This window comes from Phocoena phocoena, chromosome 1 (genome assembly GCF_963924675.1).
Source record: "Phocoena phocoena chromosome 1, mPhoPho1.1, whole genome shotgun sequence".
NCBI lineage: Eukaryota > Metazoa > Chordata > Mammalia > Artiodactyla > Phocoenidae > Phocoena > Phocoena phocoena.
The window spans coordinates 8,032,396-8,174,022 of NC_089219.1; the positions used below are offsets into that span (position 1 = coordinate 8,032,396).

The following is a 141,627-nucleotide window of genomic DNA, read 5'->3' on the forward strand; positions in this document are numbered from 1 at the left end:
TTTTATAGTCAGTCCTTGTTAAACCTTGGGTTGGCTTTGGTCTAACGCTTGTTAACAGGATTCTGGGTATCTATCTACTTCAGAGTATGAGCGTAGGAACCTTTCACGGGCAATTTAATCTGCTCAGATGCGCACGTGTGGCGCTGCAGTGTTGGAATGGGGTTTTGGACCTGCGTGTTGGTCATTTTCTTTTGCCCTCTAGTTGTGATCTGTCTGGGTTAAAAAGGACTTGGCTTTGGTTGTTAGTGTCATTAATTTTTGAATATTTTTAGTATTTTAAAATGGCTGACGAATGCTCACATTTTTAGGAGATAGATGTGTATGTAGCACACAGGAGTGCCGGAACTGGTGACATTCCAAATATGTGTCGCTGGAGACAGTGCATCAGTTTTACGTGTCAGGTGCAAGGTGCCAAGGCTCCCTCCAACCCTAGGTTCGTTGTTAGGCAAGCTCTGTTCTTCCGTCCCCCTTGTGCAGAAAATATAGTGTGCATTCTGGAGATTAGAGTGTGCAGGTCTTTTGTAGGAGAGTGGAAAACACCTAGGAAGCATCTCTTGAGCGAGGACTTTCAGGAACCTCGCTTCTTCTCACCAGGGATTACTTACCCTACACAACGCATTTAACAGCACATAGTTCATCGTAGATAGCCCCTGAGTATCCTGTATTCCATTGATTTATACAGTTACAAATCCGGGTCTCTCAAACACAGATCTCTCTCAATTGGCCAATCATCTTGGATCCAAAGGTGTTTTTCAACCTGAAGTCCCCTCCTTTTTTCTTGGGTTACTGGAAGTCACTCCAGTGTAACCACTGCAAAGGCAAGGATTTACTCCTCTTTGCACCTTGATTTATCTCTAGCTTTAAGTGATGAACGGTGAAAATTAGCAAATTTCCCTAAAATTGCGGAGTTGATGGTGACAGGGTTGTTTTATTTTGCTTTTTGAGGGAGGAAGGCAGAACAGAGGGTCACAGGAATAGGGGTGATGAGAAACTTTGCTTCTGTTTTCTTCTGAGTCCATCTTATTTATTTATTTATTTTGGTGGTACGCGGGCCTCTTACTGCTGTGGCCTCTCCCGTTGCGGAGCACAGGCTCTGGACGCGCAGGCTCAGCGGCCATGGCTCACGGGCCCAGCCACCCCGCGGCATGTGGGATCTTCCCGGACCGGGGCACGAACCCGTGTCCCCTGCATCGGCAGGCGGACTGGACTCTCAACCGCTGCGCCACCAGGGAAGCCCCATCATCTTTATTTTTATGAAACCAGCTACTGGTAATTCACCGTGCACTCATTAAGAACTCTCTTAGTGCAAGAGAAGGGGAAAGGAAGGCCAATTCCATATTTATCACGGACTCAACAGCAAGTGGCTTCAACAACGGCATCAGGTGCTTTGCACCAGAATTTTCCCTGGCTTGCTGCACTCCCACAATGTGTGCAATAAAGTTCCCGCTTCTGTTTTACATCTTTGACATTGAGGCGGAAGATTTGGCCTGAATTTGTGTAATTTAGTTGGGCACAAATATAAGCCATGACTAGTCACATTCATCTCCTAATTAGAAAATCAAACGATAGTACAGGACAGGCAGCAGGCACCCCATCATTTCACCCAACAAAAGCGTGTTGTGTGTATTGGACCTCTGCAGAGGGAAGAGTCAGTTGAATCGCTTCATGAAGTTAATGAAAAGTGTCCAACAATAGTCGAGTGAAAGATGCAAACCGAGGGCACTGTCAGTTATCTAGAGTGTTCACATCGTTGCAGTATGGGGAAAGGTTTTGGGAAATCTTTTACCGTCTGTGTGCGAATCATAGGGCTTGTAAAATTCTACGTTGGATGGTCCCTTTTCCGCCCTATTGAAGTGCCAGGTCCTTACAAGGAGAGAGGAGAAGAGTGAAGAGTAGCAGAAGAAATAATTAGCGGAAGGAGAGGGGTTTTCGTATCTGGACATCTTTCTTATGAAGCACATTATGTTGAGGCTGTTGGTTTGGATGCTTCATGTTTTTACATCTGGCATAGTGATATCGGTGCTGTTAAATATGTGATTCGCCTGTCGCCTGCTTTTTCTGACAAAGATCAAGAGGAATGTAAACAAGCCCCAAATATACTTTATGTAGGTGTTCGACAGTATTATTTTATATGGCTTGAAATTAGTGAATGGAAACTTTAAAAGAAATTGTTCATATTTTTGCAAGTTTGAAGTGTGCCGGGACTTTGTCAAATTCCCGTTAAAATAAACACGTCAATTTCACCTCCCTTCCAAATTCATTTATATTGCTTTTTTAAAAGGTGTTTTCTACTTTACCTGATGTTTAAATTGGATTCGCTCGTTTATGCTGTTCTTTGCTCTATCCCCCACGTTTTCCTTAAATGAATTACTAATGACAGAGCACTCCATCATTCCCTCTCTACAGCCACTTTAAGGAAAGCATGGTGATCTAAACCTTTTAACCTATTAAACATGATTTTTCCCAATTGAATCAGACCCACCACAGGTGTAATAACTAATCATTTAAACTACACCTGCTATTATGTATTTTTAAGCCATTATGCGTGTTGGATAGATGATAATTCATGTTTATTGCATTGTCCGATGGATCCGTTTTGCCTACACTAGGCTGATTAATGTATTTAAAGAAATAAGAGATGCAATTTTTTAAAAAAATTGATGGAATGCGCCAAGCACTGCATTGAGTGCACCATTAAACCCATCAGAACTTTGCTCTCTGACCAGAAATGCATATACCAAGGACTGTATTAAAAAAGCAAGGTGAAACCTGTGCATTTTAGTGGTGGGATTCTGTTATCTTTCTCTGTCATGGAAAATTTTGAAAGGAGGAAGGAAAGGTTTACGCTTCTACTGGTGAATGTCAGGAGCTGTGCTGCCAGCATCTCTGGCTTAAGACCTGCTTGTCCACAGTTCCTCTGACACCTGGGACACGTACCAGGGCGTGTGGAGCCTGCCACATGATACAAATGCCGTCATCGTCTTGTGCATTGAAGGTGTACTTTTTCTCCAGGTGAAGAACAATTAACCCCGAGGCATCTGAGCTGTGCAGATTGGCCTTGACCCCGCGGGGCCTGGGGTGGTGTAACTGTGACTAGGCCTCTCCTCCTCTTGCTTTTCTCCTTCACCACGTCCCCTTCGCTCTTATCCCCTTTCCGTTTTCTTCCGCCTTCCTTTCTGTTCCATCTCCTCTGCTCGTCCATCTGCTGTCTTCTTCTTCTCCTCTCCCGTTCCCTCCTTCGCCCCACTCCCTTTCCTTTTTCTCTCTTCTGTCTTTCCCCGTTCCCATCTCTTCGTTAGAACGCATCCGTTTTGTTGATGTTTGTCAGATTTTTCTTGATTTCTGTGCAACCTGAGGAGATCTGGTCGAGGGGCTTGGGGGTGCGTATATAGTTTTGGGGTTCTAAAATATTGAACATCGATTTTTCTCTAGTCCAGAACTGGTTGATTGTCACTGCAGTTCATGATGGTGGGTAATACACTCGCAGTGTTGGACAGATGCTAACCAGTCTCAAGGAGCACTCGTGTGTCTTATCACTGACAGGCCCAAATCTGCCAGTCTGGGTACCTGAGTCCGTCCTTGAGGGAGAGGGTCTGAGGCAAGCCTCCCATGGAGGGATCCCAGGGAAAGTATATAAGAGAATTGCCCCGAAGTTCTTTCTTTCTGATTTATCCTATCTTTTGTTACCAGAGAGGTCTGTCTGGTCTCAAGATTAAATTCATATAAAATATGAAGAGGAGATTTGTAACTTGTGTTCCATTTATAGCCACAGTACTTTCTGTTTGAATCTCTGTTCAACTGCTGTCCTTAGTTTGAAGGATCTTAGAAAACTTCCTTATATTTGGCCCCTTAGAAATTTTTTCCTTCACAACTTATGAGTGAACTGCAGGGCCTGTTGACTTTACCTGTACCTTGAGACTACATCATTCTTTTGGTTTTTTTTTTTTAATTCTTTTGGTTTTGATGAGATAAATAATGCCAGTCATTTACAATGGCCCCTTTCCAATCGGGGGGCAGGTTGGCATTTCCCACCCGTTGGACTTAGTGTCCAGGGTGGAGAGCAGACAGGCGGCGTGCAAGCAAACGCTTCGTGTGTGCTGAGTGATGTGAAGGTTAATACCGTCAACAGTTTTCCTTCCATCCCCTACGTGGCTCATTCGTACGTAGGAAGATTTCATTAAAATCATTACCAGAGGTAGGTAGATAATCTGTCGGTCTGCCAGCTTGTAGCCATGAAACCCCAAACTTTATCCTTTGAGGGCTCTTCAGAATTCAGCTCCATTGCATAAGAGGGACCAGTGTGAGTGGCTCTGTGTGTTGTGTCTTACAGAAGCCTTCCCAGCCAGTATACGCTCAGCGCTTTGCCAGTCTCTGTCTCTACATCATGGTCTCTTCCTTTCAGACGCTAGCAGCGTAGCTGGGGAAGCAGCCTGAACATTAGAAGACAGTGCAACTGTGTCTTCAGTTACATGGTGCACACTGTAAGCACTGAAGAATTTAAGAGAGTGGGGAGACCAGAGATGACTTGCTTATTTAGGGAAGGCTTCGAGGAGTTAACACAGCCTGTGGAAGGGCTGTGCTGCTGCTGCTGTGTGTGTAATGTTTACACAGGTAGAGGCAGGAGAGGGAGGCCTTCTAGAAAAAGGGCATGGTGTGGGCACAGGTGTAGGGACGTGGATAAGCACGGCCAGGGGAGGGCTACCTGCTGAGGAGTGTGAAGAATCAGCTTGAACAGGGAGAACAGGAAGAGATTACTGCAGCTCTTAAAAGCTAGGCCGAGGGGATTAGATTTGATAGAACCAGATACAGGAAGCCAATGAAGGTAGGGAACCAACATAGTCTTTTATTTAAGCAGATTTTAAATGTGAGAAATAAGTGGTTAATTTGACCACAGTATTGTGCTTATTTCTATGGACCTGGGATAAACTTGTAGGATTTTTAATCTTGAAATGCAGACTACTGACGTTTACTTTTCTTCTCTGTTTTATCTCCCCTACCAGATTGCCACAGCAGTGAAGTTTCTACAGAATTCTCGGGTCCGCCATAGCCCACTTGCAACCAGGAGAGCATTCCTTAAGAAGAAAGGTACCGGTTCCCCATGGCCTTGCGCAGTGGCCTGCACAGAGGGGCTGGGGGCAGGGCGGATGGAAGCCATAGTATTGACGAATGATCTCCTATAGCTGTCCCACTGTTGTACGGGTGGCGGTGAGGGGAGCCCCCTGGTAAGGATGCAGCTTCTTTCCTTACAGTAGAGCAGAGGTGGTAGAATTCAAATAATTGTGAACACCAGACGTAAGGCCAACAACTTAGCCCAGGACAGCCCGGCACAGGCTGCATTCAGCAGCAGAAGAGGCCCATGGATAAGACTGGGGAGGACTCTTGCTTTCTGGTCTGTTCTTCTGATAATGACCCTGGCTGCAGAATGGCTGGCTTTAGGTTAGGAGGTCAGCTGCTTCAGTAAAGAATGAGGAAGAAAGAAATGAAGGACGAGGGAGATGAGATGACTACACAAGGTCAGGTTAAGGTCAAGCTTGGGGTCAGTCTGATGTACGGATTGAAGTGGTAAATTACTGGTTTTATGGTATTTCTGTAAGCAGGTATTAAATGGATCTTGACAAATTCAATATTGTCCGAAGCAGACAGAATCTATTTTGGTTTTATTGAAATTTAGGACATGTTTCTTTTTTTTTTGCGAAATATAAAAAAAACCCAAATCAAACAAAAAAAAGAAATCTGACTTTTCATTCTTTGAACGTTTAATTTTCTGGAAAGCTAGGAAGTTGTTTAAAGGCCCTTAAATACCATGAGGGAGGGAAGTGAGTTTTCTCCACCCCCACTGAACAAAACTCTTTTTCCTTAAGGAACTGGAATGTCGGCCTCCAAATTCTGGGTTTTGAGCTTTAAGTCATTAGTGGCTGGAATAGAAGACAGTGTGGTTTGGTGGTATTTCTTAGGTCTGCTCAACGGTATCCCACTGAAGTGATGCCACAGAACCTGGTCCCAGGGCTGCGCTCGCAGGGTTTGGGCAGAATCAGCCCAAGCATTTCATTCACAGGCAGCTGTTTAGAGGCAGCCTCAAGGCCGGTCCCTGTGACTGAGTTGATGATGAGGGGTGCTGGGCGCTTCCTGGCGGCGTGATGCTTGCCCCCATCAGTAGGAGATTAGGAGATTATTAAAATTTGGAGTGCGTTGGCTGGCCCCCTCTGCAGTCATCATGCCGTAAAAGAGTTTTTCCTTGAAATATGTGTACCTATGGGGAGTAATTAATCATAAAAGCTTAGGGATTTCAGCTCTCTCATCAAAGCATTGAAGCTGGGGAAAGCTGAGCCTAAAAGCTGTGCTGATTACCCGGGGTAACCTGAGACAAAATCTATGGTTGCCGAGAGATCCTTCGCCCCAGTATATTGTGCAATATTATAACTGCCTGATCTTCTCTTCCACTGACAATGACCAGTTATTCCTCATTTTCTCTCAAACGCAGCTGGGTTAGAATTTCATTTGCAGAAGGTATTTAGAGCAATTTAGAGACAAATGTCTCTGGTGTTTGCTCGGCACTTCCCCACTGCAGGCTTTGCTGAGCAGTTTGAATATCAGGAGCTCCATCTAATCTGTTTAATTTTAATAAATCCCTGACTGGGAGAGGGAGAGAAGAAAAGAAAGAGAGAGAAACTCTGGGCCAAATAATACTTCTTTTGACTTAGTTGGCTAATAATTACTGTAGTTATTATTTGTTGCTCCTTAAAAAAACCGCCAAAAAACAGCAATCAATTAATTAATTCAACTAAGAGTGTTTACGCTGCGCTGAGAACAGAACAGACAAAATCCCTGCCCTCTCAGAGCTTCAGTTCTACCAGGAGAAGGCAGATGCAGCCAGTGCTGTGTGGGAATGGGTTGCACTTCTCAGTGGGGTGATTAGAAGGTGTCTCCTCGGGGAGGGTGACATGGGAGCGAAGACCTGAAGGAGATGGGTATTTGTTGGTACAGAGCGGGCAGAATTCCTTCCCAACCCTTAATGTGGTCTAGAGTTTTTAGAATTTTCGGCAGCAGGAAGCTGGAGAGGCATCCTACCTTTCTTCTTCTAAAGAGAGTTTACCCCACACTCAAACCTAGAGTCACTGGACTTAATCACCCATCTCCATTATCCTCTAAAACGCTGCTTCAGTCAGTAATCATCTGCTTCCGAGTTGCATCCCAATAGGGTAAGTTCTAGCAGGACCTTTTCTGGGCAGAGGATTCCAAGGTTTGATTGGCATCTGGGGAAGAAGAGCCCTCTGTGGCTTTAAATTTCACTTTTCACATTTCTGGCAGTTCCTGGGGTCAGGCATACATGATCCCGGAGCTTGGCACCATTGCTGATGGGCTGGGTTGAGGGAGGAGGGGCTGTTGTGAAGGAGCGCGTCTGCCCTGTCCCTGACAGCAGTTGGGAAGGAAAGGGAGTTGGCTCACTGGTCTTTGGGGGTACGGAGCGTGTCTTGAGGGGAGGGACCAAGGTCCTGGCATCCTCCGGTCCTGTCTCCCCACAGGACCCATTGCACTGGTGGGTTGGGGCGCTGCCTTCGGGCGAGCTCGCAGCTACTGTAGTCTCGGCTTTTCCTAGCGAATGTCACTTCGGGGAATTGCATTGGAGCACTGTCTTGAATTATAATCTCAACTTTCTTTCTTTCTTTTTTTTTTAAATAAACATCTCTTTCCTGAAAAGGCAAATCCAATTTTGTTTTTCTTTTAATATTATTTAATATAGAAATTGAGGCCCCTGTAGTGCATGTCAGTTCAGTGGAAAATGAGGGTTACTTTAGGCGCATCAGCTGAGGTTGTTTTATTGTGAACCCGCAGCCCCGAGCAGGGGCCTCGTTCCCTCTGTTACTGACGGGTTAAATGTGTGCCCTCTGAGTCTGGGGCTGGGGAGGCCGGGGACAGTGGATGGGATAGGGTTGGAAGAGCATTGGTTTGCAAGGGTCTTTTGTGTTCGTGTTTTTTTGTTTTTGTTTCTTCGAGATCTCTTTTGGATGCTTTAAAGTCTGAACATGGAGTCATTAATGAGAAACATGACGTTATTAGAATCATTTATCATTTTCTTTGAAGCTTCTACTGCCAGTTTGTGTAATTTACAACATTTCTTTCTTTTATTGGGAATTTTTTGGATGCAAGAGCAAAGCAGCCGTTCACCTTCAGAGTATTAGAATAAGTGTTTTTGTTTTCCTTCCAACCGCTTGATTCTGCAGATGACATCAACTGCAGAGTCAACCACACATGAAGATAATTGGCCTGTGTGTGGGGTGTAAGCCCTCATAGAACTGGTCTATATATAGAAGCAGTTCTTGCCAGGCAGGGATCACATCTGGGGCTTTAAGCAGGCTGCAATCCAGGAGGTTGGAGTAACTTAAAAACAGCAGTAGGGTCAGTCCAGAAAGCTAGAGGCTTGGATATTGTTGTCAGTAGGCTTATGTTGACTTGACACCCTGTCTGACCACAGAATGCAGGAGGCAGTCTGCTTGCAGACACGTTTGGCAGGCTGGGTATAAGGCGGGTAGAAGCGATGCCTGTTCGTGTCGAGTAAAGAGGTAGATGAGGTGGGGAGAAGACAGAGTTGTCTGTTAGCCACCTCTAATACATCTGTTGCCAAACAGGGTTCTAGAAAAAAGCTGAGCATCATCTGCTTTTTTGTGTAATTCAGCACCTGGGTGGTGCTGGCTGACCCTTCGGCTTACTGTGCCCTTCTCAAGTGTATAAGTAAAGGGCTGTATTCTCCCTCATCTAATAAATAGTCCGGGGTGGGGGGAGGGTGAAGGAAAAAGAAACAAATAAAACACACCTAAAAGGTGAAACTTATTCTAAAAGGTGAAACAAGATCTTATCTTTCTTATTCTAAAAGGTGAAACAAGATCTTATCTTTCTTCTGTTCCTGGAAGCAGAACCCCCAGTAGCAAAACTGCCTCCTTGCTGGAAATGAGCTTGAGGAGGAAACCTGATGGTCTTCACCTTGGTAGTGGGGTGGAGGTGAAGGGCTTCTGTCACTGGAGTATTTGAAGGGGGAGTGAATTCTTACACAGATTTCAATTTAACTCACTTTTATTACTTTTCTTTTTTATCATTTACATCCATTTCATGAGGTAGTTTGCATGTCCTTGAATGGAATCTCGTTACCATGAAAGCTTTTTTAGCATTGATTTCATAACAGTCTTAATTTAATAGCTCCATCATTACTGAGTAGCTCTGGGAGTGGGGCCTTGGCTTTCCAGGTCACTGACCTTTTAATTACAAACCTTGTTCTGATGGCCAGGTTATCGACTGGACAGCTCCCAGCTTGTGCCCCCAGGATGAAAACGAAAATAACTGTGTTTCCTCCCCCATCTCCAGGAAAAAAAAATTGTAACCTCATGTGTTTCTAAAATTAATTTTCTCCTTCAGCTTTGCTTTATAATTAATTCTTTAATGTGTCTTAGTAAAGCCAGAGGATTTTTATAATGCTGTTTTTTCTAGAGCTTGGGTCCAGTGGATAGCGGGGAGGGGGCGGGGAAGAGGGACGAAGAGCTTGCCAGCCACCACCCCATGCTTGATCGGCGTTTCCTTGTCCTCAGAAACTCCTGTGGCTGAGCTGGAAAGAACAGTATTGGCTCCGTGAGGGGCTGTCGGGCCCTTCTGATTCTTTGTTAAAGAGATGTGGATTGTGGCATCAAGATGTGGATTCATTCCTGCATTTGCGGGAGTCATCGAGCCTTGTGTATCATGGACATTTTAAAGAGACGTTCCTGTTCTTTTCTTTGAGAAAAGAACAGGGTTGGACGAGTTTTCTTTACTGTGTCTTAGCTCTCTGTTAGTTTTGGGTGACTGGAGGGAACTGGGACCCTCCACGTGGGGTTTCTGCTCAGTTGGGAGCTTGGGTCGATCTAGGTTCTCCCTCACTGATGATGAAGAGGGAGAGAAAAAGGGGAGGACTGTGGCCTCTAAGTAGGATGACCATCGGTTCTGGTTTACCCAGGACTGTCCTGGTTTTAACACTGGAATTACTATGTCTTGGGCAGCCCCTGAGGCCATACAAGCCTTACTCAGGAGTGAGAGCTACCGAGAGAGACACAGCAGGTGTTTTTGGAAACCGGGGGAAGAAGTCCACTAGCAGTTGGTCCCCGAGAGTTCAGCCTGCCGTCGAGCGGCATCTTCCTCAAACGCTGCCCGCTCGTACTCCCCTGGCCCGGCCCAGCCCTGCCCTGCCCTGATGTGGGTCCAGTGCAGGGAGTCTCTGGCGGGGAGGCCGTGCCCTCCAGGCGAGGGAGGGCTGCCGGAGCCGACGCAGAAAGGGCTGTGTGTGGCAGCCGCATGCGTTCCCGAGGATGATTGAGCATCTCCATCCATCTGTTGTGAACGGAAGTCTTCCTTCCCTGCCAGTCTTGCATCTGCATATCCGTCACCTGCTGTTCTGGACCAGCCTATTCATCACACTGACTGGTGTTCCCCCCATCAATTTTCCTGCTCCCCTTGTTATCCAAACTTGTCTTAATTCCACAGATTTTTCTCAGCATCCAGGATGAGAGCTAGAGCAGCCAGACGAGCTGAACATCGTGGCTTTCCCATTCAGAGGGGGAGCTGGTAGCACGTGCTCCCTGCCAGACGGCTGAGTCAAGTGGGTTTCTACACTTCTCCCTGCGATGAGGGGACAGTAGCACTGAGGAGCTTGGAGGGGGAATCAGCTCTTTTAGATTTACTGAGTTGTTTTGAGATTTTTCTCTGAAAATGAAGAATGGCTCTTCCTTTCTTAACTTGTGTGCCTGGAACAATATTACAAAGAAGAGCAAAGCGACACCGTCATGTACAGTAGTATCATTTTTAAAGGTTTTTTTTTTTTTTGAAAAGGTAAGATATATACATGGTTTCAAAAATTCAAACAGCGAAGAAGGATGGACAGTGAAGAAGTCTTCCTGTCATCTCTCGCTCCTGTCACCCCCACCATCCTCTGTCTCAGAGGATGCTGCTATGAACAGTTTTTGTGTATCATTCCAAAGATCTATCCATATAAAAGCACGTTAATATTTATTAACATAAACACCTTTTAAATACAGTGGTAGCATATTTCACACTTTAGCTTATGCTTGCCATTGTATCTTGGCGCTCATTCCACATTAATACATACAGATTTGCTTCATTCTTATCAGTGGCTGTGTAGTATTCCATTGTCTTCCTGTAACATAATTAATGTTTGAGTCAGTCCCAAGTTAGTGGACATTTAGGTTGATTCCTGTCTTTTGTTGTTTCAAACAGTGCCTCAGTGAATATTCTTGCATATGCATTTTCTTAAAATTTCAGGAGATCATGTCCCCCCCCAAGAAAATAAAACTGTTTTCTAATATAAACATGACTATAGGTAGACAGAAATTAATAAGAGAAAAAAACCAGTGTAACAAATTATTATTAACACTTAGCACAGATTTGGATTCTGAGGGGACATTCTGGTCACTGGTTACATGAAAAATGCTTTCTTTCTAGAAGAATCCTTTTTTAATCCCATTTTTTGAAGGGATATGGGCTCATAAATTTAATTTTTGATTCAAAATAAACATTGAAATAAATGGAAAGCTTCAGAAACTTGAAAGTTAGTACCTGTTTTCAAATGAAGTACAGTTCATCAGTATCCATGGGGGATTGGTTCCAGGACCTCCAGGGATATCAAAATCCAAGGATACTCGAGTCTGTCATATAAAATAACATAGTATTTGCATATACCCTACACACATCCTCCCATATACTTTAAATCATCTCTAATTTTACTTATAATACCCAATACAATGTAAATGATGTAATTGCCTGTCTTCAGCAAATTCAAGTTTTGCTTTTTGGAACTTCCTGGAATTTTTTTCTCGAATACTTTTCATCCATGGTTGGTTGAATCTGTGGATGTGAAACTGGATATGGAGGGCTGACTGTCGTCTCTCAGTATCCAAGCAGGGATTGGTTCCAGGACCCGCCAGGGATACCGGAATCCATGGAAGCTCAAGTCCTGTAGTCTGCCCTCTGTATCCAGGTTCAGCATCCATGGATTCAGCCCTCCTCAGGTTGTGTAGTACTGTAGTATGTATTGACAAAAATACGCATGTAAGTAGACTTGCGCAGTTCAAACCCGTGTTGTTCAAGGGTCCACTGTATGGCTTAGTTTTCTTTTGTCGTAGTTGGATGTGTGTGGGTCCTGGGCCATAGGTTAGGTGGTCAGCCTTTATTCAGTGCCTGGTGTGTGCAGAGTACTATTTATTACATTAGGGCTTCATGAAAGGACTATGAGGTACTTGTTTTGTTTTACAGACGAGAAGCTCCTTGGGAGGTGGGAATGGATGCTGAGTGCTTATCAACCCTATCTATGTCTGTCCATGAAACATAGCAGAACCTCAGAAGTCAGCAAAATCTGATGAGGGAGCCATGGAGTCTAAAGCTTGGTAGGACTGTGAGCTCCTCAAGGGGGGGTGACCACGTCTCACCCTCCTGGCGTCCTCAGCAGTGACATAGCAGCCTGGGTCAGGGGCTCATGAACGAGGGTTGAGTGACTGGGTGATGAGAGTTAGAAGACACCTACTGGGGAAAGTTTCAAAAGGATGTCAGTTTTCCCTAAGTCTACAGTTTGTTTATTTGTTCAATCCTACATACCTGTAAAATGGTTTCAGAATTGCTATCCCATAGGCCTTTACCCAATACTCTAGTGTTTATATAAACAGTGTTTATATGCAGTTCTTTTGTCTTTAGTCTTATTGAATCCAGTGAAAACACTGTTTTTTCAAAGTTACTTAGGTCAGCAGAGCTCAGTTTTGACCTAGACATTGAGGGAGGCAGTGGGTGTAGATGGTCGGAGAGGAGCGGGAAGGGCATCATTAGCGAGGGGAGGCTCATGCAGAGACACGTGTGCAGTTGGCTGGGTTGGCCCATGGGGTCCTCGGAAAAGAAGAGAACCGAGGTTGGTGAGATGGGCAGTGAGCAAGGAGCCAGTGTTAGAACTCAATATTATAAATAATAGTTGAGAACACTTTCTGAACCAGTTGAAACTCTGTGAAACTCTATTTGAGGACATTACTCTGGGCTCTGTACTTAAACTGAATTGGCCTGCCGATAATAAGACCAGCCACAAGGAAGGTCCTGCCAAGTCCTTTGTTAGGTGTGGAGAGTAGCAGTAGAAAGGGAAATAGAAATGACAACATATTTATGTAGAGAACTTTGTGGTTTACAAAACACATATATTAGTTAATGTCTTCTTCACTGTACACTTCTCTGTGATTATAGGCAGGTTAATAGATATTTGTTGAATGAATGACTACATGATTTAAATCTCCCATTTTACAGATGAAGAAACTGAGGCACAGAAAGGTTAAGTAGTGCAAATGAATGGCAGAAATAGAACTAGGACCAAGTCGTCTGACTAGAGTTCTTTGAACTATACAATCTGCTTTCTGGAAAGGAAGGACAGAACCACAGACATGGTAGAAAAAAAGAGTAAGCCATGCTCAGTAGTAGATGGGATGTGTGAGGTGAGGAGATGGGACTGAAGGTGACCCTCAGGGTTGTTACATTGTGTTAAGAGGCTTTATTGATGTGTAACTGACATACAATAAACTATACATATTTAATTTGTACAATTAAAAAAACTTGACCTATGTATATGTACCTGTGAAACCATTGTTGTAATCAAGAAAATGAACACACTGGGACTTCCCTGGCGGTCCAGTGGTTAAGACTTCGTTCTTCCACTGCAGGGGGTGCGGGTTTGATCCCTGGTCAGAGATCTAAGATCTTGCATGCCATGCGGTGTGGCAAAAAAAAAAAAAAGGACATACCGATCACCCCCCAGATGTTTCCTCATGCCCCTTTGTTCTCTTCTTCCCCCCACCCCCCATAACCCTGGTTCCCAGGCGAACACTGATCTGCTTTCTCTCACTGTAGACTAGCTTGAATTATCTAGAACTTTATATAAATGGACCTGTGTGGTATGTGTCCCTTTTTTGGTCTGGCTTTTTTTGTTTTTACTCAGCATGATTATTTTGAGATTCATCCATGTTATTACATGTGTTAGTGGTTCATTACTTTTTCTTGCTGAGTAGTATCCCCTTGTTTGGGTATCCTACAGTTTGTCCATTCACCTGTTGATGGACGTTTGAGTTGCTTCCAGGTTTTGGCTATTAAAAGTTAAACCTGCGGGCTTCCCTGGTGGCACAGTGGTTGAGAGTCCGCCTGCCGATGCAGGGGACACGGGTTCGTGCCCCGGTCCAGGAAGATCCCACATGCTGCAGAGTGGCTGGGCCCGTGAGCCATGGCCGCTGGGCCTGCGCATCCGGAGCCTGTGCTCTGCAAAGGGAGAGGCCACAACAGTGAGAGGCCCGTGTACCGCAAAAAAAAAGGTAAACTTGTTGGTATCATAAAAATTCATGCAACAGGAACCTCTGGAGTTCTGAGCAGAGGGGAATTTAATGTAAGAAGTTAGGCATTTACTCCCTTATGAAAGGGCCAGAGGAGCGGACACAAGGCCACGCCTCCAGGAGTGACTTCCAGAACACTGAAGGACTAACTTGCTAGGAAAGCTGCTCCCTCTGCTCGGCCAGGAAAGTAGGGAATTAGGAGGCTACCACTTGGAACTTTTGAGTTCAAGAGCACACCCTTTTTGCTGTGTTCCAGAGATCAGGAAGTCACTGCTGCCACCACTGCAGTCACTGTGTCCTGACATGTGTAAAAACAGCGACAGGACTTTGGAATATGAACTTAGCTTCTACCTCTGACAGAATTGCCTCTTGACCCTCATGAACGAAGCTGGAGGCTAGATATTGGACACTGTAGTAGGAAACATTGGTGTTTCCAGTATTTGCTTGACAATGTCTTGGTGTTTGCAACCTCAAATGCAGCGCGTACAGGTCTTTTGCCTCATTTCCACTTTCTGAATCACCTGTGAGTGCACCTAATTCCCAGCCAGAGTTCTAGTAGCCGAGGAGTCTGGGAAGTGTTGCTGTTAGTGTTCCAGCCTCTGGTATCAGAAATCCCACTAGAAAGAGGTGGGAGTGGATGCTGAGTGCTCTCAGAGGAATCCATAGGAGAAAAAAGATTCACAAATGCAACATAATTGCCCCCAAACAGGGTACCAGCACATTTATATCACAAGCCTCTTTCTTACTGAAGGCTTAACTTGGTATTTTTCAAGCCGTTTTGATAACAGCCTACAAAATGAGGGAAGCATTCATTTTGCTGCAAACGATGCTAACAGAAAGAGTCAGCCAAAAGAGAGTTCGTGTTTTCAGTCTGGAAGCAGGTGGCAGTGGTTTATGTGTAAATATAAAGTATTTCATTCACCACAGAGCAAACTGTGTATATATAGGAGGAAAAGATACTTTTTTAGTTAACTGTTTTTGTTGTTTTCGAGAGGAGCTGGGCCTTTAATTGTTAAGAAAAGCAGTAGTGATGTATCTCCAGTTTGTTCCAGAGATAAATATTGATGTGTTCTGTATTACCACTGGCCTTCTGAGATGATTTTAAGAATACTTATCCCTCCTTTCTGGCCTCACTTGGGGATGCAAGTTCTTCTAATGAGATTTGTCTGCTAAGGGTAGGCAAGGGAGTTTTCACCAGAGGGACTACGTGAGACGTGGGTCTGTTGGAGCTGCTGGAAAATGTTGCAAGTAGGGAGGGACTTGTGAAACTTAGCACGAGGTAGAACTTAAGGCCATCTACTGAAAAATATTTCATGTTGATTGGACTATAATTAGAAGGATTTTTAATTAACTGGATAGTAGTCATTCACTAATCCATTGTTATATTTACATTTTTGAGTCTATGCCTTATAAAAATAAATTTATCTGCTGCTGCTGCTGCTGCTGTGTGTGTATTAGAGTATGTGATTTGTGGAGCATAAGTTAGCATGCTTTTATTTTATTTTTATTTATTTATTTATTTATTTTTTGCGGTGCGCGGGCCTCTCACTGTTGTGGCCTCTCCCGTTGCGGAGCACAGGCTCCGGACGCGCAGGCTCAGCGGCCATGGCTCACGGGCCCAGCCGCTCCACGGCATGTGGGGTCTTCCCAGACCGGGGCACGAACCCATGTCCCCTGCATCAGCAGGTGGACTCTCAACCACTGTGTCACCAGGGAAGCCCAGCGTGCTTTTATTTTAAATGTACTTTTCATTGTAGACTTGGCTGGGTTGGTCAGTCAACAGCTTTATGTTCTTTCCATTTTTGAAGTAGAGGTAACTCACTAAAGGTCTTCAGTAAGTAGAGTGATGGGGCTCTCGTTCTCTCCCTCTCTCTCTCTTTTTACACACACATGCACACACACACACCAGCTTATATTTAAATTGCGCTAAGAACTGAATGACTGTACTGATTTTTCCATTCCAACTTTAAACAGACCTGTGTTTGGTTTCTAAAACATTCTGGTAGGAGCTGGTCTTCTCAGATCTCACCCCTTTCATCAGTCAGAAGACTTGGGAATACTCTAGTTTCTTACTGTTAATTATTCTTTTTAGATTTAAAGCCCTTTAAAGTAATCTTTCTGTAATTAGATTGTTGAGTAGATTGTCTTCAGCAGTATGGTGGTCTTTAAATTTTGTGTAGATTTTCAGTTTGTTAAATGATTGCAAAGGCTTTCGTTCATAAAGTTGAAGTTTTCCTTATCATGGCATTTCAGGGGAAAAAAATCATGACCCCCCATGATAAATTAAATATCACAACCACATAAATGTCATCTTTTCAGTGAAACCTACAGTGCATAGGAATGGGACTCTCTTGCACTCTGTTTTTGGCTTCAAGCTGGATCTGTACTCTTAACCAACAAGAAAAATATTTTGCCACCAACAGTGGTGAACCTGTGAAGCTGAAGAACAAAGCCATACCCTCTTCTGCTTTGTGAGTCACAAACAGAATTGTCAATTAAATTATTCTAATTGCAAATTTTGGGGTCTTGGCCGAAAGAACACAGGTTGAGTTTGAAGAAGAGGCAGTTTAAAAAATCAGTTTAACTTTTACAAACGGAGCTAATTTGTACAGAATGTAATTGGAAGAGAGTAAATACGGAGTTTCATGATGACCTCTTTTGAGTTCATTTCTGGTATTTACTTATTTTTTCTTCAAAGGCTGTCCTTTACGCAGCCCTGGAAAGAGGAGACTAAGTACTAAAATAGAAATAACAGAAAATAGCACTGTTCTCTGGAAGCCCGTAATACCTGATTTTGAAAGCGTTTTACCATTCATTCGTTCATCCATCCAAGTATTTATTGAGTGCATATTTTTTTTACTGTGCTGGTCCTGGGACTGAAACTATAATGGTAAATAAAACAGCATTCTGGGGTAGAGACAGACTCCCCCAGAAATGTGAAATGTGCAAAATTGCTACAAGTAAGCAAGGTGCTAGGACAGAGAATATTGGGAGCCAATATTCTTTGAGCCAGCTCAAAGACGCCAAGGAAGGAAAGGAGGTTGACTTGATCTAGGAACCCATGCTGGGACTGTAGTTGTGAGTGAAAAGAAGAGGGACCCCTCAGCAGCTTCCATCTGGAGATGCCATTGGAAAAAAAAAGGTCCTGTTGGAGTTTCATATCCCCCAATCTGGAATCTTTTGTATCATCAGTTACCAAGTTCAGCTGTATTTACCATACATTCCTAGTCTGCTGTCTGCTGAGTGCTGTGCTAAGTGCAGTTGGGACACAAGTGGTCCATGCCCTCAGAGAACTTGGTGATGAGACAGTAGGAACTACTTAGTAATACAGTTACTGTAATTTATAAGCAAGCCTGAGATGATAGATACAGACTGTATAATAACCACCAGCATATGTATTCTGCTTTATAATTTAAAAGCATTCTCACATGCATTTGCTCATTTAATCTTCACAGTAACCAAGTTGTTTCCTCAAAAAATGTGCATGAGGGCTTCCCTGGTGGCGCAGTGGTTGAGAGTCCGCCTGCCAATGCAGGGGACACCGGTTCCTGCCCCGGTCCGGGAAGATCCCACATGCCACGGAGCGGATGGGCCCGTGAGCCATGGCCGCTGAGCCTGCGCTCCGCAACGGGAGAGGCCACAACAGTGAGAGGCCCGCATACCGCAAAAAAAAAAAAAAAAAAAAATGTGCATGTGAGCATGGAGATTTACGGAAGTCCACCATATTTGAGGAACGGGTCTCTGTCATCACCGAGTCATTGAATTTCAATGCACCGTCTGCTCATGTGGACCAGGGTGCTCTCCCTGAAGAATCATATTATTAAAAATGAAATTATTTTGCCTACGCCATTTCATAGACATTTCTATTATCAGGAATAGAAGATGAATTTAATTTTAGTTTTATTTAGTTCTGGAGGTTTTCTTCTTGCTGCCTTCCACAAGGGCACAACCCAGAGAGTCCATCCCGATGTTTGGGAAGAGGAAGGCCTGGGCTTGCGGAGGACGGTTCTGTTAGAGAATGCCGTTGACTCTGGTGTTCTGTACAGAGCCTTTTATCAGGACAGGAAAGGGTAAATAGGGCTATCTCTGCAACGGCGGAGAGGTCGAATGGTTACATTACACAATCTTCTAGAGCATCTTGCAGTAAATACATGGGTTATATTAAAAATTGCAATCATATCATTTTTATAGTAAATTGCTGACCTTATGCAGTAGAATCAGCTTTATTGAATTTCGCCAAAAATGCGTTTATAATTCTGCCATACACACGTGATATTCATGTCCTTGCTGTCCATGTGGAAATGTCCCTTTTTACGATGTTAACCAGATTAAATCGACTGTCTCCTGAGCTGCCGAGCCTCACCTTTAAGATCCACTCTCAGGAGTCGGACCTCCACGGAGCAGCGCTCACCTCCCTCAGTTCGGATGTCAGCGCACAGAACGCTGGAGTCTGGCACATTAGGAAGCCTTGCCCCAGTGGCACAGGTTTGGCCTTGAGATTATTTCCAGGTGGTTCCAGGGCAGTTAATGTATATCGTGTATGCTGAATGCTCACAAGGACTTACCATAATTACTGTTTGTTTTGAGGGAATGGCAGGTATTTGTTTAAAAGGATTTCATGCTGAACCAAGAGTATACAGGTACAGTTAGTTCTCAGCTATTCACTTGTGAATATTCATTGCAAAAGTTTAATCTTAAACCAGTTTTCCTTTAATTCTCTGTAGCTCTGCTCCCTCTCTAACCAGTGTGGGATCACGAGGCAAACTAATTTTAATGTTAGTCTAACAGAAGCACAATCAGGAAGTTGTAGTGCATATTTAAAGTGAAACGTCAGCGTTTTTAAGTTATCTGCTTTTTAGAACCATTTGCTTTGAGTTTATCTCTCCTTTTCATATATCTGTTATCTACATACCTATATATGTGTTTGTATAAATTGCTGGTTCCCAGACAGTTTTGCATACAGAGGCAATATGATACGGTGGAAAAATCATCCATCCATCCATCCGTGTACTGACCATTTATTAAATGTACATTTTCTTCACGTCCCAACATTTATGCTAACACTGAAATTACAAAAATAAGGTTTAACATCAGAAGTCTAGTGAGATTCCATGGTATGCAAACAAGTGTAGGGTGGGTGATAAAATGTTACAGGTGCTGTGATAGGTATTTGTATAGAGGCCCAGAAGAGGGAGTGATCAGTTTCGTGGTGTGTGAGGAGGACCAGCAGGGAAGTGTTGAAAAATGAGGAGGGCACCCTTATAGGAGTCCAAGAGGATTAGTAGTCTTTAGGGTTTGGGGAGTGGTGGTGGCTTTAATCCATGCCAGGGTGGGATGGGAACGTAATCTCCAAGGAAGAAGTGATCTGGAGAATCAGGAAGCGGGCTGGTAAGTTGGAGAGGGAGGCAAGGGTCAGAACTTACATGTGTTAACGCAAGGGTTTGGATTTTATTGTGTGGACAGCAGGGAAGCCATTGAAGAGTTTTATGTGGCATAGTAATGGATCCTATTTGTGTTTCAGGAAGCTTGCTCTTCGGGTAGGGTGGGCAGTTAGGAGTTCACTGCAAGAATCCAGGTGAGAAGGGCAGTTGTGAGGATGGAGAGGATGATGAATTAGGGAGAGTGAGGAAGTAGAATCTGCAGGAATTGGTGGCTGAATAGAATCAAGGAATGAAGGAGAGGGAGGAATCCGGGCCTGGCGAGCTGGCCTGGAGGAGAGCAAGTGAAAGAGTGGGAAGAGTACTGGGCCCAGAGTCAGATGGCGTGAGGGAAGGAGGCCTGTAAGGGAAGTCCTGTAGACCCCTGTGACGTGGCCAGGGATTCTGCGGCTGGAGCACCACAGTCAGTCTGTGCCACTGTCATCGTCAAGCTATGCCATGTAGGTCCCCTGGCTCTCAGAGTTGCTTCCACAGGGTGACTGGTAGGCTTACTCCCTCCCCATAGACATTAAGTGGTTTCACTGAAATCTGAGACTCTCTAAAGAAAGAGAAGATGGCATTTGTGAAGCAAGTGTTATTTTATCTGGAAATGGCTTCTCGGTGAGAAGCCTGTCACTGCTTCCTGGTGAAACCTGCCTCTCCTGCCAAGAAGAGGGTCCCACTGAATTGGACCATGGTCATCGTGGGCTGCTGCTCCCACTTGCCCCTGAAAACATCCTCCTGAAAGCCCTTTCTCCCCCCTGTCACCTACTCCTTATTTGCTCTTCTCTGAGTTCGTCCATTTCTGTCATGTTTGTATGTATTCCCTCTGATCTTTTCGTTCGTGACAGGTGGCTTTGCTGATGTGGCCTCCAGGGGCTCCCCGCACACTGGATGACATGGTGGTTACAATGACCTGACCCTGCAGGCGCCTTGGTTTTCTGGTAGCAGGTGGCCTTCTTGGTACCTTAACTCTCACAGGTCGATGAGTTAGAGGGGTAAAAAGGTGTGGAGTTAAGGCAGAGAGCCCAGCGGTCAGAAGCTCCAACAGGAGAGAGGGTGAAAAAGATCTGGTTAGTACATGAAACGACTTCCTGGGAGATGATACTAATTTCCAAGTCACCTGTAAGAGGGGTGGAGAAGAGCATTTTGCTTCTTCAGGCTCCTCCTCTGGCGCCGGTCCAGCTCTCCTACAGGGCTCTCAGGCACTGTAGCTGGAGAAGTCTTCCTTCCCAAGGGCTGCGGCCTTAGACGCCCTTGCAGCTCCATCCGGTTCCATGCCTGGGGCCAAAGTCTATTTGTGTTGACGCTGAATTGTGATCTGCAGTTTCGAAAAGCATATAGGTTGTATACTTTTAAGTATATCTGAAAGCAGATTTCTTCTCCGTAGGCGCCTTGCTCGGTTGTCTAGCCTTTCCACGGAAAACAGCCTCCTTGCTTGATTTGGGGCTGCTTTAAAGCACATGCTGAGCATCTCTGGGCCTCACCCCTCCCGCCTCCTCATTAAAACCACCTGCAGGACTGACTGCCTCCCCCAGCAACTTACACCAGCCCTACCTCGTCTCTCATTGACCATTTCTGGCTGAGACCCTCGCTATAGCAGTTCACTTTGGTGGCTTTCGCCTCTTCCTTCTGCCTTTTTTAAAATTATTATTAAAAACTTAAAATAAATATTAAATTTAAAAAATGTAAAATGAATGGTTTGGACCTTTGGTATTGTTATCCATTCACCTCTGGTAGAGTCTTCAAGACATTGACCTAAAGAGCCTTCCTCCTTCTTCCTTCCCTATGTACATAGTGGGGAGAAGGATAGGGAAAATGACAGAGAAAAACATGTTAAAAATGATTTTCAGTGTAAAACAAGACAGGGAAAAAAATCAATCTTTAAGGAAACCCAAAAAAAGCATCTCTCATTACAGTAATTAAACGGCAGCATTTAACCTATCAGAATATGCTGTATGTGTGAGACAAGCCAGGGAGCTGTGTGTTTGAAATTAGAGCTCTAATCCTCAGGGAAGAGAATAGTTAACTAGTTTGTTTTCGAGGTGCGAGAGCAGAGCTGGGAAGGTGTGAGTGTGTGCCTGTGTGAGTGTGTGCCTGTGTGTGTGTGTGCCTGTGCGTGCGTGTGCCTGTGCGTGCGTGTGTGTGCCTGTGCTTGTGCTCATGCTTGTGCTCGTGTGGGTGCAGGGCTGGGGCTGTGTTTACCGGGAATACCCTGGAGGTCGATATTTATCAGCACGTGTGTGCTGTCAAGAAGCACACAAGCTGCTGTTGCCCGTTCATTAGGTTTTCAGAAGAGCCCGGCGTCACCTGTGGCTGGGCATTGCATCAGAATAGTAGAACTTGCTTCATTCTGGCCCTCTGGGACTCACAGGAACAGATTTGAGAGACAGGATGAGACAGGTGGAAAAAGAGAGACACAGGAATTAGGGGAAGGAAGAAAGCGGAATAATTTTCGAGAGTGCACGGCACAGACTCCCCAGGACAAAGCATTACAGCTTGTTGGGCTGGCACTTGGGAAGGGTGGACATTTCGCAGAGCACTGGGCAAAAGGGATGGCTCACAGGCAACCTTCTCCATACAGGGGTCCCCTGCCAGTGTTCACTGCTGTTGGCAGGGTCCCTTTTGTGCCGTCAGGCAGTGTTGGGGTTTATGTGAATGACAGAGATTGGCACTGTGTCCTGTCTGCCCACTTTAGTGGCTTAACCTCTGTCTTTCTGTACCCCTGGCTGGAGTTTGGGGCATTGTTCATGCCCTGCCCCTCTGGAAGCTGCTGCATTTTCTCTCTAGATATTCTCAGAGCTTGGCAGCTGCAGTCGGAATTCCACAGGATAGGCTGCCACGTGGCAGAGGGGAGCCTGCCCATCTGTTCCTGTACCCCTCATTAGGGGATGTGCTCTTTGGTGACTTGGGCGGTGGGGGAGTGCTGAGACACATGTGATCCTTTTAGGCTCCCAGTCTCTGTGGTCCCTGTGACGGCAGGACGGGTTTCTACTGTACTAATAAGGAGCCCTGGGGATGCTGGTTACAGTGTGATAATCGTCGTCTTGGAGGGCCAGAGGCGTGGTGTGCACTAACCTCATCCTGGGGGAGTGCTGATGAAACCCGGACTCTGCCTCAGTGCCTGATTCGGGGCTGGGGGAGCAGGGGAGGTTGCCAGTGTTTCTCCTGGTTCATTATTACCAGGCTTGCTTGTCTTTGGGGCATTTCATGAAAACTTCTTTAGTTTTCCTTAAGAACTTTGAAGAGCCAATGAGCCTGATGGAAAATTTTCTGTAATAGCTCAGTACAGCAGCACCCTTCACAGATACCAGCTGATTAATCCTCAGAGTGCCCTGGGGGCAGTGGAGGGGACGATAGTGGTTCTGGTGTTTTTTATCCCCATTTTATAGACTGAGAGACTGAGTCACCTGGAAGAGACTGTGGCTTGGGCCAGAGGGAAGGCGCAAATCTGGAAGCTGAGGTTTAGAGCTCTCTACCTTTTGGCTTTCGTTGGAACTACCTTAAGTCATTTGGGAAATCACCCTGGGTTTTGCCTTCCCATCCTTTTTGTTTTTTTCCACTTGCTGCTGTGTCTTAGACATAACGTCATATCCATAAGTATAGATCTCTATCGTCAGTTTTGATCACTGCCAGGTATTCTGCTGAGGGTATATACCATAATTTATTTTAACCCATCCCCGTGATGGACATCTGAGTTATTTTCATTTTTCACCATTATAACAACTCTTCTCTAATATCCTTGAGAAATGGGTATTTTCTTACTTTTGGGGATTACCTTTATAGGGTAAAATCCTTTGAGTTGGAAAAGAAAATGGGCTTGTTTTCATTTTCCTGTGCTTTACTGAACAGCCCCCTAAAGAGGCTGCCGCAGCTTCCAGCCTCAGCACCTAGGGTCAGTGCTCTGAGTATGAGTTCCAGCTCCATGGTGTCCTGCCGGCTGGCTTTCAGGATTTCATCTTTCAGTTAAGCAGTGAAACTTCCTGACCTCAAGAGCTTAGAGATACTTGCCTGTTTGTTTCTTTTATCGTTTTAGTTTTCTTTTATGGAATTTGTTTTGTTGTTAGTAAAGCAACAAGGAATATAACAGTTTTTTCCTCAGGACCAACCTGGTCGTCCTAGTATTCATTGAACAATCTATGTCTTCCCCTACCCATTTCACCTGTCACCCTTGTCATGTACTAGACTCTTAAAAATACTGATGTGTGATCAAGGACATTCTTTGATATACTTTTTATTTGTTTTGCTAATACTGCAGTGTCTTTATTACTAGAGATTTGTGACACGTTTTGTCTGTTACTATAAGTTGTACTCTTTCTTCATTGTTCTTTTTTAGAATATTCCTGGCTTTTCTGGCTCTTGTATACTTTAAAACTCATTTTTAGAATCACTTTATCACGTCTCCTCTTGTCCTTCTTGATCCCACCCTACCCCTACCCATGGCCAATTAAAAATAAAATCCTTTTGAAATTTTGATTATGATTCAAAATAGAAATGACTTTGGAAAGAATTGCCATCTTTGCAGTGTGTTAGTCTTTCCCTCAATGAATGTGGTGTATCTTTAAAGTAAAAGCTGTTCTTCATTGGTGACATTTTACAAAGTTCTTGCATAGTTGCTGTGCATTTCCTTTATTTTTAAATATTTAAATATTTTTATTTAAAATTATTTTAAAATATTTATTTTTAAAAGTATGTATTTATTTATTAGGCTGTGCTGGGTCTTAGTTGTGGCATGTGGATCTTTTCTCTTTTTTTTTTTAAGTTGCAGCATGCAGGATCTTTAGTTGCGGCACACTGGATCTAGTTCCCTGACCAGGGATCGAACCCTAGTGCCCTGCATTGGGAGCACGGAGTCTTAACCACTGGGCAACCAGGGAAGTCCCTAAAATTTAAAAAAGTTTTTTAAATTAATTTTTTTACTGGCGTATAGTTGATTTACAATGTTGTGTTAGTTTCTGCTGTATAGCAAAGTGAGTCAGTTTTACATACACATATATCCACTCTTATTTAGATTCTGTTCCCAAATAGGGCCTTACAGAGTATTGGATAGAGTTTTCTGTGCTATTCATTAGGTTCTTATTAGTTATCTCTTCCACATAAAGTAGTCTGTATATGTCAATCCCAATCTCCCAATTTATCCCTCCCCCACCTTTTCCCCCTGGTAACCACAAATTTGCAGTTTCTTTAATTCTAAGTATTTTTTATTTATTATTGTTGCTGTGGGACCTTGACTTTCATTATATTTTCTAACAGATCTTTGCTAATATTTAGGAAAGCTATTGATGTCTCTGTTTTTAAAAGTCATCATTGTTTTCTCTTTAATAGTCCTAATTGTTCTTATCAGATCTTTTAGGTCTTCTCCGTAGTATATCATGTGAAAAATAGTAATATTTCTCACTTGCAGTGTTATATGACTTTATAATTATTTTGGCTGGGCCTTCTAGAACAGTATTAATTGAATATGTGTGCCCAAGGAGTAAAATGGGTCTGATTTCATTACTTCCTTCTCTTCAAAGCATTAATTTAGAAGTGAAGGGCATAGGAATACAAAAGAAATAGGAGAGAAATAATCATCATGATCCCTACTCTTCAAAGCTCTTTGACTCTTCAAAGCTCTTGTTCTCCACGCGACTCTCTTTTCACCTGTATTGGCCAGTATTTATTCTTTGCTCAAAATTGTTTGACATGCTCATAGTGGCATTGTATAAGAGGAGAAAGTCAATGTTATTTCTCTTTTTTCAGGCAGAAAAGTCACTTGGCCAGTTTAGCTTAATGAGTAGATGTTGAGAGTCACTGCTCCTCACGTGAAACAAAGCCCCACCAGGGAGCGGAATGCAGGGGCACTGCTTCATCATCGGAGCTGCCATGTTTGCTTGCACCACTGCAGCCCTTCCTGCAAACCGTGTAAGGTCTGAGTAGGAAAGGGCACATTTTTGCCTGAAAGAGCACATAAACATGAATACTGTGGGACATCAAAGTAACTGTTTGTTCTACAGAAGTGGATACCTCCCCGTCTCGAGGACAGTTATACTAACGGCAAGCTCTGTGTCCTCAGGGCACAGATTATGTGACAACGGAGCAGTGGCGTGTTGCGGGTAGGGCACGGGTGTTTGAAGTCTCGCCGCGTCTGGTCCCCTCTGTGCATTGCCACCAGATCGTAAGATCCGAGCTCTGCTTTTAGCTCGTCTCTTCCCCGCACGGAAACTTGGGGTAGTTTTTCATTTCTTACAGGATAAAGTCTTGACTGCTTATACTCTTTCCAACCTCATTTTTATCTCCATCTTTTTATTTTGAACAACTTCAAATTCACAGAAAAATTGAATGGTGCAGTGAGCACCCAGATACCTTTCTCCAGTTTCTCAGTTGTTAACATTTTGCCACATTTGCTTTCTCTGTCTGTCTCTCACTGTCTTACACACACACACACACACACACACACACTTCAGATATCATGCAATGTGGTATCTGAAACCATATCAGTAAACTTGTATAACCTGTTGCATTAAAATCCCTTGGTCTGTCTTGCACTTTGAGTGTATATTTTACTCGTGTAATTTTGTAAAGTCCTGTGTTGATTTTAGGAAAATATGAGTTCACTAAGGTATGCACGGCTTCCAAATGTTCACATTCTATACAAGATAGAAAAAAGCACCCTCAGTATCACCACGATCTCATCAGAATTCTTTAAGTATTGGGAAACTGCCTAGCTCACAGTGGTGGATACACGTTTTCCAAAATTCTGATTTCATTTGAAAGTTCTAATTTTATTACTGACGACAAATACTGTCAGTATGTTTTCCTTGAAACAGTAGGCTCACTTTGTTCAGTTTTGAGGAAGTATCTTCCAAATACTAAAGTCTGACTTATCACAGTTTCTCTGCCCCTCATTCAAGTAAAGCTGGTATCCAAGGAAAAAGCAGCTAGGTCAGCTCAACTCAAAACAGTCTCCCAAGTGCTTGTCTGGGTGTGTGTACGGGCCCACCACTGTACTTCATCACACAGTGGAAGTACTTTATTCTGTCACACAGAATATTATGAAGATGCATACTCAAGTGGCAAAGTTTAATAAAATTAATCATTTTTACTCTTTCATCAAAGACAATCTTAAGTGAAATGGGCTGTTTTTTAAAATTGCAAGTGCACAGGAACAGAAAATACAGTGAGAAGCCAGTAGTTTTCCCTACCACTGCTTTTACACTATCACTGTAAATGTCCACACAGTGAAAACGGCAAATAATGTCTCACTGCTGGCTTAGAGAACAAATTAGTGGTTACAGGGGGGCGGGGAGGGGCAAGGAGCAATAAAGGGGTGGGAGAGTGGGAGATACAAACTGTTGGGTGTAAGATAGCCTACAAGGATGTATTGCACAACAGGGGAATACAGCCAGTATTTTGTAATAATTGTAAATGGAGTGTAACCTTAAAAAAAAAAAGTACGATAACCCTCTGAAATAAAGAGTATATAGTGATACTCAAAACAAAGGAAGAGCAAGAGACAGAAGAGGGAAGGTAAGAAAGCTCTTCTTTAAAGATACTGATAATAAATGCTTAAGAAATCATAAAATTAGAAAAATCGTAATATTTAAAAATGCCAAAGACATAGCTGATTCAAGCAAGGATCTCCAGTGGATGCTAAAACCACTGAATGAAAGGTTGTTGATTAACAAGATAATATGATCTCAAAGAAGCACTTCTCAGATTACTCATTAATTACAAAGTGGAGAGTATACCTTTACAATGGAGAGATCTGGTAGTCACCTCATCAACAATAAGAATGTGACATTTCTCACCTTCTGATGTGATGCAGTAATAAGTACACAACATTACTTACCAAGCATTCTCACCAAAAATGTTTACTCTTAATCTTATCAAGAGGAAACAGTGAAACAAATCTAAAATGTATGGTATTCTATAAAACAACTGACCTGATTTCCTCAAAAAAGTCAATGACAAGTAAGACAAGAAAAGGCAAGAGGACAACCATATGCTAACACATATATATGGAATCTAAAAAAAAAGGTTCTGAAGAACCTGGGGCAGAACAGGAATAAAGATGCAGACATAGAGAGAGTGGACTTAAGGACACGGGGACGAGAGTGGCACTGACATATACATACTACCAAATGTAAAATAGGTAGCTAGTGGGAAGCAGCCGCATAGCACAAGGAGATCAACTTGGTGCTTTGTGACCACCTAGAGGAGTGGGATAGGGAGGGTGGGAGGGAGACACAAGAGGGAGGGGATATGGAGATATATGTATACGTATAGCTGATTCACTTTGTTATAAAGCAGAAACTAGCACAACAATGTAAAACAATTATACTCAATAAAGATGTTTAAAAAAATAATAAAAGGTGTAAAGAGTGTAAAAAAAGGAAAGAGGACAGTTGTAGGTAAAAGACACAGCAATGAAATGCCCTGCATGAGCCCAAATTGTCCCCTGATTACAGGCTACTAGAGAAATTTGGGGACAACTGGGGAAATTTAAGTATAGAATATATTTATCAGACAACTTATGGACTTAGTATTAATTTTCTCAGGTGGGATAGTGTGGTGGTGTTATGTGGGAGAATGTCCTATCTTAAGAAACATATGCTGAGGTAACTAGGGTTGAAGTGTCATGATACCTGCAACCTATTTACAAAACAGAAATAGTCACAGATATAGAAAACAAACTTACAGTTACCAAGGGGGTAAGGGTGGGGGGAGGGATAAATTGGTAGATTGGGATTGACATATACACACTACTGTATATAAAATAGATAACTAATAAGAACCTACGGAACAGCACAGGGAACTCTACTCAATACTCTATAATGACCTGTATGGGAAAAGAATCTAAAAAAGAGTGGATATATGTATACGTATAACTGAATCACTTTGCTGTACAGCAGAAACTAACACAACATCGTAAATCACCTATACTCCAAATAAAAATTAATTAAAAAAATAAACGCCATAATTAAAGTTCTTTGGGGTCTTTAATACTTTCTAAGACTGTGAAGGGGTTTGAGAACCACTGCTCTAGAGATTACAGTATGCATCCTCCCCGCCGAAGCCCCGGCTTTTTTTTTTACGGAAGCATAGTTGATTTACAATGTTGTGTTAGTTTCTGATGTATAGCAAAGTGATTCAGTTATATGTACATATATTCTTTTCCGTTTTGGTTTACTACAGGATGTTGAATATAGTTCCCTATGCTATACAGTAGGACGTTGTTTATCTATTTAATATATAGTAGTGTGTATCTGCTAATCTCAAACTCCTACTAATTTATCCCTCCCCCACCCCCTTTCGCCTTTGGTAACCGTAAGTTTGTGGGGGTTTTTTAATTAATTTTTATTTTTGGCTGCGTTGGGTCTTCATTGCTGCACATGGGCTCTCTTTAGTTGCGGCAAGTGGGGGCCACTCTTCATCACTGTGCGTGGACTTCTCCTTGTGGTGGCCTCTCCTGTTGCAGGAGCACAGGCTCCAGGCGTGCGGGCTCAGCGGTTGTGGCACATGGGCTTAGTTGCTCCGCGGCATGTGGGATCCTCCTGCACCAGGGCTTGAACCCGTGTCCCCTGCACTGGCAGGCGGATTCTCAACCACTGCGCCACCAGGGAAGCCCCATAAGTTTGTTTTCTATGTCTGTGTGTCTGTTTCTGTTTTGTAAATAAGTTCATTCATATCATATTTTAGATTCCACATATAAGTGATATCATACGGTATTTGTTTTTCTCTTTCTGGCTTATTGCATTATTTCATTCTTTTTTAATTCTGAGTAGTATTCCATTGTGTATATATATATCATCTTTTTTAATGTGTTTTTTAAGTAAATTTATATTTTATTAATTTTGGCTGCATCGGGTCTTTGTCGCTGCATGCGGACTTTCTCTAGTTGCAGCGAGTGGGGGCTACTCTTCATTGCGGTGCGCGGTCTTCTCATTCTCGTGGCTTCTCTTGTTGCAGAGCAGGGGCTCTAGGCACGCAGGCTTCGGTAGATGTGGCTCGTGGGCTCTAGAGCTCAGGCTCAGTAGTTGTGGTGCACGGGCTTAATTGCTCTGTGGCATGTGGGATCTTCCTGGACCAGGGCTCGAGCCTGTGTCCCCTGCCTTGGCAGGCGGATTCTTAACCACTGCGCCACCAGGGAAGTCTCACATACCACATCTTCTTTATCTATTCATCTGTCGATGGACGTTTAGGTTACTTCCATGTCTTGGCTATTGTAAATAGTGCTACTATGAACGTTGGGGTGTGTGTATCTTTTCGAATTATAGTTTTCTCCGGATATATGCCCAGCAGTGGGATTGTTGGATCATATAGCAACTCAATTTTTAGTTTTTTGAGAAACCTCCGTACTGTTCTCCATACTGGCTGCACCAATTTACACTCCTACTAAGAGTGTAGAAAGGTTCTCTTTTCTCCACACCCCCTCCAGCATTAATTATTTGTAGACTTTTTAATGATGGCCATTCTGACTGATATGAGGTGGTACCTCACTGTACTTTTTTTTTTTTTTTTTTCTTGCGGTACGCGGGCCTCTCACCGTTGTGGCCCCTCCCGCTGCGGAGCACAGGCTCCGGACACACAGGCTCTGGACACACAGGCTCAGCGGCCATGGCTCATGGGCCCAGCTGCCCCGCGGCATGCGGGATCCTCCCGGACCGGGGCACGAGCCCGCGTCCCCTGCATCGGCAGGCGGACTCTCAACCACTGCGCCACCAGGGAAGCCCCCCTCGTACTTTTGATTTGCATTTCCCTAATAAGACTATAGTATGCATTTTTTGACTTACATAGTCTTCTATAAGTGAGGACTTATCCTCACTTATCACTTTCCAACAGTGCTAGCACCTTAGAATACTTCAGTTCCCTTTACCTGCTTCCTGTTGTTTGTGTTACTGTCGGATTTTATGCAGTTTAGTACCAAATAGATTTCAAACCCTTCAAGGCATTAGTATTTTATAGTCAATATTTCTTGAAATTTGTTCTTTCCTTTGCTCCTTGTACCTTCCTGCATGTTCCACACTTCCAACAAGGATCATTTTCCTTCTGTCTGAAAAACTCCTTTAGTATTTCATTTAGTACAGGTCAGCTACTGATGAATTCTCTGATTTTGTTTGTCTGAAAATGACTTCATTTCACTTTCTAAAGGACTTTTATATTCTGAAATGATCCTTTTAATACTTAATAATATTTTAAAGTAATTTGCAAGAGTAGTACAAAGAATTCCCATATACCTTTCACCCAGATTACTGAAATGTTAACATTAGCTTCCTCATATACTCTCTTTCTCCCCACTTTTCCCTCCCTCCTCCTGTCCCTGACTCTCCCTCTTGCCCTCTCCTCTCTCCATGTACACATTTTTTTTTTGCGGTATGCGGGCCTCTCACCGCTGCGGCCTCTCCCGTTGCAGAGCGCAGGCTCCGGACGCACGGGCTCAGCGGCCATGGCCCACGGGCCCAGCCACTCCGCGGCACGCGGGATCCTCCCGGACCGGGGTACGAACCTGCGTCCCCTGCATTGGCAGGCAGACTCCCAACCACTCCGCCACCAGGGAAGCCCCTCCATGTACACTTTTCACACACACCTGTGTGTGTGTGTGTGTGTGTGTGTGTGTATGTATCAAAATCAGGAAAATAAGTTGATAAAATTCTATTATGTAATCTATAGACCTTACTCAAATTTAGTCAGTTGTCCTAGTAATGTCCTTTATAGCAAAAACCAAAATTTTTTTCCAGTCCACAATCCAGCCCATCCTTGTGTGAGTTGCATATGATTTTTGTATCTCTTTAGCCTCTTTTTTTTTTTTTTGCGGTACGCGGGCCTCTCACTGTTGTGGCCTCTCCTGTTGCGGAGCACAGGCTCCAGACGCGCAGGCTCAGCGGCCATGGCTCACGGGCCCAGTTGCTCTGCGGCATGTGGGATCTTCCCAGACCGAGGCGCGAACCCGTGTTCCCTGCATTGGCAGGCAGACTGTCAACCACTGCGCCACCAGGGAAGCCCCTAGCCTCTTTTAACTTGGAACTTTCTTTGTCTTTTATGACCTTGACATTTTTGTAGGATATAGGCTAGCTTTGTACCCTTACCTCAGTTTGGATTTGTCTGCTGTTTCCCCATGGCTAGATTTAGTTCATGTATTTTTTGTAGGAATTCCGCAAAAGTGATACTGTTTTTCTCAGTACATTGTATCGGGAGGCACAGGACATTGATTTATTCCACTGTTGGTGATTTCACTTTGATCTGTTGGTTGAGGTGGTATCTCTCAGATTTCTCCACTCTAAAGTTATATTTTTCCCTTTGTAATTAATAAGTGTCTTTTGAAGAGATACTTTGAAACTGTATAAATATCCTGTTTTTCATCAACTTTCACTCAGTATTTTTAGGATCCATTAATGATTCTTAATTATTAGGAAGGTTGCTGAATCCTCGTATCAGTTATAATGAAGCTTGCTGAATGCTGATTTTCTAATCCTTTCACTTTTGAAATATATTCTCACTGGCGTAGAATTCTAGACTGGCAGTTATTTTCTTTCAGAAGTTTAAATATGTTATTTCATTATTTTCTGGCTTCCACTGTCATTCATCAGTCTTACTATTGCTCCCGTGAAGTTAATATGTCTTTTTCTTCTCTGGCTCCTTTAAAATTTTTTTCCTCTCAGTTTTTTTTAAGCAGTTTTACTGTGATTTTCCCTAAGGTGGTTTTCTTTGCAGTTATCTTGCTAGAGTTTCATAGAGCGTTTGAATATATGGCTTGATTGCCTTTTGTTTTATAAAGTTATTGACCATTATGTCTTTCGTCTTTCTATTGTTTCTGTCTTGCTCCTTTTCTCTTCTCTTTCTTGGACTCCAATTTTAATTACATTAGAGCATTTCCCCATGTTTCATATATCTTTTGTGCTCTGTGCTGTATTGTCCATCCTTCTCTTCTTTCTCTTTACTGACCTGTATTCTAGTTACTAATACTCTCTTCTGCTACGTCCAGTTTGATGTTAAACCTATCGACTGAGTTCTTAATTTGAATTAGCGCATTTTACGGTGATGGAGTTTCCATTTGATTCCTTTGGATCTGCTCTGTTTGGCTTGTCACTGTGTACCAGTGTCACACTATCTCATGTTTTATTATCTGTTAGAGTTAATCTTCCCTCATCGTCTTTTCAGTTATTCAGAATTTTTTTGGCTCTTGTTGTTCGTTACTTTCTGTATAATTTTCAAAACTAGCCTACCCAGTTAAAAAAGAAAAATAAAGACTGTTGGTGTTTTAAAAATTGGAATCACATTATGTTTATATATTGATTCAAGACAGATGACATCTTTATAATATTGACACTTCCTATATAAGAATAAGGTAATCCTTTCCAATTATTCAGGTTTTCTTTAGTATTCCTTGGTATCTTTATACAGATCTTGCCCATTTATTTTGAAATTTCTATCTTGATATTTTGTCTTTTGTTGCTACTTTGAATAGTATCTATTCTTTAATTATGTCTTTCATCTAGTTTTTAAATTCAAAGGTGATTTTTATATATTAATTTTGAATGTAGGCACCTAGCAGAATACTTACATTGCTTATAATAGGTTTTTTTTTCTTTTTTCAGTTAATTCATATTAGTTTTCCAGGTACTATTTGGAAATAATATTTTTACCTCTTCTTTTCCACTGTTTCTGTCTCTTCTTTTCTTGTCCAATGGCATTAGCTAATAAATACCTCCAGAAAAGTGAAAAATAAATGTGACGCTTTTGTGAGCATCCTTGCTTGGCTGTAAGTGAAATGCTTTTATGAATCCCTGTTAAACATGATGTCAGGACTTCCCTGGTGGCGCAGTAGTTAAGAATCTGGGGACTTAAGTTAAGAAGCAGGGGACACAGGTTCGAGCCCTGGTCTGGGACAATTCCACATGCCATGGAGCAACTAAGCCCGTGTGCCACAACTACTGAGCCTGCGCTCTAGAGCCTATGAGCCACAACTACTGAGTCTGTGAGCCACAACTACTGAGCTCGTGAGCCACAACTACTGAAGCCCACGTGCCTAGAGCCCGTGCTCTGCAACAAGAGAAGCCACCACAATGAGAAGACCGTGCACCACAAGGAAGAGTAGCCCCCACTCGCCACAACTAGGGAAAGCCCGCACGCAGCAACAAAGACCCAGCATAACCCAAAATAAATAAATAAAATAAATAAATTTGTAAATAAAACCCAACATGATGTCAGCTTTGGAGGGTGATGCTAACTCACATGTATACAAGTGCTTACCCCCCTCTGTCTCTCCTTCTCTTTCTCTCCACCCGCCTTGTCCCTTCCCTTCCTCTCCCTCCTTACCACTCCCCCCCCCCATCATATTAAGGAAATATTCAGCTTTTTTTTTTTTTTTTACTATTTGATGGTGGGAGAGATTGCTTAGTGTTCTGTGTACTTGCCATTTATTAATTAATTTTCAGACTTCCTGCCAGAACTGTAAAATTTCCCTCAGTACAGTCAAAGATATCAAGTAACTTTTTTTTTTTTTTCTTGGTGCCATTTGCCCTCCTGCTCCAGTCTGAACTTTTTGCTTTTTAGGTGTGCTGTATAGCTGTCATCCTTTCACTACTATTCTGGGTAGTCCTTGTTTCTTTCCCCTGTGATTGATTTCCTGTTTTCTGGCTTCTTTTCATTGTTCTTTCTTGGATTGCTTCTTTGGTTTGGTGGAACAGATCCCTCAAGAAGCTTCCTAAGAAGGTGTACATGAGGGGTAGACTTTTCTAGATCTAGCATCTCTTAAAATGTTCTACATATGTCATTTTTAGGTTGGCTGGGTTTAGAATTTTAGATTGGAAATAATACTTCTTCAGAATTTTGAGGGTACGGTCTATTGTCTTCTAATCTTTTAGTGTTGCTGCTGAGAAGTCTGATGCCATTCAGATTCCTGATCCTTTCTATGTGAACTGTTTATTTTCCTTTCAAAACTTTACTTCTCATCTTTTTTAAAAAATTTATTTATTTATTTTATTTTTGGCTGCGTCGGGTCTCAGTTGTGGTTAGCGGAATCTTTGTTGTGGCCTGCGGGATTCTCCACTGCGGCATGTGGGCTTAGTTGCTCTGCAGCATGTGGGATCTTAGTTCCCCAACCAGGGATTGAACCCACGTACCCTGCAATGGAAGGCAGATTCTTAACCATTGGACCACCAGGGAAGTCCCTACTTCTCATCTTTATTCTACATATTCTGAGATTTCACAGTGATGTGCATCAGGGAGGTTTTTTTTTCCCCATTCAGTGTTGGGCACTTGGTAGACCCTTTCATTAGAAAATCCATATCCTTCAGTTTTGTATTATTTTAAAAATAATTTCTTCTCCTTTGTGTTCTATGTTCTATTTTCCTAGAACTCCTGGTAGTTGGATGTTAGGTGTCCTGGGTTGACCCTCAAATATTTAAAAAACTTTTTCTTTCCTGTTTTCCATCTTTTTGTCTCTTTTTGCCCTACTTCGTGGACAGTCCCTTCCAGTAGTTATCCTCTAAAAATTTTATCTTCCAGTAGTTCTCTTGAAAGCTTTTTTCTGCTGAGATATTTAATTTACAGTAAATTGTGATGTCTTTTTCTCAGAATGTTCCTTTTTTTCTAGCATTCTGTTCTTGTTTTTGGAATGCAACATCTTTTTTCTCTGAGAATATTATTATTTTCTTCTGTTTTCTAAGTAATTTCTGTTTCCTCTGAGTTCTTTTTTATTGTGTTCTTGGAACTCCAGTTGTCATTCCAAGGTTTCCCTCAAATGTCTGGTGTTCCTTGACTGTTATTTAAGAGAGAGGCCTTAAAAAACTTACTGGAAGGTCTCTGGGCATGAATCCCTTTTAGCCTGTTAATGTAGGATGAGTTAAAATCAGGATCAGAGCTTTGTGTTCAAGCTGCCATGTCCAACTGGAAGTCTCCTTAAAAGGAAATTTCAAGAGCAATTTTGACTATAAAAATTTCACTGTATGTATAACTTTAGAGTCTCCAGCTATGGTGTGATCCCATTTTATGTTCAAGATATTAATTGCTTCTAGATGGTGGGCATGTAGGTGATTTTTCTCATCTGGTTCTTTTCACCTTTCCTCTATTTAAACGGTTGTTTTCAATTTCTGAATATTGCTTTCATAATCAGAAAAATACCAAAAGGAGTGAGTTTTATCTGTGCTCTATCTCTCAACCACCATCAACCTGTAGGATATTTGGGAAAAAATGAAATAGAACATGGAGTTTTCAAGTTAATTTAGTGCAGTCAGGTGGCTAGATACTGGATATAAGTTAAAGAGATTTTACTTAGCTGTTTCCTTAGATCAAGAATTTTCTGAAATTAAGATCTGACAGACTGAACTTGTTAATAAACTGCTCACTGGATTCCATGAGGACGAGAGTGATGCTTTAATCCTGTTCACTGATTTATCTCCAACTCCAGCACAATGTTTGACTTAGTAGGCTCTCTATAATTATATGTTGATGAATAAATAAATTAACAGAATGTGCCACTGCTCTGAAAAATGTTACTGGACTAATCAAATACTTATGTGAGAAAAATTAACTTTGACCCTTACCTCACAACATATGTAAACGAGAAAGGTAAATCTATAAAGCTTCTAGGAAAACACAGCAGAATATCTTCATGACCATGAGGTAAGTAAGCAAAGATTTCTTAATTAGGCCATAAAGCTCCCTACCATAAAAGGAAAAAAAAGGTTACATCAAAATATAAAAAACTTCTATTCATGAAAAGATAACAGTTAGAAAGTGAAAGGACAAACCGTATACTGGAAGAAGTTATTCATAATATAGGTATCTGAAAGAAGTCTTATATCTGGAATAAATAAAGAATGAAAGCAGGAAGAAAAAGCCAAATAACCTAATTTTTGTAAGCGTACAAAAAACTTGAACAGGTATTTTAATAAAGAACATTTCTTAATGGTTAATGAGCATATAAAAAGATTCCTAACATCATTACTTATCAGAGTAATCTAATTTAAAACCACAGCAAGTCACCACTGTGTACCCACCAGAATGGCTAAAATTAAAAAGACTGAGAATATCAAGTGTTGACGTGAATGTGGAGCAGCTGTGACCATCATACATTGCACAGAAAAGTGAAAAATAAATGTGACACTATTGTGAGCATCCTTGCTTGGCTGTAAGTGAAATGCTTTTATGAATCCCTGTTAAACGTGATGTCAGGGCTTCCCTGGTGGGAGTGCAGCCACTTTGAAAAAATGGTTTGGCACTTTCCACAAAAGTTAAATATATGCTTGTTCTATGCCCTAGCAATTCCATTACTAGATATAGACCCAAAGGCAATGAGTGTATATAACCAGGAAAAAAAACATGCAAGAAGGTATGTTGCAGTTTTATTTAAAATAGCCAAAACCAGGGGGAAATGTTGATCAACAGAAGAATGGGTAATTCATGGTATAGACACACAATGGAATATTACATAGAAAGAAAAAGATAAATTACCAGTCTGTAGCACTACATGGATGAATCTTAAAGAATTCTGTTAAGGAAGCCAGATATAAAAGAATACATACATTTATATGAAGTTCAAGAACAGGTAAAACTAATGTTGATGATCAGACTCACAGTGGTTATCTTGAGGGTGTAGATGGGAAGGGCTGCTTTATGGGGTGCTGGGAAATGTTTTGAATCTCAATCTGAGTGGTGGTTACACAGTGTATTCATATGCACAAATTCTTCAAGCTATATACTTAAAGTTTATTACATCACAATTAAAAAAATTAGGGTGTATCACTATTATACTAGAGGTAAATAGGATTTAGAACTTTTAAGCCACATTCAGAGGGAAGAAAAAATGATCAGATCAGCAAAGGTCAGGAAAGGAAAAACAAACAAACTATAAAACTAGGGGCAGTGAACACAAATACTCATAGGATTTTTTAAAAACCCTTATTAAAAGACAGATCCCAGACTCAGTAAAACCTGAGGAAAAAACAAAGACCAGCTTTATGCTGTTTATAAGAGATACACCTAAACCAAAAGAACATAGGAATGTTGAAAACAGGGGATGAGCAAGGTGTATCAAGCAAATGCAAGCCAGAAGGAACAGAGTTGGCAGTATTCATATTAGGCAGATCAGAAATTCCAGGTTAGAAAATATGAAGAATGCAGGGTCAGTTGATACCATTACAAAGTTCACTCCATGTAGAAGACATAATCATGAAACTTTATGCAATTAAAAATATTCTAAGTATATAAGGCAAAAGCTATTAGAAGAAATATAAGAATTTAAAACCACATAGTTGAAGATAATAACACACTTCAGAATTTAATAAAAGGCAAAAAGTAAATAAGAATATGAAATAATTGGGTGACATCATTAATAAACATTCCATATATAAATATATAAAATCTTAAATAAAACAGGGAATATTCAATTTTTCAGTACCCATGATACATTTATAAAAAGTTACGTAAACTGGCCACAAAGAAAAATCTCGAAGTCCAAAAGGCAGAAATCAGGTAACTCCCCTTCTCTGATCATAAGGCAGTAAAACTAAAATTTACAATAAGAAGCCCTGCAAGAAAAATTTGGCCACTTGGAAAATTTAAAATACTCTTATACAGAATTCCTTTCCTCTACTTTGTTTGGATTTTTCTGATGTTCTTCTAGCTTCTTGAGATGAGAGTACTTAATTTATTTTCTTTCTTATTTTTTATTTATAGAATTAGGGGAAAATGGTGAATAGCGCTGTCTGATATTCCCTCAAAATAGAATCCTGAAGTGAAGTATTAAATCACAGGGTATGATCTTTTTAAGACTCTGGTTACGTAGCATTATTTTTCCGAATAGCCGTACTAATTCCTTTACCAGGGTCTGAAAGTATCTGTCTCAATATACTAAATGTGTCTGGTCTCTAAAAAGCAACAAAACAACAACAAGACCACTTTCTCAGATTGTTTTAATTTGCATTTATTTGATTAATAACAAAATTGAAGCTTTAAAATATGTCTGTTTTTTCTTAGAAATGTTTATCCAATCCTTTATTTTCCACTGGGCTATTAGTGCTCTACTTGCTGATTTTTAAATGCCCTTTATATATTAAGAATATTAATTCTTTGTCATGTTTGTAAACACTTTCCCCATTGTTCCTTGACTTTTATGTTTTTTAATATATAAAAGTGATTATTTTCACATAATCAAATCTATCAATCTTCTGATATTTCCTCTGTTATTTTTATGAAAGAGATTCCTTCCTTATAATTATTAAACAATAATAATTACAGTAACAACAATACCAACAGCTAACATTTGTGGGGGGCTGATTATGTGTCAGGCAGTGAGCTAAGTGCCCTTATTTTATTTAATCACAAAACCTTTTGAGGTAGGTATTTTTTTTATCATCTTGCATTTGAGAAAGAAACTAGGTTCTTTCTCAAGAGAGATTTAGTAGTTTACCCACAAATACAAACCCAGTGATAAGTTAATATTCACCCACATTTTATTTTAATTTTTATGGTTTATATTTTTGTATTCAACTCTTTAGTCCTGAAATTAAAGAAGTGATATGAAATTCCTTTCAATATCACTTACCCCAAAACAGTTCTTCAAATAAATAAGTAATTTTCCCCTTTTCTTTGTTTTGCTTCCTTAATATTAACAGTATATAACAAGTTCCCTTTCAGGGATATCTATTTTGTTTTTTGTTTTTTTTTGACCTATATGTTCTTACACTATATGCCACAGTGTTTTAATTCCTATATCTTTATCATCAATTTTAATATGTACAAGAACAAGGCTCACATTATCATTCTCTTTCAAAATTATTCTGATTTAGAGATCTGGCTTTCAGTATTGACTGAATAGCTTGTATCAGACTAATATTCCCACCAATAACAAATGTAAATTCTGGGCAAAATATTTTAAAACATTGTTTGAAGGCACAGGAGAACAACCAGCAGCTTAGAGTTTGAGTCTTATCAAGTTAGAGGGGTAGGGACTTCCCTGGCGGCGCAGTGGTTAAGAATCCGCCTGCCAGTACAGGGGACACAGGTTCCATCCCCGGTCTGGGAAGGTCCCACGTGCTGTGGAGCAACTAAGCCCATGCACCACAACTACTGAAGCCCGCATGCCTAGAGCCTGTGCTCTGCAACAAGAGAAGCTCGCGCACCACGATGAAGAGTAGCCCCCACTCACCACAACTAGAGAAAGCCCACATGCAGCAACGAAGACCCAACGCAGCCAAAAAAAAAAAAAAAATCCCAGAAGGACTACCCCTTAGAAGCAAACACTACATTGTACGGCTGTGGCATTTTTCCTAGGACGGAGCACAGAAAAGAGAGAAATAAGGCACAAAACTGAACCTGCCCCAGATCAAGGTGATCTGCCAACAATTTAACTGCCTACTATAATAAACCTCAGTGCTTTAGAAGGAGAAAACAAAATTCAGAGCCTCTATAGCCTGTAATCCACAATGTCCAGTATAAAATAAAAACTTACTAGATATGTGAAGATGAAGAAACAGGAACCTGTGACTGTTTCAGAGTGAAAAGTCAATCAATAGAAATAGACTCACAGACAAAAATACTTTAAAATAACAATGAAAAATTATGTTGAAAAATACATAAAAAATGGATGAAAGGGTGAAGAGGTGGGGAGTTGCTGTAGAAATATGGAAGATATAAAGAGAATGAAGTGGAAATCTTAGAACTGAAGAATATCAGACCTGTCACTGAACTTTCACTGGATGGGATTAACAGCAGATTGGACACAAGAGAAGAAAGGATCAATGATCTTGAAGACAGGTTGATAGAAATCATCCAAACTAAAGTACATAGAGGAAAAAAGGCTGAAAAAATAGGACCAGTGCCTCAGTGACCTGTGACTCAATATCAAGTTGCTTAACATATGGGTAATTGCAGTCCTGTAAGTTGAGAAGAATGAGGCAGAAAAGAAATTCAAAAGAACGTTGACTGAAAAATTTCCAATTTTGATTAAAACATACCCACACACAGAGCAACCCAGGAAGCACAGCCAACCCCAAGCAGGATAAATACAAAGAAAATTACATCTAGGTATATCATAGTGAAACTGATGGATACTAAAGATAAAGAAGGGGATTTCACTGGTGGCACAGTGGTTAAGAATCCATCTGCCAGTGCAGGGGACACGGGTTCAAGTCCTGGTCCGGGAAGATCCCACATGCCGTGGAGCAACTAAGCCCGAGTGCCACACCACTGAGCCTGCCCTCTAGAGCCCGCGAGCCACAACTACTGAGCCCATGTGCCGCAACTACTGAAACCTGCGTGCTCTAGGGCCCACGTGCCACAACTACTGAAGCTTGCGCACCTAGAGCCCATGCTCCCCAGCAAGAAAAGCCACTGTAATGAGAAGCCCACACACTGCAGCAAAGAGTAGCCCCCACTCGCAGCAACGAAGACCCAGTGCAGCCAAAAATAAAGATAAAAGGAATAGTGATCAGAACGATGGCTGACTTAACAGTCAGAAGGCATGTAGCCCAGTAAACAATGGAATGGTATCTTCAAAATGCTGAAAGAAAAAACTGTCAACCTAGAATTCTGCACACAGTGAAAATATCGATCAAACATGAAGAGGAAATATATTTTTAGGTGAAAGTTGAGAGAAGTTGTTGCCAGCAGACATTCATTGTAATAAATATCAGTAGAAGACCTTCATACTGAAGAGAAAATAATACCAGATGGAAATATGGATCTTGAAGGAGTAAAGAGCATGGGGAATATTAAATACGGTGGTAGCTATAAAACACTGTTTTAATTTTTATTCTTAAATTACGTAAAAGCAATAATAACAAGATATTGCTGGATTTATAGCACACACATATATATGTATTTATGATGAACATTAAAACACTAACACAAGGAAGAGAATGTAAATGAAATTGATTCTTAATAAAATGTATTAATGCATACAATTTGGCACATATGTATAGTCTTAAGGTTCTTAATATGTAAAGAGGTGCAGTATTAGTTCAGAGTAGACTGATGAGTTAAGGATGCATATTGTAATCCCTAGAGGAACGAGTTTTAAAAAAAATACAAAGAAGTATATCTAAATATCTAGTAGAGGAGACAGAATGAGGTACCAAACATTCCTTATTATTCTTATTTGTTCATTCTTATGTGCTTATACAAGATAAGCTTTTAAAACTTTTGAGAAAATTTAAAATAATTGGGATTTTTACTGGAATTGTGTCAAACTTTTCAAATTAATTTGAGAGGGCTTTCCCCCTTATATCCATATCCTTTTATTTCTCTTTGCAAGATTTTCTTTATATACATCTAACATACTTTAAGATTATTCATAGTAATTTTGTTTCATAGTAAATTTGTTGCTACTGTGAAAGGAATTTCTTTTCATTTTACTTTTAAATTATTACTAGTGCATAGAAGTGCTACTGAATTTTATTATTATTATTTAATTAAAAATTTTTTTCTTTTTTAATGCAGCAGGTTCTTATTAGTTATCCATTTTATACATATCAGTGTATACACGTCAATCCCAATCTCCCAATTCATCACACCACCCCACCACCAACCCCGCCGGTTCCCCGCCTCTTCGTGTCCATATGTTTGTTCTCTACATCTGTGTCTCAGTTTCTGCCCTGCAGACCAGTTCGTCTGTACCATTTTTCTAGGTTCACATATGTGCGTTAATATACAATATTTGTTTTTCTCCTTCTGACTTACTTCACTCTGTATGACCGTCTCTAGGTCCATCCATGTCTTTACAAATGACCCAATTTCGTTCCTTTTTTATGGCTGAGTAATATTCCATTGTATATATATATATATATATATATATATATATATATATATACCACATCTTCTTTATCCATTCGTCTGTCTATGGGTATTTAGATTGCTTTCATGTCCTGGCTATTGTAAATAGTGCTGCAATGAACATTGGGGTGCATGTGTCTTTTTCAATTATGATTTTCTCTGGGTATATGCCCAGTAGTGAGATTGCTGGGTCATATGGTAATTCTATTTTCAGTTTTTTAAGGAACCTCCATACTGTTCTCCATAGTGGCTGTATCAATTTACGTTCCCACCAACAGTGCAAGAGTGTTCCCTTTTCTCCACACCCTCTCCAGCATTTGTTGTTTGTAGATTTTCTGATGATGCTCATTCTAACTGGTGTGAGGGGATACCTCATTGTAGTTTTGATTTGCATTTCTCTAATAATTAGTGATGTTGAGCAGCTTTTCATGTGCTTCTTGGCCATCTGTATGTCTTCTTTGGAGAAATGTCTATTTAGGTCTTCTGCCCATTTTCTGATTGGGTTGTTTGTTTCTTTAATATTGAGCTGCATGAGCTGTTTATATATTTTGGAGATTAATCCTTTGTCCGTTGATTCATTTGCAAATATTTTCTCCCATTCTGAGGGTTGTCTTTTCGTCTTGTTTATGGTTTCCTTTGCAAAAGCTTTAAGTTTCATTAGGTCCCATTTGTTTATTTTTGTTTTTATTTCCATTACTCTAGGAAGTGGATCAAAAAAGATCTTGCTGTGATTTATGTCAAAGAGTGTTCTTCCTATGTTTTCCTCTAAGAGTTTTATAGTGTCTGGTCTTACATTTAGGTCTTGAATCCATTTTGAGTTTATTTTTGTGTATGGTGTTAGGGAGTATTCTAATTTCATTATTTTACATGTAGCTTTCCAGTTTTCCCAGCACCACTTATTGAAGAGACTGTCTTTTCTCCATCGTATATCCTTGCCTCCTTTGTCAGATTAGTTGATCATAGGTGCGTGGGTTTATCTGTGGGCTTTGTGTCTTGTTCCATTGATGTATGTTTCTCTTTTTGTGCCAGTAGCATATTGTCTTGATTACTGTAGCTTTGTAGTATAGTCTGAAGTCAGGAAGTCTGATTCCTCCAGCTCCGTTTTTTTCCCTTAAGACCGCTTTGGCTATTTGGAGTCTTTTGTGTCTCCATACAAATTTTAAGATATTTTCTTCTAGTTCCACAAAAAATGCCATTGGTAATTTGACAGGGATTGCATTGAATCTGTAGATTGCTTTGGGTAGTATAGTCATTTTCACAATATTGATTCTTCCAATCCAAGAACATGGTATATCTCTCCATCTGTTTGTATCATCTTTAATTTCTTTTATCAGTGTCTTATAATTTTCTGCATACAGGTCTTTTGTCTCCTTAGGTAGGTTTATTCCAGGTATTTTATTCTTTTTGTTGCAATGGTAAATGGAAGTGTTTCCTTAATTTGTCTTTCAGATTTTTCATCATTAGTGTATAGGAATGCAGGAGATTTCTGTGCATTAATTTTGTATCCTACAACTTTACCAAATTCATTGATTACCTCTAGTAGTTTTCTGGTGGCATCTTCAGGATTCTCTATGTATAGTATCATGTCATCTGCAAACAGTGACAGTTTTACTTCTTCTTTTCCAATTTGTATTCCTTTTATTTCTTTTTCTTCTCTGATTGCTATGGCTGGGACTTCCAAAACCATGTTGAATAATAGTGGACATCCTTGTCTTGTTCCTGATCTTAGAGGAAATGCTTTCAGTTTTTCACCATTGAGAATGATGTTTGCTGTGGGTTTGTCATATATGGCCTTTATTAGGTTGAGGTAGGTTCCCTCTATGCCCACTTTCTGGAGAGTTTTTATCATAAATGGGTGTTGAATTTTGTCAAAAGCTTTTTCTGCATCTATTGAGATGATCATATGGTTTTTCTTCTTCAGTTTCTTAATATGGTGTATCACATTGATTGATTTGCATATATTGAAGAATCCTTGCCTCCCTGGGATAAATTCCACTTGATCATGGTATATAATCCTTTTAATGTGCTGTTGGATTCTGTTTGCTAGTATTTTGTTGAGGATTTTTGCATCTACATTCATCAGTGATATTGGTGTGTAATTTTCTTTTTTTGTAGTATCTGTTTGGTTTTGGTATCAGGGTGATGGTGGCCTCATAGAATGAGCTTGGGAGTGTTCCTTCCTCTGCAGTTTTTTGGAAGAGTTTGAGAAGGATGGGTGTTAACTCTTCTCTAAATGTGTGATAGAATTCACCTGTGAAGCCATTCGGTCCTGGACTTTTGTTTGTTGTAAGATTTTTAATCTCAGTTTCAGTTTCTTTACTTGTGATTGGTCTGTTCATATTTTCTGTTTCTTCCTGGTTCAGTTCTGGAAGTTATACCTTTCTAAGAATTTGTCCATTTCTCCAGGTTGTCCATTTTATTGGCATAGAGTTGATTGTAGTAGTCTCTTAGGATGCTTTGTATTTCTGCAGTGTCTGTTGTAACTTCTCCTTTTTCATTTCTAATTTTATTGATTTGAGTCCTCTCCCTCTTTTTCTTGATGGATCTGTCTGTTTATCAATTTTGTTTATCTTCTCAAAGAAGCAGCTTTTATTGATCTTTGCTATTGTTTTCTTTGTTTCTATTTTATTTACTTCTGCTCTGATCTTTATGATTTCTTTCCTTCTACCAACTTTGGGTTTTGTTTGTTCTTCTTTCTCTAGTTCCTTTAGGTGTAAGGTTAGATTGTTAATTTGAGATGTTTGTTGTTTCTTGAGGTAGGATTGTATTGCTATAAACTTCCCTGTTAGAAATGCTTTTTCTGCATCCCATAGGTTTTGGATCGTCGTGTTTTCATTGTCATTTGTCTCTAGGTATTTTTTTATTTCCTCTTTGATTTCTTCAGTGATCTCTTGGTTATTTAGTAATGTATTGTTTAACCTCCATGTGTTTGTGTTTTTTACAATTTTTTCCTGTAATTGATTTCTAATCTCATAGCATTGTCGTTAGAAAAGATGCTTGATTTAATTTCAATTTTCTTAAATTTACTGTGGCTTGATTTGTGACCCAAGATGTGACCTATCCTGGAGAATGTTCTGTGCGCACTTGAGAAGAAAGTGTAATCTGCTGTTTTTGGATGGAATGTCCTATAAATATCAATTAAATCTATCTGGTCTGTTGTGTCATTGAAAGCTTGTGTTTCCTTATTAATTTTCTGTCTGGATGATCTGTCCATTGGTGTAAGTGAGGGGTTAAAGTCCCCCACTATTATTGTGTTACTGTCGATTTCCTCTTTTATAGTCGTTAGCAGTTGCCTTATGCATTGAGGTGCTCCTATGTTGGGTGCATATATATTTATAATTGTTATATCTTCTTTTTGGATTGATCTCTCGATCATTATGTAGTGTCCTTCCTTGTCTCTAGTAATGTTCTTTATTTTAAAGTCTATTTTATCAGATATGAGTATTGCTACTGCAGCTTTCTTTTGATTTCCATTTACATGGAATATCTTTTTCTATCCACACACTTTCAGTCTGTATGTGTCCCTTGGTCTAAAGTGGGTCTCTTGTAGACAGCATATATATGGGTCTTGTTTTTGTATCCATTCAGCGAGCCTGTGTCTTTTGGTTGGAGCATTTAATCCATTCACGTTCAAGGTAATTATCGATATGTATGCTCCTATTACCATTTTCTTAATTGTTTTGGGTTTGTTTTTGTAGGTCCTTTTCTTCTCTTGTGTTTCCTGCCTAGAGAAGTTCCTGTAGCATTTGTTGTAGAGCTGGTTTGGTGGTGCTGAATTCTCTTAGCTTTTGCTTGTCCGTAAAGCTTTTGATTTCTCCATCAAATCTGAATGAGATCCTTGCTGGGTAGAGTAATCTTGGTTGTAGTTTCTTCCCTTTCATCACTTTAAGTATATTATGCCACTCCCTTCTGGCTTGTAGAGTTTCTGCTGAGAAATCAGCTATTAACCTTATGGGAGTTCCCTTGTATGTTATTTTTCATTTTTCTCTTGCTGCTTTCAATAATTTCTCTTTGTCTTTAATTTTTGCCACTTTGATTACTGTGTGTCTTGACATGTTTTTCCTTGGGTTTATCTTGTATGGGACTCTCTGCACTCCCTGGACTTGGGTGGCTATTTCCCTTCCCATGTTAGGGGAGTTTTCGACTGTAGTCTCTTCAGATACATTCTCTGGTCCTTTCTCTCTCTCTTCTCCTTCTGGGACCCCTATAATGCGAATGTTGTTATGTTTAATGTTGTCCCAAAGGTCTCTTAGGTTGTCTTCATTGCTTTTCGTTCTTTTTTCTTTATTCTGTTCCGCCACAGTGAATTCCACCATTCTGTCTTCCAGGTCACTTATCTGTTCTTCTGCTTCAGTTATTCTGCTATTGATTCCTTCTAGTGTAGTTTTCATTTCAGTTATTGTATTGGTCATTTCTGTTAGTTTGTTCTTTAATTCTTCTAGGTCTTTGTTAAACATTTCTTGCATCTTCTCGATCTTTGCCTCCATTCATTTTCCGAGGTCCTGGATCATCTTCACTATCGTTATTCTGAATTCTTTTTCTGGAAGGTTGCCTATCTCCACTTCATTCAGTTGTTTTTCCTGGGGTTTTATCTTGTTCCTTCATCTGGTACATAGCCCTCTGCCTTTTCATCTTGTCTGTCTTTCTGTGAATGTGGCTTTTGTTCCACAGGCTGCTGGATTGTAGTTCTTCTTGCTTCTGCTGTCTTTCCTCTGGTTGATGAGGCTATCTAAGAGGTTTGTGCAAGTTCCCTGATGAGAGGGACTGGTGGTGGGTAGTGCTGGCTGTTGCTCTGGTGTGCAGAGCTCAGTAAAACTTTAATCCATTTGTCTGCTGATGGGTGGGGCTGGGTTCCCTCCCTGTTGGTTGTTTGGCCTGAGGCCACCCAACACTGGAGCCTACCCGGGCTCTCTGGTGGGGCTAATGGCGGACTCTGGGAGGGCTCATGCCAAGGAGTACTTCCCAGAACTTCTGCTGCCAGCGTCCTTGTTCTCACAGTGAGACACAGCCACCCCCCGCCTCTGCAGGAGACCCTCCAACACTAGCAGGTATGTCTGGTTCTGTCTCCTATGGGGTCACTGCTCTGTCCCCTGGGTCCTGATGCACACACTACTTTGTGTGTGCCCTCCAAGAACGGAGTCTCTTTTTCCCCCAGTCCTGTCGAAGCCCTGCAGTCAAATCCCGCTAGCCTTCAAAGTCTGATTCTCTGGGAATTCCTCCTCCTGTTGCCAGACCCCTCAGGTTGGGAAGCCTGACGTGGGGCTCTCAGCACCTTCACTGCAGCGGGTGGACTCCTGTGGTATAAGTGTTCTCCAGTTTGTGAGTCACCCACCCAGCAGTTATGGGATTTGATTTTATTGTGATTGCGCCCCTCCTACCATCTCACTGTGGTTTCATCTTTGTCTTTGGATGTGGGGTATCTTTTTTGGTGAGTTCCGGTGTCTTTTGTCTTTGGATGTGGGGTATCTTTTTTAGTGAGTTCCAGTGTCTTCCTGTCGATGATCGTTCAGCATTTAGTTGTGATTCTGGTGCTCTCGCAAGAAGGAGTGCGAGCATGTCCTTCTGCTCTGCCATCTTTAACCAGTCTCTGAATTTTAAAAAATATGTATCTAGCCATCTCATTAAACCTTCTTATGGTTTTGATTGATTTTTCTAGATATATAGTCATATTGTCTACAGTTGATTATTTTGTGACCTTCTTTCTAGTTCTTAGACATTTCAACTTTATGTCCTGCCTTATTGCATGGGATAGAACTTCAGAAATAATGTTAAATGTTAATGGTAAAAGTGATAATGAGTTTTATTATAAATAAGTCTTTTTCAAAAGAAAGAAAGGGTTGTCACCAATTGTTACAAGTACCTCTTTAGAGTTACTAAAAATCTGCAGTCTGCTAAAAGCAAATATGCTTTATTCACACTTACACAATGAACAGATAATCAGTGCATGCCCATTTCAAGTCAGTCAGTGTTTTAGGCTTCGGGGGAAACTGCAATGAATAAGGCAGGCAGTGAAGTTCAGCAACATTAGAAAACTGTATGAGACAAAAGAAAGGTTACAAAGCCATCTGTGTTTGACAATCAGAGAAATATTATATAGATAGTAATCACTGTAGAAAAATGCTTCTGGCTGGGGTGATCAGAGAAAGCTCTGGTGGTGGAAGAGATAACCCAGAACAAGTGACAAGCTCTGAGAAGCCCTGGGAGAAAGCTACTGCAGTGGGTGGAGCCCCAGGGGCAGAAGACTGGAGAGTGCAAAGCATGTCATGGCTGAAGAACAAAATAGTGTGCCTTAGCACAGGGTGAATATATGGCAATAGTTTGTACGCTGGTTTCTGGGGCTCCTTGGAGGTTCTAAAGAGATGCTTCAGGGGCAAAGAGGGGATCAAGAAGGTGGGACTCTGGGTTTTCTCCATGCTCTACCTGGCTCTCCCAAAACCTCAGCAGCATTACTTTTATGTGTTTTGGATATCAGGTTTCTATTTATTTATTCTTTCTACATAGTTTTATTGAACATCTGCTAAGTACCAATAGAACCCGAGCACTGTTCTAGGTACTGGGAATATAGCAGTGCATAAAATCACCTCAAATCCCTGTCTGCATTGAGCTTACATTGTAATGTCAGGGAAGAAGAGAGACAGCAATAAGTAGAATAAAAGGTAAATCGAGGAACTTCCCTATTGGTCCAGTGGTTAAGACTCCACGCTCCCAATTTAGGGGGCCTGGGTTTGATCCCTGGTCCGGGAGCTAGATCCCGCATGCCACAACTAAAGATCCCGCATGCCGCAACTAAGACCCGGCACAGCCAAAGAAAGAAATAAACACTTAGCAAACAACAACAAAAGGGAAGTCGAATATAGGAGGAGTAAGAGCAATAGCGAGTTCTTGGACGGTTGCAGTTTTAAATGGAGCGCTCTGGAAAGGCCCTGCTAAAATGAAACGTGAGTAAAAACTTGAGGAAAATGAGGAAGCAAGCCATGCAGATTTCTGGGGAGCAAGAGTTCTGGGAAAAGGGAACCATTTGTGCAAAAGCCTAAGGAAGGAGCATGTCTGACAAATTCTAGGAACAGAAAGGAGGCTTGTGTGTAGGCAAGGTGGGTGGGTCATGGTGAGAGGTAAGGTCACAGTGTCAACAGGAAGTGAGTATTGATCCATGTGAGAACTTCAGTTTTACTTTTTGTAAAATGAGAAATCATCAGAAGGTTTTAAGCAGAAGAGCGATATAATCTGATTTAAGCTTTAACAGGATCACCCTAGATGCCTGTGTTAAGAATGGACAGTTGTAGAGCCGGGGTCGAAGCTGGGAGAAGTCCTCAGATCCCTGGTTGTTATCTGGAAGTAAATCAACGGAATATCCTGATTTGTTAGATCCGGAGCCTGAAAGAGAAGCAGAAGTTAAGGATAACTCTAAGGTTTTTGGTGTTGTGACTAGAAGGATGGAGTTACCATTAACTAGGAATGGGGCAGTTTAGTGGAGCAAAATCAGGAGCTCAGTGTTAGACATACTGACCTTGAGATCGCTACTAGGCATCCAGGTGGAGGTATCGGGTGGACACGTGCATTAGTATGAGGAGGGGTCTGAGTTACAGGTATAAATTTGACAATATTAACTCCCTGATTTTGATAATTATACTGTGATTATGTACGAGCATGTACTCCCCCCTCCCCAAATCAGGAAAGGAATACTGAAATATTCAGGGGAAAGGGGGCATCATGTCTGTAACTTAGTCTCAAACAGTTCAGGGAAAATAATTATATAGACAGATTTATAGAGAATTATAGTACAAAGTGATAGATTTGAAGAATCTGGGTGAAAGATATGAGAGTTCTTTCTACTATTCTTGCACTTTTTCTCTAAGTCTGAAATTATTTCACAATAGAACACTTTTCAAAAGTGAAGGATACATTTCTAGATAAACAAAACTGAGAATTCATTGCCAGCACACCTGCACTGAAAGAAACACTAATGGAGTTTTCAGTCAGAAAGAAAATGATCCTACATGAAGACACAAATATAGGAAGGGCAAAGAGAAATTAATATAGGCTGGTGAAAGGGCAAAATGAAATGAATATGGGCTGTATAAAATAATGTTTAAAATACATGTATGATTGAAATGTATAGCAATAGCACAAAAGGTGGTAGGAGGGAGTGAAAGTGTTCTGGGTATTAGAATTGTTGGTGAAGTGGTAAATTTCTCATTTATATGGAACTTCAGTAAGTCAAGGATGTACAGTGATATCTAGGGCGCTGCTTCTTACACATCTTAGTCTCAGGACCCCTTTTACTCTTAAAAATTGAGGGTCCCCCATCAAATACCACAGTAATTATCACTGCAGACAAGATCATCTACTGACGTGCTAAAATTAGAGGGTGAAAGTTCGAAGAGAAATAGCCAAGTATCTCCCGCCTCCAAGCTATCTAACAACTACAGAAGGGAAGGTAGTAACTTGACGGTGGAGAAATCCATCAAAACCCACCTCGACTACAAGCTAGTAGAGGGAAAAACTGAATTTTAAAAGGTTGGCAAGAAGAGCGAAAAGAGGACATTAAATGGGTCAAAAGGAAAATGAATTGTAAGATGAAAGATATAAACTTTAAAATTTTAATATTTACATTAAATGTAAATAGACTAAATATTCCATTAAAAGCAGAGTTTGTCAAGATTAGATTAAAAAAAAAACCCAAACAACTAAGCTCCATTCATCAAACACACCTTTAATGAAAAAACAAAGGATTAAAAAAGTAAAATGATGGGGAAAGATACCATGCGAACACTAACCAAAAGTAACCTGGTACTGATATCAGACAAGATAGACTTAAACGTGGAGTGAGAAATAAAGAAGTTTCGGAATGGTCAACCACCAGGAAGATTTAACGTTTCTACGTATGTATGTCCCTAGTAACGTAGTTTCAATATACACAAAGCAAAAATGGACAGACTGAATGGAGAACTAGACAAATCTATCATAATGGAAAGTTTTAAAACATCATCCTCAATAATTGGTAGTACAAACGGACGAAACAATCAAGATTCTAACAATACAGTTAACAAACTTTCCATATTATATATAGGTAAATATACCATATTTATATAGTTGTATATGAATATTATACGTATATATATATATATATATATGACCCTGTACCCAATAAAGACAGTAAATTAAAAAAAAAAAAGATGTTCAACTTCATTAGTCAACAGAGAAATGCAAATTAAAATCAGAATGAGATAACACTTTACACCCACCAGAATGGCTAAAATTGAAAAAACTGGGAGCTTTGGTGTTGGATGTACTCTTGGTCTAAGTCTGAGTTGGTGTAACCACTTTGGAACTGTTGGCAGTATCTGTTAAAGTATGCACACCCCATATGGTCCAGCAGTTCCCCTCTAAAATATATGTATAAGGATCTTGATAGCAGCACTAATTATATAGATTGTTCAAAACTAGAAACAGATAAATTGTGGTTCATTCTTATCCTATATAAGAATACTACACAGTAGTTAGAGTGAAAGAACCATGGTTGTGTGCAACAGCGTGGATGAATCTCTCAAGCATAATGTTGAGTGAAAGAAGCCCTTTGTAAAAGACTGCTTCCTGTGTTATTCTATTTATGTAAAGCTCCAAAATAAGTGAACTTGACCTGTGGTATTAGAAGCTAAGTGGCCACTGGGAGAGAACAAGAGGAATGCACCTGAAGGTGTTCTAGTTTTGATCTGAGTGGTAGTTACATGGATGTTTCACTGTGTGAAAATTCATTACGCTGTACACTTAACGTTTGCATGCTTTTCTGTATGTTTATAGAACACCAAGAAATGTTTATATAAAACTACAGTGAGAAAAAAATAAAAATAAAACTACAGTGAGACCATCTTTTTACCTTTCAGAATGACAAAGATAAAAAACTTGGATAAGATCATGTAGGCAAAGTTGTCGGAAACAGACACACACACACTGGTGGGAATGTAAGGGGAAATAACCTCTAAGAAGGGCAGTTTGTCAATATTTATCAAAATTTAAACGGCACCTATCTGAGTCTACTTCCAGGGACATACTTGCACATGTACAAATGGCACATTCAAGGCCTTGTATTGGGGCTTTGTTTATAACAGTAAAAGTACAATAAGGGACAAGTTAAGTTGTGGTACATCCATATGATGGAATACATTACCTTATAGCTGCTAAATAGAGTGGGAGGGCTCTATAGATACTAATAGTATGGGATGCTCTCTAAGATATAGTAATTAAAAATAGCAAGGTGTAGAGTAGTAGTTATACCATGCTCTTATTTGTATTAGAAATATATGTGTTATACACATAAATACATATGCATGTATAATATATAAAATATATGAATATATGAACGCACTTTCATATTCATGGACTACCTTTAGAAGGTATATAAGAAACTAGTAGCAGTGGTGGCCTCTGGAAGGTATAACTAGGTGGCCTGGTTACAGGAGTGGGAAGGAGACTTAACTTTTCACTGTTTTGCATTTTAGAATACAGAATTGTACTATGGGAATATATCTATTAAATATTAATTTTTAAAAGAATGTCCAAAATCCCTTAGAAAGATGTGATGCAGGGGACTGGTGTATTACCTTTCAGTAAGGCCAGTGTAGCCACATTTTCCTTCACAGTGAACTAGACCTTTGGTTTGACACCAGATGACATGGCTGGCTTTGCATAGGGGTGCCAAGATGTATGGGGAGAAAACACCCTGCAGCAGGGTGCTCAGACTGCCAGGGTGTGCGGGAATGAGCTGATGAGCGGACAGTAAATTCAGACCTCCTGTCTCATGCTTACTTGAAGACATAGCACTTGTTGAATGACAGTGTAGACCCCTCTCCACTGCTGATAGTGTCATTTTTCCTTCACTCCTTCCTTCTGAACGTGTATAAGTTGAATTCAGATTAAGTTAAAAATGATGCAAAACTGCTTCCTTTTGTGCTTTTTAAAAAATGTATTATAATTGAGATCATGCTATGAATATAACAACACCTGCTTTTTTATGTCTTAATGTATCAAAAGCATTTTCCCATGCCATCAAAAATTGTCCATATGACTGTGAGCATTAGAATAATATTACATTATTGAAATATGTCATAATTTGTCTAATCATTTCTCTTTGGACATTTACGTTGTTTAAATTTTTTGCTGTTATTCAAAATATGGTGACAAGCCGTCTTCGTATATTAGTCTTACACTACGTTATGTTATTATTTCTTAGGAGTAAAATCGTCAAAGGGTATGAACATTTTTAAATACTCTTGAGATCGAGTGCCGAATTGTCTTCTAGAAACTGCTCAGTTTGCTCTTCCACAGCACCCTCGCCAGCTTTGGGTATTCTCAGGCAAAAAATCATTTTTAATTTGAAAAAAATTCAGTCTTAATAACTTGACCAATACATGTGAGTGATATGCTAGAGGTCAGGGATATCAGTGTTCCTTTCAACTGAAACAGAGATTGGGACTGTTTCCTCTTGAGTTGTGTGGAGTTGTGAGGAAGAACTTGGGCTCTGAAGCCTGCTCTCTGCCCACGGCACCAGGACCTTCGGGGAGTGGCTTTACTGTCCTTGCACCTCGCTTCCCCATCTGCAAGGTGGGGAGAATAAAGCACTGTTGCCACTTGTGGCCACTTGGGTTATGAGCTGCATGGGTCCACGATGCCACAAACACAGTGATGTGGGGCCTGGAGTTGTACAAGCATCTCCATGGCCCTGCAAAGGGTAGTGTTGGGATTCAAAGAGTTAAAAATGTAAAAAGCTCCTCAGGAATTCCCTATCCCGTGGTTAGGACTCAGGATGGTTTCACTGTCGCGGCCTGGGTTCAATCCCTGGTCGCAGAACTAAGTTCCTGCAAGCTGCACGGCACAGCGAAAAAAAAATGAAAAGCTCCTAAAACTCTTTGACACTTGGTTTTAGTCAATTTTGGCTATTATTATGGTTGGAGAGTGGAAATATGAGTGATTTTTAACTTTTCTATATGCTTTCCTTTATTTTCCATGTTTTCTGTAGTTGATGTGCTATTTTTATCAATAGATAGATATATCTGTGTATTATATATCATATGTCTGCATATCATAATATTACATGTGTTATATTGTACTTAGAAGATAGACAAGTACTCATCCAATGGGAGAAATTGGGGGGGAAGAGGGAAGCTGCCATTTAACAGGTCGGGAAGATGAGGTCTTGGCTCTCTCACATTGCCTAGCAAAATAAGCACTCAAATATTTATAGATGTGGTTGAGTACTTAATATTTATCTCTACACTAATAATGTTGACAATAGCAACCAATACCAGATTCATTGGAGCTACACAAATAGGCGGTGACAAAATAATGTATTGACCTATTAGAACATAATATGTTTTAATGTGTTCATATCAGATTAATATGAGGACTTAAAAAAAAAATCTGATAGCTGCACGGTAATTTAGAACTTCAAGAAGTAAGTTGAATGCCAAATAACAAACCTTCTGATCATATGTTTAAGATTCAAGATGTAAAAGAAAACCCCATACGAACATAGGACTTTTGTAGCATTCAGCTAAGTGACAAAGTGTGTACCTTGGTTCATGGAACTCTTGTGATGGGGTTTTCTTTAAAGAACAAAAATCTCCACCTAGGTTTGCATCCTGCAGTAGGGTTGTTTCCCAAATCAGGCTGTTTCAAGTAACATATGAAACGGCGTATGGCTGTCCCTACCATCCCAAAGCAAATGTTTGTTTTGTTGCAGTGATGGAAACATTTCCATTGGTGAAGCAAATATTTAGAGCTGAAAGAAACATTTGGGCAGCCAGGATGTGTCAAAATAGAACAGATGCCTGCCTTTTAAAAACACAATTAAAAAAAAAAAAAAGCCACCTTGTACTTGGCTGCTGGTGGTACAGCCACAGTGGGTTAAGCAAGAAATCACATACTGCGGATGTCATTCTAATCCCAGCTCCTGGGTACATCTCTGCACCTATTTCTGTCTTGGTTTTTCTCTTCCAGAAAATGGGGATAACCATTCTAAGTGATTTTGTTCACGATTAAGGTTTTTTTTCTCCTTCCACTTATTTTCTTTGTTCTTAAAAATTAATTTATTCTTTTGAATCAGAAATATGTTCACATGGGACACAGTTCCTAAGAATATACAGTGAAAAGTCTGCCTTCAGTCTGTGTCCCCAGCTACCAGTCTCCTCTCCATCTGGGACCAGCATTACCTGTTTCTTGTCTGTCTTTATTTTATGCATGTACACACAGCTACATAGATGTGTTTGTGTGTGTGCATACATAGATTCTTTTATTTAACACAGAGGTCCCATGTACCCTTCACCTAGTTTTCCCCATGTTCCATATGTCCTTTTCGTTTTTCCTTGTCTTTGAGGTGGTTGGTTCTAAGAGTTTGCTTATTTAAAATGTGCTGTGTCAGATAGCAGAGTGGGGAGCAGGCGTGTCAGGCCACCCTCTCGTGATCCCTCCAGAGCAGTAAAAAGAGCGCTGTGTTGGGAGTCTGGTTCTGCCCCTGGGCTCACCATGCCTGTGAGTAAAGTCACTGCCCCTCTCCATGTTCTCTTATCTTGATCTGTAAAACAGAAGGAAAGGAAAACAAAAAGAACAGGAGATAGACTAGATGAGCTTCAACTTTTCTTTCAGATCTGAATTACTTTGGTTGTCAAAGGTGAATTTTTCTTTTTCTTTAAAAAAACTTCACTGCCTCTTCTAAAAGGAGCAAGTTTCAAGTATAGTTAAAGGTATATATTTACTTGGCTTTCCCACATATGTACAACCATACGTTTGGCTTTCCTGGCCTTTGGCATTCAAGTAGCAGTGATTCCTGATTATCCTACTCCTCAGTCTTTAAGACACAGTTCCTTTCCCTAGGGCTTGTTCACTGCACTGGGGGAAGGGCTGACTTCCCCGCCTGTTGCCAAGGACCCTGCAGGGTTAGACGCTGCTGTCCGGGACAGCCGGCAGCAATGTTTGTTGTGCCTTGGAATTGATGATCAAATATGAGGAGCAACTCCTCTTTGTTTTTGTTTTTAATTTAGCAGAGAGGGATTAAAAGAAAAAAAAATAGACCTTTAGACTATAGATGTAAAAATAGACATCACAGATGCTGATTGGAAACCCTCCCAGTCTTTCACATGAGAGATCTCAATTTGTGTTACACAGAGGGGCAGCTCACTTCTGTCTTGTTCACCAGTTATGCTACTCCCCAGAGAAGCTCAATAAATTTTATAGGGAAGTTTCCTCCTTATGCGGAAGGAGCTAAGCTGAATGAGTGTGGCTGAAATAATTTAGGGCTCCAAGGGAGTCCGTCTACCTTGTAGAGTAACGTATTGGAAGTAAACGTGCAAAAACTTTTGATCTTGGTTGATTTGGCCATGTCATTGATAGTACCGGGCCCTGGCTTCTGTGACCCCATCCTGTCTGATTTGGAATAAAACTGCTCCCTAGAACTTGCATCTAGTTCTCTGCTAAAATCGTCCTTCTGCACGCTTCACTGGCAGTGGCTGCGGAGCTTGCCTGCTCATATTCTGCCGTTTTCACCACTAACCCTTTGAAACCTGCGAACTTGGACTTGGCTGAGAGTTTACATCTCTCTTCTGCCTCTCTGAGCGGCACAGAGGTCCTCTCCCACTGACATTAGGAAAGCAGAGCTGCCTTCTCTTTTAGACTGATGGTGGACCAAACCTGGCTGGTTGCTCAGTCTCTGAGCTAGCAGTGCAGTACATTTTGCTCTGGCTTTTTACTTGGTGATTATACTCCACGTGGCTGGGTGATATCAGGTGTCCTTTTGTCTTTGTGTTTATTTTTCTTGCACATTTAATGTGTTTAAAGGATATAGTGTCTTTATGGTCCCCTGGGATAAGGAGAGATTGGTGCAAGTTTTAATGAGAGGTTCCCGGCTCTCTGTGTTGAGATGAGAATTATATTCTTGATCAGATATCTTTCTTTCCTTAGGTGGCAGGAGGCAGTGTTTTGCTGCCTTTTAAAAATTATTTATTTATTGGCTGCGTTGGGTCTTCGTTGCTGCACGCGGGCTCTCTCTAGTTGCGGCCAGCGGGGGTCTACGCTTCATTGCCATTTGCAGGCTTCTCATTGCGGTGGCTTCTCTTGTTGCGGAGCACGGGCTTCAGCAGTTGTGAGGATGGGTTTAGTTGCTCCGCGGCATGCGGGGTCTTCCGGACCAGGGCTCGAACCTGTGTCCCCTGCGTTGGCAGGCGGACTCTTAACCACTGTGCCACCAGGGAAGTCCCCGCTGCTTTTTGAAATAGCATTTCTATCTAACGATTTTTAGAAGGATACTGAGAGGACATTCTGTTTCAGGGCATCATCTGCAACTTTTTCTCCTGTTGTTTGAGCTTCCTTATTTAAGGAGAGGGGAGAGTGTCAAGTCTTGTTCTTGAATTTACATATCAACATCAAGATGGTGGGAACCAGGCCCCACCATCAGATCAATTTTTATAAAAACCGATTCAGGGTGATGATATTTGGAACTAGTTTTCTCAAAAACTGTTTTTGCTGCTTGGGAATAGTCAGTCAGCAGAGAAGAAAGCATTTGGCTTATTTGCTTAATATTTTAACCAAGTGAATTAGGTTGGGGGGCTGGGGGGAGGGGATAAGAAAGTGGGTGGGGGAGGCCTCATAAACAAGGTGATATATAATATTTTTTTTGTTCTCCTTTTAAATAAATACCGATCAGCTTTATGTTCAGAGACAATAGGAGCCGTTGGCTTAAATTTGCAGTTTACTGTATTTATGGCTGTAATATCAAGGTGCTGCCGTCGTAATTTCATGCCCCAATGAGAAGAGCAAGGTCGAAGCAAATGCTTCCATCGGCATCTGCTAACACACTAACTCATAAACAAGGCCCGGCTGGATCAGGTGGCACGGAATAATACAGGCTAATGAAATACAGCACAGCTTTCCATTACTGTTAGTTTTTACAGTGTCGTCATTACGTGTAATTTATGTTTAAAAAATTCAATTTTATACAAGGCACTGGGAAATAGGGGTCTACAGGTCATCCAACGACTTTTAGAGGCTCTGAGAGTCCTTATTGTACTCCACTGTTCCAACAAAATGTTAATAAAATAAAATAAAAATACTTTTTCCCTTTCTCCTCCCCTAACCTTTTCTGAGAGAGTTGATTTTTCTTTTAATTTGGGGAGTATTTTTAGCCAGCTGTCTTCTCTGCCTCATCTCCTCCCAGAGTGCCTGGGTAGATAACTAGCTGTGTTCCGAGAGAGGTGACCCGTGCTCAGTCTCCCTGCGTCCCAGATGAATCTCCCAAGTCCTGTAAATAGAGGAACTGCGACGGGGCGGGGGAGGAAGACGGCCGAGTGGCCAGCCCATAACTGCTGCCTGTTGCCACTGGCCCTCTGGCCCTGTTCCGTAGTCCCCGTCAGACTCCACATTTTTATTATAATACTCGGACTGGGCCGGAAGGTGCTGTCAGGCGTTCATCACCTTGCTTATATCCAAACTATTCCTAACCCTGCTGTCCTGGTGGTTGTTTGACCTGAGGGATACAGAGAACACTGCTGTCTGCTGTCACCTCTCTTTCTTCTCCCCCTGCATGGAGCCAGGCCCTGGGGCAGTGCCCAGCGGTCACTGGGGAGAGAGTTGAGGCTCCTTATTCTGAGAAGCCCTTGAACCGCCAGTCCCACAGAAAAAAGTCAGCCCTCCCCGGTGCCCGGTTTGTCTGAGCTGAGTGGTGGGAAAGGACCCAGCGGCACTGTGAGCCAGTTGGCTGCAGCTTACACAGTCAACTGGTTTGGTTCTGTTTGCATTTTAATAGAAATCTTTAAACAATTTTGTTTATCTTCTGAAGGATAAAAATAAGCAGGTGTGGCAGCCCGGAGGCCGTTGACTTCAGCTGCTGCAGCAGTAACACGGGGCTTTATTAATCAATAGAATGTAGCTCTCTTGTTTCTGTTCTTTTAAAAGAATCCCACCCTGGAGAAAGTGATGGAAGAGAAGTCCTTGGCCCAGCATCTACACAGGGGCAGTCTCCTGGGAAAGGGAACTGTTTGGAGAAGTAGATTCCAGAGAACCGAGGGAACTAGCAGTCCGTCCTTTGTCTTCACGGCTCGCTTTGAATTGAGCGCAGCTTTGCAGATCAGGCAGCTGTGGTCTTAAAGGTGAAATGATAGAGGCAGGCGTCCTGCTCCGTCTGCTCACCTCGGACAAGTCCCCTCTTCTGTTTCTCCTCCTCTTGAGTAAAGCTAGTGAGTGGATGGAATAACCGAGCAGGACTTCCTTAGTTTTGCTCTCTATCAATAACATAGTTTAATTGTCAGTGTCACAGGCTGGGGGAGGGGCTGGTAGCTCCTGGAATCACCAAGTAGCAGAGGTGAAGTTACTGAGAGAACATCTAAATGCAAAGTGCTAGTGCTAAAAGAAAATTTTAGGCTTTATTAAAATGGGCTCATTCTTCCAAAGGCAGCAGCTAAAGGACATGTGAGTCAGGGATGGGAGGGGAGGAGGTTTGCCTGCCACAGGACAGTGACACCCTTTCCTCCTGTCTCTTCTCTGCTCAGCCCTTGCTCAGTCCCTCTGCGGTTAGATTGCAGATAGCAATCAACTGGAAGGAAGTATGTGTGTCTAATTTGCATGAGATTATTTAAAACAAAAACAAAAAAAAGGTCTGCATTAGTCAGGGTGATGGTAAACAACGCAAAGAGCTGCCTTTTACAATATAGCCTGTGCCTCAGCTTTCAGAGCCAAATATAATTCACTTACAATCGGCAGTTTCCTTTATTATTCCTTTTAACCTTTTGGATTCTGCAAGGTCTCAATCGAAGTTCTCCACTGTTTATCTCAGTGGGGGTGGGTGAGAACCTGGCTGTCTTATGTGTGGGCCCTAAGGCAGTACCCCATCCCTAAAGGCAGAGTCCTTTCAGCGCCAGGAGCTGGTGAGTGGTAGATACCTGAGAGGAATGACACTCCACCCCACCTCAGGCTCTGTGAGTCCCAGATGAATCACTTGAGTCTTGTAGAGTCAATCTTCCCAAAGCTGGGGACACTCCAGAGGAAAAGGCCACTAAGGGAAGCGTAGGCACCAGTCTGTGAGAGGCCTTTGGATTTATTTGATAAGAATATTAGAAGGAGATGAGGTCGCTCTATCTTGTCACTCTGGTAGTGTTCAAAAAGTTGTCCAGGTGTCATTTGCAAATAGGACCCAGGTGTTAGGTTCCTGTGTTTTTTTGGGATAGCCCCAAAACAGCATTCACTGGCTCTTTCCTATGGATGGGGTGCCGGTGGGGGCGGGGCTGGGAGAAGACAAATTAGTCCTCATATTTTCTTTAACAAGATTGAAGACTTTAGGCATCATTTTGATGTGTTGTAACTCTGCGCTGTAGTGGGAAGTCACTGGGCTGGGGTTTCATCTGGCATCACCAGGCTTTTACTAGTATGATTTGAGGCATGGTTTTCACCCTCCTTAGCCCTCAGTGTTTTTTTTTTTGTTTTTTAATCTGTTAAATAAGGGCAATGGCTAGGATAATGGCCCAGCTCTGAAATTATCTTATTCAGTGAGATCGTTAAAATGCTTATTTTTTTAAAAAAGAAGAAAAGTGATTCATTTTCTGTAACTAAATCAAAATCCTGACTCTCCAGAGAACTAGGGATATCAGAATTCCAGCCAATGTAAATTTAGAGCATCAAATGATAAGGTCTGTATAAAACAAGAGCTTGGAAGGAAGTGCTGATGCCCTTTAAACCGGGGCTTCACTAGTGGGCTTGGCTGCAATAGTGCAAGGAATATGTTTTATTAGGAAAATAGGCTTCGTAAAAGCTCAGGGCCAGAGGGCAGGACAGTGGTCAGGGAGTCCTGTCCCTTTAACCAGCTCCAGCTCTCAGCTCCAGCTCTCAGGGCTGCAGCACAGCCTGTAACTTGCTGTATATTTCCCCAGCGTTAAACATTATGGTACTTGTTTATATTTGAAAGAGCCAAAAGGGAAAATGAGAATGCAACCGAATGCTCCTTTTGGGAAAATTATCCTCATTTGCAGCCAGTGGCTGACAAGGCACACGAACCACCAGCTTTATGAAGTCCCATTGTATACCAGTGACCAGTAGCTCGTGCTGACGCCGCATGTGCCACTGTCTTCTTCCGTGGCTGATTATGACTGGTTAAAATCGTGTCTTTCCTACTAGAACTCTGAAAGGGGTTCCCCTTTCTACCGAGGAGTGACTGGCAGTCAGTACCCGGGCTGGAGCCTGGGAGGCGCTCGCTCAGCAAAGTGTGTTCTCTGTGTTTGCCCGGCTCGTCTGTCTGTCCTGCCCCTGTCCTTGGGAGGTGACATCACAGTAAAGCGGTCCTTTTGCAGCAAGCTGGGGGCTTAGGGAGGAGGAACATCCCCTGGCTAGCCCCACGTATTCAAATTCAGCTCTTGTATTTGAAGGTGCCAAGCGCCAGTAAATGATCCTCTTTGCCCCTTGCCAGCCTCTCCTCTGCCCCGTCAGTCTGTTGAGAGGATGGTGCGCTTGCTCGGACGACCCAGGAGCACTGAGACTCCACGGAGGTGTGGCCTTGCCCACCACTGGCGGGCTCTGTCATGTGCTGAGGGCAAAGAGGGAAAGGGATGCGGTGTTAAGTGGGAAGGGACCTCAAGTGCTCGGTGCAGAGAGGAGAAGAGAGGGTCCAGGGCCATTTAGAATAGTTCAGGAATTCTCCCTTGACCACTTGTGGTGGGGCATGAAGAGTTTGAGGGGCGGCTGCAGCCAACTCACATGCCAGCGTAGTGTGGGGCAGTGCTGTGCTTAGAGCATTAATGGGCTCCGCCGGCTAGCCCCTTGGCACAGCTCGAGAGGCACCATGCTTCGGGAGATGTTGACCCTCAGAGCCTCCTTGTACTTCACCTCCCCCAGGGACAGATAGACCATGCTGCGGACCTCCGATGGAGAGCTGCCGGCCCGATGTGGACGAGCTCTCGGCTCTAGTTTAAAAGTTCTATGTTGTGGCTGGACTGAATGTTGGGATTCCCAGAACAGCTCGGGCCGGACAGAGTGCTCTTTTGCAAAGACTAGCAGTGACCTCACACCTGCTTCTCCCAGTCGCAGCACTTGGAGCATTTCTGTGTACACGGCTGCTTCCCCTGCGACACAGAGCTGCCCTGTGGGGAGGTCTCTCTCACACCTGTGCGCCACTCCTCGTGCAGATGCTTTGGATTGGTCAGTGCCCTCGTCCTCTTCCCCCAGAGCCGGCGTCCCTGGTCTGCCTCCGACCTGTTGAAATATTCCAGCTGTGCGCCCACTGGAAATGTCTTCCTGGGTTTTTCACTTGCCTTTTATTCCTCCTTGGGCAAAGCCTCTCCACATGTCATAGCCACTGCAGATGGCGCCCTGCAATTTCCTGATGTCCCAAGTGCACTGTGGTTTAGAGTGTTGGGAGGATTTTTTAAAAAAAAGGAAAAAGAAAAACTAGCCAAAGGCAATATAGGCAGCCTGTGATAGTCTAGAGTAATAATCATCTGAAAGTTTGGGCCTGGCCTTGTTTTGATCTGTTTTCTTGTTTTATTTTCTTCTTTACATTCTATATCCCATTCATACTAATCACAGTCAGTCCTGATTTTTCTTTTTATTTCTGCATTTGTCATAAAATAAAGCAAATTATTCCCGTCTTCAGAAACGATCTAGACTAATTAGTCGTCTCACCCAATAATTAGTTTTTTGTTTCCCTGTCTGTTTTCATGCATTATTGTTAGTTTTTTCCCCTCTTTTTTTTTTTTTTTTTTTTTTAACACCATTACAGATTAAAATGAGCCACATTTGCAGTTTGATGGTATCTGTTTTCGGGGAAGAATGGAGAATTGCAGTATGGAGAGACTTCAAAAGCAGCAATAAACTCAAGGATAAATTAAGGAAATTGAATGAGCCACATTTGGAAGCAGTGTTGAGGCTAATATTCTGTCGCTTAAGGTTAAATTGCAGCTGAGAGAGGTTCCAGAGAATCCGAAATCGGGGAAGCAACTTACTAGGATGCTAGGCATCCTGTGACTCTAAAGTCTTAAATGATTTCGTTGCAGCCATGGACAGTGGCAAAAGGTACTCACCTGCAATTATGTCCTCTTCTTCCCCAGGGCTGACGGATGAAGAGATTGATTTGGCTTTCCAGCAGTCGGGCACGGCTACCGATGAGCCTGCGTCCTTGGGCCCAGCCACACAGGTGGTGCCTGTCCAGCCCCCTCATCTCATTTCGCAGCCATATAGTAAGTCACCCGCTCAAACTCTGGCTTTAACCTTGACTGGGATTCAGGACTCTGGCCAAAGGGCAGCGCTTCACGTCTCCCAGAGTCAGCAGGCGTGGCGGGGTGGGGGTGGGGGACTGGGAGTAGGAGATGGCTCTTGGGTTTTTCCAAAAGACTGTGACACACCCAAATCCTCTTCTAGACGAACTTTTAAGTATGTGACAGGTTTTAAGACTCAAGGTACCAGAATAAATGAGTTTGTTGTATTGTTTCAAGTATTTTGGTTTCAAGCAGGAATCTGTAAAAGTATTTATTGGTTCAGTTTCCGTTTTCTTATATCAATGCTTTTTGCATGTTACTGTTTCACTAATAAGAACATAAACATCTGATTTATGGGTGCCTTCTTGTTTGGTCACTGAAATAACTTGTCTCCTAATTTTATCTTTTAAAGTTAATATTAGTAGATTTAGGCTAGCCTTCCTCACCCCACCCTCCTTTTCTTCCTTCCTTCCTTCCTTGTCCTGGCTATACCATGTATATTTATGTAGTGACAATCTGTTAGAGAATTTCACATTAAATGTGAAGGTCCTTTTTGAATGCAGCTTTTAATTATTACATGAGAACATGACCCATGAGAGGTTTTTGTTGTTTTTAAATGAAAGCTACTTTTAGCAATAAAGCTTCTTTAAGCTAGTAATAAATGTACACTTCCAAAATATAGGCAGAACTCCTTCCTTAAGTCACTTATGAAAAACCTAAAAAGGCTAAAATTGACTCCAAAGCAATGGAAAATTGCTCAGTTTTGTGTGTTTAACATAAGACTTCAGCCTTGGATCTGCTGTCTTTCAAAATGCCTTTTCTGTAATTGTCTTCATTTTAATGGTCTATCTCGGAAGTTTTCTTTTTTTCAAAACATGTTTTTAAAGTGTCAGATATCAGATTTTAAAAGGCGCAGTTTAAAATGCCAGACTTGTTTTGATCCCCACCACGTGGCCTGGAACCGCCTTCCGGCCCCCATTTCGCTGTCCTTCCCACAGCTAGGGAAGTGCAGTCTTCCGTACAGCGCGGGGGCCAGGCAGTAGGTTAGAATATGCTTTGTGTGTCACAGGTCTCGTTTAGATATCACCTTTCTTTTGCTCTCTGGAAAAGGCTGAATGGGTGAGGCCAGGTAGCACGAACTCAAGCTGATCTATCCGTGGTCGCCTTGTCTAACAAACCACTGGCGTCGTGTGACCTCTGAGACCGGTGCTCAGTGATGAGCCTTGTACTGGGGCTGCTGAGTCAGTGGCAGCTATTTGTCAGCCTGGGACTCATTCTCAGTCCTGGCTGACATTCTTTTCGATCCATTGTGTTGCTTTGGGTCACTAAACATAGTCTCTGTGTTTCTTTTAAAACAAAGGCTAAGTCTCCACACTTTTTCTTCAGGTGTGTCCTTGGGCCCAGGGTTTGATGGGATTTGTTGAGGACGGGCAGTGGCAGCTGGGGTGCAGAATTTTCTAAAATGCACATCTGTTCTATTCCAGCTGTTTCCTCCATGGCTTAATACCAAACAGGTCTCTCCGCTACTTGGAAACTTCTTGCTCAGAACAAATTGTTCTGTTGGTCACAGAGTTGGCCTAAAGCATCATGCGTTTGCCTGCTTTCAGTGGGCACAAAGGGTTAAACTGCTAGTCTTTCTGAAGAGGCAGAAGAATGGGTCTGGGAGGGGCGAGTCAGTCATTTAAATCACTCTCCTGCCCAGATCTCTCTGAGAAGAAGCATTACGCGTTTAGGTATTTAGGTAGGAGTATTTTTAAGAGTCTCCCAGCCCTAAAAATAAAATATATCTTCTTAGAGACAGACTCCTTCCTGCTTTGACGCTAGTATAAAAACAATGGTAATGGTAATTTTAAATACCTGGAGTTTTTTAGTTGTCACCCTCGAGCTTCATTCTTCTTGTACCGTTACCCCGCTCCTCTCAGCTTGGGGTTGACTCTACCTCTTCACTTCTGTACTTTTGCCAAGAGGTGTCAAAACTACTCCAAAAAAAAAAAAAAAGCTTGATTTTGATTAATATAGAGAAACAAGACTTTGCCTGACTGATAATAAAACTGATAAATGACATTTGAATTACTTGTAGCGGTAATTTATTACATAAAATATCTTTTATTTGACATGCGATTAGTTGCTGGAAGCATCACTCAATCTGACTAGTTTAAACATGCTCTAAAATGAACCCCAGTAAAAACCAGGGCTGTCTGCTTCTGGCGTTATGAAATATACTAATCCTGGAGTGAGGAAAAAATCTGACTTTAAGTATTTAAATGATTAATTGGGTTTATATATATTTTTTTACCTTTCTAACCCCCTTAATTACAAGCAAACTCAGGGGAGTTTCTGAACTAGGTGTGCAATCTGCATGCTTATCACCGAGGCATTGTCTGCGTCCTGGGAGGGATTTATGGCCTCCATTGATGTGTGTTCTTGCAGATTTTACATCTGGAGCTCGGGCAGCCCTTTCCTTCCCATTTCTTGGCTTTTTAAGGACATTCCATCTCTGAGCCCAAGCCTAGAAAATGGGATTCTCTGGGCTCGGCCCCAAACGCTAATGTCTCCAGGAAGGGTGGCTTTTCCGAGACCACCCCTGGGAGGCCATTGCTCGGGGATCGTCACCTCTGGACTTGCCCACCCTCCTGCTTGGTGGCAGGTGTCCCACTCGGTGCCTCTTATGATATCTCTGCTTTTTGGTGAATGTGGTTGACCTTGAGATGTTAGTGAATGCCAGCATCAGCAAAGAACATGGAGACCTAGCAGAAATGGTACCAGTTCATCACTGTTTATTAAGAACCTGCTATATGCTCAGTACAGTATCATGAGAGATTCAAAACATGATCTTTAAGAATCTTACAGGCTCTCTGGGAGAGATAAGATAAACTCTTAAGAAAAAGATAATAATATAAGACATTGTGATTTAATGCCAAAATTAATTATACAGACAAGAAACTCCACAGGAATACAGAAAAGAGAAAAATTAATGTAGGCTCGAGAAGTCAGAGAAGGCTTTGTGAAAGTAGGAGGAGGTTGACACCAGGGGAAGCTTGGTGTCACTTGGTGTGAGAATAAACCAGAGTTGTCAGGGCTTAAAAGAAAGTCGGGTAGAGCTCAGGAAAAGTCAGGCCGGGATGCAAGAGGAAATTTGACATCTTCTGTTTCTCGTTTTGGTTTGTTTTTGTTCGACTTTGAAGCAGGAATCAGTGTGCGTGTCTATGTGCAGAGCCTAACACAGTCCTGAACTAAAGTCCTCGTAAGTGCTTGACTGATTCATTCATTCTAAGATGACTTTTCTTCTTTCCTTCCAGAGAGACAAGAAAGCAAGGTAGCTTTGAAATACAGGCAAGGCCAGTGTGAATTTTGTATGATAATAATTTTTCTTAGGCTTAAATATTCCCCCCCGCCACTGTCTTTGGTAAACAATTCAGGCTTTTTCAAAGACTGACCTACAGCTTCAGTTGCCTCTTCTTAAAATAGGATGTACATGTCTGAGGTTGGTGAAAGGCATTGACATTTCATTAGAAACCCTGGGAGAGTGTTGTGTGCTCTTTCTCAGTTTGTTTCTCTTCTGGCCCTGGTTAGTAACATAAACTTTCCCTTGATTGTCTTAGGTCCCTGAGGGAGCGTTGATTACTGAATACCTGCTATGTGCCAGGCACTGTGCCGGACCCCTGGGATGGGACGATTAAGGCCTGGCTGGTCTCTCTCTCCAGCCCTCCTGTCCAGTAGGAAAGACAGTTAAGGGAACACAGCAGTGCTATGAGGTCAGCCCAGGATGGTGGCACAGACAAGGTGAAGGGGCACCTCAGAGAGCAGGAGACGCCTAACTGGACCTGGGGCATGATTGGTACAGTGACCAGACGGGATGGACCGGAGCATCCAAGCTAAGGCAAAGCCACATGGACGTGAAACCATGTGATGGTCAGAGCGACTGCAACATGGGATAGGAGTGTCGGGAGAGACGACCCGGGGGAGTTGGCTGCCAGGTCATCTCCCTGACGGAGGACAGTCAAAATCACATGGCTTTTTTTTTTTTTGCGGTACGCGGGCCTCTCACTGCTGTGGCCTCTCCCGTTGCGGAGCACAGGCTCAGTGGCCATGGCTCACGGGCCCAGCCGCTCCATGGCATGTGGGATCCTCCCGGACCGGGGCACGAACCCACGTCCCCTGCATCAGCAGGCGGACTCTCAACCACTGTGCCACCAGGGAAGCCCTCACATGGCTTTTTTACTTTGAAATGCATTGTGTAATTATTTTTGAGGCTGTATTACCTATTTAACTGTATTATTCTTAGACTAATATTAAAATTATTTGTACCATCAGAGCAGATGCTGCATGGGGAATTAGAGAAGACATGCTGGGTGTGCGCTGGATGCGACAGGGCTCCAGATGCTCTGCCCATAACTCCCTTTCAAATGCCTCCATTCCAACTGGGATGGAGGTTCCCCTTGCCTTGATCAGCCCCCTGCTTGCCACCACACTACACTGAAATATTTACTCACTTCCTATTAAACTGTGAGTTTCTTGAGCTCAGAGGCTTTTTTTTAAATCTATGGCCCAAGGTTCTGACTTAGCAGGTTTTCCAGAAACACTTGTTGAATGAATAAATGATGGTGGACATGTGCTTGAGAATTGCAAGGCTGCCGAGTAATACCATCAACTCTTGGGGTTGATGCCAAGGCAGCCAGTCAGTGAGGCCTCCTGTGTGCTCTGTGTGGAGCAGGCTGCAGAAGTAGGGGACAGGCCTTGCCTCAGGAAGCCCCGGTTTAATGTAGAGGGAAGCCCCATGCTTGGGGTAGGACAGCAAAAGCTAACCCATGCCATCTTGTATGGTGTGAATAGTGAGAGCTTTCGGGAGTTAAGAACAAAGGAACCCCCAGTGTGCTGATCTCAGGCCAGGCCTTCTGGAGGAAGCAGGTCCATGGAGACACCGAGAAGCTGGGGGTGGGGAGGGTGTAAGTGACTCTGGAGGTGAGTGTGAACGGAGGTGGCACTGTGAACAGCCTCTCTGTTCCCACCAAGAACTGAACGGGGAAGACTCTGTCCCTCCCTCCCTCCCTCCCTCTCTCTCTCTCTCTCTCTTCCATTTCTCTGTCGGTTTAGCACACAAATCTCACTTTTTCCTACATAAAAGTTACTGGTTTGTATATGAAGGAAACATTTCTCTAATTTTGAGGCAATGGTACTTTTCTTCTTTTGTCCATGTGACTGGTTTGGAATAGCAGCTCATCAAGGGCCAGCACCTGTCCGTTTTGTTTGCTTTGTGGAATGCCCAGTGTGATGCCTTGTGGCTGCCGAATAAATGCCGTGTGTGGATATTGAAGAGTGCAGGCGTTACAGTCTGAGTGGAAACATCCTTACCTTAGATTTCTTAGACCATTGAAAGAGCCTTTGGTGTTGGTGGTAGCTAGGATCATGGCTGTGCTGACAGTGCAGCCTGTGTTGGTTGTATAAGATTCTGCAACAAGTAACAGTGGTTTAAACAAAACAAAGGACTCTTTTTCTAAGTAAACATAGTCAGTCCAGGCTGCCGTACTGGCCCTGTGGTCCTCAGGGACCCATGCATCCCTCACACCTGGCTGGCATCCAGCTTGTGTTCCAGTGTGACAGCTCCAGCACCAGTTGTCCTCTCTGCTGTCCAACAAGCAAGAACAGGGAGAAGGAAGGGAAAGGGCAAGTCACCTTCTAAGGACACCTCCTGGAAACCGCCCACATCCCTTCCCCTTTCTCCCCATTGGCTGGAACTCAACCACGCGGCCATACCTGTCAGCAAGAAGGCTGAGAAATGCAGTCCTTGTTCTGGTGGGCATGTTCCCAGCTTTTTCTTTTTTGCGGTATGCGGGCCTCTCACTGCTGTGGCCTCTCCCGTTGCGGAGCACAGGCTCCGGACGCGCAGGCCCAGCGGCCATGGCCCATGGGCCCAGCTGCTCCACGGCATGTGGGATCCTCCCGGACCGGGGCACGAACCCGTGTCCCCTGCATTGGCAGGCGGACCCTCAACCACTGCGCCACCAGGGAAGCCCGTTCCCAGCTTTTAACCCCATAGAAAGTTTGAGTTGGAATTCACACTAAATTCAGGATAACGATTACCTCTGTGTGAAGAGGAAGATGTGGCTAGTTTCCATGGTATTTGGAAAGTTTTAACCGGTAAAGTAGGTGGGTTTAGGATTACATCTTATTATCATCTTTCGTAACTTATCTAAATGTTACATTCTTTTGTAACTATCACATAATACGGGGTACCTTTAAAAAGTTGGATTAGAAATCTTACCTCTTGCTTCTTCCCTTGGTCTCAGCTGCGTAACTGAGCAGAGAGAGAGCTTAGAACCCACCCTGCTGGGTACTGCTCTCGATCACTGCTGACTTCTTTTAGCTCTCTATCTTTTTTTTAAAAAAAAAATCTGAACAGACTTAAAAAAAAACAACAAAAAACAGCTTTACTGAGGTATAGTTTACATAAAGTAATGCATCCATTTTAGTTGTACAATTTGAGTTTTAACAAGTGTACACTGCCCTGTAGCCATCATCATTGTAGAACATTTCTGGCACCCTAGAAGATTCCCCATGACCTGTTCCCATCCAGTGCCAACCCGCCCTGACGCTGGGGCAACTCCTGGTCTGCTTTCTGTTGCTGCCCATTTAGACTTATCTTTCGTAGGGTTTTGCATGAATGGTACAGTATGTCCCCTCTCACGCCTGGTTTCTTTCGCTCAGCATCATGTTTTTGAGCTCCATCCAAGTTGTGCATATCAGAAGTTGCCTCCTTTTTATCACAGAGCTGTATTCCATGGTTAGGATGCACTGTGGTTTGTTATCCATTTACCAGTTGATGGGCGTCCGGCTTTGGGCTGTTTCCAGTATTGAGCTGTTATGAATAAAGCTCTTTTAAACATTTGTGTACAAGTCTGTGTCTGTTTTTATTTCTCTTGCATAAATGTCTAGGAGTGGAATTGCTAGGTCAGAGGTTAAGTGTAAGTTTCACCTTATAAGAAACTGCCAACCTGTTTTTCAAAGTGGTTGTACCATTTTACATTCCCATCAGCAGCGTCCGAGTTCTGGTTGCTGCATATCCTCTCTAACGGTTGGTATTCTCAGTCTTTTTAATTTTAGCAGCTTTAATGTGTGTGTAGTGGAGACTCAGTCATTTGAGTTTACATTTCTGTGAAGACTAATAGTGTTGAGCATCTTTTTATGTGCTTATTGCCCATTTACATATCTTCTTTTGTGAAGTGTCTGTTCCAATCTTTGTCCTTTTTAAATTATCTTCTTATTATTGAGTTGGAAGAGTTCTTATATATTCTAGATTCAAGTTCTTTGTCAGGTGTATGCATGGTTAGTATTTCCTCCCAGTCTGTGGCTAGCTTTTTCGTTTGCTTTACGTTGCCTTTTGAAAAACAAAAGATTTAAAAATTGATGACATCCATTTATCTTTTTTTTTTTTTTTTTTAACAATTCATGGTTTTTGTGTCCTACCTGTGAAGCCTTTGCTTACCCCAAGGTTGGAGAGATTTTCCCCTGTGTTTTCTTCTGGAAGTTTTATAGTGTTAGCTTTTACGTTGAGATCTGTGATTCACTGTCAGTTAACTTTTGTGTGTGGTATAATGTGAAGGTCAAGGTTCATTTTTCCCTAATGGCTGTCCCCTTGTGCCACCACCAGATGTTCAAAAGATTATCCTGTCCCCAGTGAGTTATGTGTCCCTTTATCAAAATGCAATTGTTTATATATACATGGGTCTGTTTCTAGCCTTATTTAAACAAAATTTTTAAGCTATTGAAGTATATTTTACACACTATAAAACCTGCCCATTTCAAGTGTCCAATCAAATGATTTTTAATAACTTTACTGAACGATGCACTCATCTATTAGTTTTAGAGCACTTTCATTCTCCAAATAAGATCCTTTGTGCTCATTTACTGTTAATCTTACCTCATCTCCAGGCAACCACTAAGCTACTTTCCACCACTGTAAATTTACCTTTGCTGGGCATTTCAGGTAAATGGAATCATACAGTATGTGATCCCTTGTAGCTTCCTTCTTTCACTTAGCATGTTTTTGAGGTTCTCCATGTTGTATCATGTAGCACTACTTCCTTCCTTTTTATTGTTGACTAGTATTCTATGGTATGGATGGGCCACATTTTGTCTGTCAGTTCACCAGCTGGTGGACGTTTAGGTTGTTTCCAGTTTTGGCCACAGGACTCATGCTGCTGAGGGTGTGTGTGGGCAAGTGTGTGGACGTACGTTCTCATTCCTCCTGGGTAGCTATCTAGGAGTGCGATTGCTAGCTCATGTGGCAGTTCTATATTTCTGGCTTCTTAATATTTTTTCTTATCAGCTTTTCTTTAAAATTTAGTTTATTTTTGGGTCTTCGTTGCTGCACGCAGGCTTTCTCAAGTTGCAGCGAGCGGGGGCTGCTCTTCGTTGCAGTGCGCGGGCTTCTCATTGCAGTGGCTTCTTTTGTTGCGGAGCACGGGCTCTAGGTGCGTGGGCTTCAGTAGCTGTGGCACATGGGCTCAGTCGTTGTGGCTCGCAGGCTCTAGAGCCCAGGCTCAGTAGCTGTGGTGCACGGGCTTAGTTGCTCCGCGGCATGTGGGATCTTCCCGGACCAGGGCTTGAACCCGTGACCCCTGCATTGGCAGGAGGATTCTTAACCACTGCACCACCAGGGAAGCCCTCTAATCAGCTTTTTTGAAGTATAATTTATATACAATAAGGTTAATCCATTTTAAGTGTACACTTTGATGAGTTGTACATACTGTAACTCAACTCGTGTAACCAATACTCTAGTTTCACGTACTATAACGAAAGACTAAAATTTCATGTGAATGGAATCATACAGCACATATTCTTTTGTATCTTAACGTAATGCTTTTGAGATTGATCCAGGTAGAAAATATTTTAGACTTTGTGAACTACACATTTCTGTCACATATATCCCCCCCCGCCCCCCCATCCTTTAAAAATATGAAAACCATTCTGAGCTCACAGTTGAAAAAAAAGCAGGATGAGGTGGGACTTGGCCAACTGGGCAGAGTTTGCTAACTCCCGTGACTCTGATGTATGGTTATTTCACAATTTGTTTATCCATTGACCATTGGTGGCTGTTTGGGTTGTTTCCAGTTTGGGGTTATTATGAATAATGCTTCTATGACATTCATGTATAAGAAGTCTTTGTATGCATAGATATTTCCTTTCTTTTAGGTAAATACTTGAGAGTGGAATGCCTTAGTCACATGTTAGGTGTATGTTTAACTTTGTAAGATATTGTAAACCTATTTTCCAAAATGGTTGTGGCATTTCATTTTTTTTTTAACTTTTTTTCTACATTATTCTTTAAAAAAAATTTATTTTTATTTTTTGGCTGTGCCACGAGGCATGTGGGATCCCAGTTCCCCAACCAGGGATCGAACCCTCGCCCCCTGCAGTGGAAGCGCGGAGTCTTAACCACTGGACTACCAGGGAAGTCTCCTGGTTGTGCCATTCTACATTCCTGTCGGCAATGTGTGAGAATTTCAGTAGCTCCACATCCTTGTCAACATTTGTTATTCTCAGTTTTTTAAGTTTAACCAGTCTAATGTGTAGGTAATAGAATCTCATTGTACTTTTAATTTGTGTTTCTCTAATGACTAGTGATGTCAAGCATATTTTCATGTGTTCATTGGCCATTCATGTACTTTTGTGAAGTGTCACTTTTAAAAATCACCTTGTTTGTCTTTTCATTATTATGTTGTGAAAGGTCTTTATATATTCTGGTTACAGGTCCTTTATCAGATATATGTTTTATAGATGTTTTCTCCCAGCCTATGGAGATGTTTTCTTGACAGTGCCTTTTGAAAAGCAAAAGCTTAAAATTTTGATGATGTCCATTTTATCATTTTTTTTTCCTTTTATGGTTCATGCTTTTTTTGGTTGTTTTTGTTTTGTTTTTAAAAGATTTTTTGATGTGGACCATTTTTTTAAGGTCTTTATTGAATTTGTTACAATATTGCTTCTGTTTTATGTTTTGGTTTTTTGGCTGGGGGGCATGTGGGATCTTAGCTCCCAACCAGGGATCGAACCTGCACCCCCTGCATTGGAAGGTGAAGTCTTAGCCACTGGACTGCCAGAGAAGTCCCTGGTTCATGCTTTTTGTATCTTAGGATGTGTTTGCCTACCCCAGGGTTGCAAAGATTTTCTTCTGTGTTTTCTGTTTTCTTACAGTTTTTTCTTTTTTGTTTAGGTGTATGGTCTATTTTGAGTTAAATTTTATGTATGGTGTAAGGAAAGGGTCAAGGTTCATTTTTTACCCCCCTACAGATATCCAGTTGTCCCAGCACAATCGTTGTGAAGATTATCCTTTTCTCATAGAACTGCCTTGGCTTCTTTGTCAAAAATCAGTTGACCACACAAGCATGGGTCCATTTCTGGACTCTTCTGAATTCTTACAGTTTCATTAGAGCTCATATTTTTTAGTCTGTGAGTGAGGATATGGATATGCCTCTCAGTGTCCTTCCTGCCTAAAGATGACACTGCTGATAGCATTGCAGCCCATGAGAAGTGGAAAAGATCGTCTTTCACAGGACGTTCATGTGAAGACAGGCCTTGGGTTTTCAAATGTGACTTCTGTTGAGCTGCTGTGGTGCCTTTGCCTTCCAGGCTGCCCAGGTGCTTCTGTTCAGAGCAGAGCTGCTCTGTTACTAGTTGCTGTGCTCTGGGTCGGTTTGTCTTTCTGGCCGCTGCCAGCCATCCACAGCTCAGCCTGTGGTACCTTTCAGCTGGGCACCAGTCTCCCTGTGCATTTAGCCTGGCAGTCCTTTCCTGTAACAAGCACTGATCTGGCGGACTGGCTTTATTCCAGTACCTCACTGTGGATGAGCCTGTCTTATCATTCAGTTTTCAGCGTGCCTTGCGAACAAAGCTGATGGGATGATTTGAGAAGCTACTGCTGTGTGGAGTCACGGCTCCAGCCTTGAAGAGCCTGGAGGGGAACGCAGCTAGGCTTGCCCAGTGCCTGCCACTGCCCTGCCCTGCGCTCAGGCTGCCAGCCTCCCCTGGGACTTGATAGCATCTCCCTGTTGTCAGGATCCGGATTGTCTCAGCAGGATGATTTCATGACGGCTTTCAGCTCTCTTTTGTTGATGACTCTTTACTGGATTGTGGGATTTCCTTGGTGTCTGAGAGTCCCTGAGTCAGTGGTTTCATGCCGTGTTGTGTGCGCGATTCCTGCTCCACATGTGTGTCCTTATTTGGTGGTGTCTGTTCTCGCCTGCTAGGTGAGACTCTCTTGGTAGGTTGAGATACAAATAAAGGAACTGAGTAATGTTGGTTTAGTTGGTGTTCAGTGAAGGGTTAGGGAGCCCTAGGGTTCAGCTTTCCTGCCCCTGAGGCGGCTGCCATATACCATGGATTCACCGGAAGCCCTAGCCTTTTGGGCAGGCAGGCCCTGTGGACACTGTCAGAGGTCAGGCTAGTTGATGGAGTCCTTGAGAGGGCAAGGAAGGCGTTGAGTTCCAAGGAACCTGACGTTCTTCTCCCTACAGTAGTCTGACCTCTGACCTCGTTGCAGCCTCAGACATGAAGGCAGTCCCAGAAATGCGCAGCTCTGCAGGATGAGAAATGCTGCCACAGTCGACTGCCTGTTCATCCTCAGGAGAGGCCAGCCGTGAGGTGCTGGTAAAGTGCTGGGCCTTTCGACGAGTTGGCGGGTCAAGCCCGTTGGGCGAGTGCTGGAGACAATTGGAATCTGAATGACAGTAAAAAATATCATTGTCCCTGGGTTCTTCATCTTCTTCTTTTGTTTTTCATTTTTTGGGGATTTCAGTAAATTTTTATTTAAGTGGCCAGAAGTATAGAGAGTGGTACTTCAATAGAGCTCTACCATTTAAAGGTCCTTTGATGATAAATGTGTAACAGTGGAAAGTGTGCTAGTTTGGGATTCAGAAGACCCAGGTTCTAATTTGTCATGAACTACCTGTTACCTTACAGGCATATACATAATATCTCAGAGTCTTTGTTCTGCATCTGTCCATTGAGAGATTTGGGCTAGAAAATCTTTTAAGACCCTTGATAAATCTGATGAAACTTGAGTTGTCTTTCTTTTCTACCTCATCGAGATAGGCAAGTGACAAGATGTAGAGAGATTATTCTGGGCACTGAATTGCCACAATTATTAGCAACACAAGAGAAGTCAAAAAAGCTGTCCTGTGAGTGAAATTACTGATTCTCTTCATGCAGTGATGCTGACAGGTAGGCCTGGGTAAATGGTGTGAGTTCACAAACTTGTTTATTTACCTTGTTGTTCCTAAGCCTGTGGAAAAATGTAGGCAGGCACCCAAGGCAACGCATTCTGTATGTCACAATTTTAAGGCAGGCTTTTTTACTTAAACCCTTCTCTGTGTATTCTAAGTCATTTTTCTCTGCCCGTACACCTCCCAAAGTTCACTCAAGTTCTTCCTTTTCTCTTGTTGTCCTAAGAATGTCAAAATTATTGAGTCTTTTCATTTTTACTATGCTGGTGTCTCTGAGAAACTCGCTGACAGACACCTGTTATGACTGATGTATTAATGTTCACTGTCCCTGGGTTCTTTAAATCTAGCAAAAGCTCTGCCGCCTTCAGTCAAATGGTCTGTGCTTGATGAGAAGAGAAAACTGTCTTTGGGACCATCTGGTGGTGGTGTGGAACCAGGCCTCTTGCCAGCTTGGCCCCCAGTCTGCCTTGTCTGCAGGTGGGCGTCTTTGTCAGGCTAGAGGCTCTGAAGCTTTGGAAAAGCTCATTCATTCCACTTCCCTTACTTTTGAGCTGGAGCAGAAGAGCGACTGGCCCTGTTTTCTGCCCTTGACTGTATTTTCTGGACATTCAGGAGCATAGTGACAAGAGGCTGTAGCTCCGAGGTGCCCTGGGTTCCCTCATTGGGGGTCTGCACTGGGCTTAGAAAAAATTGGCCCCAGGGTGGGCAGTGGGGAGGGCTCCAGGTGGTCGTGGCTGGGGTCTGAGCTAGTTTGGGGTCATGCCGAGTGCTTTCTCAGTTGCCCTGGTCTGTACCCCTTGAAAGGCGTGCCATGGATAAGGGTTATCTCCATCTTAGTTTTTCTCTTTTTTCATTTTGCCACAAGACAGGATTGTATCACACATCTCCAAAACGAGTAAAATGGCATTTCAGCTTCTTGTCTTTATAGACTCTCTGAACTTTAGGAAAGATCATTCTGGTCCCTTTTCATTAATAATGAAAACCAGGGGGCAATAAAACGTTCTTAACGTGAGCACGGCAGAAACAAGGAGTAGTGCGGGGGTGAAGGTGCGGCTGGCAGGGAGCCACAGGTGTCTCTTGGTGCTTGAGGAGGTCAGGCTCCGGAGAGGGGGCAACAGTGGTAGGAGGGGTCCTGGTTCTTGGACCCCTGACCTGCCAGCATCTGCTCAGCCTCGGCTCTGTTACCCGGAACGAGAGGCTGCACTTCTCAAGGCATGCACTGTGTGTTTGCAGGAAAGAAGAAGGATGCAGCAAACTTTGGGTTCTGGTCCAGTTTTCAGCCCAGTTGCAACTGTTTTCCTGTAAGATATTTAGTGGGTATTTGAGAAGTCACTGGTGAGTAGAACTTTCTGGACATGTGCCCATTTTGAATACTTTCTCTGGGGATTTTTGCAGCACAGATGGACGTTCTGGGTGTGGATTGAAGCCCCACGGAACAGCGTGGGGCTTCAATCCACAGCGACTCTTTAGAAAAGTGGCAAGGTTACTCTGTCTCTGCTTTTTCCTCCTAAAAATGAACTTGCACCAGATGTTGGAATCAAGGCAGTCAGAGCAGAGCAGGCTGAGCCGAGAGAGGTGCCTGCTTGGGACCTGGAGCCTCCTGGCTTCTCAGGGTCACAGTGAAAGGTCTACCTCAGTGGTCTCAGAGTTTTCCATTTCACAATCAGCGGTCGCTTCTCTATGTCGCTCCGCATCGGATGGGGGTGTTCACTGCAGGTCAAAGCAGCAGAGCTCCCTTCTGGAGACAGTGTGTAGACGTGAACCCTGTCACTGTGCAACCCTGGAGAGGAGTGGGGAGTCTTGGCTCACCGTGACCCAAACCCCAGAACCCATTAAAGAATAGATCGATAAGTTTACATAAACATGAAAACACTCTGTGCCACAAAAAGCAGACCGTAAGCAGAGTCAAAAGAAAACTATACTAGGAAGAATTTTTACAACTCCTTTCACAGACAGAGGGTGAATTTCCCTGTTGTATAAGAAGTTTCCATGAATTGAGGGAGGAAATTTAATAAAGAAATTGAGTAGAAAAGTAGGGAACATATAGTATACCAAAAAAGAGGTGCAGATGAAAAGATTGCTCAGTCCTCACTTGTAATAAGGTAAATGCAAATTAAAGCTAGAGGGAGGTACTATTGCTTTGCTCTAGTACTGGCAGAAATCTGTGCGTGTGCTTAACCCATTATGTTGGGGTGGCTCTGAGGAAACATGTGGGAATGAACTGGTTCAGCCCCCGTGGAGGACAGTTTGGCAGGCTATCTCAGACTGCTGTGGCCCAGCCTCCTGGGAGTTCACGTTTACAGATGGACTTGTACATGCACATGAGACGCCATATGTACACGCTCACTGATGGCAGCATTGTGTGAAATAGGAAAAGACTGGGATCGTCTAAATGTCCATCATTAGGGAATTGGTTTAATGGAATATTATGCAGCTTTAGCAAAAAAGAAGAATGAGAAATGGGGGGAAAGAGAAGGAAAATAATGCCCATGTGTGTTGCCCTCATACTTGCATAAAAATTCTCTGCAGGGTAAAGAAGAAACTATTAACACAGTGGTTCTTGGTGGTGGAGGAAGCCTCTTTGCAGTAGACTGACGTGTGCTGTGTGATGTTTAGACCATGTGCGTGTATTACCTATTCAAAAACTGTAAGCTCAACAAGGGAGTTAGTTGATCACAGTCTGTGCAGGAGACCCGGGCTGGGCCACATTGGGAAACTCACGTGGAATCCACAGGCGGGGCAGGGTCGGGTGGCCAGGGAGAGACGCTCTTCCAGGCTCTCCCATCACCGTCGTCTCTGCCTCCTGAGAGCCCCCTTCAGCAGCTCAGGGAGGAGGGAGTGTCCGCCTCGCCCCCTTGGAGGTCTTTGCCACTTGGATCCCCGATCAGACTGCATGCCAGCAGCCCCTCCTCCCCACGTGCTCACGTCCTGCCGAGGACTTTAAGAACCGCCCCTCTCCTGTTCTCCTTTGGTCATGAAGCGCCAGGACGTGGCCAGTACCTGCAGGCCCAGGGGAGGGGGATGGCTGGAGCCACAGGTGTCCGTCTCAGAGGAGGTGAGGCGCCCGGCTGCGTGTGGAGTGTGGTGGCTCTTCCTCCCTCACCTTCTCTCTTAGATCCACTTCCAGATCCCAGGTCCTTGTCGCAGCAGCGTGCCTCGGGTGGGTGCCTTCTGGGTCACTGTCCTGGCACCTGGTCTGAGTCCACAGACTGGTGGTGTCCTGCACCACTGATGGTTCTGGAAACAGTGGCCCACGCACCACCACCACCCCCCGCCGCCCCCTGCCCAGTGGCCGGTCCCTTGAGAGGAGGCAGCTGGGTGGCCTGAACGCGGCTGTTCCAGGTAGACGTTCCAGAAGGAGCTCGTGCTTTCCCATGTGCCTGACAGAATCGCTGGGCGTCACATCAGATTATGGGCATGAAAGCACTTGTAAACAGTTCATGGGGAAGGTTATGAAGTAGAAAATTCTCCTCTCCTCCTCTGGAACTAGAAGTTCATTCAGGGCTTGGAGGGGACTTTGTGTTCCAAAGGGCCTGACCCTACATGAAGACCGGCTGCCTGTGTCCGGATCCCCTGAGACGGTCCGTCCTGGACTCAGTCCCTCTCGCCTTTGGAGGCCCCTTGCGGTAGCCTCTCCCTGCTTTTTGCCTCCGCGGCCTCCCACCCATAGCTGCCCTCCGTGCTCCCTGACGTTGTTCTCCCAGAACACAGAGCCGTGACCACATCCCTCCCTGGTTCAGAGCCTTCAGTGACCCCGCTGCTTGTGAAACGATGGCCAGGTTCCTTGGGTGCGCTCACCGCCAGGCCAGCCTTTCCCACCTTCCCCCCACCCCGCTCCCCCCACCGCTCCCCTCTCTGCTCTTGCTGTCTCTTGGCCAGCAGTAGCCCCCTCACCCTGGGTGAAGCCCAGGGGATCCCCCGTCTGCTTGAGCACAGGTCAGCCTCAGCCTTTGCACTTCCTTGTCCCCTGCCTGGAGCGTCGTGCCCGGGACCGCACAGGTCTCGGCATCCTCCTCCACCGAGGCCCTGCCATCTGCACTCTCTCCTGGTCCTGTTCGGTGTTCTCAGTCGCTGTCTGGAGCCACCTCGTTCGGTCGTTGGTAGGCTGCCTCCTCTCCACCAGGCTCCATGTGAGAGCAGAACAGAACAGGGCAGGGGTCTCGCCACCACTGTAACCCGTGCCTGCGGCACTGTCGTGCACCCTGTCAGGGCTTCATCAAGTTGAATAAACAGGTGACGCAGCCTTTGCCCTGCTCTGAGGTGGCTCCAGGCTCATGTAGGAGGGTGTGTGGGCATGTATTCGTGCACACCTAGGTGTGCTCACGGCAGCCTCACTGGATCCTTTATTCCTCAAAGTGGGGGCCGTGCCCTAGGTCTTCAGATCGCCTCTGCCGCCCGCCTCCCACCCCAGGCCTCAGCCCGCCTAGACACCAGCCCACGGCAGCTGCGCAGTCCAGGGGCCTGGCAGGAGGAGGGAGGCACAGCCCGGCCGCACCCTGATGCTCACCCCCATCCGAGCACGAGACACACCCCCCGACTGAGATGAGGGGCCTGAATCCACGTGCTCTCCTGCCTCAGGGGGGACGCCAGTGCCTCTTCTCCTGACGTGCCTTCTCCCCCGACCTTAGGCCCTGCGGGTTCCCGGTGGAGAGATTACAGCGCCTTGGCCATCATCATGGCAGGGATAGCGTTTGGCTTTCACCAGCTCTACAAGGTAAGCTGCCCCTCCCTGCACCCCCTGGGCGCTGCCCTGAGCCCGGGGGCAGCAGTGGGCCTGCCTGCAGAGGCTGAGCGCCCTGATGATCTCGCTCGCTGAGGGGCATCCAGGTCAAGTCCTGGTCCTGTTCCCACCCGGGTGGGTGCGCTTGGCAGGTTCAGACCCGCCTCATCTGCTGGACTCGGCGTCTCCCCTCCAAGTCCCTGTGCAGCAGGGACCCCGTCGATCAATGAGCCACATCAGGTACTTAGAACAGTGCCTGGCACTTACTGAGCAGGCCAGACCTTTTTGAGAGACAGAATAACGTGTGGTTAAGGGCATGAACGCTGGAGCCCAGCTGCCTGTGTTGCATCCTGGCTCTACCACTTGGCAGCTGTGTGACCGCAGGCTCAGCGGTTCTGTGTGTAACATGGGGACAATAGTATCTACCTTACGAGGCTGTTGTGATGCTGAAAGGAGTCACTGCTCCCCTGGGAAGTGCTCTGCGCCCAGAACACAGGAAGTGCTCTGCACGCTCTTGAGAATCTCAGTACGAACGTATCTACAGGATCTACCTTTTCCCCCTATGTATTATGTTGGCATCCATGTAGACCTAGGGTTTTTCATGGACTACGTAGTCAACCCTCAGTATCCCAGAGTTCATTGCTTACAACGGAGCTGCAGGCAGGAAGTAACATTTACTTCCTTGATACCAGATACTAATCAGACACTAATTACCAGCTACTAACTTTGATTTGAAGCAAGTTGAGTCTTTTTTAGAAGATGCAGAGCCAGGGTAGGTCCCCAGAGACAAAAGGTAAAAGAGTGGCTGGAGGACTTATTCTCTGCTGGTCCTTTCCTTCTGAGGCCACCTGCGACTCCATCTCTGATTTGGAGATTTTTAAAAAAGAATCTGAATGACTATCCAGACTCATGTTGGATGGTCACGCCACGCAACTTGCTAGATCCTAGTTCCCCAACCAGGGATCAAGCCTGTGCCCACTACAGTGGAAGCACGGAGTCCTAACCACTAGACTGCCAGGGAAGTCCCCCCATGTTTAACTTTTAGCACATGAAACATGTTTCAGCATTGTACTGTGGGATTCTTAATTTTTCACTTAAGTGCAAAAGCTAATGACAGAGTTGTAGCAGAATATAATCTTTTCAGTGTAACATTTATTCTTGAAGTTGGGAATCTCCACATTAGAAATCCAGAAACAAGATGTTCTGGGTCCTGGGACTTCTCCCTCTGATGCCATTGTGTCCTGAAAATCTGTTTCCAACCACTGACTGCATACAGTCTCCAGGAAGAAGAATATGCTAAGACAGGATTCTCACATCAATGTCCCAGCTCTACTAAGCGGTACCTGATAGTCACATGGCTGCCCTTGGACGGCCTATGATCTGGTGGAGACAGAAAGCATAGCTCCCCTTGGAGCAAAGCAGAGATATCATCAGTTGTTTCCACGAAGCTCTGATCTTTAGTCTCTGCTTTAAAAAAGAAGAGACATTGGGGCTTCCCTGGTGGCGCAGTGGTTGAGAGTCCGCCTGCCGATGCAGGGGACACGGGTTCGTGCCCCAGTCCGGGAAGATCCCACATGCAGCGGAGCGGCTGGGCCCGTGAGCCACGACCGCTGAGCCTGCGCGTCTGGAGCCTGTGCTCCGCAGTGGGAGAGGCCACAACAGTGAGAGGCTCACGTACCACAAAAAAAAAAAAAAAAAAAAAAAAAGAAGAGACATTGGAAGATTAGTCACGATGGTGACAAGAGAATTTAAAAAACATCTGCTAAATTAAAAAACAAAAAGGAGAGGTAAGCTGTTATCTTGTTTTATAAATATGTAAAGATTTAGGCTGGGGTAGTGTATGTGTTCCTTTCCTTGGCATTTTTGATCTTAGAAATGGAATTTTTAGTCCATTACACGTGTAAGAATTTCTTGACTTTTATACTTCGGAAATTTTCAACCTGGAACGTAAGGCTCCATTTTATGAGTTTCGGCTCAGCTGTGGGTAATAACTCACACGATGGTTGAAAAGCACTTTGCAAAATAGAAAATGCTTCTATATGTATGCTAAATAGTGATCTTCACTTAGGAGCTGCTCTTGAAATGAGTTCTCTGACAGGCCCCTTGTGAGAGACTTCCTTTCCCTTCCCCAGTACAGAAGCCTTAATGGAGAAGTTGCCGTCTTTTCCTGTCTGGGGCCCGAATGGAGTAAGAACCAAAGTCTCTTTTGGTCACACCTGCCAGTTACTACACCTGCCAAGCTTGCACTCTGCCACCCCTGGTGCCACCCTAGTAAAGTTGGTGACTGGTCTCACGCTCCTAAGATGGGGGGCTCCACGTCCAGAGCTTTTGGAGTTTGGAGCCCATGTTCTTTCGTCCAGCTCTCCCAGCGGGCACCTTGCCGCCCACCTCTAACCCTTCACACTTCCAAGTAGGCAGTCAGTTACCAGCTGCGCCCCGTCTGCCTTCTTCCTGAATGTTCCGAGATTCTCAGAACATTCAAGATTGCCCTGCAGCATCAGCTTCCTTTTTCCCCCACGGTCAGTGTCTCCTGATTCTGCTCCTTGCTCCCCCTTCTGCCCCATGTCTCAGTTCTGGGAGAGTCTGGCTGCATTTAACTCTTATCTGAAGGAAACTTGTTCTGAGGATTCAAGGCTTTTCGAAGAAGAATGGGTGTGACCTCCTTAGGTAGCCTCGGAATACCCATATTATTATCCCCTCCTAGTGAAAGAGCCAAAGGTCCCACAAATCTGTTGTGGATTTTGATCTTGTTTCTTGAATAATTTTTTTTGTTTATTTTTACTTGTTTGTTTCCGAATGGAGAATTCATTCACGTGGTTCAAAATGTTAAAGGTTCAGAAAAGTGTACAGCAAACTTCCCTCCCACTCCCCCCTGGAAGCCACCAGTGGTATCACTTTCTTGTATAACCTTTTGCATTTTTATGATATACAACTTTTAAAGTAGAATTTTGAGTATTTTTGGACACAAGTATTGTATATAGCAACATTTAAAAATCTAAAAGAACCAAAAAGTGCTCCATCATAGTGGGTCAAATTGATTTTTTGTGTCCCTGTTCCCTGGTTCTGGTCCTGATTCAGACAGAGTTTTTTTATTTTTTATGTGGTTGTAATCACAGCCTCATAATTTTCGGATGTCTTGTTCATTTACGGTGTTGGCGTAGGGTTTCCGAAACCCAGGGTTGATGGAGAGAAAGTTGGTCGGCAGAATTTGAGAGACTGTTGAAGAGTATCCCAAGTATGTACCCATTCCTCATGTGCACCCTGCTTCTCGCAGAAATACTTGCTCCCCCTCATCATGGGTGGCCGGGAGGACAGGAAGCAACTGGAGAGGATGGAGGCGAGTCTCTCAGAGCTGAGTGGCAGCGTGGCACAGACAGGTAAAGATTAATGACTCCACCAAGGCACCCCTCAAAGCCTTCTCCGAGCAGCCCCTTCTTTGCCCCCTCCCCTCTCCCCTCCGTCTCCACTTTATGTGGTGACTTCATTTATCTGCTCTGAGAATCTGTTCACATTTGCAAATGAAGCCGCCGTCATTTCGGTTTAATTTGAAATTGCTTGTTTACTGTCGGCGCGGCCTCAATTAATTATGTTTTTACGGAAAGGCTCCCAACCTCAGAATATTAATAAGGGGAATAAAATGACAGCCTTTCTAAGGGCTGTAAAGTTCATTTTTAATTTCTGCTTCTATGAGGTTTTCAGGGGGGTTTTCAGCAATTTTCCCCCTTCCCTCTAAGAATCCAGCACAGGGTCAAGAGAGGCTGTAATTACTGCGGCTCCAGGGACCCCGGCCACCTCCTCTGTCATCGACTCCACGGGGCTCACGTTCATTACCCGGTGCCCCAGTGATGGCCCAGATTAGCTGGGACCTGTCGCGCCAGAGGTGGTTTTCTCCTTTATAAACTTGTTTACTAGATGGAGCCTCTGAATCTAAAAACTCTGGCAAACTAGAGAGCCGCCTGTCCCAGGCAGGAGTCTGTCCCTCGGGGGCATGTTTGTGAAGCCCTCGGAAACCCTCTGGAGCACGTGCCCTGCTGGCATGTCTCCTTGGAGGCTGACGGTGGGCCGGGAGCTCCAGCAGCCTCTGGGTTGGGTGGGGAAGATAGGAAGGAGCGGTAAGGAAATGGGATTTGCAGTTTGTAACCGCTTCGGGATGCTGTGGACTGAGATGTCTCTCTCCCAGGATTGGAGACTTGCCATGAGTTCTGTAGTGGCGTGGGGAGGCCCGGGAGATGGGGGATGCAGGCAGCATGGAAGTTGCAAGAGCCAAGCGAATCATAAACAGATATAATTAGAGGGGAGAGGTTTTGGACGGATATACTGTTGACCACGGACAACGGCACAATAGAAAGATAAAGTAGAAATACTAGAGGTTAGATACAGTGCAGGTAGATGCCCCAGAGTGCAGATGAATTATATGGATTGCACGGGCCGGGGGGAATGTCTGCAGATAAATTAGATGCAGCAGCTTATAGGTGTGTGGACAGAAGGAAGAATCTGTATCATTTAACAGAGATGCAACTGCTCTTTCCTCCCAGTGACGCAGTTACAGGTGACTTTAGCCTCTGTCCAGGAGCTGCTGACTCAGCAGCAGCAGGAGGTCCAGGAGCTCGCCCACGAGCTGGCCGCAGCCAAGGTACTTGTCCCTGACCCTCCGGTCCCTCTAGGTCCGGGTCTGCCCTGCACGGCTCTTCACTCCCGTCCTTTGTGCCCAGTTCACTGCATCCGCTGGAGTCTGATGTTGTCTCTTCTGACACCGGTGACCCTGCCTTGTAGAGACAGGAGGCGGTCACCATGCTGGTGGTGTGGCATTCAGTGACAGAGGCTGTCCTTTCTGTCTCCGTGTCACCTCCCAACAGGAGGGAGGAAAAGCAGCTCTGTGCCTGTGGCCCTCCCATGGCAGCACACGCCCCAGATCTGGTGGTGGCCGGTGTCGACACAGGATGGTCTCCACCACAAGTTAGGTCAGAGGTCCTGGCGTTGCCAAGAGCGATTGCAGGGAACAGGGTGGGAGGAGTGTACCCAGACCCTGGGCTGAAATGCTGCCGTGGGTGGGTTCTCCAAACCCAGGCCTCGGGATCCGGTAACCCCCAGAGGAGTGTAGACCTACCTGGGGTCGACTGAGGCGGCTTCCTTGCCTCACTTTGCACATCTGGAGCTGTCTTGGCAACATCAGACCCTAGGATCAGACCACCGGGGTTCAGGCTCTCCTGTGCCCCGTGCTACCTGTGTGACTGCAGACAAGCGACTTGCTGTTCCCTTGTCTGTAAGAAGGAGCTGTACCGCACCTCCCTCGTTGCCTGTCCCCACTGAGGACAGAGCCTGGCTCCCGTCAGCCCCAGGATGGCAGGCTTTGGGTCTGGGTTCTGTGCGTGTGTGACAGGGTGTTCCCGAGACAGACTGGGCCCGGGAGAGAGTGGTCCAGTGGCTCCAGGGCGTCCACTGCCCTCCCCACTCCCTCCAAGGCCTCCCGGGTTGCTTTCTGGCTGCTTCCACGCAGCTGTGCTGTAAAGGATCTCGCTCCGAGCAGCTCACCCAGAGGAAGCCCCACCCCAGTGCGCGACTCCGTGTGAGCCGGCGCTCCTGTGAAGCGGGTCCCCGAGAATCCTCTCATGGGGTACCCCACCCACGGAGGCCAGTGGCCACCGCCAGCCACCGTGCACGCTCCCCGCGGGCGGGCGGGCGGGCGGCCCATAAAGCAGCTGAGGAGGCAGTCACGGCCTGTGACTACCTCTCCTCCATTGTCTTTTGGAGCAGCCGCATGCCAGTGGCCAGAAGCCTTTCCAGAAATTGGAAAACTGTTTTCAGACCTTAAGCATTAAGATTAAGACCACATGTTGCATTTTAGGAGGGGAGGGGGGCCCGGGGTAGCGTTTGGTGGTTGAGCGCCGCCTCTGAGGGTGTCTCGTGCTTGTTTTTCTGATGCCCCCCCCCCCGCCTGCCCCCAGCCCCTTTCATTCTCTGCTGTGCTGAAGCCGTGCTCACTGGTGTCTAAACCCATCTGTGTGGAGGCTTCGGTTACCCCGTAAACCAAAGACTCAGAGCTGTGTTTTCTCAGCTGTGATGTACGTTTCTATATCTGGCTTCCAAAGCCCTACTGCAGCACGGTAAAAACTAGAGAGAAGAGCGTTCCGTAACTGAAGCCACATAGAGCTGGGGGCTGCGAGCTCTCTGCAGCTGCTTTCTAGAGACGGCCAAAAAGCCCCAGATGTCAGATCTTACTTCTAAATCCTGGCATCTGGCACCATACGCGTTTGGAAATTTGAGTCCTTTGTAGGCCGGTGAGTGGAAATTGCTCCCTTGTTAATGGGCTGCTATAGCTTTCAAGGTCTCAGAGAGGCCAGAGCAGTGGCTCCTGGGTCTGCGCTGTCTGGTGGTCTGGAGTGGGGACCCCAAGGGGATGTGTGTGAGGGCGGCCGAGCGCCTGTGTGCGCTCGTTCCGAGGCTGCCCGGGGTTTCTTTCCTGAGGCCTGCAGCCCCCGCGGGGGGCGCTTCCCGCTGTGGAGCCGGGCTGGGGCTGCCGGCCGAGGCAGGACCCACGGCACCCCTCACCCCACCTTAGAGCCCCGCAGGCTGGTGGGAATGTGCGGGGCCCCTCCGCGCTGCTAGCCTGGGGCTCCCCACACTCTCCTGAACTCAGGGCCCGGGTGTTCTGTGGCAGGCAGCGGGGGCCTTGTACCCGTAGGCAGACGCCCACGCACCCGAGGCCATCACACCTGGGACTGGCCCGTAAACACTTCGCAGGCAGCTTGGCCAAGGCAGCTGCCATTTGGGGGACCTCCTCTCCATCTATCCCAGCAAGATTGCCAAAGAAAGGTGTGGTCGTTTGAAGTTTACATAGAAAACAGTGTCAATGGGGAAGGTGTGCGGGGAAGGGTGACATTTGTCTGAGGTTCCTGTGGCTGCTTCCCCTGCGGGCCCTGCTCCGGGACATCTTCGTTCTCCCTGCTGAACCTTCAGGGTCGTCCTGAAGAGCAGCTGCAGATGGGCGGCCTGGCCCTCGACTCCTGGCTGTGCAGACAGCGGGGCCCAGTGCGTGGCCTGACGTTACGGCTGCGTGGGGAAGGGTATCCTGGGCGAAGCCTGCCTTCTGGGCATGATTGAGAGTAGAGCTGGGGGATGGGCCAGGCGGGTGCTCAGGTGTCTCCCTTGACCCTTCAAGGTGGCTCCAGGTACCAGGCTCCTGGTACCTGTGGTTGAGGTGGCTGCCTGTCCCAGCCCCAGAGTTTCCGTGTGTGTGTGTGTGTGTGTGTGTGTGTGTGTGTGTGTGTGTGTGTGTGTGATCTCTCTGCAGGGAGAGGGACTTAGGTGGAGGGAGTAGTTGTTGTAGAGATGGAATTTATTTATCTTAATAGTTTCGTTTTAATGGAATGTTTCAAATACACCTGGAAATGGGGGTGCTGCACAGCAAGCCCACGTGTTCTGGCTACACAGCTGCAGCCGCTGCCTCGGCCCGTCCTGCCATACCCCTACCCGCAGGTGATTTTGAAGCACATCCCAGACAGCATATCATTTCATACTTCAGACACTTCAGTGTGTATCTATAAAAGATAAGGGCTCTTTTGTTGTTGATGTTTTATTTTACATAACCAGGCTGCCACTGTCACACCTGAATGCATGTCATGGTTCCCTAATATAGTCAGCTATCCAGATAGACTTGTGGGAATGTTTGTTCTAAGGGAGTCGTCACTTAAACAGAGATCCAGGCAGGCAGACCCCTGAATGGGCTGCAGCAGAACCGTACCGAGGGAGGTTCCTGGCTGGCATGCAGGACATGGAATCCCCCCGGGGTCCTCCTTGCCACCGCAGCAGTCTGAGCTTCAAGGGGTGGGAGGAGGTGCCGCTCTGATCTTCTGTCTCCTGTGTGACTTTCAGGCCACCACTTCCACCAACTGGATCCTGGAGTCCCAGAACATCAATGAACTCAAGTCGGAAATTAACTCCTTGAAAGGGCTTCTTTTAAATCGGTAGGAGCTGAAAAGGCACGGGCTTCTGTTCTGCTCTCTGACTTCGACTTGGGGGAGGGAGCTCTTGGGGCCCATCCAGCCGCCAGCCACTGGGGGCAAGGGAGGGGCACGTCTCCCTGGGGGCCCCCTGTGCGTCCCACCCCAGATTGAGCTGCATGATTCAGGCATTGAGTTTGGGAATCTCTTGCGCTGCCACCTTCCCTCCCCGGTTGGCCCCTCCCTCTCCACTCTAGGGGTGATAGCCTATAGTGCCCACGAGTTTTGAGATACAGTCACTTGGTCCTGTCAAGACCCAGTCAAGGGCAGCTGGAGCCAGAAGCAGGGCCTTGAGCAGAGGAGAGAATCCCTACCCTCCAGATAGGGCCACCTCCTCCCCGTCCTCAGCCCCGGCTGGACCTCCCAGTGACAGCTTGGTCCCAGAGAAGGTCCCCCCCAGAGGGCCAGGCCAGGGGTCTCTGTTCCTGCTCAGTTTGAAGAGCCTATGATTCAAGGCAGAGGCAGACGCAGTGCCCGCCTCCCCACGCCCCGGCTCTTGTGGTCTCACTCTGCTGTCCCTCCGCAGGGACAGCAACCAACACAGCCCTGACAGGAGGGTGACCAGCTTGTCTGGGCTTGCCCGGGCCCGTCTTTTTTTAAAACTGAAAGTCCTGTGTCCTGGGCCGCCCCTCCTGCACGGCGCCCTGGGGGTTAGTGGGGGCTGAGCGAGGCGGGGGCCTTCACTCCAGGTCAGCGATGGGGGCTGGCAGGGTCTCGTGGTCCCAACCAGAGGACCCAGTTCTCCAAGCCACCCACTTCCAGGCTGTCTGTGGGGAAAAGAGCGTGGCCTTAAGAGAGGCATGGCTGAGCTCGGGGCACCAGAGGGCTGTCTGCTGGGGACACGGTGAACGCCGAGGCCCCGACTGTGTACTCCGCGTAGCAGGGTCTGAGGTGGAAGGGCTGTCCTGCGCCAGAGCTGGTGGTCTGGTGGGCAGCCCAGGAGGCGGCAGGCCTTTGTCCTCCCAGCTCAGGCAGGGGTGATCCCGCCTGTCCTCGAGCTTGATTTCCAAGCCCTTGCCAAGCGGACCTGACTTCCCAGGTCTGGGCTGGGCTGGCTGCTGGCCCAGGACCCAGGGCAGGGATGCAGGAGTGGGAGGGAGAACTGGCTCTTCTGTCAGGTGTTGAGCTCGGAGGTTTTCTAGAAAAGTGCTGGGTCACCAGCATTACCCTTCTGGTTCTGATGTCTCTGACCCCGAGACCAGTGGCCAGGCTCTCCCCAACCCCCTGCCTTTGCCCAGGCCACAGGCAAGTGAGAGTGGAGGCCCAGGGGCCTTGGCTTCCCAGGCTTCTGGCTCCCCACTGTTGCTCGCTGCCCCTCCCAGGGCTGGAGGCTGGGACAGTGCTGTAAGGGCAGGAGGGAACAGGCGCCAGGGGGTGGCAGGACCCCCAGAGCCAAGTGTCCAGCAGCTGCCAGGGAGGGTGGGCCTGGCCCCAGGCAGAGGGGACCCCAGGAGGCACCCTGAGTGGACCGGGGGCTCTGCAGGCAGCCCCGGTGCCTCAGGCTTCCGTCTCAGCCGCTCCCACCTCAACGGGCCAAGAGGCCTTATTTCCGGAGGAGGGGGAGGGGGGGAGGTGGGAGTGGGTGGCAGAGCTCCAGCCTGTCCCCTGGCCCTGTCCCCTGCTCAGTGGCCCTGGGGTGGCTGCTCAGCCTCCGTGAGCGCTCTGGGTCGGGAGGGTGCGGCTCTTCTGAGGGTGACCCTGCCGTCTTCCCCTTCCTCGGCCAGGAGGCAGTTCCCCCCTTCCCCGTCAGCCCCGAAGATCCCCTCCTGGCAGATCCCGGTCAAGTCCCCGTCACCCTCCAGCCCTGCGGCCGTGAACCACCACAGCAGCAGTGACATCTCGCCCGTCAGCAACGAGTCCACGTCGTCCTCACCCGTGAAGGAGGGCCACAGCCCTGAGGGCTCCACGGCCACGTACCACCTGCTGGGCCCCCAGGAGGAGGGCGAGGGGGTGGTGGACGTCAAGGGCCAGGTGAGGATGGAGGTGCAGGGCGAGGAGGAGAAGAGGGGGGACGAGGACGACGAGGAGGACGAGGACGTGAGCCGCGTGGACGAGGAGGACCGCCTGGGGGTGCAGAGGGAGGACCGCCGAGGTGGGGACGGGCAGATCAACGAGCAGGTGGAGAAGCTGCGGCGGCCTGAGGGCGCCAGCAACGAAAGCGAACGGGACTAGGTGGCCGGGGTCCTGGTCCAGGTGCAGGACGTGGCCTTGAGCCGGGCGGGGGCAGGGCTGCCGCAGCCTCGCCGGCCTGGGCGGCGTGAGGGCCGAAGTGTGTCCACCCCGCCCACCGCAGACAGACAGGCCTCTGACCTTGTTCTCATGTCGGGCCGAGGGCTCCGAACTCTCTGGGCGCAAGACCCCCCAGCCCCCTCCCAGGCAGACATCCCGTCCAGGGGTGTCTGCTGGGTGTCTTAGCCAACCTAACGCTGTGCATGACAAGAGGTAGTTTTATTACCTGACTCCTGACCCTCTGGAGGAGGAGCCGCGGGGCCTGGCGTCTGCCGTCCCTTCCCTCCGCCCCGGCTCCCTGACTGCTTCTCACCAGTGACCAAGGGGGCCGCGCTCGTGATCCCCAAAGCAGTGGCCCTGCGCTCCCCTCTGGGCGGGGCCTCCCAGGCCCCCCAGCCAGTCCCTGCCCAGACGATGCCAACCTTGTGTGCCCGTCGCAGCCTGGTCGTCTGCCACCCACGACATCACGCTGCTCCCGACCGTTCGCTTGCCGCATCGTGGCTCAGCTACTGCCGTGGTGAGATGTGGTCCCACCTCCACTAGGAGCCAGGCACAGGGTCTTCCTGTCTGTCCCCTGCCCCGCCCTGCCCCCCAAACACGTGTTCTTTTGTGTGATCAGGTATAGGTTTCAGAATATAAGATACGACTGTATATAATTGTAATAAATATGAGTTGCCACTATTTAATTCCTGCCTGTGGCTTCCTGTCTGCTCATGGCACCCCGTGCCCAGGGGTGGATCTCGGCCAAGGCCACGCCAGGTGGGCCCAGGGAGGGGCCGCGGGGGCGGCGCCCGGCAGCCCTGCGGTGGGCCTGATGGGGGCAGCCCCTGTTTCCCTCGGCCAGTCTCTCCCCTAAGGCAGGTGTCGCAGCCGCTCACCCACAGCTGGAAGGTCTCATCCTCGGTCCCGAGTGGCTGCCGGAGGGCGACGTTCTGATCCAGGAGGAAGGGACCTCACGCTACTGTATATAGACCTGGTGTGGAGTGTGATGAGCTCACCTTCCTTAAATGGATGCATGTGCTCTCAGGAGAGTGTGTCTCGTTCCCTTGTCCTCCCCCGTCTCGTCTCCCTCTCACCCTCCCTGTCTCCCTTTACCCTTCACACAGCATTTAGCTAAACCCAGAAAAACAGCATGGGACGCTCCTTCCCAGGAGCCCTCGGCTCCCTCGAGCCCCCAGTGCTGTGGCCCAGTGTGCGGGGGTCAGAGGGCCTGGTCCTGTCCGGTGCCTTGTGTAGACACGGGCTTTGGAGACAAAGTGCAGGCACCCCGGCCGCCGCGGAGGTGGAGCTGCAGCGGGTATGTACCCTCCGGGGAGGCCTCGGCCTCCTGACCGCAGCGCTGGCCTCCCACCCGCCTGGCCCTGGGGAGGGAGGAAGCTGCTGGCCGAGGGTGAGAGACTTGGCATGGGGCTGTTTTGTTTCAGAAAACATTTCCCCTCCTGCCCAGACCCCTTTTTTGGGCTCCCATCGTAAACTCCTTCCTGGCTTTCAGGCAGGGGGCCCTCGCCCTGACACTCTGAGTATCCGGCCCTCCAGCCTGGTTTCCCAGGTTTTGTCTTTGATGCTCATAACCTCACATGATGTCCCGGCTCATGCTCCCTAGGGACAAGCAGAGACACCCCCCCCCCACACACACACACCCTGCTGTTGAGTCACCTCTGCCTCTTGCCATCCCCGAAGAAGCCAGGTTTCTCCATCCCCAGGGGCTCCCAGCCTGGTCTGGACGAGGGGCCCAGTGCCCGGGAGCCAGGCAGGCAGACGGACCTGGGATGACAGGCAGAGAGAGGGCAGGTGGCTCGGTTGGAAGCACCCCTGGGCCTCGGGGGCCGGAGACGGGGTTTCCCCTCTCTGCCCTCCTCGGGGAATGGAAGCCTGGGTCCCGCGTGGGCCGTCTCAGGGTGTCCCCCTCTACTTGGTGACTGTTTCTTGTGGCCTCTGACTTTGCAGAGGTCCCTCCTACAGTGGGACCAGACCAGGGCCGGGGGCGGGGGGGAGGGGGGCAGAAGGCAGATAGCCTGGGACGGAGACGCAGCCAGAGCTGCTAGCGCAGGGCAGTAGGCACTCGGGGGACCTTATGGGGTATGTTTTCCCCAACCTGGGGGGGGGTCGGTTGTCTCGCAGGTCCCCGGACTCACTGCGGGAGAAAGGGATGAAAACCTGGGCCCGGGGGCCTTTTGCCCTGTGGGTCCTGAGCGCCCGATTTCAGCTTTTGAGGACAGAGAGTCTGGCGCGATTCCAGGGAGGGAAAAACCCCTCCCCAAACGGCGTGAGTGCTGCCTAATAAAGGCAGCTGCTGGACGGAGGGAAAACAGCCCTTTGAAAAAAAAGCCTTTCATTAGAAAAATAATGCATTTCATCCAAATAAGGTAAAAATATTTGGAATGGGGCAGAATGAGCAGCAGGCAGCGCCTGTCAGGCCTTTCTGGAAGGGGGAAGATTATTAAACTCAATTACAAAGTATTTTTGTAAAGTGTCTTTAAGAAAGAACTCGCCCAGCGCTCAGAGGCTGCAGGACGGCCCTCCGGCCCCCGAGGTCTCCCAGCTGGCCCCGGGAGGTCCGCGGGCTCTGCCTTGGGCAGGGCCCTCCCTCAGGCAGCCCCAGCTGCCCTGCTCTAAGCGACGCCCCGGAGTGCAGCGGGCGAGGCTGCTGCTCTACCTGCACAGCCGGGTCGGCCTCCTTCCGCAGGAGCCGGGTGGTCGGTGTCCTGGGACACCCTGGTGGGGAAGGGCAGCGTTGTGGGTCGGGGGAAAGGGATGCTGAGTTTGTAAATGGTCTCTTTTTTCCTACCGTGGGCGCACATATCAGCTGTTTAAAACATCCAGTCGCTATTGAAGGGGCTAGAGGATACAGAATTCCTCTCCCACCTTCACTCGGTTCACAGGTGTGCACACATCATCTCTCTCTTTTAATAAAAACGGGAAGTTCCTCTTCAGTGTTGTGTGACTTGCCTGTCTCACTGAAAGTAAAGCGTGTGTCCTCGGGGGGCTCACACCAGGTGGGAGGAGAGGGGTTCTCTAGAAGGCACCTCTCCTGGCCTCCCCCTGTGCTCAGCCAGGACAGCGAGGTGCCGGTTCTCGGCCTGGCCCAGGACCTCCCTCTCTTCTGGTGACTGTCCCTTCCTGCCCCAGGCTCAGCTTCTACCCCAGCCTCACCCCGCCTCACACCGCCCCTGCCCCAGACCCAGGCCGGTTCTGCCCGAGGTGGAGGGAGAGCCAGCAGGAGACTGGCCGACAACCTGATTCTCAGGACTTTACTTAATCCTTAGTGTTTCTTCGTCTGTTTGCTTAAAGTTGCTTCTGCCAAGGCACCCAGAGAAGAGGGTCAGAGTCTCCACACAAAGCAGGCAAGGAGACACCAGTGAAACCCCAAAGGTTGCCGTGGCTCCAGCTCACCTGAGGGTGGACCCAGTCCTGGCTGACCCCTCCCTGCCTGGACACCTCCCTGGCCCCTGCTCCTTCAGGCTGCACAGGTGTTTCCCACCCCGGGGATTGGCCACCCCCCGCCAGGGACAGACACCTCCAGGGTGCCCGCGGTGCTGGTGGGTGACTGCCACGTTCTCCACCGAGAGCTGGCACGTCCTCACCGCCCCCCCCACCCCCCCACCTCCCGCTCCCCAGCCCCGCCCTGGGCTCCAGGCACGCGCTCTAACTCAGAGAGGAGTTTAAATCTCCAGCCGTGTGCCGTGTGTCGTGTGTCGTGTCGGGTGCTTTTCCCTGAATGGTGAACAAACCTTAATAGTTTACTTCCATCAAGCACTTTAAAGCTCATACTGCTCTGGAAGGGGAGATGAGATTTTATTATTTCATGAGGACGCCTGCAGCCTTTCCTTGCCCAACAGATCCTGGGAGGATCTTCTTTATAGTGAAGGGGTCACATTTTAAAACACATCTTGGAAACTCAGGTGCCCAGCCCTCCACGTCCCGGCCCAGCAGCTCTGGGAGGATGTTTCCAAGGGCATTAGTTCCAGGGCGCCCTGTAGATCCAGGGTGTGGCAGCCAGGCCTCAGGGAGGCTCTGGGCAGGGCCTTGGGGCCCTTTGATGGGGAAAAAGCCTTGGACTCTCCGAGGTCCCGGTGTCTCCCCCGACCGGCGTGGGTGCAGGGCTCACAGGAAGAGAAGCTGCTGGGTTTGGCCCTGCACTGGCTGTGCACCCCTAGGAGGCGCTTCCTGTCTGCCCCCATGCAGAGGGTGGGGCGGCTCCTCCTGGCGAGGGTGGCACAGGTCTGGCTCTGTTCAGTCCCGGCAAGGTCCCCAGGACTCCAGCTGGTCCGAGGGGCCCTGCTTCCTGGAGGCCTTCCTGGGGGCAGCAGCACTTCCACTACCCCTGTGCCCTGGGCCAAGGCCGCCTCTCATGGAGGCGAGCAGATCGACAGGCTGTCTGTGCCCCGGGTGACGGGACGTGCGGGCCACGACCCCCGGAGGGCACTGCCCTGGTGCGGTGGGTCCAGGTGGGTTGTGAATGCCGAGGCCCAACTCCCTTGGGTGACTCAGCTGCTGGTAGCACCCAAGCCGGACCAGGTGTGTGGGAGGTGGGCAGGCGACTGAGCTCAGCGCAGGCCTGTGCGCGGATCCGGGCTCTTCCCAGGAGGTTGCCAAACTCTTGACTTTGCCCCAGCTGGGGTGTAGGAGCAGCACACCACCACAGTTAATTAAATTCCGGAGTGGAAACATGTTTTACCGCGATTCCTACCAAGCCCGACAAGCCACAGGGAGCAAGCACGGTGCGGCCTGGGCCCACTCCGCACCCCTGGGTGGGGCACGCCGCCGCTGCGGGCCCCGCCCTCCTGGGGTCGCAGTGGGCTCCGGGGACATGGTCTCAGTGGGCAGTGCCTGAGAGCTACAGGCTGGCCTGCGCACAGCGTGCTTACATGTCACAGGCCCTCATCTCCCTGAGGCTCGGCTGAGGGCTGCCCTGAGACCCAGCGCCCCCTTCCCTGGGCCCCGTCCTGTCCTGAGTCGAGCCTGGAAGCTGGCCCTGCCCTCAGCTAAGCTGGGCCTCTTGTTTACCACGTGTGGGTCCGCTGAGGTCCATCGGGCCCCAGAAGGCCTGGGGGCCGCTGGGGAGGGGACAGTCTTGGGGGGGTCTCCCTGGCCCTGCAGCAGTGCCCAGAGGGAGCCCTGTGTTAGCACCACCCACCCAGCCAGTGGCGGGGGGCCTGGCTCCCTGCCTCCCCTCGGGCCCTGCGGGAGGGCCTGGGAAGCTCCAGTAATGGTTTTAATTTGTTGAACTTGTGTTTTATCCCATAAATTAGTCACTGTTTTATTTAACAGAATCGAGATATCCACAAACAATAGGCGAGTTCCAACTTGAACATTTTAATGAGACAGAAAAAAGTATATATGTTCGCGTCTGTTACAAACGTATTTATGTAAATAGCCTGTGGGCTGCGTGCCAGGAGGAAAGAAGAAAGGGAAGGGCCCTCTGTGCTGGGGGGGCCTGGGTTAGAAAAGAGGCTTTTGTGGTGGAAATGACATTGAGCAGGGCCCTGGGGAGCAGTGCAGCCCCTGCACCCGCTCGCGCCCCCTGCTGTCCCGGCGGTGACACCTGGGGCGCCGCTGGTGGGACTTCACCTCCCCAGCCCCTCAGTCCCTCCCCAGGAAAAAGGGGTGTGCTCCTTGCAGGGATGTGACATCCAGTGAGATGCTCCGTGAGGCGGTGGAGCGTGCAGGGCCCAGCACACACATCTCCTCCCCAGGGCCCTGGGCCACCTGGCCACCTGGAAGGAGGTTAGCTCAGGGCAAGGCTGGCAAGCTGGCACAGATGAGGAGGTTTACTGAGGAGGGCGTCACCATCTAGAAGCGTCAGGGCAGATGTGCGGCCTGCACTCTGGACGGGGCCTGGCCGTAGTGCTCGAGCCACCCATGCTTCTGAGGGAGCCCCAGCCGTGGTGCCACCGGGCTCGGCAACTCAGGCAGGCCTGGGGCTGGTAGCTACGGACCCAGGAATTGGCCCCCGCTGGCTCTGCCCCTGCGTGCTCCGGGCAGGAGCCGAGCCAGCATCCGGATCGGATCCGGGTACGCGCCGTTCCCAGCCCGGGCAGGTCCCTGCAGGAAGGAGGAAGGAGCCGAGGGAGGAGGCAGAAGGATGACCCTTGCCAAACGCCTGCCCAGTAGGCCTGGCTGCGCCGGGAGAGAGCCGGCCAGGCTGGGGGCCTCTGGGGCCCTTGCCGGAGGCCTGAGGCGTCTGTGCCAGGCGGCTCCTGAGCCTCTGTGGGGCCTTCAGGCGGGGCTGAGGCGGGAGGCCGGGCGGGGCCCAAGCCCCTCACCATCTGTCCAGGAGGACGTGGCCCCCCTCCCAGGGGTGAGCCCGGTCTGCCCCCTTCCCTGCCAGGGCTGAAGGGTGACCGACACCCTCCCTGCCTTGGCACATGGAGCCCGGCTGGCCATGGTGGCCCTGCCACCCTGCACAGGTGGGTCCCCGCCAGCTGCTCAGGACTGACTTTAAAAATAAAAGATAACTTGATAGATTTTTTTCCAGTTTTTATTGAGTGAAAATGTCAAACCTTGCATCAGTCATGCAAAAAAAAAAAAAATCAAATAAATAAAACACATATATTAAATTTCTAATAGCACTAAATTCAAGTGGAAAAATATTCAGTTCTTAATAACCAGGTGCCGAGGAGACCAGATTCAAGTAATCAGAGCACACGCTGTTCAGTTCGGTTTTCACGTTCTGCGTTTTCGTCTCAAAACCTCTCTATATATCTCTATATATCTATATATGTATATACATATAGATATATACACACATATGTGCATACATATATTTTATATTTATATATATACACATACATAGTTATAAAACATTAAAAAGAGCATTGGTGGATCAAGCATTGTTTTCCCCACAGAAAGAAAATAGAACAAAAATTACACATTAAAATTCGAAATGAGCTAGCAATGGCTTATAGTCCTAGTGTGCAATGTGAAGGTTACAGAAGGCTAGACTCCGCACTGTCGGCATCCTTGTTTTCTTTTTTTTGTTTGATTTTGCTACATTGAAAAAAAAATTTTTTTTTTTCCTTTACAAAACTCCTTCCACAGACTCCCCGGTTCTGCGGCCGGGCACAAAGTCTGGGCGAATGCTCAGCAGCAGCACGTCGTGCCCACAGAATTCAGGAGGCTCTGGTGGGGGCTGTTCTAGAAAACCATTTGTTTCCTGTTGAATCAGGTACACTCCTTCCGACCACTCCTCCCTCCTGCTCCCTCTCCAGTTCAGATGGTCCTGGCTTTCTGGCTGTGGGCAGCCAAGAGGACAAAAAAAAAAAAAAAAAAAAAGTAAACCATTGCTCCCTGCAGCTGGTCAGGCTCCCCTTGGAGACCTCTGGGGAGGAGGCTCTGGGTGACGGCCCCTCCCCCAGGCTGGGCCTCGCGCTCTCCCTGTGGCCACGTCACAGGGCCCAACCTGAGACAGGGCTGGTGGCCCGGCCTGGAGTGAAGATGTACAGGAGCGGCCTTGGGCAGCCTGCCCTCCGTCCCTGTCGCCCTCAGAGCCATTGGCCGGGCACGTACCTGCCAGGTGGGCCCCGGCTGGCTCTGGGCTCGGTGATCTCATCGCTGAGGGAGGGTGGCAGGGGTGGGGGGCTGGGATTTGCAAAAGGAACCAAATCCGGGTGGGTTGCACCAGCAAAGAAGTATCCCAAAGAAATTAATAAAACAAACTGGGAAGAAAAAAGCCCTATAAAGCCACACGCATAACCGATAGAGAAAAACTCAAATGTTAAATTAACTACAAACTTGTATCAGTAATAACAGTCCTTTTTTCTTGTCTCTACGAAATTCAAGTTAAAAGTTGGAATCACGCAGCTCCCATCAGTGCTAGTGTAAAGACGGACAGCCTCAAACTGGTAAGGCCTCTAAACGCTAAACAAAACCCCACGTGAGCAATTGCACTCGGGTCTCCAACCTCAGGGCTGGTCCGGAGGCGGTCTGCGCTCTAGCCGCCCGCCTGCTTTTTTTTTTTTTTCTTCTTTTGTTCTATGTAGAATAATAACCTTTACAGGAAAAATACTGTACAACTTTCTCGTATTTTTTTCCATGTTGACTATTAAAGCCCCAAACAGTCGCATCCTTCCTGTTCTCACCACCTGGGTGGCAGAGACGCCCTGCGGGCCCAGCAGCCCAGCACCAGCGAGCAGACGCACCCCTTCCCAGGCCCCAGCCCTCGGGACGGACACCCCGACCAGGCCCCGCGCTGGGGGCAGAGTGACCCGGAGCTCCCCGCTCTGCCGAGTCCAGGAGGTTCCCTCCGCGGTCCCTGTAGTGTTGCCCGCCGGACGCCTCCTGCCCCGCCCTCCCCCAGGACCGGGAGGGAGGGTCTTAGCTGCACGAATGGGAGGCCCTGCCAGGTGCCACAGGTGCCGGCCCGCCTCCGGTGGTGAGGGGCGGGGGTCGCGGCGACCCCCGGCGCCCGTCCCAGCCCTGAGCAATGAGGAATCCCACCGGCGTGCTCGGGGGGCCCGGGGTCCGGCGCGGGGAGGGCGCGTGGGGCAGCCGCCCGGGGTCGCCGCCCTCCTCGCCCTCCGGGCCTCCTGCCCCTCGTTCCCACCCCGGACGAGAGCACCTTCTATTTCCCTGAAGAAGATCCCCGAACTGCGGCTGAGGAGGGTCCCGGGCAACCTCTGTCCTTCCGGCCGCCCAGCTGCCGAGCGGGCGGGGCGGGCGGGCACGGGGGCAGCCCCGGAGCACCAGAGGGAGGCCCCCGCCTCTGTCCTGAGACGGACTCGGGGTCCGGAAGCACCGGCGGGGCGGCCCCGGGCCCGGAGCGCCTCTCGACGCCGGGGCGCGGCGAACACCTAGCTCTGTACAAGGGAAGCTTTACATATAAATACCGTTTCTTACAAAATTGATAATAATAATAACAACAATAGAATAAAGCGGCAAGACCCGAGGGCGCCGGGCGCGGCCGGCCCCCCACGCGCCACGGGCCCCGCGGCTACGGGGAGGCGGCGGCGGCAGGCGTGGGGCCGGGGGGCGCGGGGGCGCCGAGGGCCGCCAGCTCCAGGCTTCGCGATCCCGGCCCCGCCGCCGCCGCCGCCGCCTCGGAGAGCGACTCCTCCGAGTCGGTGCGCAGGTCCTCGTCGTCGTCGTCGTCCTCGTCGTCGTCGTCGTCGTCCTCGTCGTCGTCGTCCTCGTCGTCGTCCGCCTCCTCCTCGTTCAGCTCCAGCTCCTCCTCGTCGTCCTCCTGCGACGACTCGCCGGCCGCGGGGCCGGGCGCGGCGGGGCCGGCGCGGGGCCCGGGGGCGTCGGGCGGGCGGGGGTCGCCCGCGTCGTCCAGTCCCCGCCCCGGGCCGGGCAGGAAGAGCAGGGCGGCGGCGGGCTCGGCGCCGGGCGGGGGCGCGCAGTCCAGGCTGGCGGCCGGGCCGGGCGCGGGGCCCTCGGCGCCGGGGGAGGCGGCGGCGGGCGGCTCGCCGCGTTCCTGCTTCTCGTGCTTGCGCTTGTGCGAGTCCATCTGCGACATGCCCACGACCGTGTGGCGGCAGCCGGGGTAGGTGCAGTGGAAGTGCGAGCACTTGAGCTTGTACTTGCAGTCGGCCACGGCGCAGTCGGCGCTCGAGCTGAACTGGCAGAAGCCCGCCGCGCTGATCACGTCCTGCTTGCCGTGGTGCTTGCGGTGCGCCGTGACCTTGGTGCTGTCGGTGCAGCGGAAGCGACAGCGCAGGCAGTGGAAGTGCGTGCTGGTGCCCGAGAAAGGGCAGTCGGCGAAGTGGCAGCTGAGCGAGGCCTTGAAGCGCTTGAAGTCGTCCAGCACGAGGTTGTCCACGCGGTCGTGGTGCTGCGCGTGCTTGTACATGTGCGTGCGCCCGCAGAACTTGTAGCCGCAGTTCTCGCGCGTGCAGTGGTAGTGGGTGACCTTGAGCGAGAACTGGCAGGCCGCGTCCTTGCAGTCCTCGTAGAGGTCGAAGCGCCGGAAGCCCTCCAGCATCATGCCCTCGTCCAGCATCTTGCGCGAGGAGGCCGTCTTGCGCCGCTTGCCGAACGGCGACATGTCCTCAATGATCCAGAAGCGCTTTTTGGCCCCGGAGGCTGTCGGCATGGAGATGGTGTTCCCTGCGGAGGGGGGCTTGGTCAGCGCCCACAGTGCACACCCTACCCAGGATTACACCCACGCGAGGTCCCCGATCTCGGCGCGGTGGGCGGGGGGGGGCGGGGGGGGCCGCCCTCGGGGACAACTCCGCTTCCCGTCGCTCTGGGGGCCTCTCCTATGACCACCCCTCCGCCCCCTGGATAGCTGGGGAGCCCCAGGCTTCCGCCTTCGTCATGCGCACCTGCAGGCTGACCGCACCGGCCCGCCCTGGTGGGTGGCGGAGCAAGCAGCTCTGGGGGATGTGGGTGGGAAGTGAGGACACGTCCTGGCGCTAATTGAAGCTGAAGGGGGAATCTAGGTCGGCAGAGTGTAATTACCCAGGTTGGACGGGGGCCAGGACGCCATCACGCACCCGCCTCTAATGAGGGACAGGCCGGCTCCTTCTCCCGGCCGGCTAACCAGTTTCCCGGGCTGCCGGCCTGTCTGCGCCTGGGACCAGCCTACTCGCAACAGGGATGCCGCGCGCCCTGAGGCTGTTGGGGGCTGTAACTCCCCGCCCCAAGGCGCACCTTCTCCTTGGTACCAGAAGGTTCTTTCAGGTCTTGGGGTGTCCCACCCCCAGTGGACTGGGAGAGGGCAGCTCTGCTGCAGGGCCAGGACTGGAGCAGGGGCTCGGCCAGCGGATGGGCTCCATCTGTGCCCTCCCCGTCCTGGTCCCAGCTGCTTCCTGGGCTTAGGATCACCCGTTGCCAGGGCCGCTTAATCCACTGTGTGGCTGTGCTTCCCGTTACTCCCTTTCTGCACAGGCAGCTGGGGAACGGGTGACCGTCCTGGGACTCCCTGCTCCACGCCCCAGGCCCAGCCCTCTCCAGAGTGCAGGGTGGGCACCCTCTGGGCTTCTCCCTCGCGCTGACCCTCCCGGCCCTCCCAGAACCTGTCGGGAAGGCTCAGCCCGGGCACCAGCCTGCTGCCCCATCCATCTGGGGAACAGACCTAGTCCCCGCCTCAGCAGGTGGAGAGAACGAGGACTGTGATGGGCTGGGGTACCCAGCAGGGGGCAAGGAAGGGTCTGAGCCCTGGGGATCCGGGTGGGTGAGGAGTGGCTGCTCTGGGTCGGAGGTCACAGGGCTCTGGCTGGTTAAGCGACAGAACAGGGGCTGAATTCCCTGAGGAGGAACCCTCTGCCTTGGTCCCTGCCATCCCCCTGGGCTGGCCCAGTGCCTGGCAGTCGGGCAGAACGTGAGGTAAGAATGCACGGAGGAAGAGGCAGAGCCAAGGTGGTGACGGCACCAAAGGGCAGGGGAGGGCAGGTCCCGTGCCTGCCGGGCGGCAGGTACAGGGTGGGGCTGGGAGGCACCTCTGCCGTGGAGCACTGCCCGCGGCCTGGGCCTCTTCCTGCTTGGCTCCGGGGCTGGGGGTTCAGGCTGGTGTCAGGATCCTGCAAACCTGGGCGGGTCCCAGGCACCAGCAGCTTTCCCAAGAACATCTCTGCCCCGGGTGAAGTCCTCAGAGCAGGACAGGCTCTGCCTTGCCGCAGGGTTAGGGGGGTGGGGCGGGCATGGCCATCTTGGGGCTCTGGCCAGTCACTGAGCTGGGGTGAACCCCAGGGAGCCCTGGCAGTGATGTTCTGGCCTGCCCAGTGGCGAGCGGGAGCTGAGAGGAACTGTCCTTGGGACAGGGACCAGGCGCTCTGGTCTTGGCGGGGGCTGCGCTGTGAGAGTGGCCCTGTCCTTGACCCAGGTGCAGAGTGGCCCTGTCCTTGACCCAGCTGGCCACAGAAAAGGGTCAGGTCCTGGACCGTGGCCTCGAGGCTCGGCCAGGGTGACAGACAGCAGTGGAGAAGGCATGTGTGAGTTACCTGCGGCGTCCTGAACTAGGGGGGCGTCACTTTTTACTGGAGTTGGAGTGGCAGTGACGGGCGGGAAGCTGGGCGGGCTGCTGATGGGGTGGGCCAGGCCCCGGGTGGCTCCGAGAGAGGCACTGAGCAGAGAGTATGAGAGACAGGGTGGAGAAAAGAGGCATGGCAGGGAGGGGAGGGGCGCCCGCAGCACGGCCGCAGAGAAGGATGGGGTCAGTGGGGGCTGCGGAGCCACGCGGGCAGCCTCGTCAGCGGCGGCGGCAGGAGGAGGAGGAGCCGGGCAGCCTGGAGAGGGCGGGGAAAAGCAGAAAAAAAAACCAAAACAAAGAACAAACAGAAAGAACCAAAATGAGAGACCCAATGGCAGAAGCGAGTATGATATGAAAATCTGTGGACAGAGGAGGAGCAGACAGATGCCACGAAGAAGAGAGGGGAGGAGGGGGCAGAGCAAAGCGACTGGGAGGGAGCGGCGGTGCAGGGAGAGGTCACGGCGGGCTGCGCAGGGCCTGCGGCAGAGCCCAGCCCGCGGAGGACCTCGCTCTGGGGCCCAGGGACCGTGCTGGGGACAATGGCAGAGGGGCCATAAGAGGGACCAGGGCTGGGCGGGGCCCACCTGCCCCTCTGGCTGGGGGCTGTGCTGCTTTATTCTGTACCTCACAGCTCAAGCCCGGGTTCTCTCCTGGAAACAGAAGCTGAGGGCAGAGTGCCGGGGAGATGGGCAGGGTGGCAGCAGGCGGGGACCCACGTCCCACAGAGCAGCCAGCGCTGTCACACCCTGGCCCGTCCTCCTTTGAGGCCACTTGACCATGAACCTCCTGTCCTAAGCCGGACCCAGCACTGCTGGGCCTTGGAAGGAGGGGCCTGTCCCAGGCTGGCGCTCCCGGGCCCCCGCTGTCCCTTCCTGGCCGCCCGCTCACCTGCTGCGGTGCTCTCGTTGCCCACAGGGGTGCTGGAGCAGCTTCGGTCCATGGTGGAGGACTCAGAGGACACGGCACCCGGGCTGCAGCCAGTATAATCCATGTACTCGTCCGTCTCGGTGTCCATCAAGCTCTGGGGGCCCTGAAAGGAAGAGCGGGGCCCTGAGGAAGCTGGGCTGGGGGCTGTGCTGCCCACAGGGGCAGGCTGTCGCTTTGGGCAGCCTGGCCCACCACCTGGAAGCAAGAGCGGGACACAAGTGATGCCCTCTTGCCACCCCGGGTCGCGGAGGGGCAGCCTGCCCGCCAGGCTCACCTGGGAGGAGGGCACGCGATCGAAGTTCTTCCCCAGCATCCTCCGCATGTGCTTCCGGGCGTGGGAGGTCATCTGGTGCTTGAGGAGGAAGGAGAACTGGCAGCCCTCCCGGATGCAGTGGAAGTGGCTGTTCACCTGGTTGTACTTGCAGCCTGTGGACACAGCCCCGCTCGGCCGTGAGCCTCCCCCACCGGCCAGTGCTCATGGCACCCCCTGCGTGTCGGGCACTGTTCTGGGCATGGGCCTACGTGGCCAACCAGGCAAATGGCTTCTGGGGAAAGGGCGCGTCCCCATTGGTGGTGTTCCCGTAAGGAGGGCTTCTAGCAGCCTCTCACCCCAGCCCCAGAAAGTCCCAGGCCCCCTGGCTGTCCAAAGCCTGGCTCTCGCCTCCAGCCTGCACGCCCGGGACAACAGCAGGCTGGCCCCCGGCCCCTGCCCCTGCCCCAGGGCAGGGGAGCCTAATGACCTGTCCACTAGATCAGCCACCTCCCAGCAAGCCACCTCTCCCCACATCTCCTCTGGGGAGCCCAGGTGCTGCCTGCCCCTGGACCAGGTCAAGATGGCTGCGAGCCGGCTGGCCCTCTGCCCTGCCCCGCCCCACCTCGGCTTTGCTCCGGGCGGAGAACAAATAGAGCGAGCCGGACTGAAACGGTGTCAGCAGAGGGCAGGTGAAGGCCTGCCCGTTGCCATGGCGTCTGAGCTGGCCAGGTGTCTTATATCATCCCCCAGCTTTGGCCCCAGCTACCACCCAGAACACCCAAACTGAGTAAATAACGGCAACTGAGGAATCCCCTGACACCTGTACACTGAGCCCAGGGACAGCACAGGCCACCGAGGGTTGACATCTGTTGCCGTGATTCCCAGACCTCTCTCAGGCCATTAATGATTTCTGAATTAATTCTTGAAGGAAAGGTTTGTTGCCATTCTTTTCTGGCGGTTGACTTTTGACTGCCTCATCCTCCCCCTAGGCAATGGCCGGTCGGCTGCAGGCAGCGGCCCCACCTCTGCTCCCCCTGGACCCTGCTGCCATGACCACCTGAATCACAGCAGGCCTTGCATGCAGTCCAGGTGTCTGCACCCAGCCTGCCTGGCTCCCACCTGCCTTCCGGCTTCCAGTCTCCTCGTGGGCAGACTCCTGCCCCACAGCTGCAGGCCCACAAATGCGTGGCTCCATCCTGAGGCGGGAGGATGGGCTCTGCCTCCCTCTGCTGGTCCTGGAGCCCCCTCCCCACAGCATCCCCAGGGCAAGCTGGGGCCAGCGAGCTCCTCGGGGAGGCCTTGTTCCAGGGCTGGGGGGCAGCTTCCCTGCCAAGGGCTCAGCTCTCAGCAGCAGAGTTAACTCCGAGGCGCCTGCCCCTGAGCTCAAGGCCACTTCCTTGCCCCGTGGCCACCTCCTTCCAGGTCACCCCAGGTCACAGATGCTCTGGGCTGAGCCCACAAATGTACCTGCTGGTCCCATCAGATCCCCAGCACCAAGCACAGTGCTGGCCACAGTGGACGCTCAAAAAAGACCATAGCTTCCACTTCCACCCACCCCTCACCTCCTGCAATAGCACAGAGCCTGGCACACGGCTGCTCCTCCATAAACGTCTGCTGAGTGAATGAATGAACAAACCACGGTCCATCTGGGATAAAACCCGAGTGGCTCCAGGAGCTCCTAAGACTTACCCGCAAGGCTCTCTTGAAAAGAAAAGGAAAAAAGAACCAGGCCTGGGTGCCAGAGACGAGGCTCCGGGCGTTTTCACTGGGGTGGGTGCAGTGCTGGGAGTCACCCTCACCCCTTTTCCTAGGCTCTTGGGGTTTTGACTGTTCTCCTGGGGTGACAATGCCTGGCCTGTGATATCGTGACATTTTCCGAAAAAAAAAAAAAACATGGAGCCTGATGTGCGGGGACAAGAAGTGGGTCCCAGGGCCTCAGGCGCCAGAGCCGCGGCCCTGCCACCTGCTGTAGCTCCCTGCCCCCCAGCCCTGGCCTTCGGTACCTAGCCTGCCGCACTCCTCACGCTTGGTGAAGTACTTGAATCCGTTGGCTGCCCGCCGCTCGGCTTTCTCATGCTTCTTTATGTGCCACGGCAGCTTGGTGGTGATGTTGGTCACAAAGTAGCATCCGGTCCTGAGACAGTGGTAGTGCCCGCGCATCCGGAACTCGCAGTGCTGCAGGGAGGGACAGGAGTCAGGGCCAGGCAGGCGACTTCCGTTAAGCTTCCACCTGCTCCAGCCCTCTAGAGGGCTGTGGCAGGTGTGCGTCCTTCCACGCTCAGAATCAGCAAACACAACTGTGTAAAGACCTTTCACGTGTTAAAAAGCAGTAAGTCCCTTCTGTCATTTGATTAAAACATCCCACCTGGTATTGTTTCCATCTCTTTCTAAACCCACGCCCAGCACAGACATCACTAATCTGTCTGAGCACTCTTGTCTGTGTGCCCAGACCTAAGCAGACGTCACTAATCTATCCTAGCACTCTTCTCCGGGTGCCCAGATGGAGGCTCAGACTCCTTCTCAGTGCACTCTACCAGGCAGCCCCTACAAGTCTTGGGAGTAGAGGCCTTCATAATGAATCTGACCCGCCCTTCCTGTCTGGGGCACAGACAGTTCAATCTCTTTATCTGTCTAATGGGCCTATTTTAAAATCCTGGGCCTCTGGGGAAAGGGAGCATAGCTGTTCCAGGACGCGCACAAGGATGCCAAGTGCACAGTGGCTGCCCAGCATACAGTCATCGTTGAGGGTTAGGATGAAATGACAGACCTCACCAACTGAGCACCAAGCCAAACTCCTGCCTAGGGGTCTCCAGGGACCTAGGGGCAGACGGTGTCCTTTCCAGACTCTGGAGGAGGCCACTTACAAAAGGGTGTGAGACACGGAGCCTCGGCCAGGAGGAGCTGGTCCGGGGCCCTGCGCCTCCCTGCCCCCACCCCAGGGGCCGCCCTGCCCGCATCGCTGACCTGGTTGGGACAGAGGCACTGCAGGGAGTAGTACGCAAACTGGTCTCGCACGTTCACGAGGTTGTTGTTGGGATTGATGTGGTCCAGGCAGTGGGACTCGGCCTTGCCGGAGGTTTTGCAGACGTACTTGCAGTTCCCAAAGAGACAGTGGAAGTGGAACTTGTTGGCATACTTGCAGTCCGTTGCGAGGCAAGGATCGCTGGAATGAAACCACGGCCCAGAAGGTCATTGGCATTCCTGGTGCCCTCCCCGCCGGTGTCCTGACATTTGCTCATGTTGGGGTTCCGCTCCCCACTCCCCTGTGGTGTAATCAAGAGGAATGGCCCCTGGGCTGCCCTGCTGCTCAGCAGGACGATTCGGCCAGAGACTACAGATCCCAGCATGCAGTCTTGCCTTCTTTTTAGAGCTCTGATGGCGCCGAAGGGACTGCGGTATGCAGGCGGCCCAGAGCACTGCATGCTGGAACACGTAGTTTCCGTGGCCACACCCCAGGATTACAGATAAGGATGGCCGCAATCACTTCGTGGATATGAAAATGAGCGATGGTGCTGCCAGGCCTGGCTGATGTGGCATGGGCAGTGCCCTGGCTGTGGCCGACTGACAGGGTGCAGATGGGTGGGCAGCCCTACCAGGAGGCTTTGCCACCACGGGGCCTTGGCCAGTGGGAACGTGTGCCTGGCGTCAGGTCCTGCTGAGGTTTCCAGGGTCAGCTCGGGGCTCGGGGCTGCCACCCACTCAGAGAACCTCACAAGCCAGCTGAGTGGTGGGGCGGCTGGGGTGGGGAGGGGTGCTGGGCGAGCCCCCATGGCTGGCCTGCCCCGAGCAGCAGCCCCAGCTCCAGAGCTCTGCCTTCCAGGCTCCAGGCAGGTGCGGAGGGGCTGCACCCGGCTTCTGCCCTGGCTGACAACAGAGCCACCCCCGACATCCACACTGGACCTGGGGTGGGAACTCCAACCAAGGCCAGGATGCTGAGAGGGCTGCCACTTTGGGGAGGTGAACAGAGGAAGGGAAGCTGGGAAAGGGGCCGAGAGGAGCGCAGGTCCCCTTCCACGCCGTGGGCCCAGCCCCAGGTGCTCAGAGAGGGAGGACAGCTGCCACTCAGGCGGTGTGTGTTCACGTCCCATTTATTACTTTTATTGAGAACAGGAAGCCGCACATATCACGATACAGAGTCACCGTTCTCGCCGCAGGGAGACACCACCATCCAGCGAGGAAGGTCCCTCCCTTCCACCCCTGAGAGCTCAGACCATTATGCAGGTGGCCGGGGCGGGGGGGTGGTCCAGAGGAGGGCCTAGCCCCCTCGCCGCCCACCTATGACTTTGCTTGCCCTGCAGAGACTCAGCCATGGGTGTGAGCCACAGAGACCAACAAGGGGACCCGGAGGGAGACGCAGCCCGCTTTGCCGGGCGAGGACCGCCACTCCCGGCCCACCCAGGCTGGTCCTCGCAGCGTCACCAGTGGCCTCTCTGGAACAGTGGCCACTACCTCCACCATCTCCCCCCACCCCGGCCACCTGCTCCGGGAATAGGCAGTGAGGTCTGAGCGGCAGCAACTTTGGCTAGAAGGACATCATCCAGTGATCGTGTCCCAGAGAGGCTGGGGACAGTCGGGGCTACTGCAGGGGAAGGAGCAGGGCCTCCTCAGCTGCCCTTACTAGCACCTACTCCCGAGACACACGGGGGACACAGGGCTCCCGGCTCATCGAGGGACTCACTTCTCCTGGAACTGGAGGAATCCAGGTTTGACCTGGGGCTTGGCGTTTTCTAGAGAAGTCGTTGCCAAGGGCGAAGTGGGCAGGTGAGGCACTGACGCTGGAATCTGAGGCATCTGGGGTATGGTGGAAGCCAGCTGCTTCCAGGCGAGCAGGGTGGGGCTGGAGGGCACGGCGGCCAGGCTGGGAGTGGGCCCCTCGAGAGAGGAAGCCGTGGCCGTGGTGATGGGAGGCGCTGGAGGGGATGAGGGGGCCAAGGAAGGTTTGGTCTCAGCAGCTGAGGCCGGGAAGGAAGCCTCCACATTTCCTTTCACTGCTCCTCCCTCTGTCCGGAAGTGGAAGCTACGAGAGACAGGAGAGCGGTCTCAGGTGCGGGAGGAGAAGGCCCTTCCCTGGCACGCCTGCCTGCCTGCCTACGTATGACCCCATCACAAGCCTAGGGGCCCAGTGTCCCCACCGCATCTTCAGTGCCAGGTGCCAGAGGCCTCCCACCAGGAGGGAAGGACTGAGAACACACTGCTATGTCCTCTGATATTGAACCTGGGCTCCTGGCTCTGCCCTAAGTACACCTTCCTACTCGTGACCTTCCTGATGTGCTGTCCCTAGCTCCTCCCTACTCGGGAGGGGTTGGGTACAGCACGTCCTGGCTCATGAAGCCCGTCCTTCCAGAACCGGCTCCGACGTTTAAAGGTGGGGGGGAGTCTCAGACCAGCAGCTGGGGCTGCCTAAGTGGTGAGAAGAGCCTGGCCCAGGGCTTAGGGAGGGAGCGGTGAGGATCTGCTGTAAATGTTTACCAGTTCTGGGTTCAATTACAGTAGGCGGCTGGGCTTGCTGCTCAACGAATTGTACAAATTAATTTCATTATTTTTAGGTCAAAGAGAATCTACAAATGCAGTACTGTGGCTTGGAAAAGCCTTCACTTAGGGTCCCTGCCGGGGTCAGTGCTGGGCCTCTCCAGCTGCCTCTGCAGGGGCATCTGTGGGAGGGAGGGCTGACGGCTGCATGGGCCCGGCGGTGGGGAGAAGCAGCTCTTACTCGGGGCGGGGCCTGGGTGGGCTCAGAGGACCCAGCTGGGGGCTGAGCCAGTGGGAGATGAGGAAGCCTGCCTTTTGCCAGGCAGCACCTCTGAGGAGCCAGCTCAGCTTCTGAGGTCTCGTGGGAACCGCACACGGGTCCTGCTTGGAAGGCTGCTAGAGGCCTGTGCACCCCCTAGCTCCACCCCGGCCCACCCACCCCCGAGCCAGGCTGGGACAAGTGGGGCTGGGTTTAAACGGGCCCCCGGACCCCCACTCACTTGGCGTGCTTGATGGCCCCGTCCAGGGTGCTGAAAAGCGCGCCGCACTCCTCCACCACGCAGTGGAAGTGGGCCTTGTGGAGGAAGTCACACTGCGCGTTGCAGAAGTCCTTGGTGCCAAACCTGGCAGAGGGGCCGGCTGCTCAGAGGAGACCCTGGCGCTCTGGCGAGGCTGGGGGAACAGCCTCGTGGGGAGAACACGTGCCCCCCGGGACGAGTGGGCGTGGCCCTTCCCTCCCCCTTTGCTCACACGGCAAGCCCCTCACCTGCGAAGGTAGACCTTCCAGGGCTCTGACAGCTTCTCCTGAACCAGCGCCTTCACGGCCTTGCCCAGGAAGGGCGAGGACTCCCCAGCGGGGCTCCCCTCCACTTCTGTCTTGATGTTCAACAGGCTGCCGAGGCTGGGATTGCCCTGAGACATCTGCGAGGAGGACAGGCCCGTGCTTCAGGCTGGGGACCTCAGGACACCTGACCCGACTGCCCTGGGAGGAGTGGCAGCTCTAGGCCGCTCGGGCCTCTCCAAACTGACCAGAGCATCACGGTGCTGGCAGCCGGGAGGAGAGGAGGCCCAACCCCACGCGGCTCTGGCTACGGAAGAGCCCTCACTGAATGGACGCTGCCGCGGGCGGCCTGCGGCGCTGCCCCGGCCCCGTGGAGCTGCCGGGGCTCTGCCACACAAACCCCGGGCTGCTAGGAGCCATCACTCAATCGGAGGCCGAGACTCCGGGCACACACTCCAGCCCAGCTTTCCCCAGACTAAGCGGCTCCCTGGTTATTCTCCTGCCAGGTTTTCAAAAGAAGTGCAGGAGGAGGAGGAAAGGGTGGGGGGGAAACCCACACGAATTCCTTGAGAACAAGAGAAGGAACACAAAGGAGGAGCAGAGAGGGAGGGAAGGAGGCTCACGGAGTGAGACCGAGGCAGGCTCGTTGCTGCTGGCAGAGGAGGGGGCGGGGGAGTCCGCGGAAAGGCTCGACCCACGTGGGCTGTGGGTCTCCGACAGGAAGGAACAAGGGGGCGCAGGGAGCAGTGACCCAAGAACGGAAAAGGGGAGCAAGAGAGCGAGCAGGGGAGGGCGGAAGGCAGAGGGCACGCGCACCGACCGGGCAGAGGCCAGTGGGAGGCCATGGGCCCGGCAGGAACCCCACTCCGTGAGGTCCGGCCCGGGCCCAGCTCCCTCCTCAGTAGTCACTTGTGTACGGTAACCTAATTAATCTTGCTGTAGTCAAATTTATCATGTGAAGGGGGAAAATATATTTGCGATGATGTATAATTTACAAAGACCCTGCATTATCTAAAATAAATATTCTGGAGCGACCTCTGCAGAAGGCGTCCGAGACCATTACTCAACCTGAAAAGTGGAAATGGATGCTTTGCTCCCACTTTAGTCTCCCCCTCCACCTTTTTAAACAAACAAAAAAATATATAAAATGAATAAAATGAATAACCAGGAGTGAAAGAAGTTAGAGGGCTCCGGAAAAGCTTTTGGAGCCCTCCATCTGAAGGGAAAAAAAGGGTGTCAGAGGCTGGAATATATTTCTTCAGCCAGTTCATTAAATTAATTTGTAAGCAGTGGCTCTGAAATTATATCCGATGAAAAATGGCCTCAAAATTTAAATGGTACAAACTCATCTTATTAGAGGCAAAACATTAAAAAACAAACACATCCCCCCCACCCCCCAGCACAGCTTTAATTTCTCTGGGTGGGGGAATGGGAGGCGTGTGATGGATGGTTCTTACCTTATTCATAAGCGAGGATAAAAGAGATGAATTTGCCGGGACTGCGTGGCCATTTGATTCATTACTGGAACACACAAACCAAGGGGCTTTAGCTCAGACAGTACGTGGGACTGGCCCCAGAGACTCACCCCTCCCAGCCGGCCCCTGGGGCTCTGGCCCCGCCTGCTACATCTGCCTGGGCAGGAGGATGACCCCTTGTCAGGAAGGGTTGGCCCCTGGCCCCACGGAGTCTGGCTCTGAGGGTGCTGTCCCCAGAGCCTCCTGCAGGGGGGCAGAGCTGGGACGCCTGGGCCTCGCCTCACCTGGGCTCCTTCAGAGTCAGGTCTAAACTGCGGTCCTGGGAGGCCTCGTGGGGACCTGGGGCGCCAGCACTCTCACCGGGCTCCTGCTTCACCGGAGCTGGGGGGAACCTGGCAGGGGTGGCCTGCTGCCCATTTCCTATGGGGGAGGGGGAGGGAAGATGGTGTTAGAGGGACCGAGGGCTTCATATGGGCACAAGCCGGAGCCCCCTGAAGGGAGGGCGGCGGGCCGGGTGGGCTGGGGCCCCTGGGGAGCCCTGGCTGCTGGTCAGTGGTCCTCCCCACTGACATGATGGCTTGTGACGCTTCTCCCTGTGTGGCAATTCTTCAAGTGATAATTATTGCAAAATTATGTCAAAGTTGTCCTGGCTCAGGGCCTCCTGTAGGAGAAGGGCAGGAGGATGGGGAGGGGGCTGGGACGGGGGCGGGGGCCCTTCCTCTTCTCCACCGACTGTCACAGTCAATTTGTGGAGCTGCCGCTTAGGCTTTTATTAAAGACTCTGTTAATGCTGAGGGAAAGTGGCAGATCGAGACTGGGAGCTGCGCCCCCTCCGCAGGTCCCGTCCCCACTGTTGCCGGGGCGACAGCCCTGCCTTCCACTGAGCATGCCCAGGAGGGGCATCTGCTGTGTCAGGGCTATGGAAGCTGACAGCCAATCAGAGCGGTTCAAACTATGTGACCTCGCCCGTCAAGCTGTCCAGGGCAGGGATATGAGGCCCACCCTGGCCAGGCTGGGCTGGATGGGGTGGGTGGGCGAAGCTGGCGGGGTGTAGGCATGGCGGGGAAAGGCTGGAGCTGAGCGGGCAGAGGATTCGGGAGGCCAAGCAGAACAGGGCAAAAGAAGTTGCTGACAGGAACATGTCCACCGAGCCTTTCCCCACAATCCCCAAGTGACTGAAATATTAATCTGCCCCAAGGCGCTGCAGCTGATGGAGAGCTGCTTCACAGACAGCAAGTGGCATTTTATTAAAAAATAAAGGGAAATGGCCCCCTTCCCTTCACTTGACCTTTCTTTTCGGGGAAGGAGCTTTTTCTAAAGAAAAGACAGTACTTGACAGTCTGGCCACGGAGCCCAGCGTGGTCCCAGCCTGCAGGCACCTCGCCGGAGGCGCGCGGCCCCGGGCAGTCAGGCCTGACACCCACACTTGGGAGTGGAAGGTGGGTCACAGCTGATAGGAGCGTCCCACTGGGAACATGTATTCAGTTTTCAGAATTCAGAGTCCACATTCCAGGAGCTCCCCAAAGCCACTTGCCCAGGGTCCCTAGGGAAACAGGGCTCTGACCCTCCTGCCAAGCACTGGTCTCTCTGGGGGCACTGCACAGAGCCCTGGGTGGGCTGCAGGGACCCTCAGTCTTGGCGGGTTTCGAGACAGTCTCACAGAGGAGCAGGGTGCCCGGGCTCAGAAGCCAGCTGTTGAGGTCCAAGTCTCGACCTGGCCACCTCCCAGGGGGTATACTTGGGGACAGACTATGCCCCACACTGTTCCATCAGCTCCACAAGGCAGGAGTTTGTCTGTCTTCTTCCCTGCCGTGTCCCCAGCACTGGCTTGGTGCCTGGCCCACCAGCGAGCTGCCCTCAGGGAGCACCAGTGGTTGATGAAGGAAGGAAGGAAGGAAGGAAGGAAGGAAGGAAGGAAGGAAGGAAGGAAGGAAGGAAGGGAGGGAGCCACGTCCCAGATGTGAGCCGAACTCTTCTAAAGGATTTGACTGATGCTAATTACCCGGATGGGGGAAAACAGAGGGAGAGAAGTGAGGGAAACAGAAAAGCCAAAAAAAATCCAGAGAAAAAGAGTAAAAAATTTTTTCAAGAGCAGAAAACTTGGGAGAAAGGAGAACCTCTCTCCACGATGAGCCAGAGGAAGGACACAGATGTGACTTGGTGACTCTGACATGGCCGCCAGCGGCCCGGTCTGGCTCAAGTGAAAGAAATTCCAGTTGAAATCCAAGTCCTGGGTCACGCTAGCCAATTTCAAGCACTCAACAGCCATGTGACCAGCGGCTACCATACTGGACGGTGCGGAACAGAACGCTCCCACAACCACAGAAAGTGCGACTGGAAAGCGCTGATGGACTGGGAGACCCTGGGAGGGCATCCTTGGCCTTGACGGGCTGTCCAGGCACGAATCCCCTGAGCATCCCTGTACTGCGGCCACCCTGCCACTTGGCTGGACTCACGTGCCCTCCCAGTCACCTGGAAGAGGTCCCAGGGAAGCCTGGGACTCCGGGACTGCTCCCACTAGGGGCTGGACTAGCGGGAGCCCCTACTAGTCCAGGGTGACATGGCAGGGTTGGGGGAGCCAGCAGTTGCCCCGGGATGCACAGGTACCCCGTGAGGCCGGGACTACTGCTTCCCCTTCACAGATGAAAAAAACAGAAACGTGAGCTGCCTGGGGCGGGTGGGCCAGAAAGAGGGGCCCCGAATAGGAAATAAAGAGGATGGAGGCAGAGACCAGGCAAAGAAGGGGGCAGGGGTCTCGGGGGCAGGGAACAGAAGACACTCCTGCCAAACAAACACCCGCTGCTCGGCTCCGCACCGAGGCCAGAGAGCTCCTGGGGTTGGAGAGGTGCTCGCTTCCCAGGCAGGGCCCAGCCTGCTCACCTGGGTCAAAGGTGGCAGAGGGCTTGAGGGCGGCCGCAGCCAGCCGGGCCATCATGGGCGAGATGAGGCCCTTGCTCGCAGAGATCCTCTCCATGATGGAGGCAGGGGGCACCGGGACAGAGGCAGCTGCCGCTGCGGCCGAGTCGCCAGCTCCCGAGGCAGCCAGAGCGGGTGTGTCGGGGGTTACTGAGGCTGCTGTCCCTGACGACATGGTACCCATGAGGCCGGGGGCACCCACAGGCAGGGAGGTGTTGCCCCGGCCCGGAAGGATGGGGAAGTAGGGCGCAGCGCTGGGCAGGCCCGAGCTGGAGAGGGCCAGCGCCAGGGGGATGGAGCCAGGCAGGCCCTGGGCCAGCAGCCCCGAGATCTTGCTGTTGGGGGGCTTGGTGGCACTGGGCCCAGCCTCGGAGGTGGCAGTGGCGGTGACCAGGGAGGCGGAGGACTGCTGGCTGGTGGGGGAGGCGCTGAGGCTGGAGTTCTTGCTGCTCAGGGCAGAGAAGTCAACCAGGTCGTCGTTGCTGGACTCCTCGTGCTCCGTGTCCTTGGCGCCCAGCAGCGAGGGCGGCAGCCCCAGCACGCCCGAGCCCGAGGCGCGGATGTGCCGGCGCTCGTGCTTGCGCTTGTGGGAGGTCATCTGGCTGGTGGAGGTGAAGGTGAAGCCGCAGCCGGCGCGGATGCAGTGGAAGTGGTTGGTGGCCTTGCTGTACACACAGCCCTCGTACTTGCACTCCTCGTACTTGTAGAACTTCTTGAAGCCATCCTTGGCGTAGGCGTCGTCCTTGATGTGGTAGCTCTTGTGCTTCTCGATGTCACACTTGTTCTTAAAGGTGAATGTGCAGCCGGGGCGCCTGGCAGGACATTGGGAGGCTGTCATGGGGCCTCACGGGGCCAGGGGGAGGCCCTGCCCTGCTCCCACGGTGGCCCTGGGAGGGATGGGCCTCTGGATGGAAGACCAGGCCAGAAACTAAGGCGGGGCCTCCGAGCAGCCCTCTGCTCCTGTTCCTACACCCCTGAGGAGGTGGGGCCCCGAGCCACCCACGGGCCTGGTGCCCTGCCTGCCGTCCCTCCCCGGGCCAGGAGGCCTCCCTGGCTGCCTCCCGCTCACCTGCAGTGGAAGTGCGTGGTCTTCTGCCCGTAGAACTGGCAGTCGGCCGTGCCGCAGTCCTCAGTGGCTCGGAAGCGCTGGAAGCCGTCGTTGATGAGCTGGGTGTTCTTCTTATGGAAGTTCTCGTGGGTCATCACGTCCGATGTGCTCGTGTACACCTTGTTACAGCCCACCTGCAGGGGCCGGGGTGGCAGTCAGGGGAACTGAGGCCAGGCACCCTGGCGGGGTCAGAGCGGCTGTGCTGCTGGGTACAGCTGAGCCTGCTCGGGGGAGCTTCGGCACCTGTAAACGTCCGACTGGGGGCACCGAGGTTAAGGCAGGACAACCCCTCAGGCCCCCAGGGCCTGGCCCGTGCTGGGCGTGGGTCGTCCTCACAGAGAGCCCGGGATACGTCCCCACACAGGCGTGGGAGTCCCATCCTGCAGGAGGTGGCTTGGGGGTCCCCAGTCTGTGGCTCTACCTCTAAAGTCCCCGGGGGTGAGCAGGGCTGGACCCTGGGGCCTGGCGGTCACCTGTAGGCCGGGGACTTGTTTGGCGAACAGTTTCTGGCACAGGGCCTTCCCTACCCCACCCTGGCTGGGCCAAGGCAGGCAACGTTGCCATATTGAGTAAAAACCAGTGGAATCTGAATACTCTTGAGGGCTGGACCGTGCCAGCGTCTGCACCATCTCAGAGCCCAGAGAGCGAGCCCCCCTCTCCTCCTGGCCCAGGTTGTTTCACGGAGGCCATAACAACCCCCTGACAAATACCGGGGGAGGCGCAGGGCTGCTATTTGCAAATGAAAGTCGCTCCCCCCCAAGACCTGACACCTTGAAAAAGCCCAGACTCTGCGTGGCATTAAAACAAAGAATTAAACAAAAACCTCCTCAGGAACCATGTGCAATGCTGCTCTTGGTGTTAAAGGCTGAAAAATGTCGGTCTGTATAAACAGCTCGCTGAATTTCACCCGCACCAAGTATGGCCATGGGGAAGGCCCCACCCTGGCCCACCGGACACTGCCCGAGCCTGAGCCCCTGGGCCTCTCTCCTCTGGCCGTCCAGCCCTGGGAAGGGACAAAGGGAGGGGCCCTGCCTCGGGGGGGGGGGGGGGGGCGGAGGGCGGGGCACCTGCATGCAGTGGTAGTGGGTGCTCTTCCCGTTGAGGTGGCAGCCGTGGTAGTAGACGCTGCAGTCGTCCAGCGGGCTGAAGCGCATGAAGCCGTGCTGCAGGGAGTTGTCCCGTTTCTTGTGCATGTTGTAGTGCCGGATCACGTCCTGCTTGCTCGTGAACCTCTGCCGGGAGAGGGCCTGGTGGGCAGGAAGCTGGGCCTGGCCCCAGGGCCCTCCGATCTCCTTAGAAACCATCCTGTGGGGTCGAGGCAGCCCAGACTGCCCCAAGGCCAGCACCCTGGACTTCGGAGGGAACAGTTCCAAAGGTTCCAGAGCCACGGACCCTTCCCTGACCTCCCCGTAGTCTCCCCATCAGCAGGCCCAGAAGCAGAGAAGATAAATCGGGCCAGGCCTTTCAGGGAGGAGCTCTGATAGATGACAACTCGTTCTGTCTACTGCCACCTGTGGGCTCTGCCAAGCTGGGCTCCCTGGGGAGACAGAGGCAGTGGCCTCATGCAGAACACCCGCACCCACCTCCCGCCTCTCGCTCACTTGCTCTGCACCTACCAGAGGGTGGCTTTGAACGTAAGGGCCGATCTGCCTGAACCTCAACACAACCATCTATAAAATGGGGCGGTAATACCAGCCTCTTAAGGACACTGGGAAGACTCGGTCAGATAAGGTAGATGCCTGTGGGCAGCAATCTGGGAACGAGAACAGGCTGGGAGCTTTTCTGGGCTCTCTGCCTGCCCAAGTCAAATTCAGGTGGCCCAAGCAGAACCGAGTAACCTCGTCCTGCTTTCAAGACGCCCCTCCACTGCTGTGCCAGCCCGCAGGAGCAGGGCTGGTGCCCGTGGGACATACCTGGTAGTTGCACTCGGGGTCGAGGCAGTGGTAGTGCTCGCGGTACTGGTAGGCGCAGTGGATGTGGCCACAGTGCTGACTGCCTGAGAACCTGCAGGGAAGAAGGGGTGGGCTCAGGCCTCTCTGGATACCAGCTCCAGGGCCCTCGGCCTGAGCGGCTAAGCAGAGTCCGTGCCCCTGACCCAGGGAACTGCTGTTGCGGTTCAGGGGCCCTGGGTAGACATGTGGAGGGGCAGAGGTGGTCTGCTGGGGTGAAGGAGCAGAAGCTGAGAAGGCTAGGGCGAGTGATGGGGCCGCTGGGAATCCCAGACCCACTGAGCTGCAGACCCAGCCTTATCTGCCCCGGGAGGGAGTGCCAGGTGGGGCACAGAGGCCTGGCACCAAGATGGGAGGAGGAATTTAGGCCAAGCCAGAAGCCAGAGCAGGGTCAGGGGAAGAGCCCTGGGATGGGATGGGCTGGGATGGGATGCTGAAGGCATGAGCCCCCAAGATGGGTTGCCGTTTCTGCAGGTGCTGCCCGCCCACCCCTGACTCAGTGCTGGGCCAGGTGCTGGGGACTCCAGCTGCGCCAGCCCAGGGCTCTGTTGCTAAGAGGTGTTAAAGGGCTCTCTCTGTTCTGGGCTTTCCTGACACTTGAAACAGTCCAAGAGTTATGAATTTTTAAAGCGCAGCATCTGTTTGGCTTCCCGTGGCAGGGAGCGCGCTCTCCGGCCAACTCCGCAGCCAGGAGCCCCGTGCTGCCTGGCCACCACCTGCCCTCCCAGAGTACCCCAGGCCTTCTCCAGGCCCCAACGCTGCCAGGGCGGGGGTCTCACAGCCTGGACGATGGCCACCGGGGACAGCGCCCCGTGACAACTGTGGACAAGGTGGTGGGCTCAGCCACACGTGCTGCGCGTGGTGTGGGGCTGTGGGAGGGAAGCCCCTCATGAGGGGAGAACCTCTTGCAAATAAATATTGAAGCTGCCAAAAGGGCCATCTGCTGAGGCACTAATAATAATGGTAATAATAATAATAAAGAGAGCAGAGCAAAGCTGAAAAGACAGGGAGGGACAGGGGAGGGAGACACAGAGAGCGCCGGCAAAACTATGGGAGATCAACAGAAAGACGGCTGCCAGGGCACAGCCCCGGCCTTGTGCTGCATCCCCAGGGGCTGGGTGCCGGGGGGCCTGAGTGGGGTGTGGGGGGGGAATCTGAAGGTTCTTCACCTGCCAGTCCCACTGCCTTAAGGATGTAAAGGGGCAGGTCTGGAGCCAGGTGGTGAGGGGGAGCACACTGAGGCCACCTGCCCACATCCCTTCTCATCCCCAACCGTTCCACAGGGGCCTGCAACCCCGCCTGCCACCCCCCCCCCCACCCGGCCCCAAGTGGAGCCTTTTTAAAAAAATTTTAAAAATTTATTGATTTATTTATTCATTTATTGAATTTATTCATTTTTTGCTGTGTTGGGTCTTCGTTGCTGCGCACGGGCTTTCTCTAGTTGTGGTGAGCGGGGGCTACTCTGTTGTGGTGCGCGGGCTTCTCATTGCGGTGGCTTCTCTTGTCGCGGAGCACGGGCTCTAGAGTGCAGGCTCAGTAGTTGTGGCGCGTGGGCTTAGTTGCTCCGCGGCATGTGGGATCTTCCAGGACCAGGGCTTGAACCCTTGCCCCCTGCATTGGCGGGCGGATTCTTAACCACTGCGCCACCAGGGAAGCCCACAGTGAGCTGTGGAGGGGGGGACCTGCACTCACCTGTGGCCAGGCCCTGCCTTAGGGCCCTTTCAGGTACCCCAGTCCTGCCGGGGGTACAAGCTGCTTAAGGGCATGTGGCCTGGACCACATCAAGGGGGCGGGGGCTCTGAGACGGGGCAGAGGGCAGGCCTGGGGAGGGTTTGGAAGCAGGAATGCATGGGGGCGGGGAGGCAGCAGGCACCTTGGTACTAGTGGTCACATGGACGTATGGTCCCATGGTCCCCAGGCATTCCTGCCCCCACCCACCTTCTCTCCATGGCAGTCTCCTCCCCAGGGGCCTACCTGGCAATATATTTCTGGTAAATGTTTACATCTTCAGTGACAGCTGGTTTATCTGTGGGCAATCCGTTCCTGGTGAGAGACACACAGGGCACAGCTGATTAGCAGACGAGGTGGCCTCATGCCCCAAGAGTGTCTGGGGGCAGCTCCCTGCCCTGGGGCCCTGGCCCTTCTCTTGCTCACTGTGTAGTGTTCTGGGCGCTTAGGGTGGGACTGGAAAAGTCCTTAGGCAGAAAACTAGCACAGGTTCAATTAGCCCACCTTTGGCAAGGGCTGGGCCGTCTTCAGCTGGCAGGGCTGGAGGGCCCTACCTTGGGCGTGGATCTGACCTAGAGTCCAACAGCATAGGAAGCCTGGGGAGCTGGGGCCTGGCCGCCTTGCACACAGAGAGTCAGGACGCCGCTGGCTGAAGAGGGGTACCAGGTACCACTGGGGAGGACGCCAGGGGAAAGTGCAGGAACAGCACCAAGCAAGTGTGGCTGGGTGGTCGGAAAGGCCTCCCCGACGCCGAGGGCAGCCCCCTAGATCTACTCCCAGGTTTCTGGACCCGCCTCCAGGAGGGGTGGCTGAGGGGAAGGGTCTCACTCAGCCCCACACATTGATCCATCAGTTACTTTGCCACGGCCTAGGGCTTTGCGCTGGGTGTGCCCACCCCGCCCCAGCCTCCTACCTTCTCTTGCTGCCTTCCCCGTGGCACAGGCTCTGAACCTGGGAGCCCTGGCCACCAGCCTGGAACCCAGAAACCCCGGCCCAGAGTAGGGCTTTCCCAGCCAACCATAAACCGGCAACTGGCCCTCACGGTGGCAGGCAGAGAAAGCCTGTCGTGGGCACGTGGGGGTTACAGTGCCCTGTGGCATGTGTGTTAGCAGACGAGCACGCGCACAGAAGTACAGGCAGACCCTGGAGTTACTGCAGGTTCACTTCCAGGCCACCGCCATAAAGTGAATATCGCAATAAAGCGAGTCACACGAATTTTTTTTGGTTTCCCAGAGCAGAGAAAAGTTACGTTTATACTACACTGTAGTCTGTTAGGTGTGCCATAGCATTATGTCTGAAAAAGCAATGCATATGCCTTAAATAAAAAACGCTTTATTGCTAAAAACTGCTGACCGTCATCCGACAGTGCAGGGCTGCCACAAACCTTCAATCTGTAAAAATACGCAGTTATCTTCGAAGCGCAATAAAACAAGGTGTGCCTGTACCCGCCGTGAGGGCGCGTGCGCACAGCAAGATGTGCGGTGTGCGGGCGCGTGAGCTGAGTCTGAGCGATTATGTAGGCAGAGGAGCGTGTGCGTGCGTGTGTGTGCGTGCGCGCGTGTGCGGAAGCATGTGTGTGAGGATCTGGGTGCACGGTGGATGTGCATAAGGTGCGGGTGTGGGTGTCCATAAGTGTGAGCTTTGGAGGCAGGAAGTGGGCCTCCGGGCCACTCCAGTCCCGGGTGCAGGGCTGGCAGTGAGGGTGGTGCACGCCTTACTTGACAGTGGAGACGGTCCCCGTGGTGATGGAGTCTGTTTTGGAGAAGGTTGACTTCAGGTACTCGGGAGTGTTGAAAGGCAGGGAGGCAGGTGGCTCAGGGCCTGGCCCGGGGGCACTGGGAGCAGTGGGCACGCTGGCGAGGGGTGCAGGAGCCAGGCTGGGGGTGGGCGGAACCTTGGCGGGGCCCGGCTTCTGGATGGCCCGGACGTCATACTTGGAGGGGCGCCCCACCTTGCCCGTCTTGAAGGCGATGGCCCCTCCCATGTCGGGGCTGCCCTCCCCGGGTTTGAAGAGGTGCAGGTACTTGACGTTCTCCAGGTCGTACTTAGACGGCTTCTTGTAGGCGCTCCCGTTCTGGGGCCGCAGGTTCTCACCCGTCTTCAGTTTCTGGATGAAGAAGTCGTACTTGGAGGCACGGGCCACCAGGCCCTGCATGGGGACACTGCTGTGTGAGGGCAGGGGCAGGATGGTGGCCTTGGTCTCCAGGTGCGTGGTGCTACTGGGCAGCCGCAGGCCAGGCAGGGAGCCCAGGGCCTCCTTGCCGGCCCGCCCCTCGGCTGTGGTGCCGTGGGCCGGCCAGGACAGCTGCTCGCCGGCCTTGAGCTTGCGGATGTACTCCTCATACTTGGAGAACCGTGCCCGCTTGCTGAGGGCGTCCTCGGAGGCGGGCAGCGTGGAGGAGGTGGCCGCCTCTGGCGTGGAGCCCGCGTGCAGCTTCTCGAAGCTGATCTTCCCGGCCAGCTCGTCCCTCGTGTTCTGGTCATCATAGCCAAACATGCCAAGGAACTCGGTCATGGTGGAGGCCGCGTAGTCCCGCAGCGAGGAGGCCTCTCCTATGGCAGGGAGGAGAGGGGCCGTCACCTCTGGGAGGGAGCAGGGTAGCCCAGGGACAGGACCCCCCCCCCCCCACCGCCGCCCTGCCCACAGAGGGAGGGGGCCGGCCTGGGGAAGGGTGGAGCGGGACATGATCTATGGACATTTGGCTCACTTGTTAGGTTTTACGACTCTTAAATTAATTTGTTTAAAAAAAAAGTAATTAATACTGGGGTAAAATAAAACGAGTTCATCAATGCCAGGAAAATCAATTTCCTAAATGTTCTGGCCGATGGCTTTTCAGTACATTAAACAAAGTTTCATAAATGTCTCCGCTCTCTTGCCTTGGCCTAATATGAAGGAGAAGTCATTTTACTGGAAGTAAGGCCAGATCCCAACCTGCCTCCCAGGGTGGGGGTGGGAATGGGGGCTGGGGACAGGTAGGGCTGTGAGCCAGGAGCTGGGCAGTCAGGAGGGACCCCAGGGGCTGAGGGAGCCACTGGGGATGGGGTCAGGGGTGGGCCTGGCTGAGCCTGCCTGGAGGACCCTCCCTGGCCCCCACAAATGGACACACAGGCCCCTTATCCCTGGGAGGATGAGAGGCTCGCCCCAAGCCTCCTCAGGACCTGTCCTCTTGGCCCTTCCCGGCCCCCCAGGCTGCCGATGGCCCCAGACAACAGGGCCGACGGGCAGAGAGCCCACGGATGTGTTCACTCAGACTCCCTCAGGGCCCGCCCACCCCAGCCAAGACTTATGACGTAGAGAGTCCTTCAAACCTCCCTGCCACCTTCTGGTCACTTGTGCTCACGCACGAGGGTGGGCCACCGAGGAGAGTCAAGGCCGTAAAGGCAGTGGCTGAGTCTGGCCCATCTATTGGGAGAATCCCCCGAAGCAACCTCCCCACAGGGACATGCATGCACGGGTGCACACTCGAGCTCGCAGCCCTAGCGACCTTCCCCGCCCACACACACACGTGCACACAAACCACTCCCAGCTCCACAGTCAGCTCCCCAAGGTGAGTCTCAGGATGGCAGGGGCAAGATGACCCTGTTCTGCCTGGCGCTGTTCACTGGAGACAAACTCCTTCCACACACAACCTTCCTCCACAATAGGCCTGCGACTCCCCAGCACACGCATTCCTGCACAGAACACTCGCTGAACACCGACCACGTGCTACACCCTGAATCAGGAGTGGGTACACACAGGTGGGTGAGACTCACCTGGGCCCCAGGGCACATGCGTGTTCTCTCCACTCATGTCTGAGCCTGCACACCCAGGCACACAGAGCGGCAGGACCCCAGGCTGGGGGTCCTAAAAGCACGGCCAGGGGAAGGCGTGGCCGAAGCAGGGGTGGGAGGACCGGGACCCAGCAGGGCAGCCGAGGAGGGCTTTCCTCCCAACCACACCTGGAAGTGGTCTGAGAGCGGGGCTGGGCTCTGGCACAAGAGAGAAGCTAGCAGCATGTAGAAAGAGCCTCTGAGCTCCTGGGAGGACAGGCAGGAGGGTAGTCCTGCGGGGACCGGGACGCGCCAGGTGCGGAGACAGGACAGTCACGGGCAGCACCTGGCACACAAGGTGGGCAGAGCGACTCAAGGAACCGACGGACAGCTGTTCCTCTGGGCGGGGTGGCCGGTGGGCTGCTGTCCTGACCTCAAGCTACTTGGGGTTGGGGACCCAGTCTGGGAGGAGTGGGCCCTGGCTGCTAGATTCAGTGGCTCAGGGACCAGGGAAAGGGGCTAAAAATAGCTGGAGGCAGCTGAGCCCTCACTATATATGGCAGAGAAACAGAAGGCTCTGAAGGGCAGGCGGCTTAGAGCAGGGAGGGGGCCAGGCAGGGGTCCCAGGGGCAGCCCAGAGGCCTGCATTCCCAAGCCCATGGTGGGCAGCCTGGGCTCCGGCTGCCTGGCTCCAGTGCCCGGGCTGAGCAGGCCGCCCTGGGTGTCACCCTGCAGTCCCACTGGGCCTCAAACCCGAGGGGCGAGGCCTGCAGCCACGAGGCCACTGGCAGTTCTAGCCCTGCCTCCTGCCATCCTAGCCCTCCACTCCCCTGGGAGGTGCTGGGGCGCTGAAGGGACAGTGGCCCTTGTCCCTGTCCCTCCCCTCTCCTCAGGCCCAGCGCGATCACCTTGCGTCTGGGAACGGCAAGGGCTTTTCCTATCAGAGGAAACTGAAGGTCACACTTTTCCTCATTGATCTTGCAATGTTTGTTAATTACTCTGTCACCGATGTGGCGAAGGGTAATTAAACAGCTCTGTTTATATCTTATATGCATAATTATGTAGCTGCGCAGGGCTCTCCGCCTGCGCCCCTCGCTTCAGGGGAAGGGGATCGGGAAGCGGGCAGGGAAGGCTCGGGACACCAGGCACAGCCTGGGAATGAGGCTGGGGAGCTGAAAAAAGACCCCAGGCCCAGAGTTCCCGTCCTAGCGGAGACGCCCTCCCTCCCCAGGGCAGAAGGAGCTCCTCATCTAAGGCCAAGCAGACACCAGAAAGGCCAACTCTTAGCCATCTCGTGGGAGAGACGTCAGCCAGGGGACCGCGTCTGGGGCAGGTGGGTGTAACGGGATATGCCGGCTGGGTGTCGCTCCCCACATGCATGTCCAGGTACTGCGCCCCCCAATAGGCTCCTCCCTATGCAGGTGCGTGTGGACAGTCGTCTACCCACACGCCGTCCGTCCATCCGTCCCTCCATCCATCCGTCCATCCACTGCTTCCTGAAGGCCCACTGTGTGTTCGGCAGCCCACCCCAGCCCGGCTCACACGTCTGGGAAGCTGCCTTCTCAGGCCCTTCCCTCCTCACCCCTGCTGCCCCTGAGGGAAGAGGGCACGCTCCGTGGACACACACACCACTCCTTCCCCGCCGGACCGCCCTCCTCGTGGGGTTATGTCCCGTCCGGGGCTTAGACACCCACCTGAAGCCTGCTTGGCACTGGGGCCACTGTCATCCTTGGAGGCTGCCCCGTCCGATTCCTTCTCCTCCATGACGCTGCCATCCTTGGGGGGCTCTTCGCCATGGTCTTCCTCGTCGCTGCAGCCCTGGGGCTGCACCATGTAGACGCCCTCGGGTGGCAGCTCCAGACCCTCCCGGGCAGTCCGCCCCAGCACGGGCGTGGGTGCCGGCTCCTCGCTGTATTCCCCGTTCACCCACTTCTCGATCACCGCCCGCCTCTTGTCCTCTTCGCTGCGGGGGGCCCGGGCCACCCCCGACTCAGGGCCACTGCGCACTTTGTCCCGGGGCCGCAGTGGGCTGTCCTCGGCCTCCGCTCCCTTCTCCACCACCACCTGGCGGCTCAGCTTGGCGCAGATGGCGTTGAGCTTCAGGCCGCCTTTGCGTTTGGCCGCCATCGCGGGCTTGCCTGCAGGCGGGTCGGGGCACCGGGTGCCTTCAGCTGCAGGGATGGAGGAGAAGGGTCAGAGGCGTGTGTGCCAGGCCCGGCCACCCACCTCGACAGCCGGGGCGGATGCTCTGCCCCCGCATCCCCCAAGCCAGAGGTCTCTCTCTCCCCAGTGACAGTTCCACCGCCCCGTCCCAAGGCCAGGGTGTGTTTGTCCCCTCACTAGACCGTGAGCTCTATCCTCAGAGCCTGGCACATACTAGGGGGTTCAGGAATATTCTGTAAACGAGCAAACGAATGAATGAACGAATGACTCTTTAAACGCAAGGGGCAGTCTTCTTCCCAGCACCTGGCTTCTGGAAGCATTTCCTCCCCTTGTTTGGTCCCAGGAGGCAGGACAGACATGCCACAGGACCTGGCTCCGCCTTCTCTGCCTCGGCCAGCTCCTGCTGCCCTGGAAGGCCTGGCTGGTCCCACGAGGTCCACTTTCCAGCCCTGAGAAGCTGGGAAGGTTGGGATTCCTCAGAACCCCAGCAGGAAGCCCAGAGGCTGCAGTTACGGGGCCTAATCCCTCAACACGACAGCCCAACGCAACTGGTCGGGAACCGTTAACTAGGCTGCCCCAGCGCTAGCCACCTCTCTCACGGCTGCTGAGCGGGGGCGCCCAGGGTCCTGGGGGTAAATGGCAAGACCACTAACCATACAGCCTGGGACCCGCCACAAAGGCCAACAAAAGTGGACACACCTCCACCTGTTTATGTGTATATCCTGTCTGTCCGCCCATCCACGTAGGGAGCCCTTACTGTGCACCAGACCCCGAGGTGGTACCAGGGGCGGGCGGCGGCCATGGCAGACAGTCTTGGCTTATACTCCCTCTGTGTGCACAGGGAGCCCCGCCGAATGCTCTCAAGGCAGGGCTCCTCCGTGCGGCCCTCAATAGAGAGGTGGGCATGGCCGAGTCTCCACACAGGTCAGAAGGCTAAGCAAGGGGACTCTGCTCCCGGATCCATGGTCAGAAGGGGCTTCACTATAATGGATCGAGACCCTAAAAACCCACACGCCTGGAATGCACTGAGAGGCTTACTCAGACAGGGACGGCCACGCCTGTGCCAGGACCTCATCTACAAGCAGACTTGGCTTGTACACACAGATGGTTGCCCCCCGATACAGACAATGCCCAGCTGCCCCAGACCCTTGACTCGAAGCCAGCTGCCCAGGGATCCCAGCCCAGCCCAGCCCAGTTCCCCCAGTCCTGCAGCCCTGGCTCTGCCGGGCCCCACCCTCACCCCTAGCTGGATGCCCACTCTACCCACGTTTGTCCGCATCTCCAAGTCTGTACTGCCCACACCCAAAACTCCAAAAGCATCATCATGGGTTCCTTCTCAAAGCTCAGCAACGGGGCCCCTCATCATGCCATTCCACCTGGCCTCAGGGCCAGCAGCCAGGCTCCGTGACACCAAGTTTCCTCCAGCAGGCCTATGGGGAGCTGGCCTCACCTGGCCCCCTTTGTCCCCGGCCCTGGTGGAGAAGGGAAGGGTGGGAGTGGGGAGCTCTATTTTTACCGGGAGGTAAGCAGCCAAGTGTGTATGGCAGACGGCAAATGAATCTATAAATATTTATCCCAAGGAAGAGGGAAGCAGAAGCTCCCAGGCCTGCACTTGCTGCTGGTGACACCCCCTCCCTGGGCCCCCACCCATCCTGGAGCCTCCTGGCACTTGGGCCCACCCAGCCCCGCCCACCCGCTCCTGATCTCGGCTGTGTGCCTGCCTCAGTCCCTCACGGGCCCCCGCCAGCTGCGATGCAGCTGTGCACCCAGGGCCCACCCCCCCGCCCGCAGGCCCCTTTGCTCCGCCCATGCCCCCTACACCTGCCCTCCAGCTGCTGCTCTGCCCCAGCCCACCTGCCTTCCAGATGTTGCCCTCCCTCTGACTCTACTGCTGGTCCCAGGGGTGGCGGTGGAGAAGGGGTGTGGGCCTGGGGTGCAGGGCAGGAGGCAGAAGCAGGCCTTACTCCAAAGGGCAGATGCGTGTGAGTCTGGGGCTGCGAGCTGGGGTGTGTGTGTAAGAGCTGAGGTCCAAGGTGCCTGCCCGCCCGTCTTCCGGCCCACCCTGTGGGGCCTTCTCCCCTCCCCCTCCATCAGGGCCCTGGGACCTGCAGACTACCCCCCTCGTGGTCTGACCCCAGGCTCCTGTCCATGTAAACATTCCCTTGACTTTCTTCCCTAAAATATAAACGCCGTGGCCAGGCCTCAATGGGAGGAAGCCATCCGTCCCCGGCCCTGTCACTGCCCCTTTCATCTCCTTCCCGCCACCAGCCTGCCCGCTGCTCTATTTACACTGGACACTTCCTCTGGGAACAATACTGCCCAGGAGGCAGGCTTGGGCCGGAGGGTGGGAAGGCGCGGGGGCTGCCGTACTGCTCACCCAGGGCCGGGCTCCAGAGAGGAGGCGAGGGGCGGGGCGGCTGCAGGGATCCCAGCCAGGCCTGGGGAGAGGAGTGGGTCAGTATCTGCACGCAGGCAGCCAGCCCAGGGCTCCCCCAGCCTCCTGCCTTGGGCCCCAGTGATGCCGGATGGGCCAGGGCGAGCCCCGGGAGGTGGCACAGCACCATGGTATGGCCTGGCTTTTGGGGTCAGACAGTCGTCCTGGCTCCGGCCCCTCGCTAGCCCTGGGCCCTGGTCGAGCTTTCTCCCCGTGAAAAGGGCTGCAGGACCGTAAGACGAGACAGAGCGCTTGTCTGTGCCAAGCACGGGGCCCGACAGTCAAGGACCTGGGGAAAGGCAGCTGAGCCCTGGGAGGGGACAAACAGGCAAGTGTGGCGCCACATCTGGGCACGAGACCCCTAGACCAGGAAACCACACCTGGCCCAGAAGAGGCAGAGGGGACAGGAGAGGCTGGAGGGCTGGGCCGCGGGCAGGCTGCCTACTCGGCAACAATGGCCCCTCGCCGGCTCCCACAGTCTGAGCCTCCCCTCCCAGGGCTCCAAACGCAACAAGCCCCCAGCAGGCAGGCAGCTCTGTCTCCAAGCTGAGTGGGTCCTGCTCAGGGCGGAGAAAGGGAGGGGCGAGAACTGGACTGTCCCTGCACCTGTTGGACACTAGCTCACGACCTCTCACTATGATCCCGTGAGGCAGGTACTGTCGTCGTCCCATATGACAGAGGAGGAGGCTGATCCTGGAGCCGTGCAGACACTCCAGAGCCCGAGCTCATGAAGGTCAGGGCTCAGCAAGGTGCGGGGCCGCCGCCATGTCCCCACAAAGGCTCCAGGAAGTCCCAGGCCTCCCTGCCCACCTCCTCCTCACCCTCACTCCCGGTTCCCATAACACGGAGCCCCCGAAAGTGTTAACTGTGATGGGTAAAATGGTGCAGCAGATTGCTACAATAAATAATTTACTGATATTTATAAATATGTAAATCAGCCAGCTTCAGAAATCGAATGAAGGGAGGGCCTCGGGAGAAGGGCCCGCTATGGCAGGAACCTCATCACTCCCTCCAAAGGCTGGGGAAGGCCGGGGCTCCTGCCAGTTCCGAGGGAGAGAGGGGAGGGCTCCTGTAGCTGCACCTGGGCCCCTCATCCCTGATCCCTGGGGACTACGGGGGTGGCTGGAACAGCCACTTCCTCGCCTGGTCAGGGCCAGGTCCTCCCCTGCCCTGGGCAGCCCGGGCTCAAGGGGACCAGAGGCTCCAGTGCCCACTGCCCATGGCTGGGTACCTCAGAGTCACTTGTCCTGCCTTGGGCGTGGGGGTTAGTCCCCAGGGGCTGGGCAGGCCTGGCAGCCCCTCCCCACCAGTGAGTAATGTGTTTTGGGGCCGGGCGGACTGTCAGCTACCAGGCTCCGGGTGCTTTATGGGCTCTGCCTGGTGGCTCTGAACTCCCTGGTAGGAAATAAAGTTCTCCCTGCGTGTCCCTTCTAAACATTTCACTCAGTGGAAACGGTGTTTAAGAAAAATGAGGACATATTTCTTCCTAAGGATGCAGTGTCCCCTTTGGGCGGCCTAATGCCCGCTGTATATCAAGAAGTGGTGAGGCAGAGGCCAGGCACCCGTCCCCTCGGGTTGGGGTGGTCTGGGCCCTCCTGCCTGCTGCCAGGCGGCTCGGGGGCCGTGGGCACCGCTGGGTCGCTCTGGTGGCCGTCCTGGCCCACACTGCCTAGGGCAATATGACAGCTGGTACCCTCTGAGCCAGCTGTTTAAAGTTGCCCAGTGCTGGGCAACTCAGAGCATCACCTCAGTGGTCCCCCAGCATCCCCATACGGCCGCTGTCCTATCCCCGTTTCTGGGTGAGAAAGCAGAGCTCACAGAGGTTGTCAACTGTCACGGTCACCCAGAGAGTGTGCCAGAGCCAGACTCCCACTGGGCTCCGATGTCTCGCCATCTGAGACCCCACACGCGCCTCCCACAGCCTCCCAGCTAGGGTGGCAGCAGTGTTGGGGCTTCCCTGCAGCCCCTAAGAACTTGAGCCTGACAGGCCACAACCCCAGTGCTGGGGTGCTGCGCCTATGTTCAGGCTCTGGGCTGAGTTCTGAGGATATGAAATGAGCAGGTGGACTGTCCCGGTTCCTGCCATGACGGACTGTTCAGGTTAGACGAGGGGGCAGACGTTCAAGTCATTACAAGCGTGATCGCTGTGGTGAAAAGTCTCGGTGCTACAGGAGCAGCGAGTCTGGGAAGCAAGGAAGGGTTCCTAGAGACATCTGCTCCGGCCCTGCTCCCCACGAGCTCCCTCAGGGCCCCCCTCCCCCTCCACACAGCCCATCTCCATCTTAACAGCTCCCACCCCATCTCCCCAGCCAGGACCTGTCCCCGAGGAGAAGGGTGTCCTTGCCTCTTGGGCCCAATCCCATGCCTCGTTTTTGCAGGTGGGAGGAGTGGCCACTGCCCCTCAGGGCTCTCAGCTGGGTCCCCTGGTCCCCAACAGCTCCAAGTCGGGAAGCGGGGGGCCCAGCCGCTGGGGGCCCTCCTCGCCCCACTTTGTTTATTTATTTATTATGATTTTTTTAGTCCAGTTAAAAGGTTTACTATCCAGACACGTCTAAGTGGCCTCACTTAGCGTAAGTAACTCTATAAATCAGAGGAACTGTTAGCATCCACCGCACAGGCTGGCCATCAATCTCCCCCAGGTCACAGCCAAACAGGAAGGGGAGAAAAGAAGAGTTACCGCCCAGGGGAGATTTAAAACACACACACGCACACGCACACTGCACACACAGACCGTGCGCACGCACACACGCTTGGGCGTCTCTGTATCTGTACAATCATATTACACTCACACGTGCGCACGAAGAGCGGCCCGGAAACCAGCTGTGCTGTGTGTGTCATGATAACAACGCACAAATGTGGCTCCTGCAGCCTGAAGGGGACACAGCCTGAGGGAGGGGTGAACCCCCGGGGCCGGGCTCTCCGCGCCTGAGCTGCCCTGCCCAGGCAAGCAGCTCTGGAGGGCGGCAAGGGGGCTCTGCAGGGTCCCCTCCCCTTCTGTGGCCCCTGCCTCTGCCAAACCCCAAGGGACCAGGCTTTCCCCTTTTGTGCGCCGGGGGCAGGGAGGTGGAGCCCAAGGACGGGGCAGGGAGGCTGTCAGCTGCAGGCCGCTGACAGGTCCTCGCCCGCCGTGCCCAAGGCTGGGCACACCCCAGACACACAGCACAGGACTCCAGTAGGGCAGCGCCGTCCAGAGGAGCAACCGGCTGCTGTGCAGAGCCCTGGAGGTGCCCAGGCAAGGCGACCTTTCCGCAGCGGCCTCAGGAATGCCTCACCTTCTCTTCAAGTAGGTGTGGCTGGATGCACACAGAGCTTGGACACAGGCTCGCACCCCGTCCCCAGAGAGGCCCTGGTCCTAGAAGGCCCCACTAGGAACTGGGGTGGAGAGGCCACTCCTGGGTGCTCCTCGGCCTCTCCTGGCATCCCCCTGGGGGTCCCCAAGGCCAGGCAGCCCGAGGGTGGAAGACCTGCCCAGGCCCACCTCCTCTCCTGCCTCGCCCCGAGGCCTCCCCGGCTCACCCGCCCGCCTGCCCACTGCATCTCCCCATGAACTCTATTTCTCTTTCCTCTCTGAAAACAACTGAGCTGTAAATACTGTTTAACCTTCTCCCCCCCCTCCCCCCCACCCCCTCCCCTCTGCACTATAAAAACACAAATATGCCATAACTCAGCCGGCCGGCCGCCCAGCCTCCAACATGCCCTGCGCCCGGGCCTCTCAGGAAGGTCATTACAAACGACTTTCCGATTCACTGCTCCTGAAATAATTTTGTGTATTAAAACCTGAATCTGCACTTTCTGGGGCCGAAAGCCTCGCTTAATTATGGCGGGTGTCCTTGGGACGGACAGTGATCCTTCACTCGCCAGCCGCGCTCCAGCCCTCCGCCCGCCAGCCCGCCCCCCTCCCTGGGCCCAATCTGTTTTCAAAGTGTGTCTGTCCTTTATTAAATTGTTTTCTTTTCCACATTATCAGTTGCCATGGAGACCTCATCTCTCGGATTATTTGAATTTCATTATATCTATTGATTTGGGAGCATTTCATCTTTTTTATTGTTTTTCTGTCAATTTTCAAAACGAATAACCATCTAATTTGCGTCAGTGCTGATTATGTTTGTCCCTCAATAGAGGTCGGCAGCTGCGCTGGGGAAACAAATCAATGAAAAACCATCATAAAACTCCCCACTCCAGTCTCCAGGATGTGTGGGTGACATTCCACGCCTGCGAGAGACACACGCATCAGCTCCAAGTTCGGCTACGGTGGCGGCAGCTCCGCTCCACGTCCGCCTCCTCTGGCCTTAATATTTAATTCCGCGATTGGGGGCGTTATTAGTGGTGCTTTTATTAGTACGTGTGCCTGTGAGTGTTCGGTGGTGGGTTGGCTGTTTCACTAATTTGTGGGTGAGGCAGGGAAACCCCGGAGGAGGGCAGAGCGGACGGTGTTGGGGGTGTAGTGGGAAGCGGAGGAAAGGGGGGACGCCCTGGGGAGCGGATGGGGCTCGGGACCGGGAGGTCCACAACGAGGGGCTGGAAAAGGGGGGACACAGCAGGGGGACCGAGCGAAGGGGAGGAAAAGAGGGAATTCAGATTGCTCACTTTGTTGGGTTTTTTTAAATAATTTATGCAATTTTAAGCATTTATGTATAAATTTTTTAATAAGCCACCCTGGAGCAGGATGGCCATTAACATCCCAACGTCCTTCTGTCCAATGGGCTGGCAGAGAGGATCAATTTCTGAGAGTACTTTCCCTTTTTTATGACATGATAAAATGCTTTTAAAGCAACTTACACAAATACGGAAAAATTTTTTTCTTTTTTACCCCGTCCCCTCTCCCATCCCCTAACCCTTCTTATCCACCAGGGAGGGGGGTGTGCGCACACGCACACTTGTGCTCGCGCTCTCTCTCCTTCGGGGGAGGGGGCTGGAGGGGAGGCTGGCCGGCAGAGAGCCCCAGTTCTAACTGGAACTGGCCGCCTGTCCTTCTAACAAGGGCATAAACTTTCATTACCCATGCACGCAGTCAAAGACAATTTAGGGAAACGCGCTGCTCGGAAAAGGAAAACCTCAGCGATTCGTGGCCCACGCTGCCACTGCCATCTGGGGGGCTGCTGCCGTCTCCAGCGTGAGGGAGCGGGACCCTGAACCTCTGGCCCTGCCCGGAAGGAGGCGCAGAGGGGCCCTCGTGGGATGCAGCCAAAGAGGGAGAGGAGGGACCAGACGGAGCCCTGGGAGCACCCAGCCTTGGGCAGGGGCCAGGCCCCCTGGGTCGTGCTCTCCCCCGACACCCCTTCGCTAACCCCAGACAGGCGTGGGTCCTTGAGGGCAAGCACAGGACTCGTCATTTCTGCCACCCAGTGCTGTCGCAGAGCAGAAGCTCAGCTCTGTGGATGGATGGTCAGACAGAGGGACCAAATGAAGATGAAGTCGGAAACTGGGCCCAGATGGCCTGGGGTCCGTGCAGGAGACCCACAGGTGCTGGGGAAAGGCTCCCTCTCCAGGGGTCACCTGCTTTGCAAGTGGGTCTGGGGCAGGAGTACCTCTGGGTGTAAAGGATCGGGGGCACCAGAGCGAGAGGGGATGGCCTGGCCACCATCACCCCAACCCCGGACTCGAGCCCCTAATGCCCTGAGACGGAGCCAAGCCCTCGTGAGGAAGAGGGCCTGTGCCCAGACTTGGGGACAATCCTTATTTCCACGTCCCCTTCACCTCGTAGACCCTCCTCCTGAGAGGCCTGGGGGGGTAGGTGGAGGGGCCTGAGGGGTGAGCCCTGTCCCAGGGCTGAGGGGGATGATCCTGGTTCCCAGGTGGGCCCTTCCCTGCCACTACGGGACAGCGTCCGGCCCGCTGAGACCACGCCTGGGCGGCTGGACTTTGGCAGCTTCCAAATAAGACAAACTGACATTAGGAACTTGGCCGCCCTCTAGAAAACCTCCCACTTTAAGCCCGTTACATCCCTGCCCCGGACATCAGCGTGCCCACCTGAGATGCGGGGTTGTTGAAAGCAGGACGTGGGGTGACATGTCCGGCCCAGAGCCGTGCAGCATGGTGCCTGCCACCGTACTGGATGGGGACTGTGGACAGGGTCCCCGCCTCGGTAGCAGGAAGCACTGGTCCAGCCCTGCACGGCCCTGCCTTCGTCCAGGGATCTGGGGACCCTCAGCGTCCTCCTGCTTCCCCACCTGCCACAAAGCCCTACTTTCTCCTTGGGCCCTCCCACCCTGGAGCCCCCGAGCCTCTCTCACCCTGGAGCCACCCTGGAGCCTCTCCCCGAGCCTGAATGTGGGCAGCCCAGGAAGGGCCCCACGGGGTCCTAGACGCTCAGCGGCAGCAGCACGGGAGCACCCTGGTAAGGCCAGGCCACCCCCAGCCCTCGTGGGACGCAAGCGGAACAGGGCTGCACCCACCCTCCTCCTCTCTAGTGCGCAGCCCCCCCCCCCCACAACTGTCATTAAAATAACAAGTTTCTGTTACAATCTAAACATTCCCACATCACATAAAGGGTTATATTACACCCGAGTCACTCCCGGGCCCGTGTTTGCACAGAAAAGCTCACGGCCGGTCCCCACTCCTGACGAAGTGACTTATTAAAGTTTAAACAGTAATTAACAGAACAATAAAAATAAAGGGATGTTTGGGGAGTCATAGCGCACACAGGGTTTTTGGCAGTGCCAGCAGTTTTTCAGTGCCCTGCGCTGGCAGCAAAATGCGACTGAGAAGCCAGGGGGCACGGAGGACCGGGCCAGCGTTGGGTCGGGGAGACTCCAGGCCTAGAGGGTGAGAAACTGAGGGCAGACGGGAAGGAGGGGATGAGGTCCAGGAAGCCCTTCTGGAGTCTGTACAGGGCCACCAGCCCCACTGGGATCCGGGGTAGCAGGGTGGGCACGGTGGAAGCAGGAGAGGAGGTCTGACACTGGCAGGAAACCCGCCGAGCCAGGTTGCGGAGGCTCTGCGATGCCAGAGTGTAGCTTGGCCCCAGGCACTTTCTGGGAGCCCAGTGCCCTGGTCACATCCAGCCAACTCCGGCATGGACCTGACTGGGGGAGGCATTGGGTACCCAGGCACCATGGGCATCACTAGACCCTGCGGTTAATGGTTCCTGGGCCTGGACCCCAGCCACTCCGGGCTTCTCTCCCAGTGGGGCAAGTACCTCTCCCTGCTCCCGTGGCCGGGGCAGTGCAATGTACACCCCTGAGAACTCTCCTCAAGCCACTGGCCCCTAACTCATAAGCATGAGTTAGGACTCAGGGGACAAGACTGCCCCTCTATCCTCTGGGAGGGGGAGACCAGATGGCCCAACCAATGCTGGGCCCCACCTGAAGGGGGGAAGCACCCGGCTCACTAGGCCAAGGTGGCGTCCTCCTTTGCAAAGGTCCACAGGGAGCCGGGCCCGGGGGGCTGGCCTAAGGCCAGGATGCCCTGCAACTAGAAGGCCAGGCCACTCATCCTTCGCCTCTCCTGTTCTCCCTGCACAAGTTCTACCCAGAGGCTCAGACACCTGGGCTGGGTTTGGGGGGGGTGGGGAGGGGTGGGGGGAGGCAGGGAGGAGCCTCGGGGCAAGGAGGGGCTCCACCTGGACGAGGCCAGTGCGCTCACTACTTTTCCCTCAAAGCCTTGGGGGCTAGAGAAGAAGGGACAGCAGGAATGCTTAGTGGCAAAACAACGCACATGTTTTATCTCATGCCAGCCAGGTGATGGGCACCAAGGTACCGCCGGGCTGGCCTTAGACTTACCAGCTCCCCAAGCTGCCCTCTCACTTCTTCCTTCTCCCAGACTCCCTGGGCCCCAATTGTCATAGGCTACGTTGGTGGGGTGCTCTCCCAGGGCCGTCCTCTGACCTACCTTGCAACCCAGAAGCCATGGCCAGCCTTGCTGCCCTCTCCTGTCCTTCCTCTCCAAGGAGAGCCTCTGTAAAATCAGTGTTCTCTCCTCACCACAGAACATTAGTTCCCAAAAGTGTTTTTTCAGTATAGCATCCCCAACTCAGGTTCTCCCAAGTAGGGCAGAGCAAAGGGTGTGACACAGGGACACCGCGAGGACCATGCCGGTGCCCTCCACCTTCCTCTTGGCCTTCTCCCATCTCTCTCAGTGCCAACCTGCCCGGGCCTGCCCGGGGATCCTAGTTCTGCCGTAGCCTCCCTCTACCCTGGTACCTGCTGTTGGCATCCTGGTCCAGTGTCAAGTCCAGAAGCCAGCCCCTGGCCCAGGCAAGCAGCCCCACCAGATCCCTGGCACAGGTTCCCCTGCTCTTTCCTCCACATCACAGCTGCAGGGGCTGACGTGAGCAGCTGCAAGCCACGCGTGGAGGTGAGACGCTGGGCTGAGGCCAGAGGCTCTCTCTAACCTTGTGTCTCCTAGGATCTGGTTCCTGGGCAGCTGGTGGGCACAGAGGGCAGGAACTCGCTTTGGCTGGGCCTCCATGGTGCCCGCCCATGCCACTGCCTCTCAGCAAGGCCCCTGCAGGCACAGCCGGCCAGGGGAGCACAAGGCCCCAAGGACCTGGGATCTGGGCACAAACTTTGCTTCAAAGACGTAGAGAAGAGCCAGCAGCTTTCCTTTCCCTCTTTTCCAGGCAGAGCTCTTTGGGGCTCCACCCCCTGCCCCAAGATAAGGGACCTTTGGTGAGGGGAAGGTAGAGGGTCAGGCAGAGAGAGCTCAGGAAGGGGGCAGGTGATGCTTCCCAAGCACCCAGCTGCTCTGCTTGGGAGCCAGGCTGCGAAGGAGAACGACAGGAGCTCCAACGCCCTCGCCAGAGGAGGCTGACTGAGCCGCACGGTGCCCAAGGTTGGGGGGTGGGGTGGGCAGGGAAGGTGTGCTAGGGGTTGGGAGAAGGACTGGAGGAAGGCGGGGCCCCAAGGAGGGCAGGTGGGGACAGAGGCCTTCTAACTGGTATGCTCTAAGGTGGGCAAACTGGGAGCAGGCCGCTCATCCTAATCTGCTGTTTCCAGAACCCCCAACTTCTCCCCTGCCCCCCACGGCACGGCAAGGAGCTCTGGCTGGACAAGGAGCTCCTGCGGGTGGCAGCTGTCAGGGTGGTGGCTGTCCTAGATCCGTACAGAACTTTAGAACTGGAAGGGGTTTGAGGCCCAAGAGGCTGAGAGACTTGTTGAAAGCCCAGGTCACTCACACGTCAGGACCAAGCAAATCCAGAGGCCCATTTCCTGACCTAGGCCCTGTCATGACCAGCAGATCAAATTGCTCCACGTCTGTGTCTTAAAAGGGAATTTTCTGTGACCTTGGAGACCGCTCCAGGGCCCATCAGCCCCAAACACCCCATGGACTCCCTGCTGGAGAGGCTTCAAGCCCCACATTTGCCCAGCTGGGCAAGGACCCCAAATGGTTCTGAACCAGCACCCCGAGGGTGCAGGGCCTGGGATTCAGGCTCCTCAACTCTCCCAGGGAAGCACAAGTGGCATCTGGCTCTATGACCTGGCTTACCCCCGGAAATGAGTAGGACACGTGGGTGGCTGACCATGTGGGAGGGAGTGCCTGGGCACATGGAGGGCGCTCCAGTGTTGGCGGGAGGGGCTTCCTCTTTCAGGGACTGAGACCCCCAGAACTTGGGAGCTGTGCCCTGAAGGGAAGACAGGGCAAGCGCTATTCTGGGATTAGAGGAAGGGCCTGGGAGAGGCAGGCCCCGGGCAGGTAAGCACAGCCTCCAGGAGCCCCAGGAAAGAAGGCGGGGATGGCAGCAGGTGGCAGAGAGGTGCTATGGATGACACCGCTACCCCACCCTCCCTACAGCCCATCTCCACAATCCCCTTGCTGAGGCCAATGACGATGACATGAGGGGCCTAATTTAGGAGTATTTTTAAAACTGTGGCCCTGGTGGAGGGGTTTAGCAGTTGTCAGCCATCTGGAGTAAGGAATTACTGTCACCTCCCTGATCCTATAGTCCCTAAACCCAAAGCTGGCTACGGCTCAAGGGGGGAGGCAGCAGGTGGGTGGGGGACGGGGCCCATTCCAGGGCGGGGCTTCCCACAGGCCAGGAAGCACCTTCCCTCACCCTCAGAGGGGGCCTGAGGCCGGGGGAAGGGGGCCGGAGAGCCCCGTGTCCTCTGTGCCCACGCGGGCTCTCCCACCCGCTCACGCACGCTCACTCCCTGGGCCATGCCGGCTCGCGCAGGGGCCGTCAGGTAAATTAGATCTGAAAGCTGACAATTTCTGACCATATTTCCTTGATTATTTCAAACAAATGCACAGCAGCCGCTGTAAGGAGATTAAAGTGACATAAACGTCCCGAGTGGGAGGGGGGAGGGCAGAGGATTCAGGTCACCCCCATCCGTCCCCCGCCTGACAGACGCTATATCGCTATCCAATCCAATAAAAAATCCCCCCCTTTTGCTTTAATTAATTTTACAGCTAGCTTGCTTAATTACTTTCAATCAAAATCCTCCTGCCATCGCAAAATTAGAGATGGTTGAGCTCCATTAGCCTAAATTCTTCATTTCCATATAGAAAAGAGGCTGTCTGCATAGCCAGCCTGGGCCCCTGGCAGGACAGACGCCCATGTGCCCGCCCGCTGCCAGCCAGCCCACTCCTGGCTTCCGCTCCACGGCTATCTCTGGCCTATGCATTTCCCCTCATTCTCCTCCATCCTTGCTCCTTGGGCTGAAAGAGGTGAGGTCTAGAAGGGGTACACTCCCCCGCTGCCCCCAACTCTTCCCCTGATTCATGCAGGGACTGCAGAGCTGGGCTGGACTGCCAGGGTTGGGCTGCCCCTGGCAAAAGGAGGGACGATCCTGGGATCCTGCTACCCTGCTAAGGGGCCTCTGCTGCTCCCAACCCAGGGCAGACAGTTCTCCTGGGCTCTCTGCCTCATCCCTCCTCACGAGGCAGAGCTCCCAGCAGAGCAGGACCACTTCTAGCCTTGGACTTAGGCCCAGTAGGTAAAGACCCCTGGAACCAACATCACCCAGGGTCACCTCTCTGCTGTTTCCTGGCTAAGGCCCTGCTCACTATCAGAGAGACTCCAGGGCCAGCTGTCTCCATGGTGCTAACAGGCAACATGGCGGCCCCCACAGACTCCCGTGTTCTCCAGGGGGCCCCACGTGGGCCCCTGCTCATCCTCCCGTATCCCCGGTTCCCAGCCTGCAACAGCTGCTCTGCTCCTCCACCCCCAGCCTGGGTCGGGTGGGTGGCAGGCCTGGGCTCTGTCCACATCCTGTGCCTGCACCAGCTCCCTTCTCTCCCTCCGCCTCCTCCTCACAGCCCCCAACCTCAACTCCGGAAGCTCCACTTCAGGTTTTCCAGGCTACAGCCCTGAGTGTCACCACAGGGTCCAGCCCAACCTGGGCTCCAGCTGATTAAGGATCTGCAACAGGATGTAAGGATTACAGTAAAACCTGGCTCCGGATCTACAGGGGCAGAGGGCCAAGTCCGGGCTCTGGGACTCCCTCGCCTCCCCTTTCGGCACGCCCCCTCCCTCTGAGATGCTGAGGGCCAAGAAAGGCTGGGCCTCTGGGCCCTTCTCGGGATCTTGGCTGGACGCTGGGAATTGGATGACAAGGGGTAGCATGTGGGACTCAGGCCAAGTCTGGCAGGAAGGCAGGACTGGGATGGGGTGAGGAAGGGGATTTATGGCTGAAACCTGCCCTAGACCCTCTATGGGGACAGGAAGCCAACCTGGTCCTCCCTCTCAGGGGACCCGCATGGAGGTGGGGTGTCCTGGGTCTGACTCTGGAAGCTCTCAGTGAGGCCCTTCCAGGGAGCAGGCTTTAGGGCTGCCCCATCGCTATGGCTGAAGGATTCTGGGCTTGGGTGTGGTAGCTGAACCTGGACCTGAACCTGGAGCCAGTCTTCCTGGACACCAGGGACCCACGGTCAGTCTGCAGGCTCCTCGCGGATCTTGCGCTAAGGGTTATTTAACCCAAGTCCTCCTCTTCCTGGGTCAGATGAGTTTCTCAAATACATCCCAAGTACCTTATGGGCACTGTCCCCGCTGGCCCTAGGGATCCAGAGAGAATGGTTTCAGGTATCAGGGAGCTCAGATTCTGATGGGGAAGACACACCAGCTCCAAAGCATTCCCCACGCCACTGAGGGCACAGAGGGGAGGCCAACTGTGAGTTCCAGGAAGGCTTCCTGGTGTCCAGGCCCAGGCTCTGCCTGGGAGGCCAGCAGGTGCAGAAGGAAAGGGGGGCGGCTCTGCTGGGCTCCTGTTCCTCCAGCCACTCTTCCCTCCACGCAGGGCTGCATCCTCTCTCCTGCCCTCTCTTCCGTGAGTCATCAGCAGAGTAGGCTAGGGAGCCCAGGAAAGGCAGGAGCAGCCCCAGGCCTCGGGGGCACTTACACACTTCCTGGTCACTCTCCCTCCCCCTGGGGCGGAGCTGAGCTGACTTCTGGCTCTGCCCCTGATGCACCATGCCTGGCACAGACAGCCAAGTTGGTAGAAGGGTGGCTGGCAGAGCAAGTTCCGGGTCAGCTGCCCAGAGCTCGAAGGGGCACAGCCACAGTGGGGTGGTGAGGTTCCCCCCCATCTCCGGCCTGCCAGCCAGCACCTGTGGTGCGGGAGCACCTGCCTCTCGCCCCACTCACTCCTTCAACTCAGGAAACACTCCTTCGACTTGGGCCTGGCTACCCCTCCTCCTATGCATCCCTCAGGGGTCCCGGTTGAAATTTTACTTCTCTGGGAAGCCCTGCAAACTGCAGGGCCCCCTTCCTCTGCCCTCTCATCACACCCTGCTCCCTTAGATAGCACTTCTGCAATATAACTTGGTTAATGACCCCTCTATTTAGCTAAACTGCAAGATCTGCGGGAGGGGACCACTGTTTTAGCACAGCGCCTGACCCAATAAATATTTACTGAACGGATACAGAAAACTAAGTGCTTCTCAAGTTCATGAGGGGTAGAGCTGGGATTGGGGGTGTGGCCTGACTTCTCTACCAAGCCCTGTGGAGCTCCAGGACCTTTCCTATCTGCGAGGGTAGGACTGGGTGGGACTGAGTCTGAAACCCCTTCTCTTGGGTCTCTGGCCCTCTTGAGCCTCAGGCTCACCTCCAAATGCCCTTCGCAGGGCTCTGCCTGGAGAACAAAAGAGGCCCCAGTTGTTCCCACATTTCTCTGGGAGAGGAACAACTGTTGCTGGCCAGGCCCTTGCTGAATAAATCCAGCAACTGTTTGTAGTACGGTGCAATTCTCTCCCGCTACTCCTGTCTCTGTCCCAAAAAAGGAGAAAAGGAAATTGAAAAAAAGATGGGGGAAAAATCCCATCCCAAGCCCCACAATCTCCCTTCCCCCCACTATCAAGTCCGTCTGAAAATGTTAACACACAGAGGGCATGGGGACAGCCACCTGCCATTGCAGACAACTGGGACAGCCGCAGCAAAGGGTGAGGCTGTGAGATCAGGACCCAAAAAAAGGAGGTGAGGGAGTGAAGGATGGGGGAGGGGGCATGGGGCAACAGGAAAGATCAAAGAAAATGGAGAGACTTGGAGGGCAGTGAATGCCCAGTCCAGCAGTCGAGGGAAAGGGCCCTGAGGACAAGTGGAGGGAGAGGCCAGAGACCTGCAGAGACACCCAGAACCAGAGGGCCCAGGAAGGCTCCAGGAGGCCAGGCTGGATGGGGAGGCAGGAGGTTTCTGTGGGAGCAGCAGGTACAGTGAGGGGAGGCGAGGGAGGGGAAGAGAAGTTGGGTAAGAGGGAGAGAGGTCTATTAAAAACCTCTCAGTGCATAACACAAAATGTCAGGGTTTATAGCTTCATTCTTGGCATTGCCGGGACTGAGAACCCTGCACAGAAATGTCACCGCTTGTCATGTTTAATCACCTGCTGTTTGTTAACACCTTCCCTGCAAGGAGCCTGGTCTCAATCTGCCCCTGGGCCCCCAA

General features: G+C 50.2%; 2 protein-coding genes across 2 annotated transcripts; one reads left to right on the plus strand and one right to left on the minus strand.

Moving 5' to 3' along the window:
* The first annotated feature begins 4,816 nt into the window (after positions 1-4,816).
* Positions 4,817-90,890, plus strand: PEX14 (peroxisomal biogenesis factor 14). Its single transcript, XM_065898395.1, has 8 exons — positions 4,817-4,822; positions 5,001-5,085; positions 63,634-63,762; positions 80,627-80,712; positions 83,993-84,095; positions 85,254-85,351; positions 88,591-88,682; positions 90,443-90,890. Exons 1-8 carry the CDS (start codon positions 4,817-4,819, stop codon positions 90,888-90,890), a joined length of 1,047 nt encoding a protein of 348 aa, XP_065754467.1.
* An 8,989-nt stretch (positions 90,891-99,879) lies between these two features.
* Positions 99,880-125,380, minus strand: CASZ1 (castor zinc finger 1). The gene is made up of 17 exons (XM_065879165.1): positions 124,909-125,380; positions 121,183-122,017; positions 119,711-119,779; positions 117,701-117,791; positions 116,855-117,019; positions 115,749-115,921; positions 114,644-115,491; positions 112,048-112,183; positions 111,746-111,809; positions 110,274-110,428; positions 110,008-110,130; positions 108,717-109,055; positions 107,003-107,201; positions 106,042-106,213; positions 104,060-104,211; positions 103,747-103,888; positions 99,880-100,994 (listed from the first exon to the last, which is right to left on the minus strand). The coding sequence occupies exons 1-17, from the start codon at positions 125,339-125,341 to the stop codon at positions 99,880-99,882; spliced, it is 5,211 nt and encodes a 1,736-aa protein (XP_065735237.1). The 5' UTR covers positions 125,342-125,380.
* Positions 125,381-141,627: the final 16,247 nt, after the last annotated feature.

Bases quoted from the DNA above. Each gene is read 5' to 3' on its own strand.
- PEX14 (XM_065898395.1), top strand. The intron at 80,713-83,992 runs GTAAGCTGCCCC...TGCTTCTCGCAG, and splicing joins GCTTTCACCAGCTCTACAAG to AAATACTTGCTCCCCCTCAT. The intron at 88,683-90,442 runs GTAGGAGCTGAA...TTCCTCGGCCAG, and splicing joins AAAGGGCTTCTTTTAAATCG to GAGGCAGTTCCCCCCTTCCC.
- CASZ1 (XM_065879165.1), bottom strand. From the start codon at position 125,341: ATGGCGGCCAAACGCAAAGGCGGCCTGAAGCTCAACGCCATCTGCGCC. The intron at 122,018-124,908 runs GTGGGTGTCTAA...TCCCTGCCATAG, and splicing joins CAGTGCCAAGCAGGCTTCAG to GAGAGGCCTCCTCGCTGCGG. The intron at 109,056-110,007 runs GTGAGTGGGGGT...TGTCTCTCGTAG, and splicing joins GGGGCCATCAAGCACGCCAA to CTTCCACTTCCGGACAGAGG.